Here is a 108,322-nt window from a genome sequence, read left to right as displayed (position 1 = left end):
CTATCTTTTTCATCTGAGCTGGTGAAAGAGTCAGAGAAGTTTCACACCAGCAGTGCAACCCGTGGCACCAACAGTTAACTATCTGGAAACAAAACAATCTATATCCATCACTTTTCCTTTGCAGAATCCCCTCCTGCCCAACACATGCAAACAAAATCCACCGTCTTTTCAAGCCTTGCTGAGCAAGAATGCACACAGCTCTTTCTGAACAGCGTCCATGAGCAAAGCTACGTGGGAGCTACTTAGCGCTGATGGACTGTCCCTGCATACAACATGTCCCGAGGCCAAAACACACATACAAGTTTGATAGTTTTTCCACAAGACCTGCTTCTTCCCTCTTGACAACGCTTGGGTCCATCAAATCTTCTAACGAAGGGACTGAGGCACCCCCCCTTGGAGCCTGTCCCACTGCCGATTCCTCAGCTGTCTCCGGGTTTACAAGCAGAAATCTCCTTTCCTGGTCTTAGCTCCCCAAACATGCGAAGATATTTCTTCCTCCACGTAGATCACCACTGCAAGGGCAGACGGAGCCCTGGAGCACATCTCTCAGCCCGAAGTGTTCTCTTTCCTCTTCCCCCTGCATTTCCAGTACCCCTCGCTCCTGCTTATTTCAGTGCTTCCTTGTTGGCAGGAAGCAACCCCTGCTGCAGGAGTAACCCGATGTGCCGTGCACCACCTCCTGCAGGCACCACCGGGCCCTCTGCAGAGCCATCGCCCTCCCTCTGCTTCATGACACTCTATTAAAGGCTTATTTACTCCATTAGCACCGTTACAGGCTTCCCACCCTGATGAAGCCAATTCACTCTTCCCCATCTCCTCTTGCCCATTTCCTCCACCTGCTTTTATCTAGCAGCGTATTGCTCTTGACTCCCCTTATCATTCCTAGGGCTGACCCCTCTTAGGACATCCTTGCTTCACCAGCTTGACCGCTGTCATCGACAAATCCAGGTAATAAAATTAATATTGATCCCTGCTCTCTCTTCCATCGCCCATTTCAGTCGCTCCCGCAGTAGGCTGGGGGTGGGTCGTTCATTTTGATAAAGTTTATTGCACTGCCACCCTGGAAATGCCTCGCTTAAGGTGAAATGATTCAGTGCCCAAAAGGAATTTTTAGAGGTGCTGACACGTACGTGCTTGAACGTGTCCCGGGGTTCTGAAACCCGCTGTACAGAGCGCTCGCTGCACTCAACGGGCACGCGTGCATTAACAACCCAACGTACACTGGACAACGTAGCCCTGTTATACACAAGCAGCGACACTCGAGAAAGGTAGGAATAAGTAACCGACAGCTGGAAAATTCCTTTTTGTTCACCAAAGCAGCAGCGGATAGGATTTTAAGTCATCCCATCTCAAAAAGCACCAAACGTTTTCCCACTGTTACTGCGATCCTTAAACTATGGGAGGAAAAACAAGCTACTTCTGGGGTATTTTTGAGTTGTAGTTGGAGACAGTCTGTGGGAGGCAGGGGCAGAAATCTGTCTTACCTGAAAGTCTGAATTTCAGCTTGACCACTGGCTCCCAAACTGAGGCGCATGAAACTGACGTTTCATTAATTCACTTAAAATCGGTTTTCAGGGTTCACGCGGGAGTCGGTTGTGCTTGGAAAGCACTGAGCGAAGCTGGTGGGTTTGGTCAGCTCTGCCGCAAGGTTAAGCCGGGGGGCACGGGAACACCTTTGGCAAAGCACCTCCCGAGTTCAAAATTCTGAAAGGTGAACTCTTTGGTCTTTCCAAAGAATTTTTTTTGCCGTAGGAAAAAATCGGTCTTAAATAATTTTTTCCCTCTGCCCCCAAAAGGGATGGATCCGGGAAAGCAAAAACGTTTCTCCAAGCCTCTGCCATGAGTCAAAGATGGGATACCCGCAGGCACCCCTCAGAGAGGCCGGCAGCACACGCTACCAGGGTTCGGGCTGTTGCACAACAGTGGGTAGAATTTAACGAATCTGTCAAAACAGCAGAGACGCTGCTTCACGGAGAATTACCTTAGAGAAGTTTCCCAATTACGCATTCCGCACAGGATTTCTGTACATAGATTTATCTGTAGTAACATCTTCACCCAAACCACACACCTGGCCGTGGCACAGAACATGCGGACACTTCCCTTCGTTAGGCAGGCAATACTTTAAATTAGGTTCATCCTGCATGTCACTCTTTAGATCGCTAAAACCAGGAATAGCGATTTCCTTTTTTGTTATTTATTTCGCTATACGTAACATACAAAAACGTGGTACATTTCAGATTCAGACAAAGGTAGGTGTTTCATCACTTTCTCATAGCGAGATAAACAAAAAAAAACCACTTAACAAAAATCAACTTTCAGCTTAGCTAATGATTACTAAAAATGATTCTGCAGAGTCCAAATGCAGGACTTAAGTAACCCAATAGCATCTCTTCAACGTTTTAGTATAAAAGCCTCCAATTCTTGCAGGTAAACGGGCGCCTGTCTCTGTAAAACCGTCAGATCTCTTTTTAAAACAAACAGTAGGTAACGCTCACTGATTCACCTGCCGACTTCTGGCCAGGCATCAGAAGGGAAATGAGAAAATTTCCATCCCATTCCCGTAGCTACTCCTCTGTAGCAAAGCAAGAAAAGCCTCGCACTAAGCTAAGAACATAATCCAACGGGTAGGATACGCCATTTTTCTCTGTGCAAGAAAGCGATAGGGCTAAACCCAGACTGCAGGGATTCAGCAGAATGAAAAAAACTAGCATAAAATGCGTGCAAAGGGAGTACTACATCTCTAGGAGCCCAGAAAACCACCATGTCTTGTCTAGTGCTTTAGTACTTCACACAACTCCGAAATTTCTGAGACAAACCTTTGGGAAATGAGGACGAGCAGCCCCAAAAGCCTCCTTGAGTTCAGTGTTGCATGATGTTCTCAGCCACGTTTGGAAGGTTCTCAAAACTTTTCAGAAAGCAAGTAAAAGCTGGCAACACACAGCCTTCAGAAAAAAAAATAAAATAAAATTCACTGCGTGGTGCCGAACTGTAGCATGTTTGTCTACGTTCGTCAGTTCGTTAGACAGGGCTATCAGGGACTGGACTTTTTTGGCCCAGACCCAGCACAGCATTTCACGTTTAGGGCTTGAGTCTACGCTTTGATGAACTGGATCTGTCAAGGTTCCTAGTGCATCATATGGGTAAGCACGTCCCACAATATTAGAAGAGTTTATTTCTAAGTTAAGACTGTTTTTCAATAGAAACACCTCTCCCTCCCCCCAGAATAACAGTTCTGTAAGTATTAAGTATTTTGCTCATTGCACATAAACTCCCAATTCTAAAAATGCAGGTATTTTCTGGAATGCTTTAGTCATGCAGCTCCAGCTGAAGAGTAAGCATGGACTTACACAGTTATATTTTGGAATGCTCCAAGCCCAAGGTCTTCAAGATCTTCCATCTAGAATGTACTGAAAGCTCCTACGTGTTTGTTTTCCGTAAGAAATGAAGCCTCAGCACGGTAGGACCTCCAGAGATAACTCGACATACTGCTCTGGATTGCATTCCTGGGAGCTGGTGAGAAAATGAACCTATCAACGAGCCAGAAACACTTGTAACAACTAACAGCATCCCCTTCGCTCGTGCCAGATGAACCCTTCAGGTTATTGCCAAAGCCCGGCACCGTGGCGAATACACTGGGGAAAACAGACCATAACCGGTGTGGGGCTGGGGGCAAATGACACCCTGACTACAAATTTGTCTCCAGAGGTTTGCCTTTGAAACAGGTTAGTCCACCAGGTAGAAGAACTTCTTCTTATCCTTTTCCCAATTGAGTTTCTGCCCTTTAAAGTGGTTCTCTCCAGCAACTGCTTGAATTTACTGGAACTGCCCAAAGCCTTCCAGATTCATGGGTTGTTCTTATATATTTTTTTATTTTTTTTTATCCCACATGCCATAACCCAAGAATTGAAGAAAAATTTGAGAACCACATAACTACTCATAAAAAGCAAATACTGTAACAGCCCCGTCCCCCAGCGGAAAACGCACCTTCTGGATACGACTGCGAGTTGCGGAGAACTACTTGCAGCGCTCGCATGCAGATGCCTCCTCAGAAAATTAGGAGAATTTTCTCACTGAAGCTATTTAGCAAAAAGCAAATGTTCTTTGCAAGGTTCATTTCTACACTTCTGACTTTGGAAAACAAACGGCATCAAAATATTATTATTTTTTTTAGATAAGATGCTCCTGAAGAACTTAAGCCATAAATGCACTGCTTCAAAATTTTGAAGTGTGGCTTTATCCCAACAGAGGTCCAACGTAGCAAGGGCTTTTGTGACTTCAGTGCTAACCCTGGTAAGAGGTTAGTTGTTTTAATGTTTTTATCGTTATTTTTTTATTTATTGTTATTTTTAACAATAAATAAAATTGTTATTGTATTTATTGTTATTGGCTGGCTCTCCTCATTGAGCAGCAGTTCTAACAGCCCTTGCAAGACTGCCACTACTGTAGTGTGTTGAGCTAGAAAAGATCCGAGGGATCAAAAAAAGGGACCAACCGGCTCTTAAAATCAACCACAAGCTGCAGAGTTGGGAATTAATTCAAGAGAAGAGGACCCCTCAACTCTAGCTCCGGCCACTCAGTTCCCTTGCCTGCAGCCCACAGACTGGGTAGGAGGCTTGTTTTTTTCCCTAAGCTTATGCTTTTCAGACACATTCCAGTGGAGAAAGTGCTGACGCACTCAGCGTTACACAATTTTGCTGTCTTCAGTGAAGCTGTGTATACGTACACTTCATCGGGCAGATTGGGCTAGATGCTGGGGATGCTGAAGCCAGAGCAAAACGTTAACTTTCTCATTTGTGTTTCCTCCGCAGGGACGATAGCGATTAAGAAGGTGCTATCAATTTTACCTGAAGTTTAAAATTCAACAGTATAGGGTTTGGGTGGTTTTGTTTGTTTGTTTGGTTTGGTTTGGTTTTTTTGGGGTTTTTTTTTAGGTTTTTTTGTTTGTTTGTTTTCTTGTTTAACCCGGAACCCGTTAAAGAAATACACCTAGACTATCATACAGAAAACAATTTAATTGTGTGCCCTTTACACACTTTGGAATGTAATTCTGGAGAGGAATTAATAGACACTGTTGCTTCAAAACATTCGGACATCAAAAAAAAAGCGCATAACGTGACGTTTATTTGCAGTCTCCATTATCTCCAATCCAGCGTTCACCACTTTTCATACATGAAGTACCAGAGGTGCTTTCTATATGCACTCTGCCTCAACTGAAAAGATTTACAATTGCATTTATCTAAAGCATTTGATGAAGACTGGCTATTGGTACACAACTATTTACTCAATTCTCTGGCCTCTGCCCCAGAAGTGGGAGGAGAAGCACTGAGCTGCCTCCTGAAGAGTTATCCAAAAAGCTTCAATTCAAGAACCAGAAACTCCTAAGAAACAACCATGGAAAGAGGAGTGTTGGCTGTAAGATCTTTATTTCTTCCATAAAAGAGGAAGGACTACATCATCTAAGCAGAGAGCTTCCAAATTCTATTAAGCAAGATGGTTCAAGCTATATCCACATTTTTTGGGGGGGGCAAATGAATATAGCCTTGCCCCAAACAACAACCATAATGACAAGCTGTTGAAAACTGGTCACATTTTGCGCTCCTTCAGAAACCAAAAGGAGGGGGGAAAACAAAGCAAACCCCCCAACTTACTCCTGTGCTAGGGCGGAAGTATAAAAATGTCAATAAAAATGTCCATTATTGAAACACAGTACTTCTCCGGAGGAACGTGCCTGCAGAAACAAAAGCAATGCCTGTGCAGTATCTTTTCAATGTCACTTTAAAAGCTATACAGTCCTATCTGGATACGCAAAAGCTAATAATGCCAAAGGACAGAGAAAGCAAGTAGGCAGCCCACCATTCTGTGGCATTAAAAATGTGATTAAATGAAATTCACAAACAGTTTAGTGACATTTCTGATAGACTAATCACACAGCAGTGCTCTAAACAGAGAAACAGACCCATTATCAAAATATTCCCTTTAAAAAACTTGTATCTCGGCAGAGTACTTAATGTGTTTACTGTGTGGAGATAACAGCTTCTCACTTCAGATTTAGAAGAACATGGACGAAAAGAGGGCTTCCCACAGCTGTATGCACTAGCAAGGACTAGCACAAAACTCATTCTTTGCTTTAAGTCTCCATGTTTTGGAACAAAGGAAAACTAACTGTCGACCCAGTTTATGAGCTCATCTCAAAACCAGCCTGTACTTTAAGAATAATCTTCTCTTAAATGGCAGAGTGTTCGGGTACAAACACCAACCATTCACTTGAAGCAAAACTTAATTATTTCCTGACGGATTGGTTAAAATTGGCCAGGGAAGTCAGAGGTGAAAGCTCAAATACTTTTCAGAAGCTACATACAGCAGGATGCATAGCTTCTCACTACTACCTATCAGTTCAGTTCCCCCCAGCCTCCAACCCGGAGCACGGTTGTTTCTCATTGTGGCTACTGCATTATCAGTACTTTTTAGAAAGAGACAATACAGTCCTAATCAATACAAATACTTTGCTCATTTTTTTAAATTCAGGAAGTTGCCTTCTCCATGGCAGGCGCTCCATTTCAGCCAGCCACATTGATGAAAACATCCCTAATGTGGCAGCTGCCTAAAAAAAAAATGCAACAAAATCAAGCCGACGGGCTCTTAAATCTTTCACAAACACATTCAGGATATTTCTAGCTAAATACAGTGCATAATTAACAGTCATCTTAGAAAGACTTAACCTTTATTCGCCCATTTATTTCAGTCCGCGCTTCCCCCCACTCTTCTCAGTACACTAGCTGGATCACAAAACAGATTCCTCCCCAAACAGTTCAGCCAAGAAGAATCTTTTTGGGCTGGTCATCCACTTTGGAGCTGTATTGTACAATACAGTTGTAAGCAAATTCTAAATTCAACACATGGGGTTTGGGTATTTGAAAACCACCCAAATACGGTGTACAGAAACCAGCATTCAGCAGTCTTGCCTTTTCAAACATTTTCAACTGCAAACTCATCTATTTTCACAATCAGAACATTTTTGTCTGAAAAGTTTATTTTAGTTTTCTGAACACTCTAAAGCAACTGTGCTTTTGATGTTACACAAGTGTCCAGATAGGGTTAACAAAAATTAAAATGTTCTAAATTACAAATTGAATTCCTGTAAGAGCTTGAGAAAGGAAACAGAACAGAAAAGCATGACATACACACATTGTGAAGAAACCCCAACTTTTCATGCAATGGCAGGCAAGATGTAAAAAGCCACCCAAATTCACACATTTTTACACCGAATCATCAGAAAAGTACTCTGTAGTAAATCTGTACATCCAAATACATTTGGGATCTACACCTAAGTTACATTATTTAATGTTATATACACTTATTACCCCTTGTATAATGTCTAAAGGAAAATCTTCATTCAAACCCAAACCAAAAAAAAATAATAATGCAAGACTAACTTGGAAAAAAGGAGAATCACTTTAGACATTCAGTTAAAATGTTGGTTTTGTTTTAATCTAGACCTCAAAGTGTTTATTAAAAAACAAACAATCCTCTTCATTTAACATTTTGCTTTCTAACTGTACAGTAAATTGCATTGCAGAGAACGAATCCCGTCTTCAGACTGTATTTTCTTTGGATGGATTTAAGATGTAACTGGATATTACTTTAAAGATAAATAAAGGGAAGTTGGTCCAACTAGAACAACAGCTGATATATTACATGCATATGGGTTTTTTATATAGTTTTAAATTATTTTTTAAACAAATGAGTGTAGGGTATAGTTGATATCGCAAATAAACCAAAAAGCACCTGGAGTCAAAATATAAAACATACCTCCTATCCTGGCAATGGCAGTAAAAATCAGAAGAGTAATCTTTCTGGAACGGCATTTTTACATAATTTAGAAATGTTAAGTACCAGGAAGACTACTAATCAAGTAGTTTTAGCAGCCAAGTTTCCCTCTTTTTATTGAATGGAACAAATGCTTTAAATAAACCGTTTGTCCTCTTCACTGAAGAGAGCTAGTCTATTCATCTTTAATGAGCTAGGTTTTTTGTTTTTTGTTTTTTTTGGGAAGATTAGCCACGTACTGTAGTAATGCCTACTGCATATAATCCAAGCATTTGCTGTGAACAGTTGGAGAAAGCAGTCAGTAAGAACCTAGGATCAATGAAATAGATGTTACTTTAAGCCATCCACAAAATGGAGATCCATATAGTGCCCAGTGTTAAAACCCAAATCTCTTCTCGCGCTTTTTGTTGTGCAAGTTCATCCCCATGAAAAGAGGAACTGATCCATAGTTCAATTTTCTTATTTCCTTAGTCAATTTTCACATTAGTGTAGATTTTACGAACAAAGGCACTTGTTCCCATGTAACCAATAGCTCCTGCAAAATAAACAGAAAATACTGAATATGTTAGAGAGCTGATCAAAATAAGGCAGCTATATAAAACACACACACTTAAACAGAGAAAGTCACATAAAGCATGCACTCTGCACACAGAAAATTACCTGCAATACTTGTTCTCAAACTCTAATTATCCATGCTCCCAGTGAACGTCTGGCAAGAACTCCCCTGGTCTAGCAATCTAAATCCATTAAGCCATCTTACCAAGAGGCCATGCTCACTTGGCCTCGATAAATATAGCAGCCCCCCTACTGCTGCCAATAACTGGGTCCCTTTTTCTGAACAGAGGGTAAAAAACATACAATCACCCACTCTGCAGGGAAGGTGGATGGGAGGGCGGGTTTTTATTATAAGTTACATGCCTTCTGGATGAGTGTTTTATTGGCAGATGGCTTTTTCCTTCCCACAAGGCACAAATAATAATAGATCCCCATCCCAGGAGTCTTAAACTCCAAGGAGGTCTGTACAAAGAGATTAAACTAGTAGCAGTTAGTAGTTAAAGGAAATTGCAACCTGTGGTTTTCAAATTAGTAAGAGTCATGAGCAGAGTATGCATTGTCACAGCAGTAATAAAAGAACAGGTCACTGGGGTTTTGATAGGGGCAACAGTTTACGCTAAACCCAAAATACTGCAGGACTAAGAACACCTAGAAAAATGAAAGAAATGCACTGGACCGGGCCTTCTGCTGAGAAAGAGATTCAGCAACCTACCTGGTCAAACCCAGAACCTCAGGTTTGCCAGGCTCAGTGAATACTGTTGTCTTAGGATATCCGCAGGGAATACCCCAGTGCTTCTCCTTCATCTCTTCCAAGCAAAATGACAGTAAATCAGCCTTGTGGAAGTCTGTTTGGCTAACTCTCGGGTTAGAAGTGAATTTGAAAAATCAAGCAAGAATTAGAGAGAACTGCTGACAGAGTGCCAGAATAACACATCATAAAATACGGGAAGAAAACGATAGAGAAGTGAATGTGTATAACTCAGCACAGATAAGAGAACTCATAACATCAAACACTTGGAAGCTCAGTAAAGAATGGACTCTAAACAGCTATTTTTGCTTCACATAAGCAATAAGTAAAAGCCCAGAACAAAGCATGAAACAACACTTTCAGTGATATGGGATGCACCAGACTTCCATAAGGTGTGTTAAATACAGAAGCCTAACCAACACTAAAAAAATTTCTGGCGAAACTTCATTTTTCAAGAAAATTAAGTTTTTTTGCCTTTAGAAATTAAGACCATACACACCTGCAGCTAGTATTGCTGGCCACAGATTTATTCAGAACCTGATGAATTCTTTAAATCCTGGGGACTGCTCAAATAATTCATGAGGTCAGCCATAAAACTCACACAGAATTTTCGTTTTCAGACCCCTAAAAGTCCAACATTGGTGTTTAACGAGGAAATCTGCACAAGGCAAACCTCATGCATCATTCCAATGCCACCGGAGTAGTAAAGAGCCTGTGGAGTCAGCCTCTGTGTTGCATAGCATTTTCAAGCTGTATAAATATCACGACAACCATTCTACTGGGCAGCAAATGAGGGATTTGTACGGCTAACTTGGACAAAGCAGAGTTTGACTAAAACAAATATGGCACAGGCAAGATCAGGTTGCTGCTTGCAAGCGTGAAGTGTGCTGAGGACACAGCAGAGGCCCGGCAGTTCAAGGAGGGACCAGTACAGTGTTCTGACAGACCCAAGCACGGGTTGTGCAGGAATGCTGAGGTGAGCTTGGACTCATACAGGAGCACGCAGATTCTTCTGCGGCCTGTTAAGAAACTCATCTTCTGCCTTATGCAGTAAATGGACAAAATAAGGGCACTGGGCTCCTCTTTGAAGACTTACCATGTTTTGCCTGTTAAAGCAGACACTGACAACAGATCCAAAGCCCATTTTAGTTGCTAAACTCAGATACATTACAGAACTCGTTCTTTGAGGGTTTCTCTAGTGATGTGATGCCACATATCACAGAGATTTGGGAGAACAAAGCGCTAATTGTGTTTCATTTGGGATCTAGAGAATGTGTGCATGAGATGCAAGTGAGGGGGAGGAGTTGAGAGTAGCAGTCACATGAGACCACAAGCTCTCAACCCCATAAACAAATCATAACCTATTCTGAATCGCAGGAGCCTTACCCATGAAGGCCACTAATGGCCAATAGCCAAGGCAGGGGGGTTAAGCCTCAAGGCTACTTCACAGCCACTGAATAAAACATGCGGTGGGGGAAACCCTAGACAATGACAGCTAAAGAACGTCCTCCTGAAACAAATGCAGGACAATTGGATCACTTGAATAAAAAATCCATAGTAAAGGGAATGATTTTATTTATTTATTATAAATACCACCTGATAAGGTGTTTAACTTGGTTATGGACTATATAGGTTTAGCAGAAATAGACTGCAAGCATATTTCAGCAGAACAAGCAGCTTTTAAATAAACAGAAAAATCCAAATAGTGAGGAAGAGCAACCACAAAAAAGAAAAAGATTAATTCCTGTCTCTAACTTCAAACCAATTAACACTTACTTTAATTGTGACTTGTAAGCACATTTTTTTTTATTTAAAAAAGCCTTTCAATCATACTTATGTTATTTATCTGGTATTGCAAGAGGCTATTCTATACTACCTAGCTCCTAAGCCATCCACTGAGCTGGAGAATAAGTTTTATTCTTTTCTGTCACTAAGAGGGAAGCACGAGGAGCTCAAAAGGTTTGGAAGTTCTCATGGGCTCCCTACTGTCCAGCACCAGAACTTAGATGCTCTGCAGAGGAGAGCAGACTTTGTGGATCAAAGCATCCCACTACATGTGGGATTTGAGTTCGCTAGGCATTGTCAGGGGCACTAAAACCAGAGTTGGATGACACAAGGCTCCAGAGAGTTTCCCTGTGGCTGCCTTGGATCCTAACTCGTTCGTCTCATATCCAACTGTGTGATACTGAACACGCTCATTCGTGTGAGCCTCCAAAGCACAGCTCTACACACTTTTCACAGGAGACGTACAGTCAGTAGCACGCACACTGCACAATTCTCTAACACAAATGTCTTTGTTAGACCTCAATGGCAGCAAGTTCCCTAGACAAATGCTTTTTGACAGGGGATTTTTTTTTTGTTTCCTTCCCTTCACATGCTGAAAATGGGAGTTCTCAGTAAAAAGGAATCTCACAGCTTCTCTTCCAACACACTTAAAAAGACAAAAAGAAATCTCAATAGAGCTATGGAAATAAACTTTAATGTGTTACAGTATTTTCTAATTTTGATTAAATTTGGATTTTACTCTAATATTCCATCAAGTAGTGTCCTACCATAACAAGAAAGCATTCAACAATCTTTCTTTTCCATGTTTTAAAAAACATTTTAATTACAGAAACTGGTGGGCAAGCTTGGCTTCTGCATCATAGACATTTTAATCAATACCAGCCTGAGCACTTTAAAAAGAAAAGATTAGAGCTGAAAGTATAAGCCTATTAAAGAAAAAAAATGGCTGCAAGACTACCAGAACAGCAGGGAAGTCTTGTAATGTGCCAAGAACCTGATGAAGCAAGACTAGATTGTGTGAGAGAAAAGGGGAACAGGTACTCAGCAGTTAAAGAGATGATTTCCCTCCCCTTTTTAGAAACATTGTGAAATTACCCATCCTCTTGTGATATCAAGAAATGTATACTTTACAGAAAGTAAGCTGCTGTAAGACATCATGCGTCTCAAATATCTAACTCAAAGAAATCCTTCCACTAGAATCTATAGGACTATTCATTCACTATTAAGAAGGAAAGCATTAAATAAGGATCACACATAAAAAGCAAATAACATCACGGGAAAGTGCAAAAGAACCAAGCAGCACTTTCTGAAAGTCATACAGCAAAGGATAAAAATAAAGCTAACAGGTGAACAAGTATATTTGACTTTATCAGATGACCTCCATACTGAGAACTGTTTTTTTTTTTTCCTAAACATCGTCACAACACTATCTTAAAAAGCAATGAAATACAGCTGCACACAGGAGCACTCTGCACTCTCTTTACCTGAGAATATTCCAATACTTATTTCTCAAATGCTAGTCTGAAGCGTCAGTCCTTTCTGTTCTGGTCACCCTCATGTATACATGCCACAAGATACAGATGGTGGCGTCATCAGCATTGCAATACCTTTGAGGCCTCAATGGGTGTACCTAGCTTCTTGTCTTGGAGCAACAGTAAAAACTCCGAAACAAAATGCTAGCATGGACTCAACTTAATTTGAAATTATTTTTCAGAACTTCTTGCCAAATATTGAGTCTTCCAAGCTTACACTGAGCGTGAAATTCTCTGCACAGTACATAAGTTGTCTTCCTATCAGAAGACACGATCCACAGAAATCTCCTATATTAGGTAGGAACCAAGTATAAGCAGAGAAGTCTTAAGATTCTTTTTAAAGACTGTCAGCTTTTTTGAGCACATCTTGCAGACATACACACTACACCACCAAAACGAAAGAGCTAAAATCAGAAACATGACAGTCCGAAGAATTCTGATAGAAAACCGTCAATATATTTGAAACTTACCACACATTATTCCCAAAGCTGTGCTAAATACTGCCATATAGCCAAAGTAAAACGATGTTTGAAACAAGCCATACATCCTGAAAAAGAAAGATAGGAATTTATGCTAGGTATTTTTCACAGTTTTTCTCAACAAACTTATTTGGCAATACAGTAATCTGATATTCAAGCAAGAAAACTATCACTTACTTTGTCTTGAAAAAGTAATAGTAAAAGGAGTACATGTAAACATAAATCGCAGTTGAAGCCGCAGAAAGAAAGCTTGTCCATTGCCTGAAAGTAAACACACACGAACATCATATATCTAACCAAAAGGCTTCCCAAGAAGATGTAACAATGCATTAAAAAATATGCCTCAAAATAAAATGTACTGGTTCTACAGACTTATTTAACAAAATCTACATGTTGTCTACTATAAGTGACAAAAGTTACTATGGCAACAGCTACCACTGAGACCAAGTGATGATCCTTCTTCATATTCCTGTGTGCCTTGGCATTTTTATATTTTTTTTTAATACATGTACACACAGATGCCCATACACACAGAAAGCTCCTGTACAGAAAGGATCCAACAATAGATTCCCAACAGATAAAATCTGGACGTAGGACACAGAAAAGACCCATCTAGACTGAAGAACTCTCATAATGTGGTTAATTATGCAAATAATGCAATACTTACCACCTATAATCCTCTGCATTTAGCAGGAAATACGTACAAACGATAGTCACACAAACTGTCACAATGCAGAGGATAACCAGAACCAACATCATAAAGCCATAAACATAGTAGATCTTGTAAGCCCAGAACGAAGTAAAAATGAAATACCTGAAGAGAGTAAACAAAATATGAAGACAACATAGTAATTGAATTTAAATTATTACACTTCTTAATCAAATCGACAAATAGCTGACATACTCACATTTCAATAAAAATTGATCCAAAAGGGAGGATTCCACCTAGGCAAACAATAACAGCTGGTTCCATGAACCTGAAAGATATTAAGATTAGTTTAGGGACAATTTTAATCTTTCATTTATAAACATATTAAGACATATAACCAGATAATTAATATAGCACAGAGAATTATTTAAAAGACATGCTAACAAGAACATTTCTGTCTCATACCAGCATATTAAACAGAAGATTCCCCCAAAGATGTCATGTGTATGGATAGAAGGAGGAGTTATTCTTGGGGAAAGCTGAAACAAAACATAAGTCTCATGCCTACCACCTACTGGCATAACATTAGGAATCTAACCAGCCTTAAAGGCTACAGAAAGAATCTCTCTTGCCCAAAAACGGTCTGAGCAATCAAGCCCCATAACATCCACTAGCCTTGAATGAAGGCAATGAAAACTCAAAGCTGTTGATGGCTTCAAATACAGCGAAAAGCACAAAGAAAATTTTGCAGGGTAACGGTTATAAAATTAAGAACCAGTGTTTATTTTTAATGCTATACTGAGTCATGAGCCTGTGGCCAAAAATGAATACTCAGCTACCTGTAGTGATACTGTCACTCACTAAAGGTGACCTCTGTGTAGTACTCGCAATCATGCTGAATCTAGCTAGTAACCAGTGATTTAATTTGCAGCTTCTTTTATTATTTATAGGGAGACTTGTCTAAGTTGACGGTGTGCAGTTTCATCATCTTCAAGAGAAGTATCTGATTTCTTTTTATCTGTCATGCTGATCCAGAAAAATCCATCAGATTCCCAAGATACAGGTCACAATATAAATCAAATCCTAGTATCTGAGCTGCAGAACCCGGCACTAACAAAAGACTGTGTGCTGCACCTCCTGGATATTGCAGGTGTACACGTTTCAGTGCCCCCTTCACTTTGTCTGTTCCATTCCTCTGAACAGGGAAAGCAAGAAAAACCTATTAAAAAATCCTCTGAGGATTTTTTTCATTTCCATAGCTTGCTGCTTCCATCTCAGAATTAAATTAATAGGAAAAAGCGACTGCATTCATGATTTTCCAAAAACCCAAGTTTACTTTTGAGACTAGGCACCCACCCCTTTATATTCACTTCAAAAATAATAAAGGCTTATTCGCAATTCAAACTGTATACCTGGAGTACTTTAGGCTCTGTGCCGTCAACAAAAGTGCAGAATTGGGAACAGCGCTGCAAGCTTCTCCCCACCATGACCCTGCAAATATGTCTCAGCTTCTACATGGAGACCATTAAACAGAACAGCTCTGCCTCCAAGGCACATTCAATCCTAAATTTGTGAGAGGCATTAACTAAGAGGAAAGGTTTCGTTTCAAGATACCCATGCAAGAACTGGGTTGGGACCATCCTTTTTACATAAGAGACTGAAGAGCATTTCAGGCCAAATGCAAATCTCCAGTGATCTAGGACTTTAAAATTTGCTACAACTATTAACCATTAACTGCACTAGGTGTTTTTATTCAACAGAAAAAAAACATATTAAGGAAATGTCAGTAGAGATGTTCTTCTGACATAACTCAATTGAAATAAAAAAGGTTACTCTAGAAAAATTTTTAATGATCACATCTGAAAAGTCATTTTAAATGTACTGAAGTGAATAGATCTAGTTAACATGATGCTTGTCTTTACCATTTTTTCTCTGGTATGGGACGAGGCACTGCATTGACACGACATGGAAAATTAGGCTGTCCTGACAGATTTCGACCAAGAATCGTACCAACGAGGTTCAATGGAAGAATGACAAAGAAACAAATACAGCACACTGCCACCTGTAAGCAAGAAATAAATAATTTAAAAAAAAAAATATAAGACGACAAAAGAAGATAATCAACCCACTCCATATATTAGTCCTTAGTAATTGTTCCTGTAGAATCATACTCCTAGTTATGAAGCATTAGTCAATATACATCTATTTTATCAAATGGAAGTATTTATTTCCTGAGAAACTTCCTAATAAACATTAGTAAGTACATTTTCTTGCATCAATTGAGAGAACAGAACCATTACAGATTTTTTTTTTACTATTTTCTTCTAACCATTGTACTCAGTATATTGCAAAGGAATGAAATTAAAGTCTTCATGGTACTTCATCACAGAAAATTTTGTCTGCTTCTCAAACTTTTGCAGATTATGCTATCCTTGGGAGTTAACATCTAGCAGTTAGGCAGCTGCATACAGAACTACAGCTGCTGGGTGCAAAATTTTTAATCCCATCCAAAAAAGAAACCCAAACAAGAATTGCAAAGCCATGTCAGAATGCTACCAATCAAAATTTTGGGTTCAATTTTCTCCACTATCCATCAACCAGCTAATTAAGAACACAAACTGTCAAAGACACAAGTATGCACAAAGACACTGGTATGCACAGGTACACAATTTAGAAGCACAATGGCCCTACTTACATACAGAGATTAGATTTATGTACAATGCAGCAGAGTCAAGCCAATGTTCCAGCTCTTTCCAGTGGAACAACCTCCCTAAAATTTTACCATGAATCATCTTTTTTCCAGTATATGTATGTAGCTCTACTTTTGCAATTCCTTGAAGGCAACATATTTAAACGGGAAAATTTAAAGTATTTAGCAAGACGTTCTCTTCCGGTAACTCTTCAGCACAAAATGATTAGCAGTAGCCAGTTTGTTAACATTTTGATATTGATAATTAAAGACAGAACAGTGGTCTGTAATGCAATAACTATAGTTCTGAAGATTGACCCTGTGACCTTCTCTACGCAAACATATGAAAATACTGCCTTTTAAAAGCACTGTTGCCTGAGGCTCTGTGTACGCCCTGGTGCCTCCTGAGAAAAGAAGCTATATTCCTCTTTCACTCCATCAGGACGCAAAGTCCATGGCAGCAGCTTAATACAAAAAAAATGGATGGAGGACCAGGTCTAGGCACCACACACTGACTTGTTTAAGAAGCAGTTACTCCAGGATAAATAAAGGCTGTTCACATATATCTACATAAATCTACTGTAAGCAGCTGAAAAGCAAGAACCACTAGGCTTCATGAATGAGGAGCTGCACTACATTAGCTCAACGCAAACCTAGCACGGTCAGTCACATGAGATTAAGGCAACATCTGACAAAAGTCAGTGGGTTATTCCTCTATTACTGACTTGCATATCATTACAAGCCTAGGCCAGATATGCATGGAAAACGTTGCCTGGGGGTCGGATGGAGCAAGCCTTCATGCTTCACAGAAAGATACACCAAACAGGTGGTGAACAAGCAGCAGGACTGTCCAGACTGCTCTGTATATCTTCTAAGGAGAGGTTATTAAAGGTTTACATCATGAGCCACTAAAATACGAAGCTTCAGTGGTAAATACGGAAAAGCTAAGTAGTATTTATACTTGCCAATAATAAAGCAGATTTTACACAATTAATACATCTTTAGTATCTCCCATTTATCTTCTTCCATTACTGGAAAAAAAACAGGTTATCAAGCATAGTGTCTTAAGTAGGACACTGAGGTTGCCTAAGAATAAATTACAGGAGAAGTATACAACTCACTCACTTAATGGATGCAGGTTCTGCACTTGAAAACTGCTCGAAAAGAATAACGAGATGAGAATTTTCAGAGAAAAATGTCAAAAAATATCAGACACAAAGAAGAACATCTTGAGTCCTACATTTACTAAAATCCTGACCAAAAAGTCCCAGCTTGTTTGAAGTGCAGTGGATAGAAAAGACATTCAAGAATTAAGGCCTGGCCAGGATCCAAAGAATTTCCGAGCTGACCATACCGAAGCCATTTGCAAGAAGAGCTTGCTCCGCTTCCTGCCCGGCCAGGACCTCGGGCTGTCGGGTGGCCCCTGTCCATGGTGCTCCTGGCGCTCCGGCAGGGAGCTTCCAAACCTGGCCCAGGCAGGAAGCTCAGACACAGCCAGCCTGAAAGGGCATCTGTACTGCTCACCCAGACACAACTGTCTGTTACAGTGCTGTTACCAAGGTGTCTGAAGCTTTGCTTATTTATTTCAGAAATTACCCCTAACTGTAGACAGTGGTAGAAAGTGAATCTGCTGCTTTACTGCAGAAAGAAACGGTCTAGGGACAGCCTTGGGTTCCAAGCTCACCTGGAACAAAACTTCGTAGCTTGTAATTGTCCATCTTGCAAAACATATCTACCATAGGGAATCCATGCTGAAAGAATATAACCTCAGAGAAGGAACCAAGCAAGGACCATCCAGGCCTAATTACTCACAAGCTGGCAAACTCCTAGATAAAGGCAGGCAGTAGATATAGACTCTCATTCTAGTGACACCAACTGCAGAGTTTTCTAGTGACACCAACTGCAGAGTTCAACGGCTTCCAATCGGGCGGGCAAGGAGTAGGCCCAACTTGATCCCCTGGGCCAGGGCTGTTGTGTTGTCCAGGAAACTTACTCAGCAGCAGCTTTGAAATATAAAATGTTTATCTGCATAAAACAAGCTGAGACAGACCAAGGTTCCTTGATTAATGGCTTCAGCAAGTTCTGCCAACCTGTCCCCAATATGCTTACAATTGGCATCCGTCAGAAAACCTGAGTGCTTGTGGTTTCATTATCAGATCAGTGTCAAAGCATGACTGATAACGGTGTAACATTCTATTAACCATTTGGCTGAAAAACAAACTGATTTCAGTTTAGCTAGCCTCTTCGGTGAAATCTAGTAATCAGCACTAGGTAAAGTCAACATTTTGTTAAACAATTAACTGCCTGTCTTAAGGCTATGCTATGTTCTGAGCACAGATGGAACTGAAGTGCATTTTTGCCTTTTTTCCTGGCGCCATTCAGGAGTCTAAAAATTATCTGAGATGATTTTGCAGTGCAAAGGAGGCCCAACTAAGCAAGCAAGCAGAGATCATAGTGCAGGCCCAGGAATGCCTTCTACTCCCATCTGTCTCTGGTAAGCTGACCAAGCTGATCAAAATGTGAATGTTCTGTCTTCTGAGATAACTCCACCCTCGTGTCAGCAACCTGCTGGTCTTGGTAGGTTGACCGACACAACCAGTGCTAGTTACAATCAGCACAATCTCTGCTGATCTCAGTAGCATCTTCTTTCTTGCTTTCAACTTGCTGTCTCACTTCAAGGTAGCTGACCTGCTCAGACTGATGCATGCTGAAAATGACTTTGTTCATTCTTGGCAGTAATAGTCTTATCTGGATGCAAGAGATGACTGGAGACAAGTGTCTTTTCTAGCTTCTGCGTTTTCAGGCATGTTCCTCTTAATTTCAGATCTGAGGTGAAGGCATCGCTCCCTCCCAAACTCAACAGGTATTGCCTGTTGCCACAAATGGCAAGGGCAGTGATGATGCAGGCTGGGCAACGCCTAAAGCTAGAGAGTTTAAATCCAAACTGAAGCAAACACAGGGCACTAGGGTACCCAAGTGTCTTAACTGAGAAAGAGATGAAGTTATGACACTCCTGCATCAAATGTTTTGGAGAATGAGATTACAATGACGAAAACGGCTCAGGCACTTACTGGCCTCCATTTCACCATCACAAATGCTAAGAGGAAACAAAGGCAGATCGACACACATACCTGCTCTGCCCTCCCGCAGAAGCACCCTCCTACAGAGGTCACCGGCAACATACTAAAAAAACCCCAAAACCCCAATAATAGCTGTTGCATGACAGGCAGAGATAAGAAAGTTAGGTCTCAATGAGCCTTTTAAGAGAAGTATTACTGTAACATCAGCCAAGAGAAATTCAGAACACAGTTTTAACTATCACTTCAGAAAACAGAAATTATGCAAACAGGCAAACCTACTGCATCTACAAACCCAGTTTTCCATCAAGCAAATAAGCACACGCTCTCCATAATCCATATTACTGAAGACAAACTACACGGGTTTTTCTACCAAGCCAGTACATTAAAACATACCTATTTCATTTTAACTGTTGTACTTTTGTTGTACAAAATATCTTATTTATAAACTAGCATCTGATTTAGTTTGCAGGTTTTAGTTGCCATAGAAAAGATCGTCAACCTCACCAAGCCTGCATTCTTTCTAACCCCTTTTTGTTTTGTTTTGATGGGGAAACAATATCCTACTGCCCTTGACTGAACATGCAGGATTCAGTTTTCCTTATTTGAAAGGAAACATTGTCAAGAGGCATATAATTTATGTTCTAGTGCCATGTGTTTCATATTTTCTGACAACTGTAGATTAAACTTCATTCAAAGGTGATAATTAAAATTTTTATGAGCATATCTAATATTAAACAGCTACTGGCAGGCTACGGTGCCTTGACTGCTTAATGCACAAGGGAGAAAAGCAATAAAAATTAACTGTCAAAGCAGCAGCTTGATCTTTCCTGTCAGCTACCAAAACTGCACTCTCAGACATGAGACTCTCCCCCCCCAGACAGAGGTTACTGAATCTGTGCAGTGGAACAGTTTTGTGCCCGTCATCTGCCCAAACATTATGCAGAAAAAGAAAAGAATAGAAGGCTTCAAAATAAAGTATTATTAATTTTATTACAACTAGGTTGTTAATCTAGGGTGCTGCTTTGGGCAATTGAACCATTGAAAATTTAGGCAGAACCATTAAGCCATGTCTATTTTCAGCAAAAATGAGTTTTTTAACCAAGGGTTCCACAGTCACTTTCAAGCAATCTGAGGAAGCAACCTGTTGAATGTATATGATTGGATTTTTTTCTATTTTTAGCCAACTGTATTTCCTTATCTGGCTCAAGGCATGAAAGTCTTCAGCGCTACCAGGTCTTCCTTTTTCAGTAGCAGACAATACTCATATCAACTTAAAGCTGTCAGGGATGGCTGCAGCCTAGATTAAGCTATCTGTTGGAGGAAACACTTTTTTTCTAGTTTAAACAAGGTATGAAAGATGCAAACACCAGGATCTTGATCCCAAGAGAAATTCAGTGTGCGTAACATTATTTAATTAAATCATTAAAAATGCATACTGGAAACATTAGCCACACAGGAACCTACTGCTCAAACAAAACAAAAATGGTACATCTTAAACAGTTTAATAGAAGCTGCATGGATTCTGCAGTCAGAATATTACATTAGTCATAGCAGCCTTAATGGAAATCTTTAAATAATGTATCACACACAGAACAACGTAAGCAGTCACAACTTATGAAATACCAGAATTAAGACGGTCCCTTCAAATTCAATCATGCTGTACTCTCTAGAAATTCTGCATTACTTAGTAAGTATTTCTGCATAGAACTACCACCACACTCCTCATAAAGGCATATGGAGAGGTCACTTCACTTGCCATTATTTTAAATTATTTTAATTGTTCCATGCTCCATTTTTTGCATATACTTCAAACAGAACAAAACAGAAAGATGACTGATAAATACACCTAGAAGACTGACAAAAATCAAGAGAAGGTAAATCAAGGTGTACAACACTTTCAGAGGAACTCTATGTTTACCAGTAACAGGATATAATAAACAAAACACTCCCCAAAAAAATCAACTTTGGGCTCTAAAAGAATTGAAGAGTACCCACTGCATTCGTATGAAGGTGAAGAGATGAGAGAAAAGACCCAGACTTCCATCTCCTGCATATATTTAGGGAGGTGAAAGCTTTAAACCATTAAGTTTTAAGAAGCTCTCATATTTGAATAAAATCTGTCACATTCTTTATTGCATTTTGAAGCGAAGGGCAGCTGAAAGATATCCCAGGGAACAGACTAAGCCTTTGTTCAGGCTCATGGTATATTTCACTACAGAAGGTTTGTCACAGTACAGGTAGACAACTTGTCTACTAGACAAGTATAACTAGAAGGGCTAAAGGCAGAGCCCCAAGACTGAAGAATGATTTCGGAAACAAGCTTTGGATCTTCCCAGTCCCTGCCACATCTTCGAGGAGGTCCCACACATCAGGAATGAGACATACAAGGGGAACGAAGCTCTGAAGTTCAAAACAGACTTCAATGACAGTCAGGTGTACCAAGGTCCTCAAGAGCCCAATCAATTTGAGCATTTTAAGACAAAGTGTGGAAGAGCAGATAGCAGGTACATCAAAGATGCAGCAACTGTGCATTAGCTTGGATGTCTTGGCTTTCACACTATCAGCTGTCCTTGCCTACACTCCATAGAGAATTCTGTCTGGGGGGAGGAATTAAGTGACACAGAGGAGACTACCCAGCAGTTCACTGGGAAGCGGCAATGCAAAACAGGCAACGCACAGGACGTCATATTTAAGCACAGTCTCTTAGCAACCTTTTAGCTCAGAGACTTTTCAGCAACTCAGTTTCTGCTTCTTCCAGATTTACAGTACTCAAGAAGAGGTGGCAATTCTTGCCCCAATTTAAATCAAGGAGGGTGGTTTCAAGACATACCAGTAAGTAATTTCTGTGTTCTAGTACATTTAGATGGCAGAGGTTTTATTTCCCCAAGTGGAACAGCACATTTGCACTAAGAATTCTAGAAGTTTCTCTACACTGAGAACAAAGGTGGAAAGACACAAGGTATCTTATTCATAAAGCCAGAGGGCTTCCTGGCGACTCCAACCTGAAGCATAACACAGTCATTTCAAACAATTTTCATTTCCTTCTGCAAACCACTTCATTAGTTGATTTGAAGTCATTAGAGCGTTTCTTATTCTGATGAAGTTTCCGATTCATAACCTGCTCCTACTAAAAGTCTGCTAACTCCACTGAAGTTTTATTGCCACAGTCATAATGATTCAGACACGTTCATAAAACCTTGAGATCATTAAAATCACTGTGTATAAAGAGTCCTAACACCCTGATTAAGTGACCCCTGAAAATTTATATTCCCATTTGCTTTTGCGTGTACATGTTTCCATGATCTTAAAACACAAATCAGTTGAACAGATTTACAAGACAAACTTCAGCACAGGTAGAATTCCCTTCCCTCAGCATTCCTGACCTCCAAATGGCAATACAAGTGACAAATGTATCATCATAAATGCTTGCTCAGCAGTAAAACAGAGCCTCTTTGCACATATCAATGTTGTAAACTTTTCTGACAGTATTCTATATGGCTACTAGCTTCGGAAAGAAAAAACAATACAATATTCCTTTGCCACACTGACCAACCAATATAAACATATCCAATTTTAATCTAATTTCTTGAAGATGAAAACCAGAAAAATTAAGTCAGCAGTTTACAAACATGTTCAGCTCGATATTAGATTTAGTAGTTTTATAACAACTAAGTCAATTTAAAAATTTGGTATTTAGGCACGCATTGAAAATACTACTAATAAGGAAGTGACTAGAACCAACAATGCACATGTAAAGTAACAACTCCTCCATCAGTAGAAAATTATTGAAAGCCTTTGCCTGAAATTGAGAGTTGTCTCTCTTTTTATTACCATTTATGACTTCTATTAGATTCATTAACAATGTGTTCTTAAGAAGTATTTCCAGTCACATACTGAATTTGATTATATCCCAAATAACACAATTTATAAGACACAATTTGTGATACTAAACTTCATTTTGTGGTAGATTTAAACTAAGAAGAAATCCAAGGCTACTCAAACGTCTCTGACTAGACTGAACAATTTAACATATCACAAAAACTAACATGCAAAGAAGGGAGCTATAAAAAAAGGCTACATCTCAAGAAAAGAAAACAAGCCTTCCTGTATTAAGATATTTTTAAAGTTAACAGTGCTAATGCATAAAATTAAAAAAAGCAATTTTATGGTGCATATTTCAAAAAATTCTGCTCTCAAATAATTCCCTTTGCAAGCTCAAACAGAAATTCTGTCAAAGTGCCAAGTGATTATTTCCTACATCGTATCCACAGGGTTATTTGAGGTTGCTCAAAAGGGCTGTGACAACAAACAAAATCCTGACAAAAGCCACAAGAAACAAGAGAAGTCATCATGATTAAATGAGAAAGTAATCCAACCAGCATTGTTTTTCAAATGACATGGTTAGCACAGAGACACAAGACCATAACTGGATACTAAATACCACTCCACAAAGTGAAAACAGTGACACATTTTCATAAAGCCAGACCTCCTCAGGACTTCTCATCTCATATTGTTGGCTGATCTTTTATTTTTATTTTTTCTGCTTGACTGCAATGATTTGGAAATAGCTTTTACTTGTAATCTTTTTGTATTGCATTTTAGCTTATAACCAGTTTGCATTGGCCATCCAGAAGAAAACTCAAGTTGCTAACTTCCCATGTTGCACTAACACCACGCCTGAATACAAAGCATTTTAAGCAGAGAGAAGACTTGTTGGCACCCAGCAGCTGTTGCTATTGTGAGTAAAACGAATTATACTTGAAGCACCTTAAAAACCTCCCAAAACACATTTCTAACTAGGAAGCTAAATTGCATTTAGACTAAAATGTAGTTTTTCCTGTGTCTGCAGTGGTGTTTCAATTCTCCAGTAAAATGACTCACCATGGTTCCAAAGGGTATAGCTCTTGAAGCATGATAATAGATGGCAATGAAGTTAATGAAGAAGGCAGTTCCACACACCATCGCTGGAATAAGGAAGGCTCCGATGAACATCTGCTTTATCCATCGCCTTCCTGTAAGAAGGGACATTCCAACCGGACTGGTGAGATATAACTTTTTATTTAGGTATTTGGCTACTTCTCCCCCAAAAAGTGAAAGTAGTAAGTAACAACATACTGCATCGATACAAGAGTCAAGAGTCAATTAACGGTTTCACATGACTCCTGGCAACTCACAAGATGCAGCACATTAATCAATTTATTAGGCCAGATGAAAAGACAGGAAAAGGGATACAGCATGAGAACATTTCGGCTGAAGAACGGCTTATGTTGACTAAGCTGGCCAAAGAAACCGGAGTATGAAACATAAGCGTATATGTAAGCTGCAGATTAGTAGAGACAGCAATAGCAGAGCTGGCCCCGTGCAGAGCCTGCTGACACCCCGAGAGCACAGGAGGGCTCAGCACTACAGCTGCTTTTAGGCAGCACCTGCTCCAGGTTGTCTTGACCCAACTAAGCTGACTCCATACATTCAGGATGCATTTAAGGAACTGGCTATCCCTGGTATAAAGCAAAATGCCACAGCATTTAATATATAGCAAAATTGAACTCAGACATCTTCAACAGCAGAAAAGGTGGAAGGAAAGCAATTTCTAAACCTCAGGCATAAAGACAACAGCAACACTTGTTAGCAGTTACTACCAAGTTCAGAGCCCCCTGAAGAGCTCAAAAAAACCCTCTTGGGCAATACCCTAAGAATTTTCACTGTCTGTATTCCCTTTACTTTCTGTGCTCTTAAATACTGTCTATATTTAAATTCAATACACCATAGATGCATCTGTAATACGCACTAAATAAAAAAAGTCAGAAAACTAGCATATGCTTTTCAAGACCATTATCTGTATTTTCACCATGATGAGCCAACATAATTAGCATTTCATGTTCCAATACATGTTTGATATGTAGGAAAAAAAATGCAAATCTTGCTGAACTCTACAGCAGGATACATTTTAGAAAAGCAACCCTTATTTACCTCAATCTGTTTTTCTCCAAATCACTAGGTTTATACACAAGCCACATGAAATTAAACATCAAACCTCCAAACTCAGAGCAGATTAGAGTGCTGTTGAGACTGAATATTAACAAGTATGTCATGCTAAAAAGATACAAATTTTCTTCTGCAAACTTACCAGAATTATTTTTGCTAAAGCATTGTAGAAGATAATAGATATTGATTACTCTTTTATTGCAGCGTAGGGAATGGATGAAGCTAGTGGACTGCAAGGATATTAATTGCTCATAATTCAGAGGCAGAGTGGAGAGCACTAGAGGACAGCCTGTCCAAATCTGTTATGTCAATTTTATTAGGCTTCTGCTCTCTACTGATATTCATTTTGAATTTGCTAAGTATGAAGCAGAGCACGTGCCGGAAAGTAGAATAACCTTCTTGAAAAGTTGCTATAAACAGTTTCCCCCATGCACAGTTAATGGTCTAGTAAGTACTGCATAGTCATCCTTTCCATGATAGTACACGTAATACCCCCCTGGTACCTATAGGTGAGGGCTATGTAGGAGTCATCTGGAGAAGATGACATGAGCTGTTTAACAACATGCTACAAAAGAGGGAAAGACTATTACACTCTCTGGATGCCATGAGACAAACGATTATCTACAAGAGTATAAGAAGCAATTAATAAGATACAACTGTTGACAGTTCTTTAGCTCTTATTACTTTTAAATTAACCAAAGACTTCAGCTATCTTTAGTTAGAAAATGTAACCAATAGTGAATAGGAAATAATATGGAGGTTAAATATACTCAAAATATTTTGTTTATTAGGAATTTAATGGATTCCATCTGAGTGGCCTAACTCCATGAGGACACTTCTATCTTGATGCAAATCAGAAAATCAGAACTTCTCCATATAACAATGTAATGAAAATGCTGAAACACAAAAGCAATTTACCTCCTTGTCTAGCATAAAGGCTTCCTCCAAAATATCCATTTACTGGCGATGTTGCAGCATAAACAAATATAGCTGTACTAAGCATTGATCCTCTCCTACAAGTGATTTTTTTGGTAAAACAAACAGAAAAACAAAGAGTATTAGAACAAAAGATTACAGTAAAACACGTACATTTAGCAGAAGCAGTTATTTACTATTTTTAGGTAATGTAAAAATTTGGAAGTGCTTAAATTGTAAAACCTGCATGAGAATGAGAATGGTTTGTATCCAAAGCTTCTGGCCAAGTCTAGTTCAACCCAGGAAAGAGTTCCGAAATATTACATTCTTTTCTAACCTGCATTTATTTTCACTGGAGTACAAAATCTCACCTCTGATCAAAATACGCTGACATTCGGATGTGTGTACCTTGTGTATAAAGAACTGAACTATTTATATGACATATGTTAAATGTACGATTCAACTACAGCAGATAAAAGGTCCTTTTTTCTTAGTAGAAAGGCCAGTATTAACAAAAATATACTACAATTGTGAACGATGTTTCTGCCATCCCTCAGAAATTAATTTTTAAGATCGAAAGTGTTCATCTTACAGAAAATTAGAAAATCTGATTTAGAAACTATAAATACTGTAACAAAGCCACAAATCAGCATGGAGTAGTCTGATCAGAAGAGTTTAGTAATTTTTAAATTATCACCTCATTAAATGTTGGAGTACTCCCTTTGGCATAATTTTTCTGAAATTTTACAGGCAAAGCTAATAATTTTAAATCACAAAAGCCATCTCCAAATACATTTTTAAAAATCACGTCTAAGAATAGCAAGATATAAATGTTATTCATGAATAGAGCTGCTTTCCCATGTCCCTTTGCTACTCTTCAGTAGCAAAAAGCAGCAGAATGTTTTCAGCCAGTTTGCTGTACTTTCTTCAAATTAGTTATTCTGAGAGATTCCAGACTATTGGCATTTTGACTTCTCATGGACTGGATGCCTGCCCTAATCACAGAAGTAATCTTTAGTACAACCGGCTTCCATGACCGCATGGATTGAACTAAGCAAATATACCTGCTGGTCACAAACACTAAGGGAGTGTTACGCTAACATTTGCTTCTTAAAAAAAACAAGCAATAGTTCCATTTTAGAGAGCCACTGGTTTGACAGAAACCAATTTTAATTTCTCCTAATTTAAGACAATTTTGAAACATATGCAAAACCCCAGAAGACCATGCACAGTCTGAAGTGACACGTGTAGATGCAAGCTACCAGTAAAATGACAGAGACATGTTCATATAAAATTTTCTCAAAATTTCTTATTCTTGAGCTTACTCACATTTCAAATATTCTAATGGAAAAGCTTCTTGAAACACAAACCAGTATTAATAAATTAATAGCTGACATGACCAAATTTCACTGAGAGACTTTTAGTTGGCATCAGCTGCATGATCCTTAAGAGTTTTAACAGACCTGAAGAATCATTCTGGTAATTTTGATTTACAGTCTTTTTCACTCACGTCACTATTTTCCTCAACATAAGAATTGCCTGCTCCAGATTTGGTCAATTGTTCTGTTACACACCCAGAATTAAATTCACTTTGAGAGTGATGTAAAGGTCGACTGCAATAAAAGACTAAGTGCTCATATAGTTTTAAAAATTACTTTTCTGGCACATTCTACAATTGCCATTATGAACTTATAGCTTCCCTACAGTGACAAACATTCTGAAGTGCTTTCATGCCCTCCCTTAAAGGGATGACATGCTGTACAATTAAAAATATGTATGTAAGTCAAGCCAGAAACGCAACCATGGGGCACAAGGGGGGAATAACACCATACGAAAAATGAAAACGTGCCAAGATAGTGGTACTACACAGCGGCTTCTTAAACACAGCAATAAAAAGCCGCTAAATTAAAAACCAAGAGTTCTCTCTAGTGGCACATTAGAAGTATTACACCTTCTTAAAATCAACAGGTGATATTCAAGGGAAAACAGAACAGAGATTGGAAGTTTTACTCATTGCTTAAAACAAAGCACTTGTTAAAAAAATAAAAATCCCTCCCGTATCCAAAATATGATCACTACAGAAACAGATGAAATCTATCCAGGACAGCAAAAATGTCAAGCCAGTAAAAGGTAAAGAAAGAGAACTAGGTGAACTGCAAGTGGTGTGTTAAACTTGAGTACTATTTGTTTATTTTAAATTAATTATATCCAGCCAGGAACACAGCCCACCTACTGCTAGAGGTTTTACATGGAACACAGGCTGTGCAGTATCTGTCTGAAATAATACAGGAAATTAAACCTTCATTCCTGAGAAGACTTGCGGGTAAGACTGGCTTAATGCATTGTCAGCAGTAAACAGGACTATTCACAACGCAGCACACTCCTATTTCAGCCTTTACAGGACATGGCAGGGAAAACAGGTAAGAAATATAGTAATATCTTGTCACTCCAGATGAAACCAGGAGTTAAATATGTACCTTTTATCATTAATTTCCCATATAATCTATCTGTGATTATGCAAAACAACAAACTAATTTCATAATAAATCATGTAAAAAGCAAGCATTAAAAGAGTAAAATTAAAGGAGACCAACTCATATGGTAAGAGTAAGACAAAGTTTCATTACAACTTAAAACAGCCCTTCTGAATACTACATCTCATCTAAATATAAAGAATAAAGGCTCTCAAACGTTTTTCTTCCAGGCCAGTCAGAACATTCATTTTTGTAATTATTTTATTCATTTAAGCATTTATATGTGGAAGGCATGGTACAATTATACTTACTCTGTGTATAAATCTTCTATCATTGCAACAACAATGACTATAAGAGACACAGCAAAAATTTGACAACCAGAGCCAATAAGCGATGAAAATATTAGAGGATGACTGGATGGTCTAAAAACATCTCCATGGACCTGCTTCCACCCATACTCATCACCCAGATCTCTGTCCTAGGAATAACAACAAAAAATTTAAGTCTAGTCATGACAATTAATGACAAACACACGAAGTAGGCATATATTAAAGGCCTGATTTATTAAAGCAACTTCAAGTGCAAGTATGTCTTCTCTCCTGAATGCATCATATCTTGGAGAAAAGTTTACTTTTCAGATGCTTATGAAGACAATAATAATTACTAACTGAATGTATGATGTAGTAAAAAGTATCAGATTCCCTCCCTGTCCCCAAAATCCTCTGAAGTGCTCAGGAGTATACACAGGCTTCTAGTACACACTCAGCATGGACCTAGTTTAACCTAAGCATGGATAAGAACATTAATACAGTGACCACAGACAGAATTCTGTGTTGCAATCTAGGAACATGGTATGAAGAAAACCAGTAACGCTTTCAAGACACAGATACGGCAGTTTACTTTCCAATTGAAGAAAGCCATTCAGAGCTGCTAACACAATGAATGTATGAAGAGAAAACAAGAAGTCTTAAAAAAAAAAAAAAGAAATTTTAAAAAGCATGAGTGCAGATCTTACCATATCATCCATTTCTTCCTCCTTGCTGTATCTTGCATAATCTTTTCGCAAAGTTCTCATTAATATCATAGACACTAGGCCAACCAGAAAGATCACCATCATAAAAGAATTGAAAATTGAAAACCAGTGAATCTACAAAAAGAAAACACATCCCTAAGGTTTAGAACTGTAAATGTGTTTCGAATTTGTTCCAATAAGGGTAAACCGTTGCCTAGCAGGACAGCTTGTCAGCACTAGCTAAGTAACAACAAACCCATATTGTAAGTAACACTACATTTGTAGAAAGTCCCACTAAAACTGGACTGTGAAACACCACACATAAAGCTTTTCAACAGCCAAACTTGCTCATGACAAAGTTATCGCAGCTTAGTCAAGCATCAGCAAAGTTCAAACAACTGTCTGCAGATGCTCCCTTGGTAAAGGGAAGGCAACACAAGGTACTGCTGCCTTTCTAGAGAAGAGGTTTAAGTAGTAAGAGAGATGTTCACAGCCAAAAAGCCAAAGGAACCATTGCTTTGCATAAGACCAAAATGTGCAGCAGCATTATTTTGCCTCTGACAAGCACATCTGGCTTTCACCAAGCTCCAAACAGAATCCAAACCCTCTAATTTCAGAAAGTAGTATAGCTCAGTACGCTACCCTTAAGGAGATTACAACCACAAGTTTAAACCATCACAACTGATACTGCTAATGCTTTTTGCTTTGCAGTTACTTCAGTAAAAAGCATACCTATGACCAGCTAATAAGTCCTACAGTTGTGTCCCTTCATTACTTCCAATATTTTCTTGAACTGCCTTGTATTTGCTGCAGGCTTGAAGCTTGCCCACACATTTACTGAAGCACTCTAAAAAACTGGAGCCATCCTATTTGAGCAACAGAACTATCACTTAAAACCTGCCTGTTTCATTGTCCCAGAACACCCGAGACATCCAAAAATTCAAAGATGTCATCCAAAAATTCCACGACATCTTCTGAACTAAAGCAACCATTCTGAGGGGGTATTTTGTAAGGTTGTCTTAGAACAATACATACTCTGTGCTGAAAGAAAGATGGGTCAAGATACTTGTCAAATCGGTCTTCAAACTTCACATCTGATTTCTTCCATTTAACCTGAAGAGAGAAAAATTTACACTTGAAAAGCTCATTATAATACGTTCAGCTATACTCACATGCAAAAACCCAAAACACATTTTAAAGATTATCCACTTCAGATGTTTTCTTCAATATGAATTTAGGTTTTGGCAAAAACAATGGACTGATGTTCTTAAAGACTGATACCTACAGGTCAGACATAGAATGAAAATCATCCACCTTGGCTTGTGGCTCTGATCTTGTCTACGCTTACGTTTAAGAACAAGGAAGAATCAGTGTTGCAGTGCCTCAGCGCTCACCGTCTCTGCAAAGGCTAACCAAAGATACAAACTTCTCATTGCCAAATACAACACACCCTTTTCATGATTACAGGAGCAGCTCATAAAGATACTCATGCTGAAGGTCCCAAAACCAAAATCCATCAAATGACCTCAGTTTTGTCAAATGAGTAGTTCAAAGACAATGTTTTTTTTTTTTCACACAGTGGATACTTATAAAACGATGAGGCAATACCTTTGAAAAATCCTCCCAAATTTGCCCAAGATTTCAGAATAAAGGCTAGAGAAAGAAAGCATGTTAAAATATGTTCAAGAATGATGTACTAGAAAGCAGTGGAATTTTCCCAAAGGTTTTGTTGTGCTGACAGCACACTCCCTTTTCTCAACATTTCCATGTGATGCGCTGTAGGAAAAGAGGCTCGTGGAAAACGTTACCAGAGTGTTCATTGAGGGATGCACCCTCTACTTCTGCTCCCCCGAGGGCAGCTGAAATCCGTTTTGCTGCCATGCACTGACACCTGTAGTTAGTGAAGTTATCTGTACCTAAATTCTCAGAGTACAGTGCCCCAGAAAAACGATGCAGTCTAGCAGAAGTGAGGGAAATGAAAAGATATAAAAGCAGATTTAAAACAGACACAAGTAGGAAAGAAAAGAGCATAAACTGAGATACAAGCTAGCTGGAAGGGAATTGGATAAAAGGGATCAAGCTGAACCCTAAAAGACAGACATTAAAATTTTAAAAGCTACAAGCTAAAAGCTGCAGCCTAAAAATCTGTAAGACCACAGGATTCTGCAATCTAGACACTTCAATTGCCAATAAATAACTCTGAAACCAGCTGGAAAAGTATGTGTTTATGGACATACTATCACAGGGTGACAGCATATTACTCCTATCAGTTACTCCACTAGCTGCACATAGGACTGCTTTGGATTTGGAAGATTTAATCATACTAATGAACTATATGGTGCTAATATGGTAGCACAAAGTATTTTTCAACGTTTTTGCAAGATTGCTTTAATTTTAATTTTTAAATACTACTTCAGAAATTAAACAAATCTACACTAAATTTTTTTCAAAAGTATGCGAAGATTAGGAAATATCAGGATTGTTAGTGATCTTGAAACAAATACAGCCCTTTGTGCGTATCTTTTTAAAATACACAACAGGGAACTATCCTTTCTAACAGATGTTCTCTTATTCAATAGATAAGAAAGCATATAAATGCAGATTGAATACCCCTACCACTCATCAGAGTCCTGAGACAGATTAAAAACCCCAAGACTCAAGTATTACTCACCTTGAAGTTTGATACTAATGTTCTTCAGTTCTAATTACAACCTTGTTCATGATTAGTAGCTCTCAACATTAATAGCTTTCAACATTGTTTTAAGCAGATACATTTCTTGTTAGAGCATCTGCCACTAAGAAGCACTGCTTAGAACAAATCCACCAGAGACAATCTGTGATTTACACACCACATACACACCAGCCCAGCAACTGCCCAGTGACGCCAACAGAATTGCATAAGTCAGTCTTAGGCGCTGTACACTAAAAAGTATTTTAAGGGAACATCTCATGTTATTTTCATTACCGGTGGCTAGTTAGTGCTGTCCACTTCAAAATTCAGAGAGCAAATGGACTTCAAAATGCTGGTGGAATTTGAAATAGAAAGTTTCAAAATGTCTACTATCAATTTTGCAGTAGAAATAGGAAGATCAGTGTAAACATAATTCTAGGAAGCATATACAAAAACCAATTACCTGCACTTCAAACTATACAACTTACTCAGCACAAGACAAATGTAATAGTGGCAAGAATACCCTTTGAAGTAAAATCTTATGCTGACACCACTGCTAACACATTGTAGAAAAGCAATGCATTAAGAACTAGTTTCAGTATACAAATGGGGTAAACATGAGAAGTGAACCATTACACATTTAAATAACATCAAATAAATAAGGAGAAAAACTGAAAAATTCAATTTGTTATCTCAGATCAGCAAACACTGTTTACACATTACCTTTTATCATTTAGCAATTCAATATAATAGCAGAGGGCTTCAGAGGAAACCTTACTAATAAGGTTATATAAATAAGACAAATTTCTACTGGAACTGCAAAAACAAAATAAGCTTTGATACTAACTGTTTGCACAGTATGAAGGCTTACAGTGTGTTTTGGTCCTAGCTCAAAATCCAGTTCAAATCTATGATGCAATATCAGACCTCCAAACACTAAGAAAATGTGTAGCTACTGGGGGATCCTCTATACTTCTAGTCTCCATACCTTTTGGGACTTCTTCCTTTCCCATCAAAACACTTTTCTGCAGATTATAGAAGCTTTGGTTTGTTTGAAGTGTTTAAAAAAATCATCATTTTACATTTATTCTTAACAAACCTATCAAGGTTTTTCAGTAATGAAAAAAAAAATAATATTTGAAGTAGTGAAAACGCATCTTCCTCTAATATAGTTGTAGGTATACAAGTACCTATTGTTGAGCTATTTCACCATATAGAATTTCGTATTACAGATGCATCACCAAATTACTTACTGAATATGACATCTGGATTTTTGTGTTTGGTACCAATTTCACCTTTCCTTCACTGGTCAGATTGACATCTACAATTCTATTTCCATTGTAACCGATTTCAAGTTTCTTGTAAGTCCAGAGGTAATAATCTTCACCGTTTTCATCTGCTTCTCCAACAATACCTGCATAGGAAACAAGAGTAAGTATCTATTACAGGTATGCTTTCCAAATATTCTGTAATTATTTTTTTTAAATATGCCTTACAAAAGTTTTGCCAGCTAAAAAAGCAACATAACTACAGTAAAGAGAACACAGCAGACCTTATGCTCTTCTTTTCAACTCTAATACCTGGATTACACCTTCAATCCACAGGTAGCTGCAAGAAGCATTTTGTAATAGCATTAAAAGAAAAAAGCATGCAGCTACAAACACTGCAGAAGAAACAGAAGACATTAACAGTTCCTCTAGTTTTATTTGGAATTCTTCCCAGATAAACAACTAGCTGAATACAGATTTTATTTCCATGAACAGAATTTAGCCAAGCCCTCTGCATTTTCCCATCTCCCATCTATCCCTTCACTCACTTCTCTTCCTCTTCAAAGAATTTACTTTAATTCGGTATTCCTCATTAGTTGACTCCCCAATACATACTTTTTGCTCTCGTGTGCACACAAACTTCCAATGCTTGCCAAGAATGACAGATTTTGACTACTCTCTCTGTTACTTTCACTGAAAAAATCAGAAAGTTATTGTTTATTTCAAGATTTTTATTACCTCCAAAATGGAAAGCTGCTCAGATGCTCCTGGAGCATCAGAACTCAACTTGATATCAGCCATGCTTAAGTTCTTACTTTTCAGTAAATTACCGCAAAATGTCTAATCTACTACAGAAAAATTCCAGAGAATGTACTATGGAAAAAAACAAAACAGTGAAGTCTAGCAGTCACCAAGTTCACAGGCTACAAGCATCACCTTTAATGTCAAACCACCATACCAAATATCACATACAAGACAGAAAGCCACAATCTGCAAAGGTGGATGGGAGTGAGAGAACAAGCAGGTGAAGGATATCAAACAGGTTATCACGACATAGCAGGTATATGAAGGAATGGCACTTGTGCATTACCTGTGCTTTTTCGTTTTCAAGGTGGCATTTTTCTGTCATGTTTTTTACTCATGCTCATCTGTCAGGATTGCCTTTATATGCCATCCACATGAAACACATGCCAGTTTGTGCCTATGCCATACAGCCTAGCACCTGGCATACCATCTGTTCCCATGGTACTATCCAAAACCACAACAATGCAGACCTCTAAACTACTTGAAGGACATTCTGATCAATCACTACCTGAAGAAGCGAACACAGTGCTCCATATACTTAGGGAGATGTCCCGAAACAAAGGCAGTCAAGCCTAGCCACTCCACTGTGGGACAGCAGTTCAGGAAAAATAGAAAATAGAATAATCTTATCTGAATGCACTTAAAAAGATCTGGCTGCCTTTTTCAGGCCAGAAAATAAAGCGCAAACCTTCCAAAGCCCTCAAACCACAGTCTGAAGTTATTACTTTCAGTTAAGAAAAGAAGATTTAGTTAGTATATTTGTTCTTTGGTAGTTGAGGTAAGGAAAAATGTTCCCAAATAAGATCAGACAAATCAATCCTAAAAAAGAAAGTCTCCAAGACTCACTAGCCACATAGGATTCCAAAGAAGTCAGCTTAGCATCCATCATCCTTGGGCAATCTAAAGCCTACATACAGTCTAGGAAGATCTTTCGTTCATCTTTTGCAGAAAGGTCAAAATCATAAAAAAAAAAAAATACTGTAGCTACAACTGTCACTCATGCACGCTTTTAAAAAGCCCACCAGCAACTGTGCAAGAAGTATAGTAAAGGCCACACAGATTAATTAGGGTCTACTCCAAGCCCTGCCACAGAGCTGTTATACAGACTAACCAAATCAGCTGAAAAGAACGGATACAACATGAGTACTTCTCCTGTCAGGCATCATAGTGCCCTCTCTTAAAAACAGATAAATATTAAAAAGAGCAAGAACCTTCCTGAAAAACAAATAAGTAAACAAGAAGCACTAGTATTTCTGGCTGGGGCTCACTTTCATCAGATAGCTACTTTCTAAAACCAATTAAAATTATAAGAAAGAGCTAAAAAAACCACCCTCTGTCAGAATGAATGAAGGATGGGTAGCGTTATTCAGCACACTACCTATCAAAGGACTTTTGTCATGTGGTTTGAACTGTATTTTTGTAGGTGGTGTGGCATTTTGTTTATTTTGGGCGGTTTTACTTCCTTCACGGAACACAGGCAACAAAGACCTTACCTTAACAAAGCATTTTGTGATGCTTTTGATTTCCCTTCAGTTTGTATCTCCAACAGGGAGATTAGGGTTTGGGGGAGTTGATTGATTGCTATCAGTGCAAAGTGCAACCTGCAAAGCACTCTTTACTAGGTGCGCGACCACAGGTTACAAAGGAGTAACAACAACCAGAAAGCTTATGACACAATGGCAATAAGGACACAAATTTTTTTCAAGACACAAGCACTTCTAAGCCCAAATTAATAATACACAGCAAGAGCAATTTTAAAAACTGTATAAGAACAAGTAAAATAAAACTCCTTCATATGACCACAGACTGCACATGCAAAACTGTTAAAAGCCACAAAATTACCATAAAAGTAAATGAAACAGCTCTAGTGTTCGTAATAAACACAAGAACTAGCAAAATAAAGTTTAAACATTGAAAGAGCTTAAAAAAGTTGTTATTCATGAACACATTAACATGGGCCTTATATCTGACCTATCTAATTACCACTCACTTGAACATTTTAAGGAATTTAACCCTAAGAACTTGGTATTATTAAATCAGTGCTTGAGAAACAAAACAGCTTTTCACTGTTTTTGTAATTCACCAGTACAAGCCATCCTACTGTTCTTTCAATGCAATAATCCTTCAACTTATTTGTATTATTTGGTTACATAAGTTCTACATACTTGTGAGATTCTTGTAACGAAGCTTAATCATTAAATGACTCCATGAAACCCACTAGCACTGGACTCCCGTAGTTGTAATCAAGTTGTTTATGCATAATATCACTCACCCCATATTGGCAAGTCATCAATATACATCTGGTACCAATAGTGATTTTTGATTGCATACACAAATGCATCTCTTCTTCCTTTGTCCAAGTCAATTTCACAGTAAGTGGTCTGCATTACATCGTCTGCAAAAAATTACAGCACAGTTAATGATTTATTAATGAGCTGGCTCAAAGGGAAGGCAAAGCAAGCAACCAGAGGAATGGACACTGCTGGAGTCTTCAGCCCCTCATGGCTATCCTCAAGTAGGTAACAAAAAAGGACATTTAAAGAAACCCAAAACATTAAAGCAATCACAGGATTGTTTTTGTAATTTTACTCTGCCACATGCAGAAGCTTCCCACAGACGGGATAAGGAAAGGTTTAAAAATATCCTTTTGATACTTCACCAATGCTAAATTAAGATCTAGCTTTACCTGGACAGACCATGAGACTTCTTTAACAAGAGGGATGAAATTATTAACAAGTACCTAAAACTGTGTATGATATTATATCTCAATTTCAGTATAATCAGGCTTAATGAACAGGAATACCGTTTGTAAAAACTAAAACTTTTTCAAGTTCTCAGCAATTTTCAAGGAACTACCACAAAGGAAGAAACAAAGCAATCAGGATAAAGGTAGGAAAAAAGGACAGAAGACAAAAATAGGAATAATGCAAAGAATGCACGAGAGGCTGCATTTGGAAATAAAATAAATCCACCTCCTTGAGCCAGAAAGCTATTTTCCCCCTTCTACAATTGGTAAGTAATGCAGTTAGCAGCCGTTCTTTTACATCCCTTTTCAAGTGAAAAAAGAGAAAAGGGCTCATATTTAGAAGTATTCAGGCAGCAACAGATTTAGAGACAAAAAAAAACCCCTGTCTGCTTCTTTTTACTTTGCAAATAGTGAAACAAAGTGAACATAAATAATTCCAGCTCCCCCTCTCTCCTCTGTTTGTCATCAGTGACATCGAGGACCCATTTCCAGTAGATAAAATTAATCTGTGCCCCAAGTACAGCTCTAATCCGTACCAAAATTCAGTACACTTTCTGGGTACTCACTTTCTCCTATACACTAACTGCAATATAAAGCTTAAAAAGAAGATCAAATCAGCTGCACAGAAAAAGCACCAGCAAGCAGAATATTTCCAACACATTATTTCTCTGATAACAACAATTTGTCAAAATGAAAATATACACAGTACTTTTGGTCAAGCAAAACTGAAGCAAAGCCCAGTGAAGCAAGACAGTAAGAAACCAGCCAACAGCAGCCTGTGCAGCAGCTGCAGTGATTTCCTATAGCCCTGGAGAAAATAGTGCCCCTGGCTATTCTGGAATGGATGCATCTCCTACTTAAGAAAACTTCAGTATTTTCTATTTTTGTTTCTTCCAAGATGTAACAAATGCGCTCTAAGCCTCCTTTTTTCACTGAAAAACATATTGTCATTTTTCAGACTGACTTATTAGGCAATAAAACTTCTGCTGGGGGAAAAAAGAGAATAACAAAACTATTCAAGTCAACAAGTGTTCCAAGAATAGTTTTAGACCATGGACTGCATTTTCAGGACCTGTACTGGTAAATTCAGGAGAGGGACGCCATTGAAGCTAGCACCACAGCTGAATGCAGGCTTACAAATCCAGGCCTTAGTTTGCATTTATGCTTCCACTTAGCTGAATCTTATACTTTTTCGACTATGTTCCCCCCAAAAAATGCCTCTGCTTGGCACTTTTTCCACTTAAAAATGCCTCTGCTTGTCACTTTTTCACTTTAACAGATTTTTTTTTTTTGAGTCATCTTGACATTAATTAAAAGAAAAAAAAAAAACCACATCAGAATCACTATCTTCTGGATTTGTTGCTAAGTAGGGATTAATTCTTTCCAAAATACTCAGCAGTTTATTTTCACTCTAGCAGTTTCATACTATACTCAAATAAAGGATAACATTTTTCTAACGTTAAATTTTTTAACTCACAAAGGACCGTTCAACACACAGAGGTCGAACAAAAATATACTGTGAATAAAAACAAGGGTAAGAGAGAAACCGGTAGAGGCAGTTAAATGAAGCATTACCTAGTGCAGAAGACTGCTCTGGGGAAGTGCTACGGGGCCAGGCTGGTTTTACGTATCACTCTCCTGACTGGCACACACAGACACACGCACACACAGACACACGCACACACAGACACACGCACACACAGACACACGCACACACAGACACACGCACACACAGACACACGCACACACAGACACACGCACACCGCAGTACCAGCACAACTGAAGGACAACATGGGAATAGGAGCAAGGGCAACTACTGAAATAAAAAAATCACATGAACTACGAGTACCCTTTTTAGAGACCTTTCCCATTTTATAGCCTGAATACAGAAGCCTTTGTTTGCAATTATTAACCAAGACAAATTTGGTATTAGATTGTAATGTAATACCAAGTTACCTCATGCGCTTTCAGACCCCTGGAATTTGCCACAATTTGCTCTTGGTTTTTTTTTTTTTACTAACTGAAACAAGCCATTCTGCATCTAATACTCTAAGATGTAAACAGTGGCCAGTGGCTTTAAAAAAAAAAAAAAAAAAAAACAACCAAAAAAACAAACCACCAAAAGCCCCACAACTTTGAAATATGATTTGAAGTGAAATGACTGCACTGACATCCGACCAGGCTGCAGACAGCAGCACATCACCAAAAAACTGTCTTCATCCATTTTAACAGATTTTACTCCCAGTATTCACAATACCAAAAGACATCACAGGGATATTACAATCAACTACAGATCAACTATGTTACAATTTACTCCAGTATACAGACCCCAAAACCCAGCAGATCCATTAGAAACAACCTCATTCAGTTCCTGCAAAACATAGGCGTGACTTTACATATGGTATATGATTTCAGCCTCAACCATACTACACAGTACAGTTCCTCTCACCTCCCCTTAAAACAAGGCAAGTTTGTTTGCAAGTAATGAAGGCAAGCAGAATGAAGATGCGCGCTCCTTTCTCCAGCCACTGAGAATGCTGAAGCTGTCGTTTCGTTACAGAACAGGATTAGATGGTTAAGTTTAAGTCCACTGTGTTAAATGACTACATGAAAGTAGCTTAGGACAGCATTCAGTGGCTGGGGAAGCTGAAGTCTGCTTTATTACAGCTTTACCAGATGTAAAGTTTTGCACGTGTTAGATAGTTCTTATCCAAGTTATGGTTGTGTGTGTATCCAAGAGGAGTGTGAAGTTAGAGGTGTTTTGTGTTGTCTCTACATCAGGGATGTCGAAGAGGTATCATCTGCTATATAATACAGCTTCAGTAATGTCAGTAGCACATTAAGCAAATTTTGAAAGAGCATGAAAGTAAGCCTCATTACAAAAGCTGGTGCACTTATGCCAGATTTCATATTTCCTATGAACAGTCAGATCAATTGAGTTTTATTCAAACATATAAAGCATATAAAACCTCATTATATCTGACCATCTCCTAGCACAACACTGAACATCATCCTGAATGGCTGTCATTTTCTAGACGCGTTGCAGAAGGAAGTCTTGAGCAAGCAGTTCTGAGTTAGAAGCATGGTCATTTAATAACATCTCTAAATAAGCACAAAATTCAAGTATGTTAAAAAATCCTTTTCCCCTTTAAATTCATCTTCTCTAATAGATATTGTATGGCAATGTCAAAGACTAATTTTCTAATTGAAGTCGCTGTGATCCCAATGTTCAATACATTTAATAATTCACTAGGTCTCAGGTGTAACATAGAGGATGTCAATTCAAATACTTGAATAAAGAACTCGCCATATGACATAAAAAGCATTAGTCGTCCAGATTTAGTTTGACAAGAGAATCAACCCAACTGAAAACTTAGTTATATTGTAATATAAGTATATGTGAATAATTCGTTAGTTTATTCACAAAGATATTTATACAGATTTGAGACCTATAAGAACAACATTGTTCATATTTGTAACAGAAGGTAAATCCAGCTATCCTGTATAGTCATAGATATAATTTTACATGACATTTTTAAAAACAAAAATAAACACTACTTCATGGATTCTTAAATACACTGTAGATTTGCCCCACCAGTCACCACTACAAACATTCAAGTGCAAACCTCCATTCCCAGCAGAATACATTTCTGCAGAGCCATCATTTTCTTATTCTATTTCAAAAATACAGGCAAGGTCCACTGATTCAACTGACAGTTTTACTTACGCAGTCTACGGTACTTCAGCTACTGACAGCTGCAGCCTAATAACTCTTCCAATATGATGAACGAAACGCAGTTTCACATTTACCTGCTACCGCTGTCCATTCAAACTATGTTGAGAAGAAGGGAGCTGTTTTTTATTACAGAAGCTAATTTATTAGAATAATTCTAATTCCCCGTTACTCCAGAGGAAAAATCTAAAAGAGTAAAATCCAAATCTATCTAATTTTGTAAACTCTTGTGACATTCATTCAAAGAGGAAAAATACTTGTAATTGTTAGTCTTTTCATAATCCCAAACACACACGAGAAAAAACATGATTACCTGTTAATGCAGAGAACTTAGATTTGATTCACGGATTCATGAAGAAAATCTGTAGAAGTCTTTCAGGTGGTCATGCCAACATTTTGAAAAGCAGGTCCCTATGGTTAGGTATTTTAACACATATTCAAGCATCTAAATGATTACTGAAAAGTACTTGAGCAGCTCTTAATTATTTCAGCTGCAGGTGTTAGATACACAACACTCCTTGAAGCCTATCTTTTTCTTAAGGACGTATGTATCTATCAGTGCCACAACACAAGCTTCTATTTGTTAAGAAAAAAACCACGATACAAACCACAAATCACCAACAGGTCTGTTTCAATTTCATTGCAGCAGCTTCTGGACCACTGGTGCAGAGGTGGGAGCACGGATCAATCACAATGAAATAAAATTTATCCATTACAAAAACAACAACAAAAAAAATCAGTTTCACGGATATAATCAAGTTACAATCTTTATTTTTTTTTTAAAAAGTGAACACCACTTCAGCCAAAAACAAGATCAACCATTAAAGAGACACCAAAAAACTGAACTACCATCACGTTTCAACAACCAAACTGGAAAATAATTCTTCATACAAATGCTAAATTTTAAATACAGCTAAGTTTTAAGGGCTGCTCTATGAAATTTAAATTTTCCTACATGCATTGGATATAGCTTGTACTGGTTTTATGACAGCTTTTAAGCCTGTAAAAAAATGAATCTCAGATAGCAATCCTTTGCTCTGGGTTTTTTTACTTTCAAACCTGAATATCAAGAGGATTTGGATTTCAACAAATTTTACATAATTTTATATTAAATATGTGCTAGTAAATACTGCTGCAATTGATTTATACTTACTACTCTGAAATTTGGAAAACAAAGTATTTTAAAACTTGTAATAGCAGATTAAAGATAGTAAAATAGAGTTGACTCCCATTCAGATTTTACTTCATGGATCCACTGCTAGAAATACTAAAGCACCTCCTGATACAGAATCTGCTGGATGTCAACTAACAGCAAAGAGATTATTCTCTTAATTTTTTATCCAGAGGACACAGATTGTAAGGGAAAAAACTAGAATTGCACATGGACAGCTTCCCAGATCATGTATACATACTTCGTCATCAACCAGCTACCTTGCACCATCTGCTTTAGAGAAAATATCTGACCTGCAGCCACTTTGGTTAGGAGTTAAATTCCCTGGAGGTCCGATACAGATCATCAATCTATACAGAGCACCGTGTTAATAATAAATAAATTTTTAAAAAGCAGCAAAGGACATGGATGAAGAGGAATCCCCCACCTACTGGGAAATGTACAAGCACATCAATCATTTATACTTGCAAGCCATAAGCACCTGATTCTTTCTGAAATCTCTACTCTTCCCTACCCATGCAAAGTCTGTTTTGAATGACATCGTGCCCAGTCTGTCTGCAAGAATATACCTCAATACAGTAACTACATACCTGGTGTGTACTGGTAAAGCAATTAGAGGTGTAAAAAGGCACCTGAAAAAACTATTATGAGTGGAAGACTAGACCTCAAACCCTGAAGAAACCGCACTCAATTTTTCACAATAAATAATACTTATAATAGAGAAAATCTAAAGCTTTCTGTGTCAAAACATCATCGCAAGCAGTTGTGAATCAGAATCCAAAACTCCTAACCTGAAAGCAAAATAAAAACTTAAAGAAAACAGGTTTACCGGTTGTAAAGAACTACAGAAGACAAGAAATTAATACGGCAGGGACATAATCAAAACCAAAACAATCACAAGATACAAAAACCACAGCAGTTTTCCACCATTCTGAATTCTTGTTAGTCCGGGACGACTTTGGCTCCCTGTAGTTCTGAATTCCGACAGACTCAACCAAATAGAAATTGGTATCAATTTCTATGTATTGAGGAGCTGAATGTTCGGTATTACCCAAGTTGTACTTATTTTTGTTTAAGAAAACAGATGTTAAGTTTCTCTTTTCCTAAGCGCTATTAAAGAATTACCGAAACAGAAACTCATTACCTTCTCCATTATTAGAGCGTTTTACCAAAGAATTTCAGAGTATATTCACAGAAGAATGGATTTGTCCAATTCTCTGCTTCTGCATATTTCCCTCAGAAATGGTAGAAAATACTCTGGAAAGCGAAACTCCCAGTCACAAAATGAAAGACTTGGTCTAGCAAAAATCTGATATGACAGGGGAATAAATCAACTACAGATAAACTTCAGAAAATAAATCTGGGAATAGGACACTTCATAACAGTAAACATTAACTCACAAACCAAACCTTCCAATCTTTTCAATTTGGTGCTGCATCTAGAGTGTACAATTGTCACTGGGATAACACAATCTCTTTGTAAAGATGGGGTAATTAAAGAAAGTAAAAATTACACATGTAACTGGCAGAATATTACCATATTCTGACAATAAAAGTTTTACTTAATCTTCACAGCCATGTTGAATTGCTGCCAGTTGCCTTCTCTGTTCTTTCCATTTTGCGTTTCTGAGCATATTCTATGAGCTATGGCAGGAAAACTATTTCTCCCATACTGAATAAAATTTTCAGCAGGCTACAAGTCTTGCAAACCAGTAACAGGACTATTTTACAGTATTTGTTCAAATACAGTTCTTTTCTTAAAAGGAAAGATTCAACTCCAAATTCCTTTAATGCAAAGATGCTATCCCCCATGCAACTTAAAAATTTATGAAGAAATTATGGCTTTAACAAACTTTTAATCTTTTATTCCAAATATCCTACTTATAACAAAACCATAATCAAGTCTCTTATTTTGCAGATGTCCAATTTTGGATAAAACTTTTGTAACTTACAGAAACTAAGTACCACCTGATTGCAAATGCTCAGACAAGAGACACTATACTTAAGTTCTCCATCCAGTTAAGCACTGGTGATGCAATGAAGTGTAGCCCTCTAGGGAATAAAACACAGAAACCCAAATTTGATTAAATATATAAAATTTAAAATTCAATACAGACAAAAAGAAGCTCTGCAACTACCAGTTACAGATATGCGAAAGGACTCTTGTGAAAGAACACGTAGAGAGAATTATACAATAGAAGACTCAGCCCCTAACACCAAGAAATGCATTTGCAAAAGAGGATGAATGTCATCTCTGGAACAGTAGGGAAAGGGGGAGAGGGCAGGAAACAACAGATAAAAAAACCCAACAGATCAGGTCCACCCTGACTGGCATATGATGAGTTAGAGCCAATAACATAAAGGTATTTGTGAAAGGTATTTTAAAATAGACAGTAAGCAGAAGGATACAATGATTAATTTTGTGTTAATGTAGAACTTGGAGATGTTGAGCTCTTGCTACTCCCTTCCAAATGCAGACAGTGTGCAAGTATTCAACATCATTGGAAAAAATTACATCTTCAGAATTGATAATTCCAGAATATTAATTCCAGTAAATATAAAATAAATATAAAATACTTTTAATCACCACACACAGAAAGTTTAGTTTTACTTTATAAAACATAATCAGTTACTTCAGAAGTATGTATCTGCTGCAAGCATCTTCCTTAAAGGGCACACAGATGAAAACTTTACTGTAAACTGAAAAGCCAATGGCAGCAGACAACCTCGCAGGCGTTTCAAGCAACAATATGAAATACACTCAGTTGCTAGCAGCAGCAAACTTTCAGTTCTTCTGGTGCAAAAATCAAGTTTTAAGGGTTTGTGGGTTTTTTTAAGTCTCTAAATGCACTTTCAATTGCTCACCTTTAAATTTGATGTCAAGACCACTAAATTCCAATTCAACTCCTTGAAGTGCTTCTCCTAGGGTTTCATGGTAATGGCTGATGCTTTTTTTTGATCCCACGCAGAAAGGAAGAGAGAAATATTTGTATGTTTCTTGGCGATTGTGGTAGGGTCCTACTGTATTCATCCATAAAACAACTTCCTCTTTATCTTGGTACTGAAAGATAAAGTTATTGAGTTAGATCAGAAGCTCAGCAGAATAAAAATATTCAAGAAACTCTCTCATTCATATTAACTAGCAAGGCAGGATTGTTCAGTCACAGGCAGCAGTTACATTTAAAGACAGTCGAGTATTTTTGTCTTTGGGGTGGCAGGGATTCTAGGACAAGATTTTCAGCCTGCTTTCACAGAAAAAAAAAAGTTTAGTTGATCATATGGTTTCTTAGAGCCTATCACTGAAGTATCAGACAAGGGGGATTCACACAAATTTAAGAGAGAAGAAGACGACGCAGAGAGAAGTCTCAAAAATAATTAAGCTTTTACAGATTTTGTGGAAACACGCATCAGTTAAAAGCAAAACTCAACTTATCTCCACTGAGAGAAAGGAAGTATCAGAGCAATGTCTTGTTAAACAAGATCCTAGCAAATAAATCAGGCAGCCTACCCATGGTGACAGGTATACTGTATTTTCCTAAAATGCAACTCGTTTTCATTTTTGTCATGGTATAAATTACACTCAAAATTCCCAGAAGAGCGCAACGCCTCACAGGAAGCACTAAAATTAAACTGTGGCATACCTATAGTAGCCAAAAGACAAAAAAGTCAGACAGAAGGATTGTATTTTGATGCACTTCCAACATTCTCACAGTGAAAAAACAGAGCAGCAAGGAGTCTGGTGGCTGCCATAAACTTCTTTCTGGGAACGTCCACCCTTCACTTTCCACAGCCACTGTTTGTCAGGAAAACTTACTCCTTGGCTGGGAGACAGTAATTTTTTTTCAAGTTCTTATAGCTTTTCAGCAACCAAAGAGTCCTTAAAGCCATTCATCTATTAGTATTCAAATACTGCATGAATTCAGGAGAATTAAGTGATCTGAAATCATTACTTGCACTATATCTGAACGCATCAGGATGAGGTATCAAGTTACTACAAAGCCTCTCAAACCAACACAACTTCTTCACCTACTTACTACAATTTCGACAGATTTGCAGGGACAGTGATCTAACTTCAAAGGAAGAAAAAACCCTACTTACAACTGTACACACCTCCAGGCACCATCACCATATAGATTTCCTGATTTTTTTAAAGTACAGAAGAATAAAGAACTATTTTAAGACCAATATGCAAACACAGAACACACTGGAGTGGAAAAGGAAGTCAAATGTTAATTAGCCGTGACTATTTCAGAGCACACAGCTGAAATAGTGAACACAGTTCTGCATCTCCCTTTTTAACAAATGAACAAAGGTTCTTCAACTCCATTTATTCTGAATCACCACAGTCACACTGAATTGTTAATTCAGAAACAATTAGCTACACATGAAGTGCAATAAATTCTTCATATGAGGTGTTTAAAAGTTAAACTCAAGGATTTAAACAAACATGCTTTGGGAAATAATTTAATCCCTTTATACTGACACATCATCTCAGTTACAAGCCTCATCTTTTTTGTTTACAAAGATGCACAAGGGTCATTCCAGCCTCTTATGTAAGTGATCTCCACGAAGAAACTTTAAATGTCTTACTAATTTCATTCTGAGCTGCAGCAGAGACCAAACACCAGTTTTACAAACCTGCTCATTTGCAGAGCACATACTTCAGAACATTTCTGACAGGTAAGGAACGTCCAATGAAGGAGCAAAGAAAGAGTAAACAACACAGCAAGAGAAAGCAGACATTTCTCCTCTCTGCCAGCAATCAGAAAGGTTATACCAGTACAACACAGTTGTTCAACTTCAAAGAAAGTTGGGAAGGAAGGAAGAAAGAAAGAGAAATCACAGTTCCAGCCCCCTCAGCAGCAGAAGTAGATAGTGGAATCTGCTCTACGATACCGCCTCTAGCTCTTGCCAATGTAGCAAGGGACAAGTTGGTCCATATCTCTTTCTAGTCTGTTATGCCTAGCACGTCTTCTGTTTCTTCCTCTAACAGCTGCAGAACATATTTTCAGCCCTTTCTCAAAATGGTCTTAACTCGTCAAGAGCCCACTTTAGCATTACTCCTTGCAACGCAAGAGCTTACATGTGAACCGAGCTATGTCTCTGTTCAACCTTCAGTAATAGAACATGACAACGTCCTTAGGTCTGTGAATTTATCTTTAACAGTGCCCAAACAAAGAAAGCACTGACCACCACTTTACTTTGCTGCTTCTTTCTGACCTTCTTCATAGTGAGTTGGGACCTCTGCATTTTTGGTACTATAGCAAATCACTTTCAAGTGACAGAAATCAACTTCTCAAGAACGTATTATTCAAAATCTCATTTCATTTTCTGATCTAATAATGTAGCTACACTGTAATTACAGTATCTATAATAACAAATTCGGTCTTTGCTTGCCTCTTATCTGCATGATGCATAGCCCTCCTTTAGGGCCTACAAGTTTTTCCCACAATGACTCCAAGATGCTATCAGTCTGCTCTGGAGACAAAAGAGACCAATTCAAACATAACCAAAGAATTCAGTCTACTTTTACTGTTTCCTCATCTCTCACAAGCATCTCATAACAGCACAAGAGAAATCTGTTCAGGACTGCTACATAAACGAACACAGCACCTCAGCCATCCCAGGCTACACCTCACTCACAATCAGCAAGTCTCTAGTCCACAGCAATTTGCAATCCATCGGGTGCTCCCACTGACCTCCCAAAATTAAGAGGGCTGTAACAAGAAACGCAGCTTAAGCAACTTCAGCCTGAATTTGGAGGCGGTGGTGTTCAGTAGAAACTCAAACAGATTTTCTTCTCCCTATGTTTGTTGGGTTTTGCTCATTCTCAATTATAAAGATGAGCTTTCATGTTTAAATACGTTTCTCTGCCATGACGTATCTCATCCTTGATATCTTAATTTGGTGGCAAGAGCTCAGTACTATAAAGGAGCTCAAGTTTGTGGTCGTTTGGTTTTTTTGTTGTGGGTTTTTTTTTCTTTTTTTTTTCTTCTTTATTACTGGCTTCACAATATCAAAGCATCTACAACAAATAACAGTGTCAACACACTTACAGGAAAACAATTCTTATTTAGGTAAGGCAGGGAACTACAGTCTCTTGTAGGACTGTTCTGTCACCTCTATATGAGGACTTCTAGGTTTGGAGAAGGCTAACATGAAACACACCTTCCGGCAAAAACATCACACTAGGAGAGAGATAACATAAAATAAGTTGCTAAAGAAAGCCCTGGTTCCAAGGGAGCCACAGCATGCGAGTACGCTGTATCAGTACCAGTCAGATTTTGGCCAGTACATTCATTGTCAGTCTTGCAGTAGTTTCAACTACTGTCATACTCTTTTCTATCTTCTTTCAGCATATGTGGAGTCTCCTGCAAACTGTGGAGAACTTGGAGCCATAGAAAACAGGAAGAAAATTGCAGCTCCAAAGCACTACCTTTCATTCTCAGCAGAAAGAACATTTTGAAGAAACTAATCTCATTTCATCATGACCTGATCAGCCTTAGACACACTGGACAAAATGACAAAACAGAAGAACTCTGAATTCTTATTTTTACTGTTCTGATATTGGCTGATGAACAACTGTTCAACTGTATGCTCTGAGCTCTGAATGCAACAGGGCAAATCAAAATCCTATTGCCTTCTGCTAACCTTAGCAGGCAAGTCAGCAGTAACTCATAGTCAAAACCAACACAGAATAAGACAGGATGTGAAGAGTCCAATGGTCTCTTTTAAAAATTGTTATACAGCAATATAAATGTAAGTGTGATAATTTCCTTATCTTCTGCTACATAATTAGCAAGCAAAATACTTTCACTCATTGAGATCCCGCCAGATCCCAGAAAACATGAAAAAAGTATCAAGAACTCCCTACCAATACAGGTATGGAACAAACAAAAGAGGAAGTTGGCTACAACACGCAAGAATATCCACATCACACATCCAATGAGTTGGTGCAATTGCCCAAAAATCCAATTGCCCAAAAGTAGCTGTCATCGTAAGAGATCTAAATGAAAGTTTCTTGCTCTCATTCCACATACGATAAGGGTTCTGAGTCACTATTTGACCCATCGCTGCTATAGGACTTTTGGAAAAGAAACAAGCATATTTCTATTACAGCTGTATCTAAACTACTGAGGTCTGCAACAGGGGCAAGTTGTAATGAAATAAAACATCAAACGGTAAAATAATTTGAAGTAAAACTAATGATCCGCAGAGTAGACTCTAGATAATTTGAATGACATAAATCTAATATCTAGAGTTACACTTATACGTCAATGCAATTTTATCCTCCTCCCTTACGAAAACAAGTGCCAAACATCTTCCTAACATGAAGGACTTATTTTCCTGTACTGAAGTACTGCTGCTTCAGAAATTCTTTTTAGTTCTTCATTCTTTCCTGACTTGTTAGCACAGAATTCGATGGTGGAAAGGCAGCTTTTCGCACGCCAGAAGGACAACAGTGTTCTATTAAGAACATAGTAACTGACAAGGCAAAAATGAACAAAAAAGGTTCTGCAATCTCTACCCAGGTATATCTCAGCAAGCTCTTCCAGTTTTGGTTCATATGAAAGGACAAAATATGGCATATAGCTCAGAGATCCTAATTAAATTCACAGATACAAGCATTTAACAACTTGGCAATGGTGCCAGATTCAGAGAGTTTACTACTTCCAAATATTAGAGTAGACTACAAAACACAATTCTAAGTACCTTTTACTTACTGGAATTTATGAAAAATGTAGTACTCGGTCTGTAAGAACAGCAAGTTTGGCTTTGCATCTTTTTCTGCACTAAGCTTAATATCATTTCAGCAATTCCAGTAACTATATGGAGTATATAATGATCTATTTCAATTGTGCAAAACCACAGGGGCAGCCCGAACAAGTCTCAGCATCAACACAAGTTACCTACCATATGCTGGTACAATCTGACTAATGCGAAATAAACCTTCAGAAACTTTTTTCCCTAACTGCCACTTAGGTGGTGGAGGACCAATCTGCACCTCAAATGCAATCACGTATCAGCTACAACCCTCATCACAGCTGGGGACATCTGCTCCAAAGCAGCACAATATGGTCACACTGCCTGCTCACAACTGTCACAACTATAGAGATGTTGTCCATGTGCAAGCTAGAAATCACATTAAATCCATCTATACCAGCAACAAGGCAAGACTACCATTCTAGTCTCCTGCAGAATATTAAACTGGCATGAAGCTTGTGCAGTTTGTCCTGGCCAGTCATCGGCTTCTTCCATGACAACACAACTACTGAAAACTCAGGTGAGTGAGCACCTTTGAGGCTTAACGCAAAAACTATTTTCATACACCTGTATGGTTTAAAAACTATTCAAACACAGCAATATTGAGACCATCTTCAGCATAGTACATGCATCTTTCTTTCCTGTTACCAAATAGGGCACTCATGATATGGAAAGCAACTGAATGTTCTCTTTGCACAACCGTAGAAATTAGCAAGGCAGCCCAAGAAATAAACTATTTAGGATCAGAGAATCACAGAACGTGTTGGGTTAGAAGGGACCTTTAAGGTCATCTAGTCCAACCCCCCTGCAGTAAGCAGGGACATCTTTAACTAGATATTTATTCTATAAAACAATTAAGGCTAGATTAAGTCACTATACGAAAGCCAGCAGAAAAGGATATGAGACTGGCAGGTTGTTGATATTCTTTTTTAAACCATGAAAACACTTTGCAAAGAAAGATGGAGGCACTGAGAGGATTACAACTACCAAATCTTATGTGATGATTCAGCAAAATAAATTCAAATTGAGAGAGTTTCTTTCAGAAAGTATTCAGTTTTACTCCTTTTCTCAAGTTGAAGCTTGGAGGGAGGCTTTCCACAATGCAGTTCCTTGAACACCAGCACTTCTTTCAGGGGAAAAAGGACCAATGTTATCTGTTACCGGCAGAGCAAAGCTGCAGAAGCAGGACAGGAAATAAGAGAGGCAGCTGAGACAGACACAATCAGCCAGTAATATCCCAGGCTTCTAGTCCTCCAGTATCTTACAGATATCCTATCTATCAAGCACCTATGATAACACTCAATGTTTGCAGCTCACATCCATAGTCTATCAAACTGTGGATTTCAGCCTCATGCTCTCCTGCAGATAAAGCAGGCTATTTCTAGTAACATCTCCTAATTTCTCTCTGAATTGTAGGCCTCACCAAAACGTGAATCGAACTGTACCAGCAGCACAGTCTGAACTACTGTACAAACAGTCCTTTTACTGTTACGCTTCCTAGATGCACGAGGTTGCTCAAGCACACCACGTCCTGCTTCTGTGACATTTATTTCACCTCTTCAAAATGGAACCACGAGAACTTCAAAAAGAAACCAGGCTGCTTGTCTGCACACAACTTCATATGCAAAGAGGTATTTTACACACACCGGAATGTTTTTTGCAGTGTTTCTCTAACTAACAGTTTATAGATACTATAAAAATTTCAGAATTTTATGTATTAATTTTAAACAAGCTTTACAGGCTCAGGGCTTTAACTTACTTCATCAGGCTAAGAGTCAAAAAAAATAATTTAGGAATTTTGCTATGCAGTACAGGTTGGGTTTTGTTTATTTTCAATGTTTGTCATGTATTTACATGCTTATGGAGCACCAATAATTAAATTGAAACAACATTAAAATTAAAATGCTACCTACTCCCTAGACCATTCCCCCACAACAAAAACCCCAGGATATTTCAGAATATTTTTATGGTTTGTCTATTTTATCAACTCCAACAAGTCTAGCAACAGAGGATGCGAAAGCCAAGGCCAGGCAGAAGCCCGCCAACCCTGCTTCTGCAGGATTAGCATATATTGTGCTAAGGCCACCAATATCTCATCTACACTATCCCTTCCACAAGTAAAAGGCCAACTGTCAAAAAATACTGCAATTAGCAGAATTGAGGCAAAAAGCAGGTACATGACATACTCTGAAGCATGAAAATAAGCTAAAGAATCAGCATACAAGTTTTCAGTTAGTTTCTGATAAACTGTTCTGTTGTAGTCTGAGTCTACGCTGCTGCACTGTCTTTTGATAATGGAGATTTTAAATGCTTGATCAAATCCTAATTTCTCTTCACTTACTATTGATTTTAAATACTCAAGTTTTTATCTTATACTTGTATTTATACTATTCTTCCCCTAAAGAAATGCAGACACCATTTTTAAAGACTAATTCACATTTAAGATAAAGGATTTAGCTTTATCTTAATAAATATCCTATTTATATGGGAGAGAGATATATATATAGGATATACGTTAGATATATACCCTAATCTCTTCACACCTAATATCTCCAGAAACACTAGTACTTATAGTCGTCCTAGAGCTTGATACAGAGTCCTCTCACAGTTACCTTTTATGATATTTGCTTATGCAGTCCTACAGTTATAAAATAAAGGACACACATAAAACATTAACAGGCAATTTACAGTAATGCAAAAAAAAATATTATACCACGTGTGTGTATTATTTTATAAGTATTGTATACTATTATGTATTACAGCAGCAGTACAGGAATTAAAAAATTAACCTGCTAACACAGAGCATTAATCACTTAAGTCAGTGCTTCTAAATGTTCAGCATGCTCAGTACAGATAAGGCCCTGCATGTTGGCAGTTAAAAGTAAACTGTGGCAAGATATAATGACACACCTTCATCCAGATACAACCAACTGCTCGGGCACAAGAAGCGGCACACTAAAGCATTAATAAGGAAACAGCAGCGCATAATGGTGTCAATAGGAGTCAAGTCTTAAAGTTAGCAAAGATTTCCATTTTGAAGTTACCAAGTCCTGGATCAGTGTACTACTATTTCCCCTCTACTTCCCCAAAAGGGAGCAGAACCTCCAACATACAATATAGCACTCTGGTTATAGAAAGATTAATCTTTCAACTGTGATCATATTCAAAACTGAATTTCATTAAAATGCAATATTTAAGGAATGTTTCCTTCAGATTCTTAATCTCAAAATCTGTGTACTGCTACAAAACCCTGTTTATGTTTCATTCACGCTATTAATGCTTTCACTCCAATCTCCTGTACAATATTAAAGTACCAAAATATCTAAGCAAGGAGACAGCCTTCCAAAAAAAAGTAACTGTCTGCCTACATCAACTATTCCTAACCTATCACATGATGTTACTAAACTAGACACCATGCGAACAAGAATACTAAACCAAAAGATAGAGTTATAATCTTGAAGAGTTGAGTAATTTAGATGAAAAAATAACAAGCCTTACAAAAGAATGTTTTATTTCCATCGGTAATTGTTTAAGCAATCATTCAGAAGACCTACAACCAGTCAGAATTAACTTTCGAAGTGAAAAAATAAATAAATACAATGACTTGCTTTATGAAATCCCTTTTTCCTCAGAAGAATATCAATATTAAATGAATGAGGAATCCCTCAAGTCACACAGCCTTTAAAATAAACAGAGTGCTATGCTGAAATCTAACCCTAATATGCAGGTTCAGCAACAAAACCAGGACCTAAGCTAGCTCAAAGCATATCTGTTCTTTGAAAGTACTCAATATTAGTTTTTCTGTCATTGACTGCAGCACTGATAAACCCCCCTAGCTTTTAAAAAAATGAAGACAATCCTAAACAGTTTTCAAGTCTTGTGGAATTCGGCAACTAATTAACTATTGCTTATACAAAAACTATCGATGCCATTTATCTGTTTTATTAAAAACATGTATTAAGCTTACCATATCACACCCAGAGAAAGCTATGTCAAGAAACTCTGCAAGTGTTCACCAGCCACGCTGCTCAACGGCACAAAAGTTCTGACAGACAGACAGACGCTGTGCTTAATCGCAGCCACCCTCTGATCCACTCTGCTTGCGAGGAAACAGGGATGGTTTTCAGCAAAACCTTCCAAAATCGCATCTCAGCTCATGGCGCAGACTTCCACCCTCCCACATCACAAGGTGTGGGAAACAACACTCCAAAGAAAAATCAGAAACCAATGAAGCGTTGGGACTTACTTCCTAGATAGTCTTTTGGGTGATATTGCGAGCACTTAAGGAAAAGTACCCTCACACAAAAAGGTGAGCGCTCAGGTCAGCAGTTTTCCCATATTCCTCAGGAGTTGCACCCGTTTTCCTCAGAAGTCCACGTCCGCGTTCCAAGTCTGAGAGCCTCATGCCCTGCTCCTGCTCTTCAGCCTAGACCCACGCTAACACCTCGCTCTCCCAGAGGCAACCTGTCCCACCGCAGCGTGTCCCCACCGGGCTGTCACCACGCAGGCGGGGCAGAGCCGCGCTCCGGCTTGGACTTTTGCTCCGAAGCGAATGCAAACATCCTCCCGGAAGAAGTGATTGCTCCCGCAGAGAGCAAGTCAAACACCGACGCGGCCCTGGCTAAACAAGGCCCGCACTCCTCCCGCGGCTTTTATCTGCTCCAGGAAAAGGTGGGACCGCGGCAGCCGGCCCAGCGCCGCAGCGCCCGCCTGCCACGCTAACGGCTGACACACGGATGTCCAAACCGCGTCCCAGAACTCCGGCGGCCCTTCCCGGAGCGTCCCGCTCATACCGAATTAAGACAGAACGGGACCCGATCCCCTGTAAACCCGCCCCGCGCCGTCCAAATCACAGCGCAGACGGTGGGAAAGAAGCCCCGCGGGGTGGGAGCCGCCCGCCTGCCGTCAGGGCCGCCGCCGCGCCCGCTCCACCCACCCCACCTCAGGCCGCGGCCCGGCGCCCCCCGCTCCGCTCGCCGGGCCGCGCTCTCCGGGCCGCCGCCCCTCGGCGGGCGGGGAGGCCGGGGCTGCGGCCCGAGTGTCGCGGCTCCCCCCGGGGAGGCCGGGACCCGCCTCACCGTGTGTTCGTGCTCGTCGGCGCGGGCGCGCAGCGGCAGGCGGAGGAGAAGGAGGAGGAGGAGCGGCGCGGCGGCCGCGCAGAGCCGCAGCCCGGGCGCCGCCATCTCGGGCCTGGGCGTCTCCGCGCACGCAGCAGGCCCCGCCGCGGAGCCGGCCCGCGCCCCGCCGCCAACGCCGACCTGCGACGCCACTTCCGCTCCGCCCGGCCACGTCATCCGGCCGCACACCGGAAGCGCGGCGCCTACGGCGGCCGCCGGGAGCCAAGGACGGCGCTGCGCCGAGCCCGTCCGCCGGACCCGACCTCCCCCGCTGAGGGGGCGGGTCGGTGCCCGCGCGCGGAGCGGGGTCCCGGAAACAAGCGGGGAGCGGTCGGGAGCCAAAGCGTCCAGGCGCTGCGGGCGTTTGGGACAGCGCGGCCTGCAGCGTGAGCGTGTTGGTATCTGGGTTATTTTTTAATTGATGGAATTTTATAAAATCATAACATATGGATTAATGAGAAAATCTAGAATTATTTTAGAACAGCCTGCAAGTACCCTCAAAAATAAGTGTAACCCCCTGCACCGGCGGCGCAGACTCGGGAGGGGTGAGGTGCGAAGGGCTGCGCCCGCCCCGGGGGCAGGGCCGGAGACGGCAGAGCTGCAGCCAGCGCCGGCCAAGGGAAAGCCTGCAAAAACCTCTGTGAACTCAGAACTCTATCAAGCTGCAAGTCCAAAGTGGAAAAAAAAAAAAAAACAAAAAAAAACAAACGAAAAAAATCCCACAAGCCAAAAAGCTCACGGTATTAAGCGTTCATTTAAAACTGAACAAATACAGAAAAAATTTTCAGATGCTATCAGGCATAATATTAAAAAAAAATAAAAACAGGGGCTACACCATCTTCTCAAATATTGCACAAGCCAACAAATACATAGACAATGAAGGACATGAGCTGAATGCAGGAGCTGCTCCGTGCTGTTACACGCCACCCATGCTTTGTAGGAACGATGCAAAAACAGATTTCCCGGTTCACCATTTCCACCACACCTGTACGAAAAGGTTTTCCCCTCGTGGTCTTACACATTCAGCCTACCTTCCCCGAACATAATTTTGCAAGCTATGTTTATATGAAGACTTTTCCAAATAGTACATTTGCAGTCTCCTGCTTATTTCAGTAGAAGCAAGGTCTCTGTAGAGTGAGATACTTGTCAAAACCCATTCAAAACCCCTGTTTATCTTAAAAAACCCCAACCAAATAAACACAACTAGACAGCTTTGCTAACACCATATGTTTCTTTCCAGTCATTGCATCTCAGTCCAAAACAGAGTAGCTTACCCTTGGGAGACAGAGAGAGGAGGCTTCAACATCTTCCGTTTATTCAGTGCTTAAGTCTCTCAGTCAACAACGGGGCCAGCCAGAGCCATCTGCTATGGCAGTTTTGTGAGGCAGGCTGTGCAAAGAGCAAACGCTTTCCCCAGGGCAGCCAGCTGCCACCTGAGCTTAGTGGATTGGTTGATGCCTCTACAGGTGGCCAGGCCATTTACTTTTTACCAGCAATTTTATTATCTGTTCAGTCCTCGAGTTCTAATGTTTGACGGAAACACGCTTCATTCCCACTCTCCCACCCCCAACCATATTCCTTGAGTAACCAACAATCTGGTTGCATGCAGTTTTGTTCTCTCGTGGCTTCTGAGCTTCTGTTTCAGTGCACTTCTCATCTTGGGTGGAAGCAATGCACACCACGTGCTCACCAGCACAACTGGAGTCTACACAGAGTCCATACACTGAGCTGTAACGGGATTAAAGCAACTAAATGAAACCAAACCAACGGGGAACGCACATTTTGGCAGCTAAGAAGGTGCATCTCTGCTGGCCTGTAAGAGACACGAAAGTCATGCCTGCATCTCAATTGTTTAACTGTGTTTAACAGTGAAGCCATTTTAGTGCAGTTCCATTTCTCCTTGATAGGGCAATAGTTTTGCTGTGAGTGCTGGTAAGTGAGATCCCTAACTAATCCAGGAGAAGTTACAAAGAGAAAGTGAGAAGGGAATGCCTAAGACTACAGCTGTGTCTTCAGTTCCCGCCCCCGCCCTTACACAGTGCAGAAGGGGCCTGAACAGAGTGCTTTTATAATATTACTCAGCCCCACCTGTCCCCACTCACCTCTCCTCCAAACCAGAGCCCCACTAGCGTTTGGTTTTGTATGATAGATCAGGTCAGACTCACGAAGTATCTAAGCTGCAGAGGGACTGAAAGGCTACTTAGGAGCTACTTTCCAGCAGTGCAGATATAAACCATCTCACTGCAGCACTAGCAATAAAAATCCAGTTCACAGCCATGTTATTAGGGTTGTGCAAAGGCAAACACTCAGATAAACTTCAGATAAGCCCCTCCCCACAGAAGACATTTGGCTATCGCATGCAGGGAGTGCAGAATTAAAAACTAGCTGGGGAAGACAGATCCCTGGGCTGCTTCAGTCCGACAGCTTTGAAAGGAAATCTTCTGCATGACACACTTTCATATTTTGCTTTTCCCTTCCTGCCTTGTTACATCTTTCCCTACATCCTACATTTCTACCTTATGTTGTGCCTGGCAGATGTGAAAGCAGATGAATTCTTCTTATCACATCACAGCTCCAAGCTCTGGAGCACAGCTGCAGCCAGCACTAAGGAGATGGGGAACTTTTGTAAAAAACCAGGAGCTGTATGCAAACCAAAGCATGTGTGACAGCTGAAGACGATCAAGCTGCTGAATTTCCTCTTTTAGTTTATTTCTTTTATCCCTGTTTCCTTCACTTATCCATGCTACTATTTTCCTCATTTCAGCACCAAAACCTTCTTCCCTGCTTCCAATTTGACCAAATAGTGCTGGGAACTCTGTTCTGTTCCAAGAAGAGCACAGGAAGGCAGCTCCCAGCTCACCATTCCCCTGGCTACCGTGAACAAATAGCAAACTGTCAGTGAGAGCCTGTAGTGTCAAGAGTTACTGGAGAAGGCACTGAAATCCTTTAAGAAAGAAAAAAAAATAATAAAAAGGGCACCTCTGTAGCTGTAGGCCTGCAGCACACCACCTGCGTCTCTCTATCATCAAAACGAGAGGCTATATGAACTGCACTTGGAGTCATACCCTATGAGTTTAATGTGTAGACGATGTTTAGGGTTATGTCTATACCGCTGAGAGCCGCAGGGGCTTCTCCACCTTCATTCACTGCTGGCTGAGTCACAGTTGCCATCTGTCACTCCTGCAGCTCCACACATTGGCTCTACCACCCTGCAAGAGAAAGGAGCTACAACTCTACCCCCTGCTCTCTTACAGATTGAGGGGAGCTTACATGACCAGACAGAACCTTTACATGTGCTACCTGTACGTCAGGGATCACCTAATACTGATGTATCTATGTCTTTCTCAGGGCTGGCAAAGGGGGAATATCGTGAAAACCAAGTAGGCAATGATGCTTAATTCTCTACCCTAAATGTCACCTTGCAGAATTCCCATCTGTGTCACTCATGGACAACCAGAGCCCTAAACTTGTCCCCCAGGGGCCAGGATATGCACAGAAGATTGCAAGGCTTGGAAGAAAAAAAAAAAAAAAAAAATGACCAAACATACAAGCAAAAAAAAAACCCAAACAAAAAAATAAACCAAAAGCGCCCCAAAAAAGCCCAAACCCAAAACACCTCACTTCCATCATTCAAGTCCCTTCAGATGAGGAATCAAAATTACTTTCTACTTTACATGCTTTCTATATTTGGAACACAGGGAGACAATCCAGGAAGCTCTCAGTGTGTAAGCCCGCAGGCAGGAAAAAGGCTGGACACAGCTGCTGCAGATTCATATCACTAGAAAGGAAGAGTAGGGGAAGCAGAGTTCAGTCTCGGGGCTGCCTGTTTCCACTACAGCAGGCGAACTACAGAGCTGGTGTTTGTGAGGTGTGTGCATTTATAATTGGAGACTCGCTATGCTATTCCAGAGCATGAACTGAAACGCTTCTACAATGAACACATGTAAGAGATAGAGAACATAACATTGCTGCCAATTCCTTCCTCTAATTTGAGAGGTCAGTCATGTGATTTAAAGTAACAACATACCCACTCTCTCCCCAAAAAAAAGTTTAAGTACAGTTGTTCTGTGATACAGCAGGTCCCTTACCAGCTGCCTTGGGAATTTTCATGGTAAATGCAGCACACACAACACCCTGTTAATGTCTGTCCGCTTCAGGGAGGGAAAGGGGAAAATCAAAGGCGTTTTCAAGGCTGTATGCAAAATACATTCTCAAATAAAGGCAACTTCTTATCCTCCCATGGTTAATGATTGCTGGAGGGAGATTCTACACCTTCTGGAAAGTCAGTATATCCGTACCCAAAGTGTAACACCATACAGCAGTAAGTTCACCTGCTCCCGCTGCAATAATTGTTCTTCAAACACAGTCTTCAAAGAAATTATTTTCTTTACTTTTTCAAGCATGTTTTCCAGTCAAGCCCTTGTAGGTTGTATCGAGGGTTTTCGTAACAATGCTTATCAGGAATTAGTTTCTAAAAGGACATGTGTTCTTTCTTGGTCAAAGGGAAATTTCATGTTGGTGCAGGGCTGCCAAGACACGCATCAGCGTTCTCCTTCCCAACCATGATACTTTTTCTTGAAGTCCCCAAAGCACCAAAATTCTTCCAAGCAAAAAAGTTACAGAAGGCCAAGAAGTCTCAGTGAAAATCATGGGAAAAGTCACCAGAGCTTTAGGGAGAAGGAAGGGGAAGAAAACGTTTGGCTCCCACTGATAAATAATTTAAGACAACCCAAAAATATCTGTACAAACACACATACAAACAGAAAAATCTCATATTCCACAGATATTGAGAGATTCAGCGACCTCTTGGCGGCACAGGTGGAGGATAAAAGCCTTCGCAGCTTACAGGCCTATAAAAAGACAGAGAATACAAATGTGTTAAAAAAAAATAGTAGAGAATAGGGTTCTGGAACAACACATTGCATGCAATAACACTGTATCTAAGAATGCTGTATAAGCAATAGTCATACAAGAAATAGAATAGGCTATCAGTGATTCAGCAACAGAGCAGATGCCAAGGTGCCAGAGCCCTGTTCCTCTCCAAGTTCTTTCTTCTGCTCTTCAGCTGCAGTAATTCTATTATTACTGGAAAGAGATGCTATAATACTTGGTTGGAGTAAAACTTTGACAGTACAGTAGCTTTCTCCTGAAAATTAGATGAAGGGCAATAGGAGGAGATCAAAAGATTCAAAATATTTTTTTCAAACTAACTACAGATAAATTCCAGCTATATTCTTGCCAGAGTTGAGCCAACATACAGGACTTACTGCACCCACACATTAGTAATTACTGTTTTAAGTTGGAGAATTTTATTAGCATCTGTACTTAGATGAGCCTCTAGGGCCTGGACTTCATACACTTGCAGTGGTTGGGCTAAAGGAATGTTCACAAGTTATTTAAGTTTGTGGTGGTCTGATCAAATCAAGGCAAAACCCCTCAGAACCTTTTATAAAGCCAGTGCAGTTCTTTCTTTGAGGCCAATCATACACGTAAACAAGTGTACTTTGGAGAGATCTGAAATTTGTAAAAAGAAGAAAAGTTCAAGGGAATGCCAAAAGGGAATTCCCTCTGCACTACACTTTCTATGTTCCAAGAGGATCTTCTCAGGCAGATCAGGTACTAAATCTCTGCCAGGGGCTGGACGCTACTCCACCTGGGTCAGTCTTATTATGTCAGGTGTTGTGGGCTTCAAATAGTGCTGCGCTGCCCCTTGCAGTGTGTGGCCCACAGTAACAGCCTTGCAATAGGCATGTTACCAGCTAGGAAACCAATTTCACCAAGCATTGCAGATGAGAAACAAGGATCTTAAAATTCCTAACAGTGTGTGTTGGTAAATAATAGCCTGGTAGATTTTGTTGAAAGACACACTTGCTTTCTGCCCAAGGCTTCCATATCGATTCACTGAAAGCTCATGTTTGAGCTGCATTTTAGCTTTACCTGCTTGCTCCTCGAGGAGGCACTCTGGGAGGCCTTTCTGGAAAAGGCATCCGCTCTGCTTGGTGGGCGACTGGGCTGCGGCTTCTAGTTGTTTCTGGGACTTCATTGTCCTACAAAATGAAGACAAGAGGTTATGGACCAGCAAAATTTGGTTCTTGTGAGCTTCACAATAGAACTGGCTATGTTTTGCCATTTCTGCAAATGCAATGCCACCCCTGAGGTCCTTTTCTTTTGCACAAAAACAGAGCCCTGTACTTACAAACAATGGACCAGTATATAGCAGAGGTGAGAGCTTACCTCACTGTCCCCTTCCATTCCACTGCTGACACTCAATATGCTCCGAGTGCTGGAGCGGTTACTTGCACTACCTGGAGTGAGTAAGCAAGAGAAAACAAACTGTAATTAAATCCTGGTGATTTAACTGCAAAGCACTAACTCAGGAGTCCTCCTAACCTCATACCTACCTCTTGCATGCATCATTTAATGCTAGTTTAGATTAATTTATTTCCACTGTTATTTTTCACGTGTTCAGAATCTAAACAATGAAATTTCATACCATACAGACCACAGGGCCAAACCATTCAGTTTTGCTTTCTTTCTAGCAGATTTCTGCACTAGATAAGGCAGGCTTCTGGTTAAATACTCACAACCATAATCTAACTGAAAGGGGCCAGTGCCAATACCAGCTGGTAAGTCAGGTAACTATTTTCACAAGTGTTACACACCCAACATTTATGTATATTTAAATTACCAGTCCCCATATCCTTAACAACGGAACGGAGGTAGATGTCTCTGAGCAGTGTCACGCATTCATTCCTGGAATAAGTGACTGCTTGAGAGGTTATTGTTCCCAATAGCTGTTCAGCACCTCCTCTCACAACAATCCTTACCCTTCACAGGAATGTTTCCTAGTCTATTTCGGAGCTAAACATCAAGAATCTGTTCAACCATCAGCAAACATTTATGCAAACCCATTTAACTTGCACAGACTCAGAGTAGGGAGTATTTCTGCAATCAGTCAGGGCATCTATGAAGGGGACAGCAACTCACAAACATATCCTACACTGCTATAGCTGGTCTCAGTCATAAATACATGCTGTTCTATAGGGCTGTGCAATACTGTGACACTAATGTCCATAAACCTAAACACTGAAGTGGAGGCTAGAGAGGTTCTCTTATAAGATGCAGTCCCTCCCTAGCCTTGGTAACTCATTATCAGCTGGTATAAACAGCAGGACTTGAGAGTGCTAAATACTGTGTTAGGGTCCGTTCTCACAGTCATGCCATGGGAAAGAGCCAAGGTGCACACAGTAAACTCTGCAGGCCTGTTAACACTTCTCTCACAACTGCTTATATGCAAGTTACTGGCTCAGTCACCTGCCTCTGGCACCTACTCTGGATGTGTGCCAGCTATATCTTGCCAAGAGCCACAAAAATAGTAACCTCACCGGGACTCAGTTTTCCTTTCAGAGGACCAAAATGATCTTAATGATTTCTGCAAGAATTGCTCAGTCTGAAGTAACAGCAAGAATGCAGGGATTTAATTTGCACAAATTAAATGTAGTAAAACCCAAAGATAATAAAATTGTGCAGACTGTCTACATCACTCAAGAGGTCCCACAGTTACCAATGAGAAATGCTGTCCTTTATCTATAACAATTGAGGAAACGACATGTTTCCCAGCCTGCAATATAACTATGCCCTTGAGACCAGAAGAGCACACTGCCTGCTGAGAGTCACAGCAAGAGAGTATCCTTTTTTCTTAAGGGAGCAGCTGCCATCTACTTTTAAGAACTGAAAACAGGTGATATGCCTTCCCTGAGAAGGCTCAAGGGAACCTTTCGCTCAGCTTTCAGGTTCTTCTCCTGCAGAGATGCAGACACAAGATGCCCAGACCACATGATGTACCTGGAGTTGCTTTTGCCGTTTTAAGAATAGCCAACCTGAGGCATGCAGGATTTGGGGTGCTGGTGCCAGTGCTGGGATTCAGGAACTGTCCCCTGACCTGGCTCCAGTCAGGCTGGGGAAGTGTTTTCCATCCAGCTTTTCTGCAGAGAGGGTGACAGTCAGGGTTTGCTTACTTGTTGTGCTGGATGTGCTTTCTGTTTTCCAGTCTCCTCGCTTAAACTCCTTTTTTGGTGGGAAAAAGTTTTTCCTGGGAGCGTATTCATATATTCCACATTCTGGTTTCCCCAAAGTATTATGAGAATGTCGAATTGGTACTGTAATTTCCAAATCTGGAAGGGAAAATGAACAGCTCAGAAGGGTCTATGCACGCACAGCCTCTGAGAGACAGCTTTGCACTCCAGAACAAAGTTAAACACAATCCCATAAGCACGATCATAACTGTACATGAATGAATCAAGATGCACTCCACAGATGTGGGCACCCTTTCCTCAGTCTGGAAAATTGAGGAGTAAAGCAACTTCCCTATGTTTTAGCCAGCAGGCATATGGATGTGAATATCAAGACATCATATAACTACAATACACACAGAGACATTTCTGTCTGAGTTAGCTCCTTCACTACCACAGAATGTCAAAACCAGAGACTGTTACCTGCACTTTTGTCTTTTTTTTGCTTCTCCATTTGCCTCCTGGTTATGCTGTCTCGTAGCCGTTTCAGATTTTCCTAAAAACATCACAAGATATTCTTTTCAGGGCTTTGGATAAAGGAGGATGAGCAGCTTTTTGACAATACCAATATTATACTTCCGCTAACTTTGTAGCCAAGCTCTAACAGAGCCTGCTAGACCTGGCTGAAGTCCAAACTATGTCAACAGGTTTTAATCTATTCCCTTCAGAAATCCATGTGTGCCTTTCAGAGCAAAGTTGTGTCAAACCAGGACAGTCAGGTTCACAGACTCACTGGCAGTTGCAAATAAGCAGCACGTTAGGTTTGGAACTCGCTCTATTTACTGTTTCCACTGGGACACTGGCACAGAAACAAGACCCACGTTCAAGTAACTGCATAGTGCTTTCTGTACTAATGAACAGATAATTTTGACTTCAGGGACAGAGGAGGCTGCCATGCATCCCACTGTGTGAGAGACAATTCAGAAAGAGTTCAGGATGTTCCCACTGAAGCAAGAGGGAACACCTGGAAATGTAACTGGGAGCAAAGTCTCTTCACCATTCTGTGGCAGCATACTGCACCTTACAGTAAAGAAAAGTGGGGAGAGAAAAAAAAAAAAAAAGAGACAACTTTTCCAGCAGGGAAATAGGTCCATATGTTAAGAGGAGGAAACCCATGAATACGTGTAAAAGCAGACAGAGCAATTGCTGTACCATGAGGCAAGATCTGGAGCAGAGAATTTGAAAGCTGCTCATGGGATGGGGCACCAAGCATGCCACTTCTTCTCTGCTACAGATACCTACTAAAGTATCACTGCACTCTTTATTGACAGAAGGGATTCCTCTGACTGTTTCTGGGTAGAGAGAACCCTTCCAAGTGAGAATCAGGAGGAGAAAAGTCTTGGCTTTGTTCTGACAATCCCAAGACAGTGTCACACGCTGGAGACCAGCAGCTCAAGTGTGAGAGCAGAGTGCTTCAGCATGAAAAAAAGGCTCCAAAAGCAGCAGGCAGTGGTTTTAAAGAGGGACCCCCACTTGAGAATGGAAATTTTAAACTATGACTGCTGGCTCCACCAGTCATTATGTTGCTGCTGTCAACATAATGACTCCCTCATTCAGCTAAGCCACCCAAACACTGTGCTTTCACTAATGACTGCTGCTAGACCTTGCCCATCAAAGAACAGGTAGTCCTGGAGCCATCAAACACCCGGGGAGGGATCAGAGCATCTACAAGATAGGACTTCAAAGCAAATACACCATCTGGGACACTGAGTCTTCACTGATCCAAAATGGATGAGAACTGACAAGCTAAATGTTCATCACAGAAGTCCCCTGCCAGCTGGTAGGTGCTAGGTGACCTCCAGAAAGGTAATTTAGCCAACTGTATTTGGCCCAATTCCTAGTGTACAGCTCTCCAAAAACTATCAATACTACTGCAAGACAAACAGATCTGTAAAACAGGTACCTGCTTATTGCTGCATGGGAACAGCCCCTCTGCGTTCGGAGAGAAGTCTGCTAGCTGGGGGACTGCATTAGCAGGCTTTCTGCTCCAACCAGGAAAGAAATGTACCTACACTGAACAGCTTGTGATGTATTCCTAGAAAGACAGCTGTACTTCTTAGACAGTGGAATAAGTCTGTACCTGCTGGAACCGGAATGATTCTGATCTCTTTTTCTGGTTCAGTTGCCACTCCTTAAAATGAAGCACAGCTTCATCAACGGTGAGTATGCCCATTTTCACTTGCTCCTGTAACGTAATCAGCTGCCGTTGACCTGGGGTTTTCATTCCAGCAAATGGATCGTATATGCTTGATTGAGACAGGTCCCTTACAGGCCTGACTATTGTCTCTGAAGAGAGAACAACACCAAATATATTATTGAATACTATCCGCTGTCCTCACTGAGTACAACGGAACGCAAGCATGCTTGATATAGCAGAGATACAAAAAAAATATAATAAAAATCAATATTACAGATGGAATGTTTCCCTAACCGTAAGAGTGTTTTGTCCTTATGCCATCCTGCCATTTGTCAGGGCTAAAAATCCAGCTGAGAGGCAGCCTCATATGCCAGTCTCCCCCAGGGATAATCTCTGTTCTTGAAAACATCATTTAAGTGAACAGCACCAAACGTACTCCTTAAAGTGCTCTGCTTCCCCACTGCAAAAACATCTCTCTCTTCAGCAATCCACAGAACAGAGCTTTCACCTTGGCAGTCACAAAGCTAGACTCTTCCTAGGTAATCTGCACAGCGTAACAGAAAGGTGAAAACTCACCCTGCTGATGCTGGCTCTTTGTAACTCATTTGCAACATAAAGAGGAGCTCCCAACACATGAGATAAAGCTCAGATGTGGTTCCTGGCACTCTGGTAGCACACAGGATAAGAGGTGAAAGAATAAGGACACGGTTTTGGAAGTGCAGAGATCAATGGCAAGCAGTTCACTAGAGGTTAAATCCCAGGCAATAATGATCAACTAGCAGTGTCTATATCCAGAAGATCAAAAGTGGGACACCGACTCCATGAAGTAGTATGGGTCACAACATAAAAAAAGGACTTCAGTGATCCTTATGATACTGATTGAGGATAAATTCCAAGACAGGGGATACGTACAAGTATGTGATAAAAGGGTACCCCTCTCACACTCCGCAGTTACAGAAAGTTTCCAATGTCACACAAGGTCAGAAAGGCTGGGTCATTCATATAGGACTATTATCCCCAGAGCCTTGTAAAACAGACTATTCTGTCACACTTCACGCAAATGAAGCTATCTCAGCAGATTTGCTTTTGGATTACTGGAAAAATTTTCAGGGTGAACTTAGGACTTACCTTTCTTAACCCTTCCTCTAGGAACATAGAGATTCTCAGGTCTTTGAGCTTTCTGTGCAAAAACTGTAAAACAAACAGTCTTTGATACTGAAATGCATCTCACGAAGACAGAAATTACAAGGATAAATATGGGAAGCATACACAATTCTATACTGCATTACAGCTTCCATTACCCTACTAAGTTCATTGAAGAAAACAAGACAAGGAGTTGTACAATAGACCTCCCCTTCTATTGACCTCAAAGAATTTATCTCGCCAGCTCCAAGAGAAATCTGGACACACTTTCCCCACAGTCCTGTCACGGGGAGAAGGAGAAGTCACTGAAATTACTCTCCCACATGTTACTGTAGTTCTTGATGGAACGTTTGTGAAATACGACCAAGATTTCCAAAATTGCCTAGCAAACTAAGAGGCACAATTTTCTTCAGTTTCAATTAAACCCCACCTCAGAGGGAGGTACTGAGGTATAGAATCCTGTCCTATAAAAATGTTATTGAATCAATGATACCATTACAGAGCTTGATTATGTCCTTATAATATCAGGATCTTTCCTATTTAATTGGATTTGTTTATGCTATTTGGGGATAATCTGTCGTCCTACTGCCTTCATTAAGAGCAAGCTCAGGCCAAGACCTCAAGGTACAACATTGCCACATTTTCAGAGTAGAGTAGGCAGAAGATGAAAAACAGATCAAAATTGGATCCCAAAGGTAATCCAGCTCTTATAGAGTGAGAAAGACTCCAGAGCTAAATAATTCAGGGGTCTCAGAAATGTGTAGATTTTCTTGGCATTTATTCAGCAACTGGAGCCCGTGTCAAGGCCATTCTACAGTTGACTAGTATATAGTTTAGGTCCTGGTACCCAACTCACTTTTGGAGATGTACAGCTCATTGTCCGGCTGTGGAGAGCTGGATTCTGGTCTTGGAACAGGAACTGGAGGTCTGCTAGCCATTTCCTGCGGAAAAGTATCTTGTTCCACTGAGTAGTATACATCTTCACCGTACCGCTGGTAAACTTCTTCCTCTGAATCTGGCACATCTATGCTACTGCCTGTAACAGAGCAGAGTTTGTAAGAAAAACAACCTGGCCACTTCACTGAACACTGGATCCCTCCAGATGCACTATGTATTCTCACCATATTCTTACCAAGCTAGCCATTTCACAGGCAAAACCATCCAGTTTTGCAGTGACTTAAAGTGCCAAAGCCCTTCAAGACATGACTTGATAGAGAAACAGTTAATTCAATTAATTCCAATTAATTAATATATCATAACAATTAACAAATCAGAGCACTGGTTTCCAAAAGCTACTTGTGGTGGTCTACAAAGTACTACAGAGAATTGTTCCTTTGTCTGAAATGAGCAATCGCCATCAGCTGACAATATATTTGATCTCAGAACAACGTGTCTCAGAGGGAGCTGGGTATGCACATCTGTACTAAACAAGACCAGCTACCATTATACCACCTCATCATCTCCATTCTATTCTCACTCTTAGCATGACTGCAAAATCATCATCTGCTGTCATACCTGATTTAAAAGCTAGCTTCCCTCTGTTTGCGTGCTAGCAAAAAGAACTAAGAGCTCCTGGGCTAACTCCCTGCTTTGTCGCCAAGTCACAAGTGAACACCCTAACCACTGGACTGACTTTCCTTTAGTGATGTTGCAACACCTAGTTGAGTCAAGGCAACGGGACTGCCAGAGCATTGGTGTTGGCAGGGAAAACAGAACAACACGTTAAGGTCCCCAGACTTAATCTTGCTCTGGGTCACCCACAAAAAGTGAGCCTGTATCCCATGCAACCTGGTGAGTCAGCATGGATATCAGGGGATAGCATGGAGCTAAGGTCTGGCTTTGATCAGAGAAGTCTGAAGGAGCACTGAAGAGACAGAGTGTAGATCAGGTTTGAGAGACAGTAGTTATTTTCCTCTTTCCAGGCTGCTGTTTTCAATGGATGGACTTTTCAATAAAGCATCTACATTAAAATTCATCACTAAGTTATGCTGCCCTACTTTATATGCAGCCTCTGCCCATGAGGGGAGCCTGCACCCACATCAGGACACTCAAATTAATTCCCATCACTAAGATAAGGACAAAACACAGCCATTCCTGAATAGATACCAGCTGTGTGCTTGCACTCATTGGTAGGCAGGGAATGGAACTAGAAATCACTCCTCTTTGGTAAGAAACTAACCACATTTGTGAAATCACCTCACAAGCTGCTTTTTCTGTTGTGCCTTGTTTGTACTCACTAAGGCAAAGCTATTATCTGTGTCAAACAGTGTGGATGAGCTGCTATCCTTAACAGATCAAGGAGAAATCTCAAGTTCCATTTAATTGCTTTAACTGTGCTGCTGCCATCCCTCCCTCCAAACAGGTCTCACCTTCTAAAAACTTGCGGAGCATTGAGTCTTTCGTAGTTAGAGAAACTTCATCTCTGTCAACTGGTGTGTCTGGTTTGGACTGAAGCATCTCTACATCTGGAAAAAATCAGGAAGATGAACCTGTCAATTATGCTCTTAAACACGTGGAAGAATGTAATATAATACAAAATGATGTGGGATTTCTGACCGGACCTTTGGTCTATGGTGAAAACCAAAGAGGAAGCCAGGCAACTGACCAGACATTTGCCTCAAAAAAGGCCCCTAAGTTGCTATGTTCAGTCCACTCTGCACAGATCTTTGCCAGCTGCCTGATGCTTATGCTTGAGGGTGACTAACACTGCTTATTGAGAAGTTCCAACAAGGCTCCAAACAGGCACTGAGGATTAGCTACTATTGAGAGTGTGTTGGCCAGGTGAAGGTTTTGGCCTCTGCACGGTGCTCCTGAGAGGCCAAACTGAGTGGAAACTCTGTGACGGCAAAATAAGACATTAAGGGCAATTTACCCATGACACACAATATAGTATTTGTTTTGTTTATTGGATAAAAGTCAAAACAGCTAGGTGAGTTAATTAGTTGGACTGGAAGGTGTTTAGAGGGTCAAAAGATAATTTAGTATTGAGAAAGGAGTGACAGCAAACAGTAAGATACTTCGCTAAGTCATTGTTTTGACATGACAAATCCTGGTTTTAAAAAAAGTCAACGTCATCATAACCCTAAAACTAATCCTAAAACTAAAATAAAACGTTAGGCAACCATGCTCTTAATGATACTAAAAACAAGAGTGATAGAAATGAACTGTTGAGGTTTATTGATATAAGTGAATTGTTGAGGCATATTGTGAAATACGTATTACTATGTGAACTAGATAGTTTGGGTTACATGAAATTTATCTATAAATTTCTTTTTAATATTTTCTGAACTTTCTTATTTTTGTCCTACAAAGCTGAGGAGATCACAAGAAAGGGATAACCATATGCTAGCGATATTTTGCTTTGTTAGAATGTTGCGGGGTTCTTTTTAAAAGAATAATTGTCAAAGGACCCACTGACAGTCACGTGAATGCACCCAACCTAGCTTTAACCTCCCAGGAATACCTCAAGCGTAGCCGCAGCAATACTGCATGCTGTGTGGACTAATGACACCAGCTGCTTCTCAAGAGCTCTGCAGTCCATGCCAAGCTGCATGCTGCTGCAGCTAATCTGCTCACCGCCAACCTAATATAAATTTCACTTAAGTATCGTTGCACTACATGGAAGCACAGATTTGACATCTGAACATCCTAAAGAACCAGCGCTACAGACCTGTATTTTTCTGTAGAGCGTTTCCCACCTTGCAGCCACCTTGATTATTTTTAACATAGCTTTTTAGAAATGAACCTGTAGCAAATACAGGCCCAGAGGAAAGCCCTTACTTTATAGATTTGGGGATGGAACAGAAAGTGACAGGTGTGCAAAGTTCCTTTCATTCTCTGGGGAAGGAACAGTGTCTTCCCAGTTTTGGTTGTGCTCTGCAGGATTACTAAACCAGCTGTGCAACAGGATACTGCAGCATTTGTTTTCTGTCACATAGTCAATGTACTTAAATTCATCAACTAATCAGTTCTCCTTAAAAGACATAATTGCCACCTCGCTAACCTCTTGCACATGGGCCTGTTTTGCATACAGATGAGACCTAACATCTCACCCATGTACCAAAACTGAAGAGAAGTTCTCGACTTCGTCAATGACACTTTCTATTCCACTTGCTGCAAAAACAGGCTAGTGAGACAGAAGTGACAAGGTGGTGGTGCACACAAACTTTGGGTATCACAGGAAAGGTCCCCAGATTTTCCAGAGGCTATTGGAGAAAGTTGGTCTGAAGGGTTAGCAGGAAGAGGGCTAAGCATTTCCTAGATGTCAGAATTTAGTAGCTAAAAGATATTTATGCAAAGAGTTTCAGTTTCCCTTTGCAGGGTTTAAGGCTTCAGAAGGGAGCTCAACCAAGGCGCGAACAGACAGACATACAGAAGACAAGTTACGATCTACAGACCCTTCCCAACAGCTAAAATATCCATGTGTGGGCACCCTTTACAAAGTAGTAACACCCTTCCCCCTTTAAACATTTGCAAACACTAGATACCAGGTATTCCTGCACACAAAGTAAGCTACCTCTTTGCAGAGGCCAGTCCTTTATTATGCAAGACAAAGGCTTCAATGTGTTGGCATAAACCACAACTCAGAACTTTATAAGCAGTTACATTTTTGTGCACAATTCCCTCAGTTTACTCAAGGATAACAAGGAGGCTGCTGTTTCTTGCTCTAACTAAGGAAAAAAAAAAGAAACAAAACAAAGAGGACAGTGTTGAAAGCTTGGTCTCAAGAGAATAAAAGTGGTAGAGGAGGGAGAGGATATGCAAGTGAGTAGAGTAAGGGCATCACAACTTATTTATATGTGAACTAACATCTACTCTTTAGGTGTTGGAGATAGGCGAATTACAGGACAATAGATTTTAGTCAGCTAAAATTCTCTAGGATAAAGGATTAAATCTCTGCATGAAACTCACACTATCTAGGGTCTGAGTGTCAGTTCATAGATATGCAAACAGTGCTAGGAGTCCAGACTTGTTTCCACCAGCCCTTGGCCACTGCCACTGTCTGACCTTAGACAGAGGAAATTCAGCCTCTTTCCCCAAGCAAAACAGCATCATAACACACACAAACCAGGCAGTTTCATAGTCACACAAATCAAACACGTTTTCAGCGCTTTCAAGAATCCTTGCTCTCAGAGCCCCTCTTGCACGTAACTCCAGCCAACTATAAATACTGTTTTGCAAAAAAAAAAACCAGCAGGAGGTGCTGGTGAAAGGAAAGCAGGAAAGGCAAAGCACTTAATCCAATGCTGTAGTTCATAGTACCAGATTCATATGATGGAGATAACTCTCCCTTTTAGCTGTTCAGCTGCTGTTTGTTACAGTGTGTGAGTGATTCAGCTAAATGACATTTAGCTGCAACCTGCACCAACCTGGAGCATATTCTGGAAAACTATGTTTAACTTTACAGGTATTTGAAAAGTGTCATAAGAGGGAAGTGCTCTTCTGAAGTGAGAACAATTAGATTAATGATAAAATATTAAATAAGGCAATTCAATCTTATTATTAAAGAAGAGCAAACAAGGTAACAGCAGAAGCTAGTAAGTTCTCACTTTTGGAAGGAGTACTTTGGTTAGGAGTACTTTATAATCTACGCTGCTCAGGGCATTAAGACCTCCCTGGGAAAGAATGCTCCCCTCCAGCAGAAGGGGAGGCAGTGTTCTGTAGATGAACAAAATCTTTTCCCTTTTTTTTTTTTTTTTAATTCCATCATTTATCTCAAAACTTAAAGGGACAACTAGCAATTCAACACAGGTGTGTGCAACTCTTATGCGGCATCAGTTTAAGCAAAATTGGGCCCTTGCATAGCCTCTGTGCTTTCTCTGTAAATGTTTCCCCAGGATCAAATGCAGAGAGAAAAGAACACCACATAAAAATGCATTGAAAAATCAGAAGCAGAATGAAGAATACAAGAACTAACAGAACAATCCAATATTCTAGTATTTGCTACTACTTGTAACTCATTACAATGGCTCCAGTCCTATGTTACCCTATTCTCGAAACAGTTCCTGTCGGACAAATTGACCCTACGGTAGCTAACCTTCCTTTGATCAGTCTCTGAAACAAACTGCTGGAAGCACACCTTGAGCACAATAAATGGGCATGCTGCCACAGTATGGTTACACTTAAAATAGCCCAGGTATTGTCCTCTACACCACAGCCATAACTACTCACATATGGGCTACTCTGACCTGGAGAAAGTACCTCAGTAGAAGTCATTTATAATTTCCTAGAGAGTTCTTCATCCTCACAAATCTTTAAGTCTGTACAAAAGCTTGAAGCCTTTATTTGTGATGGCACTTCTAAACCAGCCAGCACTCCCACTAATTTCAGTGAGGGCTTGCCTGTGTGCTGGTATTCTAAATAATATTGAAACAACTTCACTTTGAGAGAATCAATCTAAGTGTCAAGCTTTGTGCCAATCTAACCTTACCTGTTACAATATAGGTAGATTTTAAGCACTCCTCAGATAAGTTGTAAATATTCTTCAGGCAAAGTCTAACAGACTACATAAGAAACACAGAGATTTTCAGTAAAAGACTCCTGAATGCAAGGTAACAGAGATTTGTGTGCAGGAGCAATACACGCTGGGAGAACTCCAGAAGAAGCAGGAAGCACACTCACATTCCTTGCTGAGGTATTACAGATAAGCCATATACATCATCTTACCAATGAGAAAAACATTTTAAAACGCAAACTCATTCAGCTCTGCTTTTCAGTAAAGGAATTATAAGTATCTACGTTTAGGGACAGCTTGGGTTTTTACCTTTCTAATCCTACTAGCCTTGCAGAGCCTGCAGTGCTTTTGCACACCAGAACTTTCTGGGGCTGTTCCCAGAGACCTCTGCCACCCTGCTGATGTGGCCGTGCTTGCAAAAGCTCCCCCTAAAGGACAAATGCCCGTTGGGCCTTTGCTACTGAGAAGGCTTAAGGAAAGCACCCTGACTTAGGCTGCAAATGCACAACCCTTCCCATCCCATGGCAACTTTTCCTAGCTCTCCATCTCCATGCCTGTCAGCCAAGCAAGCTCCGTTTTGTGTATTCATCCAAAACAGCAGCCAAACTCCTCCTGAGATCTGTCAATCAGAGTAAGTGAGGGCAGTAAAACCTATGTACTTGAACTGTTTAACTTAATGTGGCTTGTTTGACAGAAACAGGCAAGAAGACATGGATGCAAGCAACTGAGCACACTGAGGGAGGTGGTGATCTTCAGCAGCGAAAAAGAAACAGACACCTTAGAACAATTAGTTCTTCCACCAACAGTCTGCAGAGCTGGCAAATGGTTTTCTTGACAGGAAGCAACACTGATCTAAATCTGAACCAATATGAAAATATTTTCAGAGTCCAGTTCAAAAGTGGTAAATTACAGGGAGCTTGATTTGCATCAATACCCCCTGCATAGTTTCGGGGAGATCTGGATGTTTCAGGGGTCAAAGACAACAAGCTGAGCTTAGTGGTTTTCAGCATGTTTTTACCCCTCCACAGAGTTGGTCAATCAGCCCCATTCAGAGGTGCGCTGATTGTGGGCAGAGTTTCAAATGTCTAGAAACTCTCACTCCCATCACTGTGAACAGCAGCGGCTTTATTCCTAAGGAGTCCAACCAGCCTTACTGCTTATCTCCACCTGAAGGCAGAATAATCCTGGGTTTGGTAGCAAAACTATCCTTGCAGCAGTCAAGCAAAACTGCAGAGGAGAGTTTATGATTTCAGGCAGAGATCTGACCAAGTCTTCTGGACTCCATAATCAATGAAAATGTGTTTTATAACATCATTTAAAAAGAGGAGAAACATATAAAAGAGGATCAGATCATATAAAATCATATGAAAGAGGAGAAAACCAGCCCAGGACAGATATAGTCTATATGCAAAAGTGTTTCAGTAAGAAAGCTTTTCCACTGAAGCAGCACACTTAAAACTGCAGAAACACTAGAACTCCTTATGCAGGTACTCAATCTACAATAAGCTAGATCCTCTGCTCATCATGGGAATCATAAAATATATCAGTGGGATGAAGCCAGACCAAATAGGCAGCTCAGTAAGTGCTTAACATAGGTACTCAACCTGATATTTGCAATTGGCCTCACTGAATATTAAAGGAATGGTGAAGAAGTTAAATATCTGCATATTTATCAGAACTAGCTCTGTATTTTTAGCAATAAACCAAGTGGATTAGAATAACGATTTTCCAACTATAATCTTTACAGTACACGTATTTCAAGGTATTCGTTTTCTTTTGTTCTCAAGCTGTTGAGGTAGAAACTCAGCACTTGCTTTTCAGTTTCCCAGTTGCCAGTAAGATCACATCTTACGTAGTGTTCTTTTCCAACAGTGTCTGTAAGTCAGAGTGTCCCTACCTCCCTGGGTCTCAAGAGGGAGAAGCAGGACATGGCAAAAAATTTGGTCTCTTCCAAATGCTAACTCACTTGCTCAGGGTTCAGTTCATCCTCAAAGCATGGAGGAAACAGCTCTTGATCTTGTACACTGGCAATCCGAGAAAGGTTTAGAGCAATTTTATCAGCCAGCTAACATCAGAACTGGAGCGTGGTTTCCTTGTTGCGAAAGCAGAAAAGCTATAACCAGCCCTTACTCTGAAACTCAACTGAGGCGCTACTATGTATAACAGAGACAGACCAGCTTAGCCCTCTTGGATGGGGGCTCTGAGCAACGTGATTAATTGAAAAAGTCTCTGCTCACTGCAGGGGAGTTGGACTAGATGACCTTTATAGGTCTCTTCCAACCTAAACTATCCTACAATTCTGTGATTCTACGAATATACATACAGAGATCTTCTGAGGCACCAGGGACAAATCCAGCCATGGATTCATAAAGCTCTTCATCGGAGCCAGGATTCAAGGAACATTTCATTAACAGGTCAGTGGACAAATGAGCCATGGACTCATAAACAGACTCATCCTCCTCGCCTTGCATCAGCTCTTCCTTAATGTGAGTCTTCAGCATATCTGCAGTTTCCTGGAGAGGAAGGAGGGCAAAAAAAAATATATTCAAGTCTCACTTAAATAAAGAATCTGGAGAATCAAAGCAAGCAAAAGATATCTCACTCTCCCACTGCTCATGGAAAAAACCTTCTAAATGTAGCCTATTTGCAAAAACTAAGGCTTCTCAAAGGAATTAAATCCCCACTACAGATGTGCAGGCCTAGCCTTCAAGATCTATGTTGTAATAAGACACAACGAAGGTGAAACAAGTTGATGCCAACATATTCTGAATAGCCATTACAGCCTCTCATCTCCTCAATTTCACATCCTACCTGATGTCTGCAAACTCCTAGAATATAAGCAAAGCTCATTCTAAAAATACAAACGCTTGTCAAAGGCTATTTTCAGATAAGCGTAGCTGACCATAAGGGGGAAAGCATGCCACATGCGGAGCACCTTCAAGAAAGCAGTTTTAGCTTTGGTGTAGATTCAGTTTCAGTTTCTTGGCGTTAGCAGCAGCACGTAACACCCAGAGTGGGAGTACACAGACCCTTTTCTGTGAGATTAACAGGAAACCTCACAGCAGGCAGCTGTTCATGTAACACAGGCAACTTTCGATTCACAGGACAGCGGAACCCTTTCCCACATATTTGTAACGTGGGCTGGGTGTGGAGGGAGGGCAGTGCAGATCACCAAACCATGGAGGTCTTTACCAAAGCACGCAAGGGTACAAAATCTAAAGCTTCATCCTAGCCTCCTCCCCAAGCTCCAACTGTGTCACAAGCACAGCCATCTTAACTAGTTGCAGTACTACAAGATATTCTTCCATCCGTAACTGCCACCTCATGGGCCTTCAATCCACAGGACATGTGTCAAAACTGTCTACACATGCTTCCCTCCACAGTCAAAATGTGTCAGGCAGGTAGCTCACACGATGCTTTAGGAAGGTGCAGAGCAACTTTCACTAGAGAGAAAATTAGGTGAGGGGTTTATTGGTATTTTCAGATATCCACTCTGGTACTGCTACTAAATCCATAGTGCTTCTAGTAGCTACCTTGCAGCGGACATGCTGGTGCAGATCATTTGTGTGCTCTGGTACTAAGCTGCACATATAGCTTGATGGTCAGTAAGCAGGACCCACTCAACACAGCTCTGTCATTGTGCTGGTGGAAAGGAGGACACGGGAGGAGCACGGTACTACAGTAAGAAGTTGGAAGGACTTCCTAAACATTTCTAACTTACCCCAATGCAAAGATTTTAATCACACAATTTACAGTTTCTGCAGCCCTCCTGCTCTGAGAACAGGGAATGACCTTTATTTAGCTCTAATGTACAATCCTAAATTCATGCTTATGTGAAGAAGCAAGCCCCAAGTCTAAGAACCACCCATGCCTCCTAAATAGGGCTTAAACACTACTGCAATTGGCTGGCAGAACCACACTAAAGCTGACAGATCTACCACCCACCATTCAGACAACTACTAGGCACAATTACATACAACTTTTCAACTGAAAGCAAAGGCAAATAAAATCTGCTGAAGAACTCATGTGATCTGAGTCAAGGAGCTGCTTGTTATTTTGAAGCACAAAGGCTGGAAACAACTGAAATGGAAAAGAAAGGATAAACCCCATGCACAAGCACAGAAACAATTGCCTGGTGCAGCTGCAGTCAGGTCTGTGTCATAATCTGGAAAAGTCAGAGTGCTTTTTTCCGGGGACAGGGTTAGTGCAAAGAGAACTGAATTGTGAACTGGGCTCCCAGAGAGACCAAGCAGGGAACGGACATCATCTTAATGCAGGAAGAAATGAATTTCAAGTGGAGCAGGCAGACTACACAGATAAACTATGAATGAGCTAATAAGCGATGCAGTCATAAAGCACCTCAGACTGCAGCTTCTCAAACATATTCTGTTCCCGTATTACTCCCTAAAGTAATGGGATGAAGGGGCTCCAGCTTTGCCAAGATCAGAGGTTAGAAGAGTACACTAGGCACAGGCCACATCCCTGCAGAAACTCCATTAGATGGATGGATGGATGATAAGGAAATCCAGCATGGCGGTCTCTGCTTCCATCTTATTTGCTGTGTGCAGAAGCCCCAAAACTTCCCCAGCTCCAGAGATGCACCCAACCCTCAAGCCTGCAAGCTTTCAGTGTGGCTGGATGTCTGTCTTCTACACCCTACCACTCCGCATTGCGCCCTTTATTACCACATCACTCCTGCTCCCCCAACACCAAGCTTAGCACTACTGCCCACACCTGCTGTGGGACAATGTAGGAGGACTGCTGCTCCCTCTTACCACGTATTCATCAATGAATTGGCGAAGGTCCTTAAAGCCATGCTTTTCTGCTATGGTGTTTGGATAGTGGCCATATTTGTTGGCTACACTGTAGGCCTGCAGTGCTCCAGGACACGTAAGCAGCAAGGCAGTGAGGTTCTTCAGCCCATATCTTGCAGAAAAGTGAAGCAGTGTTGGCAACTCCTCATCCCTCTGATCTGTGAGAACAGGAGCCTATTAGAATCCAAGTTTCTCTCTAGCAGCAACAGAGCTAGCAGGTGAGACACAAAATTTATAGCAAACGTACAGACCAAAGCAGGTGTGAAAACCCTGAGAAGTATATATACTGTTTCAAAATGGAGCTAACTGCGCAAATTAACTGAGGCACCTAGTGCACCTCCAGGCTTGAGTCCTATGACCTTTAGTGGGGAATCTGGCACTGTAACACCTTAACTTATGTAGAATCAGTTTTGCAAGGACCTCCTAGATCATCATTCCAGCAGGATACATCTGCTGTAAGGAAGTCATGTCATGGTGCCACACCAACTGCTGAGTGCCCACTGTGCACCTTAGAGTAGAGTCATGGGGTTGGGGGAAAAGGACGGAGCTGGGGAGAAATACCACATGGAACTGGGAGAAGAACAAGGGAGAAAATATGGGAGACATTTTGGGGAGCATCATCTTTTCACGTTGGTTATGTTTGACACTGTCTACATAGCTGCATCTGTCACAGTGCAAGGAAGTGAGATTGATCCACGTAATTAAAAAAAGGATCATCCAGCCTAGATGACAATCCCCCTTCCACAGGCTTCATCAGAAATTTAGCTTCCTGGATGAGATCCAAGATTTTTGAGACAACCTGTGCAGGTACCACACACTGCAGTGTTAAGGTGCTCCAAGGTAAAACAACCGATACAGATGAAGTTTAAAACAAAACCAAAAATCTTTTCACCTACTTGTTGTCATATCTTCTTCTTCCAGCTGGTTGATTCCAAACAGGTGCAAGCCACTGGCAGGAATGTTCTTCTTCAGTGACTCAGTCAACAGTTTGTCCAGTGCTTCTATGCTGTATGGCACGATTTTAAAGGCCTAGATAACAGTGGAAAGTGATTTTGTTTGGGAGAGTTTGGACATTCAGTTAAGGTGAATTAACCTTAAGTTAAGGTGAGATTTATAAGGTGTTTTTTTATTTAGCATGTATCAGAGAACCGTAGGCAGAAACAATGTTAGCAAAAAGGTAGCAATGTTCAGGTCAAGCAAAGAACATGAATACTTTCCTGGGCCAGAAACAGAGTATCATTAATATGAGCAGATGAGAACCATATGCTCCACTAGAAGACAGAGTACAATGAGAAAGTCACTCATGCAACTGGAAGCACAGAAAACTGTTAATTCCTACTTCCTTGACAGGTATAATCTTACTACGGAAACTGTTCCAATGAAGTGTCACTCTTGCTCTAGGTGTGAGCTATTCCATTTTGAATTGCTTTGGTGTACACTCTGGGTTTGGCTTATGGACTGGTTCTTAGCCAAAGACTGTGAAGCATGCCTATTCCCCAGTCAGAGGCACAGACCAGTACTAACTGGTCCACAACTTGAACCAAAAAGAAAGGGAAAGACAGTCCCCCCTGCCCCAGGTATGCTGGTGACTAACATTACTCTGTAGGTTTCTGCTACATGCAGGCAGGCAGCAAAGACAAGACACCTGGAGAACTGCTTGTGCACGCTTTACCCCTCTGATAGCATTCAGGTATCCCAACTGTGCTAAATATGAGAACTCAGGAGTGGCTTTAAAGAAATACATGCTAAGAATCACCTCTGTCAGGCAAGATCATGGAGCAGATCCTTCTGGAAACTATACGAAGGCACATAGAAAATAAGGAGGCGACAGCCAGCGTGGCTTCACTAAGGGTAAATCATGCCTGATGCATCTAGTGGCCACTTACAATAGGGTTACAGTGTTGGTGGGTAAGGGAAGAGCAACTGACATCATCTGTCTGACCTGTGCAAAGCATCTGACACTGTCCTGCACAACATCCTTGTCTCTAAATCTACAGGAAAGACAGGGAGGGACTCTTTATAAGGAAGTGTAGTGATAGGCTGAGGGGGAATGGTTTTAAAATAAAAGACGGTAGATTTAGATTAGATATTGGGAAGAAATTCTTTACTCTGAGGGCAGTGAGACTCTGGACAGGTTGCCCAGAGAAGCTGTGAATGCCCCCTCCCTGGAGGTGTTCAAGGCCAGGCTGGATTGGGCTTTGAGTGACCTGATCTAGTGGACGGTGTCCCTGACTATGGCAGGAGAGTTGGAACTAGATGATCTTTAAGGTTCCTTCCAACCCAATCCATTCTATTATTCTATGAATAAACAAATCATTTTATGTTACTCTACTTCATTCAGCTAGTATGAATCTTTGCTACCTTCTCACATCTTTTCCAAGAACGCTTAGGTACAAATTTCCAAACAATTTATTTCTTTACGATACTTTCTGTTATATCGAGTTCTGTCATTCCAATCTTTTCAAGTCATCAAGGTCTAACTGTGAGTGTTGATTGACTGCTTTTTTTTTTGTTAGTTGGATAGCCTGAGGCACCTAAGCCAGCTATTTGCTCCAGAGACAGAAAAAGCACCCATGCTTTTGACAAAAGGGGATGTTAAGATTATGTTAAAATCCCAAAATAAACTTGTATTTCTTCAATGCAGAAGAGCTACTTCATGGCAAGCGCTTTTGTTTATGTCCACTTGTGTAGCCTCTGATAGAGCTGGTTTCCAAAGCAGCTGTTTGCTAGTGTCATTACCTGGCACATGAACTGTACTGGGTTGGCCGCATTAACCAACAGACTGCTGATTTCTTCCATGTCGGTATGATAAGTGACGCTTGTTTCTCCCACCATCAAGTCCCCTGAATATATCTGCAGAGGCACGGTCCCAGAGGTTAAATCTTTGAAAAGAAAGAGAAGAAATCACCATTAAGAGCAAACAGTGAGAATAAGTCTGCATCAAATACCTTGAGGATAGGAGGAGTTTGGAGATACTGCCAGCTGGATACCAAAACAGTTTCTCTTGTATTGAATTCATGAATAGTCACGAAAAAAGGAGATGATGTTGGTCTGAACATGAGGTAGGAAAGTACTTTGGAATTACCTTCTCATAGCCATGTCCATGCACATCACCTGTGACCTGCTAGGCCCTCTGCTAACACTAGTCTTGACCACTGATGTTAACAATACACCACATCAAACTAGAAAGCCTCAAATCTCTCCACCTCTGGCTTTCTCTGGATCAGTCTCTAAACCATGCCATAAAATATGACAGCTGGGGAATAGCGGGGGAGAAAACAGAAAAGTCACTAGGGATTCTGCGACCCCTGTCAGCCTCACTAGTCTCTGAATGAAATCAACTTAAAAGAATTCTAGCTTTGCAACTTTATTCATGGACAGGATTTATCTCTTACCTTGGGAGCTTCTTGATGTTTTGTCCAGTGTGCATTCATAGGTCTGAACTTTCTCTTTGAAACACAAATATTTTGAATCCCACTGAAATTAATCTTTCCCTGTATATATGCTCGGCTGTTAACGACTCAGGAAATGATGAAATAGTTACAGTCATGAAAGGAATTAAAAATATATTTCTCTTACTGTTAGAAACTGCAACTGCAGAGATTAGATAGTTGTACACTCCATCAAGGTGAAGGTCATGTTTGTAATTCAAAGTTCAAGTTAGTTTCCAGGTCCATGTTTAAAATACAAGTCTTTATTTGAGACAGATTAAGTTGAACATTTTTATGTAGGTGAGGTCACCTTCTTTCAATCAGTCCACCTCACTGACTTTACAGGAGTTGCTATACATGACTATTAGTCTCTATTCTCAGGGCTGGCACAATGACTCTTCAAGAGAATAGGCCAAAGTAGATTCAATAAAATCACGCTGGGAAAGCACTATCAATCTGTAAGGCTCTGAAATCTTGCCCCTAAAGTTTAGTGAACCTAAAGTTTAGACAACCTAAAGTTTTGTAAATGTAAATATCTAGAGTGACAAAACATACCTAAATTAAAAGGCAAGCCAGGATAAATAGTTTCAGCTCCGATCACAGAGCGATCATTGCACATTAAGCACATGCTGTTATAGCCATGCAATTATTTACTGGCAATTACCTTCTCTTGGTGCCCTGCCAGTGCTAAGGTGGTGGTGGTTATAATACGCAGATAAGTTCACAGTGCTTTACAAGCTGCGAGCTCAGAACTCCCAGTAAGGCGTTTTCACACTTCAACCCTGCCACTGCTGAGGGGAAAACAGAGCTCCCAGGCAGCAGTCTATTTCAGTTCCTCATCACAAAAGTATCACAGATGAGAATGCAAGTTCAAGATTTCCTGGCCTCAAGTTTTCCTGCATATCAACCTTTACCCTTATCCCTCTGGCACTTTTCAGGACAGGCAGGTTGAGATAGAGAGGAAGGAATGGAGGGAGGAGTGGGGGGAAAACTCAGCCCAGCTTACTTGGAGCCTCCACAGAGATTGTGTACTCATTCTCCATCTCAGCCAGCACACGCACAGACGATGCATTCTCTGGAGAGAACTCAACTTCAGTTTTCACTTCACCATCTAGTTTACATTTCATGATAATATAAACTGTTGTCTGCACCTAAGAGAAAAGGTATTACAACATGCAGGTTCGCAACATAGGAACACTTACTTTGTTAAGTCCCTTTTCGAGGTATTTTATTGTCATTGCAACTAACAGATAAATTATCATCTGTCATTTTCACGGTCCTGAATGGTTTTCAGAAGCATCTTCCAGTCATGGAGTAACTGGGCAGGTGGCTTCTGTTACAGCTTGCACCAGCATAAACACATGCATGTAAACTGATAAAATTCCAGATTTATCAGCTAGATTTATAAACTGATTAAAGCTAGATTTACAAAATTATTTAGTTTTAATTCTATCAATCTTTTCCCTCAAGCAGCACAGCCCCATTCTATACAGAAACAAAGGAAGAAACTTAGACTTTTTTTCATCTGAGGGGATGTTATACCAAGAAATGCTGTTTTTCAGACAGTAAGCCATGATCCAAGCTCTTCAGAGTCACTTGCAGGATATGCACCAGAATTGTCATATTAGACTGCATTTAGGCTGTGGCTTTAATTGGTTCATTACAACCACGCACTCCACTTGCTACCTCTAACTCTCACCAGAATGGAAGACGGGAAGTCAAGAGTGTGAACCTGCCTCACAACACACAAGACAAGCTGCTATATTAATTAGACTATCTGTCAATAAGTGACATTGCAGCCTAGACAACACTGGGCACTGCATGTTACCAAGCTATTTCTGGGGCTAGAGAACTGAGCTAATGAAACAGAGACACTGAGGACAGTGGGCTGAGCAGGAAGGTGACAGAAAAGGAATTAGGAACTAATTTCCAGGCCTGTAAAGCTGACCATTACAGAGCAGCATAATGGATTGCACCAGCCCACAGTAAGAACGTAGCCCAAGGAGCGGACATACAGTACCCCACACCGTATGCGGTCAGGCTGCACCACTGGATGGTCCCCAGTGCTCTTGGATGATCCATGTTCTTCACTCATGGCAAGTCTGTCAGAGTAAACTGGGTTCTTCTCGTCTTCTGTTTCCGTATCAGTCACAGAGTCGCAGCCTGAGTCTAAAATAAAGCATACGGAGTCCTGTTAGATCACACCCCGCTTTGGTGAAAATGCGTATCATACACATACATCCTGAGAAACAGCAAGGGAGGTGGTGGGGTGGAACTTGCTGTTCTTCTCAAAGTAATGGTCAGAAAAGGGGATCTAGATGAAGGGAAACTACAGAACTTCCTCTTTAGTTCCCTTAAGGGGATTGCTGGGGAAAATTCACAAAGATACAAAAGTGCTGGAGTAGCACTGAATATGCTTATGAAACAAATAACAATGCCACTCTTTGCTGAGATGGATAGGCCCTTCTCATGTTAGATAGGAAAATTAGTATGTCAATGTCTAATATAAGAATGATTGGCAACTGGATTCATCTGACTTCAGCTGTGCTCTGAGTACCTTGTAGGATGGGCAGCAGTCTTTCGCTCCTAAAGTAAATGAAGAAAACCAACTTTTCTTTCATTTCTGGATCCCGCTTATATTGCTCATTCCAACTCCCAAATTCATTATTGTGTTGACAAAATACAACATGAAGCATAGTCTGAAAGGATTCTGTTCCTCAAGCAAGAACTATAAGGTCCTGTATCTATACAAGAGTAAAACTGAAACATGGCAGAACCTTTGCATTGGAGAACAACAGTACTCTACCAAAAAAGACCCAAGAGTAGAAGTAAACGCACGTAACCCCACAATCTGTGTGTACAAAACAGCATTCTCATTCCTGTTTCCCCAGTAACAGCATGGAAATTGATGGGAGAGCAAACAAACTGAACTAATATCAGTGGCTGAAAAAAACCCACAAAAACCTTGCAAGAATTAAAATCGATTACAGCTCTCCTGCCCCTGCCAGGAAATACTTTTCCCAACTAGAGAAAGGAAACAACTAGCGATTTTGTATCTACTTAGTAGAAAGCACTTTCTTATATAGTTTCTACATCTTGATTCACACCTTTTTTCCTGTCTCCCAAAACATGGAGTGAAAGTCACTGACTTCCCCTCGTCAGAAGACTAACATGAATTCTTAAAACTCTGTCTCTCACAGCCAAAATTTTTCAAACCTTGGAAAACTGTGAAGCAGGCAAGGATTTAAGACAACATTTCTTATTTGTTATTTACTACTTACTGTAAAACACATCTGTAAAGAGCAGTACAAATTATTTACTAGATAAAATCTCAGATTTGGACTGGCAGAATTTTTATATTAGTAAGAAATGTCCTATTTAAAATGCTCAGTCCTGATGAGAAAGACCTAAGTGATCAACCACACTAACCTGTGGCATCCCTATGGTGAAGCTGCCAACAGTCCAAGTTTTACCTAGAATCCCCCAACCTCTTGGTACATCAAGTTTCCACAACCGAAGAAAGCCCAAGTCGTTAAAGCAGGCATCTATTAGGAGTTCCGTGTCCTGCTAGTTTCAAACAGTGAAGCTAGAAATCAGTCAGGAATTTAAATCTAGACTACTTTATTATTATTATTATTAAAAAGGACTTAAACTTAGGATATTTGAAATTCTTTGTCATGCACATTTCATTTTTTTTAATATATTTTCTATACATTTAAGTGGTATTTTATTAATTATATGAAGGCAACACTGCTTTCAGGACACAGGCTTTAAGCCACAAAATTTTAGCGAATCAATCAGCTGAAATTTTTGTCACAAACAGTGGTGCACATACGCTTAACTTTAAGTATGTGAATAACTCCACATGGCAAGGAAGCCTACTCGCGTTGAGTACAAGTAGATTGCTGCTTTAATGTTTGCTGTAGAAAGAGTAGAGCCAAAAATGTGCAGCTCTGTGAAGTTCAAGTGAGGCATCACCACCAACATTGACGTTTCTTAAACAAACCTAGAACAGTACATGTAATTTAGCAAATAGATTTCAATACTGCATCAACACAAATCTGCAGATTTGACTAAGAAACTACTTTGACACAAGGCTAGGTACTGAAGGCGGTCTTTTGGATTTTCAGACAGTGGTACTAAGTATTACAGAAAATGGACAGAGGTTTTAAATTCTTTAACTCAGCATTTTAGTTGATAGTGCCCATGTCATCAGCTGCAAGAGCCAAACCCCAGTTTTGGGAACCCGTCTCTTAGGGAAAGGTGGACTACTCCCACCTGGGGGTGCCAGGCTGCCCGGCTGCACAGAAGAAAATAAAACACTGGTCCCACATCCTTCCCTTACATGATAGCTGTCATGTCAGCATGTCAGGCATTCAGCATATGCAGAGCAAGACACCTTTTTTTTTTTTGGGGGGGGGGGGGGGGGGGGGGGGGGGAGGAGGAGAAAAGGCAACTGTTAGTAGAACAGTGTCTCTGTAGTCTCTGTTGGTTATTTCCAATATGACTAAACCAGAAAGACTAAGCTCACCGCAGGTAAGAGAGAGCCAATGATGACCAAATTACAGCAAAGCATTAATATTCCTCCAACATATGCACAAGCTGACGCTTGCCAGCATCCTGATATAAAGGGCATCATCCCCACTCCAACATGGAACCATTAGTGCAGTAATTTGTACCTCTCTTGCCCAACACATGGTCCATTTCAGAGGAAAATGAAACCTAAAGCTGTGGATATCAGGTACATCATCTACAGTAAGCAAGGATTAGAGGGGAGCAAGGAGAAAACAAGCCACCCGGTCTATTTGATACTAGAAACAAACAGCAGATAAAGAATAACTTGAGCTTTTAAAGAAGTTCTGGCATTGCCTGATCCTGCCTTGCGCTTCCGCATTCTTGTAAAAGAGTTGACTGCCCAGAGGTCATATGTAAGAACAGATCTGTTAGGTAATACAGGAAGAAGCAAGCAATGTTAATCAGTAATCGGATTAACAGCCGACGGAACAGGCACTTGGAGTTTCGGGTATGAATTATTCATCTGTTTTTTCATTCAGAAAATTCTGAAATTGCAAATTACCAACTTCCCACATAAGCAGTGAAGTGACGCTATGGTCACCTTGCAAGTTCTAGTCACGTGCTACTGACTTGTGAACATGCAAGCATTGGAGAGGAAACCATCCCCTTACATTCAATAATATCCATGCTCTAAAAGGAATTATTAGATTAGGCTTCCCACTCACTAAGATAATTGAGTAATGACAACACATTTGCATATACAGGTTCAGCAATTATATCATTGTAATGACACCCAGGCTAAAGAGGCCATCACTGAGGAGATAACAGTCACATTAGAAAGTTAAAGTAAATACCTGAATTGAGCTTCTCCATGAGCAGCTGCCGTAGGTGAACAGCTCGTGGTTATAAATGGCTCTGCCCTTGACTGTAGGGCCTTTCTGTTCCCTTTTAAATGAAGGCTACCTCAGGCCACGCCTGACTGTCTTCTGTGAAATACTTGTGAGAATAGCAGCAAGGGGAGGAGATGCGGTCCAAGAAACCCAACCACATTTCCCCTTGAAGAGCGTGCCCCCCTCCAGGAAGCGCCAAGCAGCTGAGCTACAGAGAGCGGCCCTGTGCCAGCCCCTCCTCGCCTGTCCTGCCAGGCTCCCTGCACAGCTGCCCTGCAGAAACTCACCCCTGGGAAAAGCCCAAGGAAAACACAGGCATGGCCACAAGCTTCATGAGCCATTTAGCAGCTTTAGAAACTAATATGAAGCAGTTATTTTGACCTGTTGCTGTACAGTGCACGCAGCTTGCTCTGTCATCCATTTCCTCCTGGCTCAGCTGGCAGGCTATCAGCATGGAGCCAACAGCTGTGGTTTCTCAGAAGTCAGCCCTTTACACCACAGACATGCAAATGCTCAGGAGGAGTCAGTAGCCTGTCCAGACCACTCTGTCATCCAGATATTCACGCAAATGGCATGACTGGGCAACAGCTTGTCCCTATAGGTTCTGTATGTGTGGACTACCTCCTCACTGGCATCTGTGAACACTTCCCACTCCATCCATCAACCAGCCAAGACAACGAGCTTTCACGAGGCCTCGGACTTTCACCTCAGTACACCCAGAGGAAGCGGGAGGGCCCTCAAAGAGAGCTCCTGCTGTCACCTGAAGCTTGCAACTGGACAGCCTCCTTTTCCAAGTGTGAACAAGGACATTAAGTCTCCCAGCGCAACTCCAGCTGCATTTGCAAGACGCAGGCAGCATACTGACAAAGTAGTCAGGCAGTTATCTTTCATCGTGCTAACCTCAGAGCCCCTGCTCTACCAAGGAGATACATGCTCAGCAGTGAAACATCTTGTGATAACCCCCTCAAAACTGTGTTGTGCTATAGCAACATTTCCCCCTTTCAACAGAGGAGAGAAACATGCAGAAAAGCAGCAGGTGAGAAGAAAAAACACAGGAAAATGTAAGACTTTGTAAAACTGTCCATATAGAACAAATAAAGTATGGGACATCTGCCCCTCCTCTCCAAACCCCTCACCCCAAGTAGCTCATCTATGAGCACAGCACCTAAAACCAGATCACAGAATCATAGAACCATTAGAGTTGGAAGGGACCTTGAAGATCATCTAGTTGCAAATCCCTTGCCATGGGCAGGGACACCTCCCACTAGACCAGGTTGCTCAAAGCCTCATCCAGCCTGGCCTTGAACACCTCCAGGGATGGGGCATCCACAGCTTCCCTGGGCAACCTGTTCCACTGTCTCACTGCCCTCACAGTAAAGCATTTCTTCCCAATATCCAATCTAAGTCTACCCTCTTTCACTTTAAAACCGTTACCCCTCATCCTCTCACTGCACTCCCTGATAAAGAGTCCATCTCTCATATAGGCCCCCTTTAGGTACTGGAAGGCTGCTACAAGGTCTCCCTGGAGCCTTCTCTTCTCCAGGCTGAACAACCCCAACTCTCTCAGCCTGTCCTCATAGGAGAGGTGCTCCAGCCCTCTGGTCATCTTCATGGCCTTCCTCTGGACTTGCTGCAACAGGTCCATTTTCACTTCTACAAAGAAAGTGGTCCCATTTCATTTGTCCTGTAAAGCTGGGGGTTACAATAAACTAGTTCTAATTTTCCATCAAAGAAACCACCTGTGCATTTTACTATGCCAAGTTTTGCCTGGGCCAGTATGCACACACACTTGTGCATCTCTTAGGTAAGCTGTATCCTTATGATGAAAACCACTGGCTTATTAAGAGACCTGTGGACAGGACCAGTGTTTCAGCAAATTGTAAGAAGCCAGAAGGTACAGTTTTTACCTTTGTAACCTACTAGGACAATATATATCCGTAATACTCAAAAACATACATGAGTCCACAGTTTCTTTATAAAGCACATCTCATCCAAACTTCAAGGAACGTGTTTCTTTTGTTGTATTTTAGAACTACAGACACATAACTGAAAGGATAAAAATATCTTTGCAGTGGAGTGCCAGAGGCTTTCATGGTCTTCATGAAAATTTAACCCAAGTGAGTGAATCTGTTCACTTTTCTTGGTCGGTGTTCCCAATTGCTGCTTCCAAGTTGTTTGGTTTTTTTGTTGTTTTTTTTTTTAATTTCATCTTTGAAATGAAAAGGATTTTGAGAAAGCTGAGTCACCAAAAGTTGTTGACAATGCCAAGGGCAGATCCACGTCGCTCTCGTAAATACTGGAAGGTAGGGATGAGAAAGTGGCCAATAACTACCATACTTGGGTTGCAGGAACAGGAAACTCAGCACGTAGTTCTGAGAACAGTGAGGTTAAGAAAGGAAAGTCCGAAAAGCCACAAGACTGGAGAGGACATAGAAGAGAAAGCAAGAAGAAAAAATATGAAAAAATACCAGACACTAGAAAAGAGTGGTAAAATAAAAACCTCAAGCAGATGGGAAACTGACAGAGAACAGGAAGGTAACCCACAGGATCAAAGGTACCTTCTGTGCGAATATTCCAGTTTAAGGACAAATGTCACTGTCGCCAGTAACTCCCAGTTGGCTGCTTGGGCTGGACTCAGTTTTTTATTATTCCTGGCACTCATCATCAGATGAAAAATGGGACTGAGGAGGCACAGTCAGCTGTGAAGCAACTGTGATCAGATTGATGCACATAACGGTCACACCTCACATGACATTTCCTGCTGTGCAGAAGCACAGGTAGGAATCCCAGATGAGACATGCCAACGGGAATTCTTGTCACAGATACAGTGCCACACAGGTAACAGCTGGGAAACTGCCTACCACACATCATCTGCCCCGGCAATGCTCTTCAGCCTCCTTTGCCTTGACTGCAGATGACTACTGGATGGGCTTTTATAGTTCAGTTTGGGATCACTGGTCTGCAGCCCTGTCTCCCTCAGTAGCTCAGGAAGGTACACTCTTGGTCTGTAATGCTGCAGGTTACACAAAGGCGCCATCCACAAAGATCTAAGCACAGGCAAGTTTCACAGAAGCTCACCAATTTCTCCAGGATGACAAGACAACACTCAGTAATCCTATCACAAATTAAAGAGGAAATCTGTGACCTCCTGCAAAACTCTTTCAAACTTACAGATCTTCTTCATTCACTAGCAGCCCTGACCTGAGAACAGGACCCTTACTGTAAAGAACTGGATGCACCTGAGATAACAGTGACTTTACACCTGCAACATGCAAGACCTGAGGGAAAGCATGCAGTCTGAATCCAGCGTAGGTTCTCCTCCAACCCCAATAAGAGATAAATGTTACACAAATACAGGTCCCTCAAAATAGTGTTCTGAGATTGTGCCACATTTTGCTCTTAGAAACCTCATCAGACGACTATTCACAGTCCTGGAGAAGAAACGTCTTCTTCCATTACCTAATAAAGCACATGAGTAACAACACTGCCCCTACAGTGCTGTCACTCGTCCAGAAAAGATTTTGTTTCAGCTCAAACACACACCTCACTCCAGAGAGTTATCCTGGCTTAGTGAGTCTGCTGAGCTGAGGAAAAAAAAAAAAATATCAAAAAAGAATATCTGTGCATTCGTCTGGAAGCAGATGTTCACAACAGAAAAAGCTATACCGATTTAAAATACAACTGCACCCACCACAGCCCTCTTTCCCCTTCCTGTTTCCCCTTCTTGTCTTTATTTTCACCAGAGGTTATGGCCCACGCAGCAGAACCAGTGGAAAAGAGCACGTGTTTGGCTGCGTCAGTGAGACACCGGACCAGGATTTCTGCTTCAGCAGCTGACAAGGGGGGTTTAATCTAAGCTGCCAGTCCCTGAACTTCAGGAAGAGAAAGAACATTTATACATTTCACTCCTACCTGCTGCAAAGAGAGCAGCTGCCAGCTCAGGGGTGAAATGCAGAGTCCCCCTTATAACACAGAGATAACATAGTTTATCTGACCATGTCTAGAGCATGGTACAAATGCAAAGTGTATTTATCTTACAGTTCTTTCACTAAGGTTCAAGCAAACGTACCATATTATGCTTGCCTCAAGCTAAAACCATGCCTGGCTATTATTACGGTTCAGAATCTGCAAGCCAGCTCAACTCTCTGAGCTCTCAGTTAGCCTGAGGGTCTCACAGGCCTAGTGGTCAATTTGTGACAGGATTAAGCGTATAACCTAAAGAACTAGCTAGGGTGCACAGGACAGAGATGGGAAAGAGCTTCTGAGGAAGATGCAGGGTTCTGGCTGCCCAGACAACAGACACTGTATATATGACCAAAATTTCAAGAAAGAGGGGCTGGAATAGTTCACTTCAACCACCTGTGCCAGGAGACAACGCATATTGAAGAAGTGTATGCCCAGCTGATGATTTTTAAGGGTGCCAAGAATCACATTACATCCACCACTGATTCAAGTTTTCCTGAGCAACCACGTGCAAGAAACATGTATATCCAATTTGCTGATGAATTATATCTCCTTGTGCAGTATCTCCTTGCTTCAGTTTAAGCACAATGCATAACACTTGCATGACAGAAAAGACTGCCCGCATAAAAGCCCACAAAGCTAGAATTCCACCTAAGAGAGCTGGGTAGCTGCTTTGGAAACATCGCACCAGGAGATCACTGTTTGACTGAAGGTGCGGTTCTACAAGTGGCTTCAGCAGATCTAAGACCACATTACTACTGAAAAGGCAGTCCTGCCCTCCCTCTCCTTCAAATAGTCTCTCTTGGAATACCACCTTTGCAGTCCAATGCCACACCAGGTCCTCCAGCCAGATGAAAGGTGGAGAATAAGGCAGATCACTCTCTTTTCCAGCAGTCCATGCTAAGGTCGTCCTTTGCCACTGATGAAACTTCCCTTTGGGAAACTCAAGATCCACTGTTATTCTCAAGCCACTTTCGAAAAATGCGTCCAAAAGTTTTCTGTGGTAATAATAAACAGCCATGAAAATCCTACAAAATGCAACCCTAGAAACAAAACAACTGTCCAAGTACACAACAAAGGTCTTTGAAACAACATGAAGTCTGCCCCACACATCTCTTCAGACCTGCTCTGTAAAGCATCTTTGGTTTGGCCACACACTTCTGCAAAGGTTTTACAGAAATAACTTCAGCTGTCCAAACTTGGAAGAAGCCATCAGTGATGGTCACTGGGCTCTTATTTTAAACAGGTATTTTAAAGCCTTGCAGCTGGCATTGGCAGATACTTAGAATTAGGCTTAGCCACTACCTTAAAGCAACCTGTTGAGAGATTATCAGAACTATAAGCTACAAACAAATATGATCAGTATTTGCAATGTGCATGAAGCCCATTATAGCCCAATGGTTTCTAACCACACCTGTTTCTGTACTTTACTAGTTCCGGGCTATCATTTCATTGTCTCTATCTAGAAAGCTAGTACGCACCTATGCTAGCACTGCTTGAATCTCATACTGTCATGAAAGACAAGCTGTGAAGTATTGCTTTTAATGTGCATAAACCGGGACTTTATGAAGCACCTTGATGACAAACAATGCATCCATCCTCCATCTGGGAGGACTACTTCAACTGCTTGATCCCATTTGCTACAGATGTATAAGGACACTCATGCATTTCTCTCAATATCACTTGGGGGTTTAATTAAGGTTTCTCTGATTGTTTTAACCAGCTCTCTGAAGTCTCTGCATTTCCAGCATCAGTCCTTTACAACCACACTAGCAACTGCAAGGAAGGGCATGCTACCAGTATGTTCTCTCAACCTTAACTCCTGTGCAAGGGCGTCACAGTTTCCTCTCCTTCACAGGCAGTGAGAACCAGCCAGGCTGCAGAGCTCCCATATAATGAAGCAGACTCATTGCACCCAGAGGGCTGACTAATACCTCACCCGTTCCTCTTCAAAGAGCAGGGCCAAAGAAGCGTATCTTCTATTTCAACACAATATAACAAAGAAAAATACAGTTTTAAGAATTCACTTAATTTTGCCCCTTCAAAGAGGGGAAAAAAGGGAGCGAGGCAGGACTGTGGTACAGCAGATAATCATGCTACCTCATGTCTTCAAGACCACTCCAATAAGCTGGCAAAAATAAAAGCAGGATGTAATTCTCTGAGATACAACTACTCAGAACGTATTCCTCCATAGACCACTGAGAGACAGAAGTAAACACCAAATGGTCCCCAGCTTCACGTTTCTCTGTCCCTTTAGATCTATAGATTAATTCCTGTCCCTTCCTACCTCCAGCATGCTTCCTTTACTGTACTTCTGATATCCAAACAGACTCTGAAGATCCAAGTAGAGATCAAAAACTTGGCACAGGCATCCACATTCAATCTGCAGTTTCTAGAACCTCATAAGGGCCAAAATGGATGTTGCAGAGAATGGCAATTGCATGCATGGGACTGGAAACTCTTCAAGAACATTGTGAGGATATGGGACTACAGTATGAGGGCTTGAAGAGATCAGCTGGTGAGGAAAATACAATGCTAAGATCGCATCTAGGATTTCAGACAAGCAAAGACACCCCAACAGGGTTAGAGGAACACCACAGTACATTAGAGCCACATAAACTGGGGTCTGCTCACAAGCTGGAGTCTCAGAGATACAGTATTAGCCCTCTAGCAGTGTAACAGGTACCAAAGCACCATTTTCTGTAAGGCCAAAGATTAAGGAGGTAGTTTCATAGAAGCATTGATTTGACATAGCTTCACGATCCTCCTCTAAGATGATGAGCAGGGATGTCAAATTAACTCACAGAATTCCTTTTGGCTGCTTTATTTTCAGGATTTATCATTTAAGGGGGCGGCACAACTTTCCTATAAAGTACTTGGCCATGTCATGCCTCTTCCTAGCAGGATTACTTTCTGCATCTGATGTTCGTCAAAGGCCACACTTTATGAAATTTAACAAGCAGCACAGGGAAGAGCTGCTACAGCATTCAGGTCTTGTTGTGCCTCTACATGCAACAGCAAACTCCACAGGCACTGGAAATCACATTACAGAACTCCGTCTTGTAGGAATATGTTCCCATGCAGGACAGAATGGATCTGTGGGGAAGGAGGCTGCAGTTCCCAGTTTATAGCATCCCCTTCACTACTGCCTCACCTGCAAGTCTCAGCGTTAGGCTGACAGAGTAGTCCTGACTGAAGTGCTATCTGCCAGAAAGAGACACAGCACAACAGATACAGCAGCTGCTACTGTCCTAGTAATAGGTAACAATGCCACTACATAGTACAAAGCACCCACACCTCAATGAACTGTTGTAGTAGGCACCTGAGATAAGATCACTTCAGCACTGTCCTATGCTGAAGTGTGCAGCTTAGTTACTGTCTGGTGGCTTTTGTGGTTTTTAGTGAAAAGCTGCCCTTAAAAGTACTCAATGTGATTTAACATATTTTTAAAGGGGGGGAAAGAAAAGAGTGAGTGTTCAAATTTATCCACAAAAGCCACACGCCATTCTTCTAGGTTATGGTATTTGCTTTGTCATTCCTCAGGACATCCCAAGTATAAAGGTAACACACCAGATAACACTGGATTTCACTGTGCCTATGTCCTGAAATAGTTACACAGTAAAGCATGTCGTAAGTGCATCAAGGCCTAACATAGATCTTATCTGAACAATCAAGTGAACAAACTCTGACACCCTCACATAGAAAGAATATTGGCCAATGAGCTACTCCAGGAAAAACCTTCCTTTCAGCAGAAATCTGGAAGTTATGTATCGTCACTGAACAGATCATTTATCATTAATCCCCAAAGTAACAGGAGAGTAGCTCCTGCTAAACTTAAAAATTCATTGTGAATTCAGGGCTCTAACCCTAAAGAGTAGCAACGAGCAAAAGTTAGCAACCAAATAATCACAGAAGTGTCAGGCTAAAGAGAATCTCAGACGTACTACCACTTCATCCCCCTGGATTGAGACACACTTAAGAACATGTTATGCATCTGTCCAACCTACACCTCAAACTCATAGTAGCCTATTCCAGGGTTACTTTATCTTTACAGCTTGAGTCCAGCACAGGACCACAAAGATGATAAAGGGAACACAGCATCTTTGATATGAGGAGAGGCTGCAATAGCTGGAACTCTTCAGCCTGGAGAAAAGACGACTCAGGGAGATCTTATCAATATTTACATAACGGTAAGGAATGAAAAAAAGGGAGCCAGATTCTTCTCCACAGTGCCCACTGACAGGACAAGAGGTAACGGGCACAATCTGAAATACATGAAATTCCATCTGAACACAAGTAAACACTTTGTTACTCTGAGGGTGGTAAAAGACTGTATCAGGTTGCTCAGAGAGGTTGTGAAGGCTCCACCTGCGGAGACATTCAAAACCTGACTGGACACGTTCTTGGGCATCCTGCTTTATCTTGACCATGCTTGAGCAGGGAAGTTGGACTAGATGGTCTCAAGAGGTGCCTTCCAACCTCAATGATTCTGTGATACGCTCTCAAGTTTCATTCATGGTTTCACCAGTGCAACAGAAGAAAGCCGGGAACTTAATTCAATTCCTTGACTTGTACAGGAGGGAGAATGATAACAGCTTATGCGGTTTGTTTTGCTATTTCCTTCACAACAAAAGCTCACTGCCTTGGTCTCTGGCATCTCTCAATAAGCCCCTCACTAGGTGGAGGAACATTCCAGCTCCTCCTCACCTACATGGCTCCAGCAAAATTCTCATGTTCCTTCTAACTGCACACTGTCCTCCATATTCACCACGTGCTTCCTTACATCCACTTCTGACCCTCCTATTTTGCAAGAAGTTTGCTGGTACTCATCTTTCGTTCTTGTCCATTTCATTGCACGACAGCTCTGCTCAGCCAAGGCTGCACTTGTCCTTCAACAGCACGGTTCATAGCTGCTGTTACATTCAGTTATCACCTTAGCAATCTCAGGCAGATGTTGACTTCCCTGGGTTTTTCCCTGCAAGAGTTTGCTTGGGTATAGAAACTTCAAAGCCACCGATTAGTTAGTAAATGGTTTGGAAAAATCAACTTTTAAAGCAGGAAATTTGATAATTTTCAAGACAACATAGGTAGGACCTGAAATAAATTGGAGAAGTTTAAATGTGCATAATACAAAACAGATGTCAACTAAGCTTTGGGAACACAGGAAGAAGAGAAAGGTCACTGACTCCAACTGTGCAGCACAGACTCCCAGCTGCCCAGTGCACACAGCACAGCATGGTCTGGTATCACAAGCCAGATAAGTGACAGGCTGGTCACTGCACCCTGGATGGCCACTATACCCTGCTGGACCTGAGCTGGCTTGTACACTGCCATCCTGAGCATTTCCATGTCCTTAGCACAGTTATTGCATAGCCTGAAAAACTTCCTCACAGATAGCAGGAGAGCCCGCAAAAGAAATCTTCATGCCCTCTGCAGTTTGCCAGGATTGAGAAATTGCTGACGTAAAAATGCCCCATCTACAAGAGAGCAAGAGTCAGGGTCAGCACATAGTTCTCAACAAGGCTGAACGAGTGCTTCCTCATTTCTGAATTTGTACTAAACTAATAAAAATTAAAATAACTTTAAGCATGTGATGTCTGGGGGTGTCATGTTCCCATGATGCACTAAACAAACCACAGCCTAACAGCTGCGCTAGATGCCACAGCACAGCCTGAGCAGGGCCAGCGTGCAGGCTCTGGAGAGGTATTTGCCCTCACCATGTCCTGTGTCATATGCTCCACTAGCTCAGGATTCATCTATTAGTAAGCTGAAGCTTGGTCATTTTTGCATCAGGTTTAGTGCTGACACTGCTGTTAGAAGTACTGGTGAATGCATGGGGAGAGAAGTACTTCCCAGAGAAAGACACTGAGACAAATAATTTCAAATACGGTCATAAATTTTCTCTAAGTGCTGTAGGAATTGAGCGCTGCCTTATTCAGGAAAATCTCACAGTCTGCTGTAGAGAATGGACTTAACTAAGACCTTCTAAGAGCTCCTGACTTCAAAGCCTTCATCTAAAATCCCAACAACAAAGTCCTGGAAGCAGAGCACAGGCTGTCTTTATCTATGGGAGAGGTCTGCTGTCACAAGCACTTTAAGTCACTCATGCTGGGGTTAGCTGCAACGAAACTGTAAGGCAGATGATAATTTTTTATTACCAACCAAGAAGAAAGTTTTCACAGTTTCACCCAAAAAGGGAACTATGTACACCTGGGGTTGTCTTCTCTTCAGAGGAAGCATCAGAACATTTGCATTTGAGGCCATTCACAAAACTTGGTCTGGAGAGTCACACGATGGAAGAGGTCACCTAATCATTTTTTTCCCCACACAGAGGTAGGATCCAATACATTAATGCAAATACTTTTGCCATGAGACCAGGCCATCTTAAATAGGTTCTTCCTTCACATGATTCAGTGACAGAGGATGGCTTGCTTTGGCAACTGCTCTGAAGTGACAGCCTGACATTATCCAACCCTTGCACACAGCTGACAGGTCACATCAGGTGGGGCTTCCATAACAGTACTACAAGTCCAGAAATTCTGCATCTTTGTGTACCAAATTATTTGGAAACGCTACAGCAGACTCCACAGCAAATGAGTTCGTTTTTATCTCTTTTTTTCTCTCAGTCAAATATTTTCTAGATATAGTGAAGTCAGTTTGACATCAATGCATGCTTGTTCAAGTCAGAAAACAGAAAATAAGCTGGGGTTTAGGTTTTTTTTATGTAGAAACAAAAATCGAAAGCACAATCTCCCTTTCAAAACACCATTTACATAAAGCACAGTTTATTTCAGCACATACTAACTTTCAGCAGAGATGACACTGGAGAAGGACTCTGCATCCAACTGTGAAAAGTCAGACTGCAGTGCCTCACCCCAAAGAAGTTTTGCCATAGATGTATGGCAGCCAGATGACTAAACAATCAGGCATGCAAGACATACTTCCCTGGCTGCTCAGACAGACAGCATAGTGCTACCAGTAAGACTCACCTCTGCCCCCTCCCTGGGTGTGCTCTGAGAAGTACTGGGAAGATCCAGCCCCCAGATCCCCTGGTCACAGCCCCCCAGCATTCCAAGGGGCAGCCAGCTGTACCCAGAGAGAGCCAGCTCACCTGCGGAGAACCACTTACTGAAGCAGGAGGAAGAAAGCCAGGTCAGCTTAATACAATAAATTGACTGCATCCCACATCAAAGAGAGTTGGAAGCTGCTCTTTAGCTGACAAGACTCTGCATTCAGTGCACCACTGCCAACAGATATGCTTTCCCAGCATAAAAATCAGATTTTTGGAGCTTAGCTTTGACAAACACAGCTTCGCTCTACAGAGAGAAGCAGTTGATCCACAGTGGTTTCTAGCTGATCCATTCCCACCCCCATACCCTTCCCCTCAAATTCTCTTTGATTTTTAATGCACCCGAAACAAGCAAGATGGGTGAAAGCCTCTCACTAGCAGGGATCCACTTGGCTACTTGAAACCTCCCACTACAGCCAGTCCATCTAATGAAGGACAGAAACTCACACACTTCCCGCTCCACCCACAGCCCAGGAAGCAGGCATATGTCTTCTGCCCCGTGCTGTGCTTTGTGCACTTACAATGCAGCAAGCCAGAAAAGCCTGTTGAGACCTGGCTCCGGGAAGATATTTCAGGATCAACATCCCTTTGTAGTCTCACACACTCTTCAGCTACACTAGAACTTACTCTAGCCTAAAATAACTCTGACAGCCCTCAGACATGTTAAGTAAAACCACTAAACGCCAGTAATCCAGGGAGATGATGTTTAAACCTCCCAAACTTTCAATACCATATTTAAAAATCAATAAAATATTGGTGCTGTGCTCTAGACTCAAGTTTGCAGGAAAACAGTAACTAAACATTTACTTTTGCCAGAAAGTGTCAGAAGAAGCTAATTTAATCTCTGGTCAGTTCTGTTTTTCAGACTACAAAAGCTCAGCCATTGTTTTCTGTCTTCTTCCAGGCTGAAAGCAAAGGAGATAAACAACTTTATCCCTAGGTTATCCATTGGGAAACCATGACGTTTTAGGAGTGTTTGAAAGGGAGATGCAAACATTGCTTTATGTAGGCTTTTAAGAGGTACTAGGAAACATCTGTTGTGACCTGGTTACCTGAGAATGCCATCTTCAGCACAACCCCTTAGTCATCTTTTTTCCGGAAGACTGTTTTGGCCAAGTTCGTGACCTTCAAAATTTATTTTTACTGTGATAAATTTGTCATCATGATTATCCCATTGTTAGCCTGGCATAAAGCACCTTTATGTGCACAACACCAGACACACTAGAAGGCTGCACTGCCTCATTTATGCCACTAAATACAGATAAATCTTAATTCAAGATGCAACCACCGGACTCCAATCCTGCTAAGGCTGACAAAGAACACTATAACCGCTAAGTATGGCAGTGTCATAAAAACATCCTGACCATCATGATTCCCTGGAGCTCTCCACATTCATTTCAACAGAAACTATGAGAAAGAAGTACCATACACTCCTCTGGAGTTTAGGAACATTCTGGCAATCTTTCCTGAATGAGATGAGGCATAGAGAAATTGGCTTGCAAAACTTCCTAGTTTACAAGGGTTGTGCAATTCACTTTAGTTTTCTATTTCAGTAAAACATATTACCAGTGTTAAAATAAGGATAAACAATATCACATATCTCCCTCCTCCAATCCCTGACCAGGAAGCGCAACTCCTCAGCTGATACCTTACCTTCTGAAATAGCCTTCTTGACAGCTGCAAGGTAAGCATCAGGCTCATCATCATTTGTGAGTTCTTGCCACTGAGACCAGTCCTTGAAAAAGGTCAAATAGTCATCACAGTCCGTAACACCACAGAACAGCTTGACTACTTTGTACGGGGGCCACAAAGCTTCCTGAAGGCTCTGCAGGACAGGAGGGAGATAAAAACTCTGCACCAGCTCAGCAGATAGCAAAAGGATGATGCTCCGACTTCTGTTGAACAGGTCCAGCTCCTGGTGGGAGATGGCAGACTCGCCTTCCAGCCGGTAGCTCAAAATCCGATGCTTTCGAATGTGCCGAGTAAAGAGGAAGAGGTTCTGGAGGTACTGACACCACTCAGTAGCATCACTTGCATACACAATCAGCACATCATATCCTCCAGGGGCTCCTGTACAGGTGCAAGATGATCACAGGGAGGAGGATTAAATTCAAAGCAAAAACTGACCCACAGCTTTGCAGCAAAAAACCCACAGGGCTGTCCCTACAGATCATGTCAGAAGCTCCAAAGCACTTCAAAAGAACAGTATATACATTAAAAGTGAGGTATTCACAGCCACAAAGCAATTCTAAGGGTGGCTGCACTCCTACTTGCATTTACCCCACTAAAATTTAAGTGGTTTTTTCATTCTCAAAAATCTTCCTATGGAGGGGATTTCCTATGTAGTTTCAAGTGAAACAAACCACATATGGAGATTTACAGATTTAAAGCATGTTGATAGCAAAAAAAAACCCACAAAAACCCAATCTCCAAAACAAACTAGCTTGAAAAAGGGAGTTCATCTTTGCGTGCGAAGTGAAATCATTTTAGGCAACTATAGGGTCTCTGCAACACAACTGCAGACCATTACATGCTCAAGTGGTATATACACTAAATACAGCATGCCTAAAATAAGAAAGGCCTTTATTTAAATGAGGTCCCACAATGCTTACAGGAAGTCACTATAGCTTCCATGGTGTTAGACATTTGCTCTCATTGCAGCAGAAAGCAAACTGCTTGCAAAATTCACATGCAACTGAAGGGTACACCAGCCCCAGTGCTCGCAGCACAGCGGTGCTATCATTCAGCCTTCAGACACTTTGCAAGCCCGTGTTACAGTCCTTCCCCAGAACTGTCATACAAAGGTTTCCCAATCATTTTGGCATGACAACCCCTCTCTTCAGAGCGAAAGAACTAATACAATAGTGGTGGCCATAACACAAAATACGCTCACCAAAGTTGACTTATTCTATAATTCCCTAGAGACAGCTCCTACCTACACACTCCTGCATTTCTGTGCTCTGAAACAGAAGCACTTTTAAAACCGTTTCCAGCTTGCCAAGAAGATCACATGCAGATTGAACCAGTATGACATGATGCAGTGCTCTCCCACCAATCTCAAGAAAACTTTCAAGTCTGAATTTAATTTTCCCATTCACCGGTTAAGAAATTTGCCCAAACTGGAGAATTAGGGCTCTGGTGTCATGGTAGATTTCAGTGCTGAGCACTTCAAATCTCATTAGCAAACTGTCATCTTATAATTCCAGTTTGATTCTTTAGAAGTGTCAACATTTCCAAACCATCTCCACCCAGAAGCAAGCAACCAAGCAAAGGCAGATTTTTCTAATTAAAATAGAAGGCAATGCCTAAAATTTGGCATGCCAAAAAGAGCATCTGCAGACAGTGAACTTACCAGAACTGAAGATGACAGTTTTGCAGTCACCTTTTTAAAATTCAACCAAAATTGAACAGCCTCCAAAGACTCCATTCTGCCACCTTCCCCAGAACCTTCATGAAGAAATGAAGGCTGAAATGATGTCTAGGCTACGGTACCCCAGCTCTAATCCATGCAATTACCAACCAAATTGTAGCTGAACAGAAGTGGTACAGTTGAGAAATAGAGCATGGAGATGTGCTCTGTGCTCACCCAATAGCATTATGGTTACCTGCATAAATGGAAAGTCTCTAGCAATGAAAGGATGATGTCCTAGCTATGGAGGACATGGACACTGCAGTATTCACTAAGACAGCTGCATGTTTCTGTGTGAATACAGCTCTTGAACCCCAGACGGAGGCTTGTAGGAGACAGCATTCTCAACGGAGAAGATCCAGTAAACTCATAAAGCAGACAAACAGACCCAAAGCCTTGGGACCTTTAAGCTAAGTGTGCAGAACTGCTGTGAAAAAAGATGTCTTTCACACCAGTGAGAACAACACTATCACCAAAATATCACTTCTGGCTGAACACCACCTGACTGAGATTCAGAATCACATGGGCAAAAATGGGAAAGCCAAGAAGAATTCAGGTCAGTTGTTTTATTCTAGAAAGGGAGGAGTACCAGGCACTTCTGCTTCCAGTGCCATGTGTTGATTTATACACAGTACAGTGGGAAAGGGCAGCATATCTGCCAGGAACAGAGCCCATGCGTTGCAGCACAGCCAGCTGAGCCCAACCTCATCAGATCGGGAGATGACGCAGCAACTCTCTGAGGTGTGCCCAGGGCTCCTAAAGTCCTATCCTGGAGTTCTCTGAGAGAAGTCCCACCTCCGGACCCTGCAGAAAGCAGCAGCAGCCTCCAGGGCATTTTAACGTTCTGTAAAATGGAACACCTAATCTTACCACGCATTTTTAAAAAGAGAACAGCTCTGCAATTAAACTTGTTAGCAAACAGGCCCTTCTCCAGTCTTTCAATGAAAGGAAGCAGCTGTGCTTGGAGAGGGCGCAGGGTCAGGTAGTTATTGATTTTAAACATGCATCACGCTGTAGGGGCACTAAGTATCCAAGAAGCCTCCCTTCTCCAATATGTAGGCAAAAGATGCAAATTTGACAGACTCTGCAAGTCCCTGGTCAGCATTTATATTCCCAGAGACAACATCACCCAGAGCAATGTAGCCTCTGCACCCAATAGGAAGGAACTTCACCGAGTGTTTAGGAATGGTAGTGATTCCTTAGATAGCACTTGCTCTACCAGCACAGCATTCCCCTTAACAGAGCTGTGCCAGCTCTCCCCTGGCACTCTTACCACAGCTCCTATCGTCTTTTACACTTCTAAGATAAACTGAGGAACAACACTTTTAAAAGGAGAACTGAGAAATAAAATTACTGACTCCGCTTTTAAAGCAAAGGAAAGTCTCTATGTTCATAAGCAAAAATACTGGAAGTGGGTCTTGAAGAGCTAAATAAGCTTAAGTCAGCAACGGGACTGTTTCAAAGAAAATAAAAATCTAGAAATAGTTTCAATTGCAACATCTCCTTTTAAAAGAATGATGACACGGGACTCGCCTTCCTGGATCACGCAATTATTTGTCTAACCAAATATCTCCCTTCGCACCACCAACTACTGTCCAGTCCTCAGGGAAGAATGTAATAAATGGAGAATACAGCATGTTTCAAGTTTTTCCCGCAACTCTTCACACATCAGTTAGAAAAAAAAAACTCAGAACACACTTCAAAGCACAATGTAAACTCTGCCTATTGTACACATACAAGGAAATCCCTAGGTGAACACCTAGCATTTTTTTTCTTTAAACCCTGACCTTAGATGGATGCTTTGACAATGCATTTGACAGGCTGGCTTTGGAAAAACAAACACAAGGAGGCCTTCAATTCAAGTAAGAAAGATATGAACAGTATATGCAACAGCAAGATGAAAAAAGATTTGTGCCAGCCAACCATTTCAAAATTCTTTCACGCTCTCAAGTGTAATCTTGTTTAAACTTTAACAATACCTTGCTTCTGCATTCCTAAACTTAAGAGTATAAAAGTGACTATCGCTTCTGTTTACAAAATGTCATCACTATTAATAATACTGCAAGGCATGTTTAGCTATTTATTTAATAGAAAAACATTCAGACGGGGTTCTGTTGCCGTTTGCAATGATAAAATATAACCTTTGGACTCCTTTCCAGCTGTAACTGCCTCTTCAGTGCTTAGCTGCCCACTCCATTATACAGCTATGACAAGACTGATGAGATACCAGTACTGTAGAAATACCTAAGACCTCTAACTGAGGTGGAAAGACCACAGACTAAATAGCACAGAGACAGAACATGATACAAAGCTTTCCCTAGCTTATAAACTGCACACAGAATGGAAGGGGATGAAGCAATTCAGTCAAAAATCACAGAAGGCTCATGTCAAGAGAATAAAAGTATCCTATAGTGACAGACTATATCACGCCTTCGTAGCCCCTCTCTGAGAAGCAAACAAGTTAGGCTCATCTTCAGACCATGTTTGGTAGTAGTGAGGTGACAATCTTTGAGTTCAGGCATGGGATAGTGGTTTACGGCCATACCATAAGGTTATGATTACCACTGAAATAGCTAAAGCATACCGCGAGAAGCTGACATATCAGCTCTCGGTAAGACTACGCCTTGCCCATTTAACACTTCCCAAATTTGAATCAGATGTCATCAACTGTTATTACCTATTATTTCATCCTATAAGCCAAAAGGTTTGACCTTTTTCAATTTATAGATCATAAATATTTTTCCATTGTACTTGTGGAACCCATAAAGCAAATTCAGGGCCTCTAATAATATACAGCTTTTCTGCATCACCTTTCCCATCCCAATCCTAAGTAGACCATGACTTCTCCTTGCCCACAGACCAGGGAAAAAACTGACAGACTAAATCTTTACTCCAACTCAGATGACCATACACAGTGGTGAGCAAATCCATTTTCATCTGCTAGATCAAATCCACCTCAAATTTTGTCTAAATGAAAAAGCGCTACATAGCCTGTTACCAGTTTGCATCGGGATTCATGTGTATGGAGGATACACGAATGTGGCAGTCCAAAATATCAGTCCTTGACAGAGGGAGATTCACTTCCTATGAAAGACAATTGCCTATGATATAAATGAAACTCACCTCAAGGTGTCTTAATAATCAAATTCTGAGAGAGTGCACTTCCAGAAGCTGTTAAAAGCTGCTGGTGGGTCATTAACAGAAATCCTCAGCACCTTTCGTATTTCAGTGTCGGAAGTGTGTTTATTTAAGTGATGCATGAGGAAATGAATGCATTCTTTGCCTAGCTGGAATGCATAACAAAGTAATTGTGATCACATGCAGTAATTATTAACATCCTAGCGAAACCTCTCACTTTGACTGGAATAGAAAACCTTCTAAATAAAGTCCTGCAAACAAGCAAGAGGAAATAGCAGAATCAAAGTAGATAAAAGTTTTGTGAACCAAATTTTAGTGATAGGAACACAAGATTTGCATTACGATGCGTGAACCTAAAGTCGTTCTACTTGTAAGAGTATCTGTGAAATCACCTTCTGTTTATCAGGAGAAAAGTAGTTTCGCCCACAAGTCTCTCGAGGCCTCCATTTAGCTTATTTTTACATCACAAGGAGATACGCGTCAGTGAGACACTAACGTTACTTCACACCCTGAGAATGGCACGTTTTTCCTTTTTTAGATAAAACACGTACACTTCCCTGCAGCAAGGGGAACTTGCAAATTGGGCACTAGCAAGACTTACACAATACAGGCTAAACCCCTCTCCTCCCGGAGTTCGCAGCTTTAGACTAATCAGTTTTAGCTGCACATATGTTAGCTAAGACATTTTCATTGATGGCAACCTAGCTCAGTTTGCCGTGATCCTCTGCCTCTGTGGCAAGGGCCATCAAGTTATACCCCAAAAAGGAAGTACGCAAACGTGGGGGGATAAAGCAGTATTTAGGAAGAACCGAATTCGCTACAAAACGCCACCGAAAAATACCTAGGTGGCAAAGGCTGAACGGGGACACGTTCCCCTACAGAATACCCTCCCTCAGAGCTCGCCCAGCTGCCAGCACGAAGCGCACTCGCGACACGGGAGAGCTCTGCCAGCACCTGCCCCAAGCTCAAGCCAAGCGAAGCCAGACAAGGCAGAAAGCGCAGCAGCTGGCGGCAAACAAAGCAGCCACCGCTGCTCAGAAGAGCCCCGGGGCTCCCCTAACCTCGGGGAGGGAACCCTCCTTCCCCTTTCCCCAGCGCGCCAGGGGCGAGCGGAGCCGCGCAGCAGCACCGCCCGGCAGGCAGGAGCGGGCCGGCAGCGACGGGCAGCGCTCCGCTACCTCCCCGCTTACCGGCGCCAAGGCTCACGGGCTGGGCTGCCGCCGACAGCCTCGGCTCGCCGGGGCAGAGCCCTCCCGGCCCCACCGCCCCGAGAAACACCGCCGCTTCCCCCTCGGCACCTACCGGGGGCCGCCATGGTCCGGGGCTGGCGGGGAAGGGGCCGCTGCCCTCCCCTCACATCGCCGGCGCCTCCTCCCTCCCGCGGCCGCTTCCTCGCCCCTGGCCGGGCGCTCCGACCCGCCGACCGGCCCCGCCCCGGCCGCGGAGGGCGGCCCGCGGCGCCCCCTGCGGAACCGGGCACAGGGCGGCTCCCGCCCGGCCCCCGCATCGCCTGCCAGGTACACGGCGGGATTCTCCTGCCATAGGAGGGAAATGCCCTTTTCCAGCTGGCTCCAGTCACATGTTCCACAGGTGGGCGAGGAAACAGCGCTACAAGGAGGGGATGTCATGTGTTACGGCGATAACCTCCACATCCTTACTCGGGAGAAACTTAGAGCAATGGTTGTAGAAAAGAACCAAACAAGACCTGCTTTATGCACACCCCGAAGTTAGGCTTTGACTTCTGTCTCCTACAAGCAAGGAGTTGTTTTTGTGTTTTTTTCCCCCGAGGGAAAACCAAGTTGTTCCATATAAAGAATGAAGCACTTGATATTCTGCATTTTCCTCTAGAAGATGCAGTCTTTTAACTTAAGATTTCCCTATGACTATGCTCGTGTTTGAGTACAGAGAAAATAAGCAGTGGAAGGACACTGTCAGAGTTCAGAGAGCAGGACTCAATCTAATTTTGTTGCTGAAGATAAAGCAACAGATTCTGGCTAAATAATTATTTCAAACTATTCCTTCACAAACTTGGAACAAACACTCACGCTGATTCGCATTCAGAAAAATTTCTTTGCCAAGAACCAGTGAAGTCTTTCATTGATGCACTTCAGCAAAGCAAAAGCGGGTTCCTTACAATCTGGTTTCCCAGTCAAGACAGTCACTCCCAAGCAGTCAGAGGACATTCTGTGTGCAGCTCACTTAATGTCACAAACACTAATGTTGGAACAGGGCTGGTTACGAACAGCAAGGAACCAACTGTTTCCTACTAATTGACTCTATCTTAGAGGTCAGTCAAACGCTCCTCTTACCTCCAAATCTTTCTTTACCCAAAACCTTCTGTAAGCTTACAAACTGCGCCCCACAGCCTGTCTTCCAAAAACAGAGTGTTTGCTCCCACAAGAAGAAAGTATGAGGATAAAAAACATTTCCTGGTGATACAGCCCAATGAGAAACTCCAGGTATGCAGAGAAAAAAACAGCACTTTCCCATCTGAATCCTCCAGAAAATGTACAATAGAATAAAGCACAGCCGGGCACCGGAGAAGTGTGCAAATACAGGATCTACTTGGGATTTATGTAAGGGACAAAAATTTACTAGTTGAAAACTAGACTCTCTAGACAAATTCTTTGACTACTATGGAATACTCATATATTAAGAACTAGTAAAACAGATGGATACCCATGTATATGACTTTATAATGATTATTCCACATTATTTCCCTTGTAAAGCTGTTTATCTTCATAGAATCACAGAATGGTTTGGGCTGGAAGGGACCTTAAAGATCACCTAGCTCCAATCCCCTGCCATAGGCAGGGACACCTCCCACCAGACCAGGTTGCTCTAAGCCCCATCCAGCCTGGCCTTGAACACCTCCAGGGATGGGGCATCCACAGCTTCCCTGGGCAACCTGTTCCATTGTCTCACCACCCTCACAGTAAAGAATTTCTTCCTAATATCTAATCTAAATCTACCCTCTTTCAGTTTAAAACCGTTATTCTTCATCCTATCACTACACACCCTGATAGAGAGTCCCTCCCCATCTTTCCTGTAGGCCCCCTTCAGGTACTGGAAGGCTGCTATAAGGTCTCCCTGGAGCCTTCTCTTCTCCAGGCTGAACAACCCCAACTCTCTCAGCCTGTCTTCACAGGAGAGGAACAACATTCTTCTAACTTCCAGAATAAAAAGTGAAACCCAAAATAATCTCTCTGATGTTAAACAAAGGTTTCAACATGCTCCTTGGAACAAGCTTTTAAAGCTTTATGGTATCATACAAAGGACTATCAGAGTCGGCTTCCTGCCTAGTCAGAACCCATGGGGCCTCTCCATACGTGTCAGTGTCACTTAGGATGCTATGTATTTTATTTAATCAATGCAAAGCCCACAGGAAACCCCTTCAGGGCTTAAACTTCCTAAGCCACTAAAGTGAAATTAATATGCTTCTCCAAAGGAGCTTAAGTAAAATAATTGTTTCAGCATTGTTTCAGCAACCTTTACAGCAACCTCAACCTGAAAAATCAGACGACAAGTTTAGGTGAAAGCCCCTTTACGCTATAGAACATTAGGCTGGCCTAAAGGGAAGAGTTACACATCTTGTAATAAATTAAGAACAAAATGAGGAAATAGAGGGTGCTTTTCATCCTCCCTCACCCAAAATTGACTTTACAAGTCTTAACCTTCCTCCCTTCAACTCACTGCAGCACGTGAACACGGTTGCATTTGCAGCACTATTCTCAAGGGCCTGCCTTATCCCTGTACAAAGAAAAGGAATAGACTGCTCTTTCCAGAATCATTGCTTTTTGCTGGGTACTTTTGAAGGGTAACAAGGAAAGGACTCAGTAAGTGTTTCGATACCCATGCCATCTCCACTTTTCCTTGGTGAAGAAAAGTGTGAATAGCAGCGACCTCTCACAGGGATGCTCTCTTCTGAGGTGAGTAACTCTCCCTGCAGGCTTAACAAGAGATACGCCAGCCAAGGATAAGGACTAGAGAGACCTATGAGGAGTAGGTGAAGGGAGCAAAGGAATTCACAAGTAGTAGCATAAATCAGTTGAATTTGCTTGCTTTTTAGATCCTAGGATCTCCCACTACTGTCTTGGTGAATACAAGAACAAAATAGCTTTCCTTGCATGGTTACTGCCCTGCGAGGTCATCTGGAGAGTTGCAGGCACAACACAGGGGAATATACCACACAGCTCTGAAGAGAAGCAGTTACATAGCATCTGGGAACAGACCTAACTGGCAAAGGCTTGGCGGGAGATGCTTACTAACCAGGCAAGAAGCGAGC

General features: G+C 41.1%; 2 protein-coding genes across 3 annotated transcripts; both read right to left on the bottom strand.

Moving 5' to 3' along the window:
• Positions 1-5,404: 5,404 nt before the first annotated feature.
• On the bottom strand, positions 5,405-55,196 carry TM9SF3 (transmembrane 9 superfamily member 3). Its single transcript, XM_063337566.1, has 15 exons — positions 54,964-55,196; positions 44,987-45,182; positions 36,745-36,867; positions 33,654-33,814; positions 30,765-30,842; positions 29,733-29,864; positions 29,029-29,195; positions 26,248-26,342; positions 24,226-24,356; positions 15,498-15,637; positions 13,835-13,903; positions 13,594-13,740; positions 13,104-13,187; positions 12,918-12,994; positions 5,405-8,362 (listed from the first exon to the last, which is right to left on the bottom strand). The coding sequence occupies exons 1-15, from the start codon at positions 55,177-55,179 to the stop codon at positions 8,295-8,297; spliced, it is 1,884 nt and encodes a 627-aa protein (XP_063193636.1). The 5' UTR covers positions 55,180-55,196; the 3' UTR covers positions 5,405-8,294.
• A 567-nt stretch (positions 55,197-55,763) lies between these two features.
• Positions 55,764-105,468, bottom strand: PIK3AP1 (phosphoinositide-3-kinase adaptor protein 1). 2 transcript variants are annotated; one of them, XR_010071473.1, is made up of 18 exons: positions 105,340-105,468; positions 99,144-99,560; positions 83,074-83,222; positions 82,060-82,204; positions 80,362-80,504; positions 78,519-78,651; positions 77,584-77,780; positions 75,132-75,321; positions 68,724-68,819; positions 67,211-67,390; positions 66,340-66,402; positions 65,155-65,360; positions 63,498-63,570; positions 63,021-63,176; positions 61,237-61,307; positions 60,940-61,049; positions 59,091-59,852; positions 55,764-56,730 (listed from the first exon to the last, which is right to left on the bottom strand). XR_010071473.1 is itself a non-coding variant. In XM_063337565.1 (18 exons), the coding sequence occupies exons 1-17, from the start codon at positions 105,350-105,352 to the stop codon at positions 59,798-59,800; spliced, it is 2,397 nt and encodes a 798-aa protein (XP_063193635.1). In that variant the 5' UTR covers positions 105,353-105,468; the 3' UTR covers positions 55,765-56,730; positions 59,760-59,797. The 2 variants fall into 2 exon arrangements, 1 of the variants encoding a protein (XP_063193635.1); XM_063337565.1 differs by having other exon boundaries at positions 55,765-56,730; positions 59,760-59,852.
• Positions 105,469-108,322: the final 2,854 nt, after the last annotated feature.

The sequence above is a fragment of the Chroicocephalus ridibundus genome, chromosome 6 (assembly GCF_963924245.1).
Source record: "Chroicocephalus ridibundus chromosome 6, bChrRid1.1, whole genome shotgun sequence".
Taxonomy (NCBI): Eukaryota; Metazoa; Chordata; class Aves; order Charadriiformes; family Laridae; genus Chroicocephalus; species Chroicocephalus ridibundus.
This window is presented reverse-complemented; position numbering and strand designations above follow the sequence as displayed.

Bases quoted from the DNA above. Each gene is read 5' to 3' on its own strand.
- TM9SF3 (XM_063337566.1), bottom strand. From the start codon at position 55,179: ATGACGTGGCCGGGCGGAGCGGAAGTGGCGTCGCAGGTCGGCGTTGGC. The intron at 45,183-54,963 runs GTGAGGCGGGTC...TTTATCTTTCAG, and splicing joins CCGACGAGCACGAACACACG to TACCAAGATAAAGAGGAAGT. The intron at 30,843-33,653 runs GTAAGTAATTTG...TTCTCTCTTCAG, and splicing joins AAATCCAGATGTCATATTCA to GTTAAATGGAAGAAATCAGA.
- PIK3AP1 (XM_063337565.1), bottom strand. The intron at 61,050-61,236 runs GTAAGCTCTCAC...TTCATTTTGTAG, and splicing joins GAATGGAAGGGGACAGTGAG to GACAATGAAGTCCCAGAAAC. The intron at 59,853-60,939 runs GTAAAGCTAAAA...GTCTTTTTATAG, and splicing joins CCTCCTCGAGGAGCAAGCAG to GCCTGTAAGCTGCGAAGGCT.